Here is a 144,179-nt window from a genome sequence, read left to right as displayed (position 1 = left end):
GTTTATAAAAGCACTTATTTGGCTTTTCAGAGATTCAGTAAGACTTGGTGTAAGGGTACAGGGATCAGTCAGCTTAGGGACAGCAGGAAATAAATTCTGTGAGTGTAATCCACAAGAAACAGTGAATATTTTGAATGTGCTTTTTAATGTATGCTTTTAATCAGCTTTAGTGAATTTAGCCAAGTGCTTCATTTCTACAGATTGAGGTACATGGAACATTATGCCTATGAAGTCTTCAGCAGCAGGTAGAAAACAGAAGACAGGCAACAACATTATGAGCTCAGGTCTATTTGCATTCCATCTCAAGCTCTGAATATCTGAACATTTGATCTATCCCGTGACATTGCTATCAGCTGCTGAGCAAGTCATACTGTATTTTTAATGAATGTCATATTGTACATGTACATAAATGATAGTAAAAACCAAAAAATGCTACTTGGGGAGAGATTTAGGTTAGTTAACGCACAAAGTGGACAGCCTCTTGTTTGTATGGGCCATTGGCACAGTAGAGATATGTTTGGTTTTGTTTTTATTTTTCTTTATTCATGGAAATACTACTTTTGTCCCTCTGTAAGGTGTAGTTTTGGGTCCTTATCTTGTAAAATATGAAAGCAGCAGAGGTACGTAATGAAGCAGGAGGAATGTGTCAATAGCAGAAGGTGAGATGAACTGGATCAAAACTTGTTAATGGGGAGATACTGATATTCTGAGAGGTTGAAAAAGAAGGGTGAGAAATTTAAAGCTTTTTTCACATTATATAATAACTTGTAAATACGATGGAATTTGCTTTTAAAGGCTCATATAGTCTTTCCAACCCAAGGCTTATAAAGATGGCACAGGGAGTTCCTAAGTTTAGGGCAGTTAGTCTAGACTTAGTACAAGACTTGCGTACAATTAATGGGATTGCTCTGAGTAAGAAGAGTGTGCCTTTGATATTAGAATTCTAAAATGCTTTGTGTTTATGAACTTAAAGAATTACTGAGATGTTTAAAGTATGAGAAGTATGATTTATGTTTTGTCTCTTGGAAATGTGTTGTTGAGGAACTGGAACAATTTGTTTTTAACAGCATCTTTTTTTTTTTTTAGCTGAAATATTGGATTTAAGCTTCACTGTGGCAGGATCATTTTGGGTACAGCAGAGCCCTTGTACTTCGTTGCACTGCCACATGCTTTCCTCATCGGTTGTTCTCCATTTCAGAATATCTTCACAGAGGTCTTACAGGGAATGTGGGGTGACCTTGGCACTACCCCCAGCTTTTGAATTAAAGCTGGTTTAAAATACCAGTGGTTTCCGGAGGACTTATTTTGAAACTTATGCGATTTGTTGGTGTTTTTCTCTAGATGTCAGGCAAGGCAATAACTTTTAATTTTCAAAAACATTTTTGGTAAAATTTTTTTGTTTGTTTTAGCTGCTAAGAAAAAGGTAAAACCAGAAAAATCTGAAAAGCCATTAGGCTGGGATCATTTTAATACCAAGCTTGATCAGTGTTTTCTCCTTGTACTTTCATTAAGTACACAAGGCCCATTTTCCAACTTAATTATTGTCTAGTGAGGTAGAGACTGTTCTGCAATGTAAAGGATGCAGAATCTTTGCTGTGTAGCGTAAGTATCATGTAGCCATTTTTAGGTAAATCCCTGATAATTGCCAGGTCTGTTTAAGATCTGCATTTTAAGTGTCATCGTAATAACTAGGGAAGAGGAGAGCAGCCTGAGTTAGCATAACTTTGTGGCAAGGGTGTTCTACCATTGCAGAAAAATTAAGTAAAATAGTCCCACTTGTGTATTGCTGCTATAAGAAGAATACTGTTAGGTGCTGTCATTCATTCAGAGGCGTTTCTGTAATGAGTTCTTTAACAAAAGTTGCAGAAGTGGCTAAAGGAAAATAAAATAATCTTTTGTTCCACTTAGGAAATTGCAGACAGTTACTTCTGTGATGCTGGTAAAACAATAATACTCTTATCAGAAAAGTAAGTCTATCTCAGACTAGAGGGCTATAAAAAATATAATAAATAAAAATGTTGTGGAGTGTGTAATTTATGATGTGTACCCATACCACAGGTATGTGACGAACCATAATACCAGCTCAGGATTAATTTCGGTGGGAGCAAATTCATTACTGCATGTTTTGAAAATGTTGTCTAAATATGATAAGAGTTCAGTGGCTGAATGCCAAAGCTATATACAGTTAGAAATGGTATGTGCAAAGGAATAACTTACCTAGGAACACGGTTCCTATCACCCACATCTTTTGATCAGGATGAGGGGAGTGTTCTGAAAAAGATGCTGTTGTCCAGTGTAAAAAAAAAAAAAAAAAAAAAAAAAAAAAAGAAAGATTATTGGGTCAGCCCAAGTATACAAGGTATCAAATTAAGTGGCCATAAATGTATTTGCTATTCTTCCTTTGCTTATCTCCCTTAAACTCCTTTTCTAATATTACAACAAGTATCAATTTGGCCAGAAGCTTTGAAGGAAAAACTTGGTCATCAGTTGCTGTGGGGGTTTCTCAGACCTGCATCTGTATAACAGTTCTTGGGACCTACAGTATCACTTGGTGGATGACTCCTATTTTCTTCCACACCTTCTTGATCAACTCAAGTAGATTTCTTGGTCTGAGAGCCCTGTCACAGCCCCCAGGCTGAAAACACCAGCAGATTCCTACTAAAAAAATGCAATTGGTTCTTTCTTGAGTGAATACCATTCAGTAATTTAGTTCATTTTTGTCCTGTTATCAGCAGCATCAAGGGGGATATAATAGCCTGACTGCTTCCAATTTTGGTATGAAAGAATGGCCTCAAAATTTTAACCTTGTGAAATTAAAAAGCAAGTATGTAGTTTCCATTCAGGGACTCAGGAGACACCTGATTAACTGTTACTATTATCATTTTCACTTGATAATAGTTTTCACTGTAGCTAGACAGTGGTGCTGACTCTTGAGGCTTCACTTACGATTTCCATTTTCACTGGAATTTAAGCAGAACCTTTGAAAAGGCTTTTTGGGAGACAGAGTTTTGGCCAAACTTCCCCTTTTTGGAATGGAAGTCCAGATTTCACCCTGGCTACTGATTAGGCAAGCCGAACCTGAATGTACATTATGCTGAACCCTGAACCTCCTCAGGCTTTTTGGGGTGGTATTTGCCAAACTTTTTACTTCCCTGGGTACTTCTGATTAAGTTGGAATCTAGTATTTCTGCACACGTTTCATTGAAAGTTTTGTGTTCTGCTGCTTGCCCCAAAATTAAATGGAAGTTGCAATAATTTCAAACCAGTTCTTACTGTAACTAGCTCATAGAAGATCACCTGGCAATTTTACCCCATGTGCTTAGTCACAGTAGTTTTTATAGAACGAACCTCTTAAACTAGGTAGACTCTTCATCCATGGTGGCTCTAATTCATGACAATAACCAAGTGCTCTCATAAACAGGTTGTTTTATTGCACAGACTATGGCAAAACTGTCACTGTTCAGCTGTATTATTCCATTAAGCCAAAACTACTGAAGATCCAAAGCAAGCAAAGCATGAGCTAAGGCAAAGCCATTTATTAACACTCCACAAGTTTCTGTTAATAAAAAGATAAGTACATTCCCTTACATTTGCCATGGTTTAAAAATATCACAGTTACATTTGATATTAAGGGCCCATTTATAAATATTTTATTGCGGTTCAATAATTGATAAAGTGATTTACAGCCACCTTGATAATACATTAATGCATGCAGAGTACATTATGCTAACCATATTATGCTGAAAATACGTTTTGTAATTGTAGTTGTTTGTCGATGAATCATCTGTAAAGCTTTTATTGCCAAAGCCTTTTAATTGTTTCTTTGGTTTGTTATTTCAAATGGCTAACTTATTTATCTGCAGAATGCCTGGCCTATCTGGCTGCTTTTTTTCTTCTGTTAGTACATGTATGATAAAGGTGCTCCTAATAAATGCAAAGTAGCAAGCTGTTACAACCTTTCCATGGTCCAGCATCACAGGGTTGGTTATGCATGAAAACATCTTTGCAAAAAGCCTCCTTCAGGCCCGGTGAATTCTGAAATTTCTCAGTCTCAGCTTCTTCCAGGGTCAAAAGGCCCCTAAAATGACTATCACAACCTGATTTTTGTCTCTTCATACGCTTGTCATTGCCCCAGGAGGATCATATGTAAAACTCATTTCTCCACAAAGTTGTTGGGCAAAAATCATTAACAGAATTAATGATAAACAGAATTGTTATAGGGGTAACTAGATTGTGGACTGGCGAGAGAAAATATTAAACAAAGGAGGCTTTTGGTAGAGTGCAATTTAATTATTTAATTCTTCGTTATCGTGTTCAGGCTGAACAGCTTTTTGTAAAGCAAATCTAAAACAATAGCGGCTATTTTTCTCTATCACACTCATTTCAATTCTTTTTAACCAACCTTAGTCAACACCTTGACAGGAAAAAAAAACCAAAAAAGAAAAAAGGCCTTCATACAACTCACAGATTGTTTTGTTTTTAATAATGTTGGGGTAGATTAGTGGGTGGAGAAGTGAGTCTTATGTGGGCTGGATAATGTATGTTCTAGGCCAGGTCTGCACTGCACTGCAGTTTCTAACTGAGAATGCTGAGTAAATAAAGTGACAACTTTCAGATTCGGCTTTTCTGGCTTTCCAGGAGATCAACTAGGAGCTGAGCTTGTTTGAAGAGCTGATCCTTTGTAAAGTTTGATCTGGTCTAATTTTAGGCATGCCTGCTGGGAAACTTGTTTCCTTTGTGAAATTGTTGCATGGCATTAGTTTTCAACTGTGATATTCAGCTTACATTTTCACTTCCATAATATCATCTGTTATTTGCACTGAAAGCCTTTATGTTACATTAAATCTTTCCTTTAGCTATCTGGCATTCCTACTTTTCAAAGAGTGCTGTGGTTTATCATCTCATGTAATTTTGTCTTTCCTTTTAAGTTGGAAATGGTCAGTTCTATGAGCATCGTCTTATTTGTGACTTTCCTGGGGCTCTTCTGAGAACTCCTTCAGTTTGAGGTGGTGAATGCTGTGCATACCGAGATGTCCTAAGGGTCACCTGAATGTCTGCTTCAGTCACACCTCTGAAAGCAAAGCACAAGGGAGTCTTCTCATGTCTGTTTGCAAAGAGTTCTAGAAACTTCTCTTTGATATATGATGTACTTGGCATTGTTGTGAAGCTGCAGTTGCTGATTTTGTAAGGTCAGGAAGGTTTCCTCTTATCTCCTAAAGCTGTCATTAAAATGTTTGTCATTTTACATATTGGTTTGAGAAATGTGTGTCATGTGTTTCCAGTAAAGCTAATGTGAAGTGCTTGTTCTAGACACCTCTTGCTGATAGAAGAGCTTGTGGTTTTTTTGGAGATGTGTATTGACTCTAGAACTGTCTCATCACTGGAATGTGATGGTCTTCAAGGCATACTGGCAATACCTTTCCAGGAATGACTTAATGGGAAAGGACAAATCCTAGTTTTGAATGGATTTTGGACTGTAAAATTATGGGCATTGGTCAAGTTCCTACAGTTTTAATAGAGTAGAACAGAAAGGAGTAGGAAAACCTAAAATGTTCAGAAGTGCTGGAGCACACTACGACACAGCCTGTGGGAAACTCGGAAATCCTAATACTTGTGTGTTCTGCTGCAAAATGTGTTCCTGGCTTTATACTAAGGTTTCAGCTTCTTATTTGTCACTGTAAAAATTAAGATGACTGGCTTTTATGATTATCAAAGATTCTAGAGGAGAGTTTGAGGTATGTAACAAAGATAGTTTGTGTTGTATGAATAGGCTTTATTATCCAGAAAGATGCAGGTCCCCCATAGGTTCTGTGTTATATTTGTCAGTTGTTGTGTAGGTGTCCTTGGCACCCAGGTTGCGTTAAGGTGACAAACACCCACCTTAAGCAACCTGGGTCACCCCACTAAATGACACTAAGACTTAAGTTTCTTCTAGGGCTCTGGGTGCAATATTCTTGGATTAAAACTATCAGTAGATTTCAAGATAGGGAGGAGAAGGAAACTAGAAGCTCTTGAGGGTGTTAAAATTATATTAGCAGCAACACAGTAGTGTTCAGTTTACAAACGTGTACCTCTGAAGGTGTAAATGAACATCTGGTGCTGGTGCTAATTGCAGTGATCTGAAGTAGGTGACTGATTTTGGGAAGAAGAGATTAGCAGGACGCTGCAGTGGTGCTATTGATGTCTGAAAGGGGTAATTTTAGAAGTGTTCCTGCTTACATGCAAAGACTTTTTGTGTCTGTTAATGTTTAAATCAGCCAGCTTATTTGTATGCTATGCCTGCTCTCTTACTGTTGACATGGCTTTGGTGTTAAAAATCTGTATTGCTGGAGGGACTACTGATTTTGGGTTCCTGTATTTTTTTTGATTGGCCTGAGAAACCATAAAGACAATGATCCCAAATTTCTGAAAACTGAGTGCCCCCTTTAGATCAAGTGCATTTACCATCTGAAGACTATTCAAATATGACCAAAATAGTTCCTTTTTTTAGGCCCTGTATGATCTGGTTCCATCCACCATGTTAGCTAGTATCTCAGGCTTCATAATTGTGTATATTTTTTTGTTATGCACTGTCTTACTGCAGAACAGTTAGTTCTACTCTTTTAGTGGATAAAGAAGATCAGGTTAAAATTTCGTCAAACACCTCTCTGGTGAAACAAATGTTTGTCTGTCATAAGAACCCAACCCCACACCCCGCTCTGAAGTTGATCTTTTAATGTTAACTGATCCATTATGTGATGCCAAATTTAATTTATGATTTTTAGAATTTTTGTGAAATGCAAATATTAGCGGAGATGAGCCAAACTTCAAAAGCTCTCTCTTCTTTGGAGAGACTCTGCAGATTTAAAAGGGGCTGGTATTATTTGGGCATGTTACATTTTGCAGGAGAATTGCATTCATGCCTGAGAGACTGAATAGAGCAGTTGTTAAACCAAAGAAGAGGCAAAGCTGAAGGGGGTCTAGTTTTTGGTATCACCATTGGCAAGACTATTTCAAATAAAGAAGGTAAAGGGGCTATTGATTTCAAAGTAAACAGATGTGTGGTTGTTCCCTCTACAGCCCTGTATTATTTAAGCAATATTTATGTCCTTTTGAAATACAGCAGGGAGCACAGATTTGATTACTCTGTTGCTGTGGAGACCACAAACATATGTGAAATTTTCACTTCGGTTCTATTTTCAAGGCCATGTGACATCACTTCAAAGTGAAGGTCTCAGCAATGGCAGCACCAGTGCAGGAACAAAACCCCGTGGAGGGAGGAATCAGGGCTGATGGCATGTGGAGAAGTAACAGGACCTGACAGAGGCATCTCATGAAAGATGAAATGGATTAACTGTGGTTTTTCTATCTACCTAGTTCCAGTGAAGCTACTGAGTGCTGGGGATGATGGCCTGATATCCCCAAGTAATATGGACACATGGCCAGGGACATATAGATCTCAGCTGTTGGAAAGAAATAGGTTATTGAAGTGGGAATTTGGCTATAAGGGATGCAGTTATCAGGGTGTTTGATGCCAGTGTGAGCTGTGCAAGGACTAACTTGGTACATGTGTGAGCATGACAGACACAGCCTTTGTTGTATTGTAGTGGAGCTGCTACTTGTAGAATCATAGAATCATTTTGGTTGGAAGAGACCTTCAAGATCGTTGAGTCCAACCGCTAACCCAAACCTGGCACCAACCCATGTCCCTGAGACCATCATCTCAGTGTTTGTTCAACCTCTCCAGGGATGGTGACTCCACCACTGCCATGGGCAGCCTGTTCCAATGCCCAACAACCCTTTCCTGGAAGAAATTGTTCCTGATATCCAATCTAAACCTCCTCTGGTGCAACCAGTGTGACCCAAAAAACACAGAAGCCAAAGCACTGGAGACTCCCGTTTAGGGGAGAAAACTGAAATCCAGCCTACAGCTCCAAATCAAGAGCTGATCTACACTCAGTGAACAGAACCCATGGCTAACCTTCTACACCAGCACAGCATCTTACTGGTTTGTGGGTTTTGTTTAAGGTGACAGAGTAATTTCAGGACCAACACTATCAACCTGGAGCTCTATGTTTCTCAGCCCTGACACTGAGGAGCACTAGCTGTGGGTAGGCCTCAGCCGGTGGCATGGGGACAACCCAGGTGTCCCTGCCCTGCTCACCACGGCATTTGGACACACACCAGCACAGGGACTGGGGGGTGACTGGCTGGCAGGAAGCACTCCCCTTCCCGAGGAAGCCACACCAGCCTTCCTGGCTTTGCCAAACCGCTGGGCAGCACACTCAGGCTTAGCTAGGCCCAAGTCTGATGCAGGGCAGGGTAGGCCTGCTGCCGGGCCTGGCTCTCAGCACAGGCTGGGCAGGCTCTCCCACTCCATCACGCTGCACTCTCTGCATGCATGTAAGGTCTGAGTAGTAGATTTGAGACAAGAGTCTGTGTGACAGCATTCTCTGACATGCCACCAGTGTCACATGCAGGGACGGATGGAATTGGGGTAGCTCAGGTCATGGCTGAAAAGAAAACAGTATAGGGGAAGGACATCATATCCATTTGAAAACTGGATAAAAATTGGGGTGGGTGGAGGTTGTATGGGGAGAGAGCAGATTTGAATCGAGCCAGGCAGTGCTTGAAATTGAGAAAAAAAAATCTAAAGGAGTTTTAAAACCAAATGTGGGGATAAGCTAAGAAACATAGATGTGTTGATGGGAGATGTTGATAGGAGAAACATCCTTTCAGGCAGAAGTTAAACTATTATTCTAGACAAAACTAGGACACAAGTTGGTAAGACTGAGAGGGAACAGCAGAAAAACAGTTTGACAAGGTGAAGTCTCAATTTATCAGGACATGGAGACACAACCAGCCTGACTGCAAATATATGTGGCCTTCCTGAGAAGACAAGGAAGTAGCCACGACAGATGGGAATATCTGTTATAATTGAAAGTGCTGATCTAACAGCTATTTTAGAAACCTGGTTAAACATTTTAAAAATGGGACACTGTCTATCTTTAGGTACAAAGTCTATAGAAATGATAGAGATGGTAATTCTTTGGAAGTGATGTGCTAAGGTAAGCACGCAGTGCAGGAAGCCAGCTATCAATAAGTGTATAGCTGGTTTAAAATACTCTTTGAGAGTGGGGAGAAATCCTTGTAAAGCCATTGTATCAACTGCTTGGTTTGGCTAGTCAGAGTAGCTGTAAGACACATCAAAGCATCTGTGAGGGAAGAAATACGTGGGATACATGGGGGAATGGTAGCATGACAGCATTTTTAGACTCAGTTAATAACTATCTGAAGAAACTGTTCTGCTGCATGTGGAGAAAACTCGATACAGCCCATGTAAAGCACAGAATCTCCTTCAGATGATGATCGGCTGGAGCTTTATCTTGCAGTAATGCTCAATAATGTACACTTGAAGGCATCATCCTGCAGTGGGCATTTGTCCTTGGAAAAAAATCGCACACAAACTAACCCAAAAGATCCACCAGTCTAGTGTTTAGCTTTTAAACAGAAATGAGAAAGCTCATTAGGAAGGAACTTTCAGAGACTGTCTCAAAGGTGCTATATCTGGGTGTGGGACCAAGGAATAGCACCAGATGTGAAGTATGAGCCTTTTTGCTGTTTGTATTATCAATACTGTTTAGGAGACTTGTGACAAGGATGCCTTTTAGCAGGCACTGTAGTTAAATACATGATAAAAAGACAGTCTCCATCTATTGTAAAATGATGATTCAAGTGGAGAGTACTAGAGAATGAAGTATTTTTTTAAGGAACTTATTTTTTTTTAAGCGATGAACACGTGTACCTCTTGGTAAAACTGGAACTTGTACAGTGTTCAGTTAAGGTGGAATATATCTATCATAGGAAATACATCCTTTAAAAATAAGAGTTGCTAGGCACAGTAATGTTTGTCACCTTTGCTTTTTGAAGAATAAGTTCCACAAAACTTTGTAAATTGTATATACATTATAAATTGAACCTGTATGAGAAAGGTCATGTTCAGAAGTCGTGCTACACTTGCTGTCTCATGATATAGCTTATAATGCTCTATTTGGCATGAAACAAACCTGATAAATTGTGTCTTACAAAGAAAGGACAAAAGACTTGAGAAAAAGGAACCTGTAAAATGGAAGGGACTGACTAATTTTGTAGATGTTTGTTCTTCCCATGCTTATTGGGATGACACAGATATTCCAATCCAGTACTGTCCATTCAGACGTCATGATCCCCTTTTTGCTAAATAACCTAGAAGAGCTATAGGCTCTTCTGTTCATGGTAGCTGAGTTTTTCCATCTAACTATTTTCTCAAACAAAATATTTTGTATGGTTAAATACTTTTGTTTTCAAAGGACGTGTATGTGTATCTTATTGCAGTCCCGCACAGGTTACTCAGTTATCTTTTGCAATGGAAGTTACTGTGCAGGTGAATTACACTCCAGTTTTCACCTGCAAATCCCCCTGCACAGTGAGACCCCCAGTATGCTGCCAGGGCCTCAGGCAAAGAAGGATCGTGGTTCCTCATGGATTCAAAGCTTCTGGTGAGGACAGAGGTTTGGCGATCTCAAGCTACAGTCAGGCTCATGCTGTGCTTTTGCCTGAAATGACTTGTGTTTGGTTTTTAGGCTTGATTTTTTTTTTTTTGGGGGTGGGGGGGTGGGGTGTGTGTATCTTTGCCAGAGGTCAACTTTCCTCAGAAAAAAAAGTGTTTCTAAAATGAAATTCAGGAGTTCAATGTGGAGGAAAGGTCAAGAATTGCTTTTTGGGCTGTGCTGAGGCAAAGTAACTTGGAGAAATAGGCTGAAAGAGAATTAAAGAAAATGTCAAGTAAGGTTTCCTAACAATGAGGTTCATTAGTCTCTCCAGGGAATGACAGAAACCCTCCTTTAGGCTAGAAGACAAGGCATTTGGTCAGTGCTGCTTTCTATGCTTTCAGTATCATTTGGCCCCATTTGCTGGACTTAATTCAGTATGCAAAGAGAAAACCTGCCTTCTCTTCATACTAAGGACTCCTTTACAGGGCTGAACTTGCATGGCTCTGGCTGCAGATAACAGGAAATAATGCGACCCTGTCTGTGTGGAGTGATATCTGTATTTTGTCTCCAGTCATCATTTTGAAGTATAACGTAAGTTCCCCATATGGAAGAAGAGAAGCCCTTAGAAGTGGCAAAACAGCAAATTAAAATAAGATTACACATAGGCAGTTTAACATTGAAGATGACAAAAATTATTACAGATTCTGGAGATGCGATTAGCAAGCATGCAAGGTGAAAGTATGTATTTCTGGCATTGCCAAGCTGCCTGCATGTAGCACAGCTGTATTCTTTGCGTTTTCCACAGGACTTGGAACGCGCACTGTTTACCATGTTGGCCATGCCTTAAGTTTTGTAGTTGATTGGGGAACCAACTCGAGGATCTTGAGGGTGTGCAGCAGAACACTGGAGCAAAAATATAAGTAGCATGGCCAGTAAGGACATATATATATATATTTTTTTTTTTTTTTTTCTCCATCTTGAGATGCATGCTTTGCATGGAAATTCTTCACTTGGAATCCAAAGAACAACTTAATCTTACCTGCCATGCCTTTTTTTTTTTTTTTTTTGGCCTTATAACTCTACTCTCCTTATGTTGGCAAGCGAATTTGAAGAAGACAACATCAAGGTTTTAGTAAATGCAGCAAGGAAGTTGCTACAGCTCTATCCAGAGTTCATTTGTTGGGATTTATATATGGAATGAGCACACAGAACAATCCTCCGATGAGGCCCACTGGCTAATAACAGGTTACTGCTGCTGGACCTCTAGTGGAACTGTTAAGAGATTACTGCAAAAGAAGCAGAAAGAATTACATTTTTGGAATGAGGTCATTTCCTGGGCTGTTTGCTTATAGGATGTTTATATAGGTGAAGCGAGAACATTGTACAACAGCAAATACAAACAGCATTTTATACTTACATTTGCCTGAGACGTGGAGTGGATGTAAACTGTCAAAATGTCCTCAAAAGTCAGTGAAAACAAGCTGATTTACATCTGTGGAGAGTATAATCTGAAACCTGTATCCAGATTTTATGTGGGGTTTTTTTGAGAGGGAGGAGAGGAATCTTGAAGACTGCTCTGAATGTTTCTGTATTGCTTTTCTACTTCTGCATGCTTTACAACATGGTGTAACTAGTATTATGCCTTTGTGCTCTGGTACCCCCTTGTGAATGACGCAGCCTGGCTCCCCAAATGATTGAAAGAAATTCTACAAATTCTGTTTCAAAGTGCCAAACAGGGTTACAAATCTGCAATAATTAAGCTTTCACCCCTCAATGAAGTAAAGTAATTAACATCTTGTTATAGAAGAGCTTTAGCTGCTGAGGGCTTACCCAGCTGTGATTTTTCTGAGCACGATCAAGTAGGTGATTAATACCTGCTGTATGTAAAGGAATGACCCTTAAACAATAAATGCTACCAAACTTCTGAGAAGTCTGCACCCCTATAAGATGATGCAGTGATCTGGATTGTTTCTCCAGGCATGCTTTTATGTGAGGAAAAAAAAAAAGCTGGAAGTAAAAACCAATGGTTTTAATATCTGTCTCATGGAGTAAAAACTTGATGCTACTGAACAGAATATATCTGGATTGTAACTGTAGCTGTTCAGTCACTGAAAGACATTTTAAGAGCTAGCAAAGCAATGAAGAATTACCTTTAGATATCACATTGAATGTTATGTGGAACTCCTGATTTTTGACTATATCCCTTTTTCTTTTAACCAAGTGAGAAAGGAAAGAAGACTGAGGTCTGAAAGCCGGGGATCATATTTAGGTAGCGTGATTACCTTTGCATGGTCAGCGGAGGAAGCTCACTGCCCTTTTGGGCTTCAAAAGAGGGATTCTTAGGATTAAAATAAGGAGCCTAGAGCCAGCCTACAGCAACCTTTCTAGAAAATTACGTACGATCTGAGTAAATACCTCGGGGTTCCACTGTGGATCCTAATGACTTACTCATACTTTCTAAATAAGCAAACCTTATTTTTTTAGAGATTTTGAACATTTAAAAAGAATATTTTTTTTTTGAAAATCTTTTATATCGGGAGAGTAAATGTAATGTGTGAAAGAACGACCCCTATGTCTGTCCTGTGATTCAGAGCATTGCTTGAATTACTCCTTGGTCTTCTGGATTTTTCAGTGTCTAGAAAAATATTACCTCAATCATATAATTGTGTATAGCACTACCATTGCTGAAAAGTAGAGTCTGAAGTGCCCATATGTCATCTAGCTAAAATTATACTATATGTTTATTAGCATGCCATAATTTATGCCCTGTGTTTTGCAAAATGTTATGTGTATGCCAGTACTACTCATTTGTGTACTAACATTTCAAAATGCTGCAGTCCTTGGGAAGGGCTGGGTGCTCATTAGCAAAATGAAGTGTGAAGGAGATGAGGTTAACGAAGCAGGTGTTGTCTGAACTGGCAAATAGAATTGCTGCATGCTCAGATGTAGGCATTTGGTCCCTGGCTAGTGCAAAGAACAGATGCAGAAGGAAGCAGTAATCCTGGAACAAGCCCCATGTTTATTCCAAACTAAGAGCTCGCCATCACAAATCAAGCTTAATCAAGTCGGGACTGTAGGTTGAAACTCATGCCTTCATTTCCTAACCCTAGACAGATTGTATTAGTAAAAAACTGAACATTTGTCAAAGAAAGGATGGAAAATAATGTTGGGCATGTTTCATGGACACTTTCCTACTATATTTACGGTACAGGAGTTCAGAAAAATTACTGATCAACAGGAGAACAGTGGAACTGGAATAACGTGTGCAATCAGGAAAGTTGTCATAATGCAGTGATTAGTATTGAAATGTTGCATATGACAGAAAACAGTACTTATAACTAGAAAATACCATATATAATCTTGTTCTAATTAGGTGACCATTCAAATAAGGCCCAGCAAACCAGACTGGGTGTTCTGAGACAGCTTCTTTCCAGCCAACTATTTGCATTTCCCCAGTTACTCAGTTTGTGGTGGATGTGGTGAAGAGATTGTTCCGTTTGCAGGAACCTTTTGTGTGTATTTAACAACCTTTTGTGCTTTACAGTTTCTTCCAGACTTTGCTTGCCTGTAGTGTTTGCCTGTAGGCAAAGCCTACAGAAGAAGCCAAACAATAGTTTTTGAGCCTTTTAGAGATGTCTAAAAATCAGTCTTTGACTTGCAAACATTTTGTATTTTGACTCTTTGACTCTTTGCATCTTTGGGGAAAAAAAATGTTATTAGATGTTTACTCACATTTCCATGCTTAAATTTACCTTGGAAGGTGGTTTGGAGCCGTTCCTGAAAGTGGAATTTATTTTCCTAAATAATTTGCGTGTCTTGTCAGGTTTTATAAAGGTAGTTTAATCTTAATACTAAAGTAGATCCAATACCCAATCTTTCAAAACGACAAAGGAGATAAATATTAGATACAAACTAATTTACTGATTTTGTTGAAATTCCTGTAATATACATCATTGCAATTAATGGACTCAACCATCAGTGTGTTTAAGTCTCCAGGGAAGACATATTTTCCCTGTCACTCGGATATTCCATACTGATGAGAACGACAAGTAACAAAAGGAATGCTTTATGGAAAATACTTATTTTTCACTGAACTGGAAAAACCTTATTTTTGTATAATTGTGTAAAACTGAAGTGATCGTTTGTGCTTTGCTGAAAATTTTTTTCAGTGTATATATGTATATTTGTATATGTTTATTTTGGAAAGTAGAACATCAGCACAAAACGTAGCATCAAGCTGGACTGCTACTACATAATTCTTCCAGAATTATAAGTCTAAATAGTCTTTCACCAAATTATGAAGGACAGAACATTTGACTGTGAATTTAGTCTTGATATCCTGGGAGAGATAAGAAAAAACCAGTCCTTTCAACAGGCTACCTAATTTCACATATCATCTTTCACATTAGTGACTGGCTTGAAATGAAGGAACATTAATTATATGAAAGTTAAAAACCATGGAGAGTTTCAAAGTAGAGGAGTCTCTATGGAATGTTAAGTTGTGGTCTATTCCTTACCAGAAGCCCTAAAAATATGCCAAACACTGTTCATTAAAAAAAGAAAAAGTAGTAATGTGTCCTCTGTGAGTCTTCCAAACACCAGGGAGAAAAGTAACCTGTTTTCACGAAAGAAAATTATGACGTTCATAGAATATAATCCAAATTGGATCAGAAAGTTTTGCTTGCTGGTTTGACTTTTGTGTACACCAGACTTTTTCAGCTTTCTTTTCTTAATGTCAAGTTTTCTGAATATAAAAACAGAGAGGTTTCTTACATGTACATTTTAATTAAAAATTGCCTCTCTTCAACCATGGCAGAAAAATGCAGCCATGTTATATACAGTTATCAATGATTTTTTGATAATAAATACTTATCTGCTTTAAAAAATGTTTTAAAGGTTTTCGAAATGTTGAACTAATAGTCTAAAATTCCCTGCTGTTACTTTTGCAGTTGAGAGGAAAGGAAGTTTTATCCATTTAATTAGGTTTCTGAAGGAGGGCAAGGGTTTGAGCGGAGTTCCCATCTTCATAATCTCCTGAAAGGGCTTAATTTTAGAGCCCGGCATATTTGAGTCAGAAGATTTGGAAGTGTAGGAAGGCAACCTTATACAACTGCACTGTGATTTTTGGCCCTCCTCTACTAATAATTCTCATCTGCAGTATATCTTCCATCTTTTTGCCCTGTTAGTGATTTTCTGAGGTCCCAAGCAATATGCAGTGTTTGTCTTATGGGAAGATGTTTCTGTACCCTATACAGAGGAGAAAAAGACCAAGAGAAAATTTATTTTTTAAGTTGACCATTCTGCATTAGTTAGATAAACATTTATGCATCTGACTAAGGAAAACATTTGACAAAGAAATTTATGAATTCTACAGCTTGATATACTTCTACTAATTTTTCAATACCTGTTCAAGAGCTAGTGTGACTTTGAGTCTTGGTAATATTCACATAAGCCCCACACTTCATCAATCCCTTTTCCGATTTTGTAGGCTAACTACTTATGCTTAAATCTGCTCAATTCTGCACCCTACAGATTTTCTGCTTTGTGTGAGAGACATCTTAACAGAGATGAACTCCTTCACATTTCAGTCCTTGTGCTCATCAATCCCGTTGACTTCAGCAGTCCATTTTGTTCATTTTTTTTTTTTAAGTTGAAAGCCTTTATTGCTTTTTTACTTATTTTTCCATTGAATTTAAACTAAATTAGCAGGTGCTTAATTGTATGTCTTTATAGAACGCTGCATTTTCTTCTATAAATCAAGCTATTTATAACCTCAAATATGAAAGGAAGGGTGGTGGTAGAGCCTACAGAGGCTAGTTAGGCTATATTTAGCTTAAAATGACATTACTTTTAGCCTAGAAAAAGTAATCTTCCTAAGCTATACTTAACTGAGATTTATTTTTCCCCTCTCTCTGCATCAGATTTGTTCCAAAATGAAATTTTTCATCATGTGCATTGATTTGTATAGAAATGCACTGTCAAACAGGACATCCACCTTTACTGATGCTGCCTTGGTTGAGCTGTTTTGGTTCTTATTTAAACATGGGATCCCCATGACCAGGCTTTGCCTGTTCATATCTTACTCATTTTTTTCCCAGCTATTTTTCCTGTTAGGCCTGGGAATAATAGCACCTCAGTGTTAAGTAGCCTGAAATATAGAGTTAAATAGCCTAAAAATCAGGGTGTAAAAATATCAAATATAATGAAACCCAAAATTGAATTTCTAGTTAACTTTGTAGAGAAGACCATGCTCAAGTAAAGGTTCAGTTCCACAGATCCCCTTCTTGTATTTTCCTGTGTTGGTGAGCGAAATTACTAAGCTAAATTCTATCTTTTGTGGAAAATAAACATGAAAATAAGTATTCTAGGGGGATCATGGGTTGGTTGAGGTTGGAAGGGACCCCTGTTGCCCAAAACACCATCCAGATGGCTTTTGAGTATCTCTAAGGATGGAGACACCATAACTTCTCTGGGCAACCTGTGCCAGTGCTCAGTCACCCTCCCAGTGAAAAAGTGTTTCCTGATGTTCAAATGGAACCTCCTCAGTCAAACAGGAATCTGAGCTATGTAGCACTTGATTTTGTTGTCTTAGAAGGTAGAAATAATTAATCCTGCATAAAGCTATTGCAAATATTCTCCTTGGAAGATGATTTTTAAAGGAAAATAAATGAGTAAACAATTAAATGTTAGTGATTAAGTTTGTTCTGCGGTTTTCTGGAGATTGTTCTTATTTAATGTGATGTTGAATATTATTATTTCTGCAAACTGCAAGAATTCTATGGGAAACTGTTCAACTCATTAATTGACCATAAATTGAAAAGTTAAGGAAAAAAAAAAATCTTGATTGACATTGAGCCGGCTTTCTGGGTCTTACTCAATGATACAGCAGAGGTTTGTAGTCCAGCTCAAAGGCTGACACTTTTGCCTTTCAGGACTTTCTCGTTGTCTCCGAGCTCCCAGACGCAAAGCGTATTTTGCGTCCGGCACTGTTGTGGATGCAATAACCTCCTGAGGAAGCTCCCTGAAGTTGGAACCAAGCAATACACCATGATCTTGGCGGGCTCTTTCTCTTTGGAGCAGCAACAAGGAAGAATCCAAGTTGGTTTCTCCATCAGCTGCTCTTACAGGTATGTTATTTTCTTGTTACATAGAGCCTGTTTTAGATGCAAACCACTTCTGTATCACCCAGATCAGTTTGGCTGCTCAGCCTACTAGAACAGGGCTTTGTGAATAACTTTTGGAGAGATTTGTCTCAATTTTTGTCTACACTGATGTTTTTTCTAGACTTGACTTCTCAGCCTTCTCAGTTTGCAGATCTCTGGAAGTTTTCCAGTGCAGGTGTGGACCCCAGTTGAGTAAATTCCAGCCTTCTGATAATGGGTTTTCTTTTCTTCATTACCTCTGCTGCCATAATTAATTATTTTTGTTTGGTAGAAATGAAAAACCCTAAATGTTTGCATAGTTCCCAGCACCAGCAATGATGAATTCAGCTTTCATGTGTGGTGCTGAGAACTCTTAGTGTGTGCTGCCCTTCAAAAGACAAAAGATTTGTATCGTGTTTCCAGTGACAGGTTCCCCCCCTTTCAAACTGGAAAATGCTTTCTCAGAGAAGCTGTGAGACCTGATGAACAGGGGTTTGGTTGTGAGTTTATTTCCTCTTGTAGCTCAAAGGCTGCTGCAAGGACAACCATGCCAATAGGTTTAAAAAATTTTGCAAACACTTCTTTCCAGAATTTTTTGCTAGTGATGTGAGCAGAGCAGAGCTAGGGAGTTCATTTGCAGCTGTGTCCAATTGACACTACTTGTTTCCACATCTGGGTGTGCTCAGCTTGGGGCAAGTGCCTCTTTGCTGCTGCGGCCATCCCAGCTGGGTGAGAGCTGGAAGAAAGCATGGCAGCGCTATGCACTTCTCCACACATTCCACCTGATTCAGCCTCTCAACTGCTCCTTGAATCCCTTGTCAGCCTGAGATGATTAAAGGATCACCTGGGTATTTTCATGTTGCCTGGCCCTAGGAAATAGGTGATATATTTAGTTTCGCTGGCTTTCTGCAAAAAGTGTTTTATAGTTTCTGTGATCCGTTTTGCTGGGCTTCTTGAGTTTATTGTAGGGTAGTGGGTGGTATGTTTTCTAGCCTGTGTCATGTGGATTTATATAAGGAATATGTTTTGAGGACTCTATGGGGTGAAGTGTCCATGCCAATGTTGTCTGCAGTAACTGAGGCAATCCTCCTTGTCTTATGCCTGTTTTTTATTATTCTTTTCCTTGCTTGGCAGTAATTCTAGCTTTGACACAGCCATGTTTCCCAAGCATACTCCCTGTTGTCACTGCCCAGATCTAAGCTGTGGAGTGCAGAAATGCTTCTCTGCTCCTGGGTCTGCTTTTACTTTTATACTTGGCTCTTCAAGGACTGGACAGCCATAGTTACATGCTTTTTAGTTCTGAGAATCAGTGTCTTGCTGAGAAATATGATTTCAGAAATAAGTATATTCGCTGGGGAAAGCTCAAAAGCATGTTTGTGTGTCATTTCCTCAGCTTTGTTTATTATGATTTTTTGTAGCACTACAAAATAGCTGAAATTCTACAGTGCAGGGTCACACAGACATTGCATGCTGGATGAGCAGCACAGACCTGTCAGAATGAAGGAACGGGGAGACTCTGGAAAAGCAGACCAGATTCCTGGTTCTGGAGATGTTGGGAATTCTTCCAAGTGATTCTTGCAAACTAGTGCATTTTTTTCACAGCAGTCTTTCCTCCTGTCCCTTGATTTCTCCTTATTACCCTAAGAGTGTTGTTCAATTCACCCATTTTTCTGCTCTGTTGAGTCTTCACAGCTGATTGCACACCAGATTTCCTCGAGATTCTCATCTCGCTTTAGTCTCTGCAAACATCTTCTCTTCCTCTCTTCAGGTCCCAGTCCCTTGCTATAGCCTGTCCTGGTTCCAGTTTGCCCTCAACCAACCTCCTGTACTTCTCATGAGTTAATCCCACTGCCAGTTCATCTGTTTCACAATATGCTGCTACTCAGCTGCTGATTTCCTAGAAGACTTAACCAAGCACATTGCATCACAGGATTTTTTTTCCTGTGAAATGAAAACTTCATCTCTTCAAAATGACCCCTGCAAAATTGTGAGGTCCAGTTCCACAACATTATTGCTACTCTGTGAAAAAGTTGTTTGAATCCAATTTGCTTATGTATTTTTAAAAGGGAGAAACAAATCTGTTTTCTGTAATCTCTTTCCAATTTTCAAAAACAGTGGAACATTTTTTTTTTTCTGAAGCTCCACTCCCCCCCAAAAACCTAAGCAGAACAAACCCCAGCCTGAGGTACACACCTACCAAATGCAATTGCTGGTAAATGAGTTAATTTCACAAGGTTGTAAGTAGCTGAAAGCAAGGTCATATAATGAGACATGTCAGACAAGTCTAAATGTTGGTATTACTGCCAGTTCCATCTATATTATCCGGCATTCTTTTCATGCTGTTCTGACCTTGCTCTTTTCTAATGAATCCAGATTGTTACCTTCTGTACTGGCAGAGCTTTTGATTTCAGTGTCAAAGAATGAAAGGTATTTTGAAAAGCATTTGGTTGCCCCTGACAAACATCCTCTCAAAAAAAATGTCATGGCTAAATCATAACGTAAACAGAACCAGTTGGTACCATATTGCTTTGCTTTTGTTTAGATGTGATAAACATATGGAAATCATTATACAACAAGAGGCCATTGCCAAAAAGTGCGGATAAAAGCCTCACTCTGATTTTACAAACAGAACAAGTGCTTCCTCATGTCTTTGTGGGCAGAGACTTAGAGCTAGGCGTGAAACAAATTTTCAAAAAGCAGTTGCTTGGCTCGTGCTTCAAGTTCCTTTTGTTATGCAGCAATAAGGAGAATATTTTCTTTCTTTTATTTCCATGAATGCTCTTTTCACCTGATGAAACTGTTTACCAGATTAGTGCTCCATTAATATTTTAATACTGTCTCATTACTTCATGCTCTTTCAAAAGAGTTTGCATTTGTATGGGTAATAAGACTATTTTGGTTTGTGTTCTGAAGATATTTTTCATATTCTTAAAGAGGGTTTGGGGATTTTTGCTCTCCCTGATAGTGCTGGAAGAAGACATGTTTAGAGACACACTCTGTAGGTGGAGAAAGCAGTTGACAATGGGTGGTTCAGAAGATATAACTTATTTTCCTGCTTGCAAACCACAGGAAAAATAAAAATCCTGTGATGCAAACATGCTTCGCTTTCCCTCATTGGTAGCATGGACTGAACTGAATTTTTTTGCTGCTTTAAGAAGCACTAAGAAGAGGCAATACGTAAGAGTGAGTTTGCTGCATCTTCCTCTGAAGCATTTTCCCATGGTATTTATCAGATGTAAGTCAGCCTGATTTAGTGCAGAGATCTGCTTATGCCTTGAACAACAGGTTTGTATTGTGCATATGCCCTTCCTTATTGGAATTCATGTTTGGAGATTACTTCAACACTTCCAGATGAAGATAGAGAGTTTTCCTGAGCCTGTACTGTCAGCTTGGGTTATTTAACAGTACTTCATCAGATAATGCAGATATAAGCCCAGAGACTGAGATAGGAAGCCCACGTGGCAAATGTACTTTTTTCAGATTATCTAATCTCTTGTACAAAGTACGAGTATTGTTGATTTGAGAGTGGGTATACCTGTCAGCCTCTCTGCTGAGTCTTTGTTGCGTGATATGTATTTGTTGGCCCAGTGCTTACTGGTACCATCCTTCTGATAATAGCGTGCAGGCACAGTGTCTGAAAGGTCTCTTGAGGTACTTTTGCACCCTGCCATTTCAGCGACCATTCCCATGGGTAAACTGCTATGGCAGGGATCCAATGGACTGTTTTTGTGAGTCTTTTGCTGTCCCAAGCTCAAACAGATGCTCAAAGCAGCAGTTTCCTCATGTCAGAGCAGAAGGGTAGGTGGCACCAAGATATAGACTTAATTGAGCTGTATTGGTGTGTTTGGGAGTTCGGGAAAGTAACCTTGACAAGCCAAGGTCATCATTTTAGTACAGAGAAGATGACTTTTTCAAGTGCTGGTAGGAAATCCTGGCCTTTGTGTCTGCATTAACTTCCGTCTGAGTTTGAACAGATGGTCTTTGTGTTCCCAAGATGTTCTTTGCTCTGAGATATAGCTTCATGCAGAGCCTATATACAGCCTGTGCTCCTCTTTCCAGGAGTTACATTTTTGAGATGCTGCTGTTCCTCTGCCTCTCCTGTCCAACTCTGTTTTTTAAGATATGTTTCATAAAATGAATATTCCCATCAATAGAGAGGAACCAGATGCTTGGAGAGACTTCACTGTCTCTGCAAGAGTGAAGAGGAATCAACAGATATTTTTCATGTCAGGAGGTGTTATGAGGAAACTATACTGCTGGTCAAGAAGACTGTTAGGCCGCAGCATGTTAGCTAGCATGGATTTGAGAAATGAATCAACCCTGTCATGACAGGGAGCCCTTTTGGGCAACTGTCAAGTTTTATCACCTGTGTGTACACTTTCCATTCCAGTGGGAAAAGACTTTTGTTAAAGTGCAGTCAAAATTTTGTTCTGTTTTGGTTCTGTTGGCTATAGATTCTACTGTTTCATGAAATCAAAGTATAAACTATATGAGTGAGCTGGGTTTAGGCAGCTATTTATTGCCTTCAGCAAGCTGACAAGCCCCTCTGAGCAATATGGTCACAAGCAGTGGCAGCTTGAAATCCTCAACTATGAATCATCTGAAGATTTGGTCTGCACTGCAGGCAGCATCTGCTCCAAGGTTTCTGAAATTTGGGATGGAATACCTGGAAGAAGGGTGTCTCAGTGGATTCATCAACAATCTTTTTCCTTGCATGTCACTCTGTGGCACTCTGCATGCCTTTGCTGGTAATCAGATGAACTTCCAAAAAAAAACTTTTAAAAAAATGAAGTACTTCTCCCATCCCTGGGCTGCAGGAAACATTTGTCAGGCACAGAATGTAAGTAACATTCAGTGCCTGAAGTGAAAACAGATTTTGCTGACGTCCTCAGGTGTGAGAGTAATTGAGAATGGCTGCATGTGGCTTGTGGCCTCGCACAGTTCTTCCCTTTGCAACCTTTATCTTGCAAACTCTTTGTCACTGGAGCAGCCTAAACTCATATCAATAATCCCTTTTTTGCTGGTGCGGCTCTGGGAGCTGCTGCGATCGCTTGCTTCTCCCCTTAGGAAATGCAGATGACCTTAGGGAGAAACTCAAAGCTGTTATGCAAACACAAACTGAAATTCTAGAGGGGCTCAAAAGGGCCTATATATACTGGTGTCGAAATACAGTGGTAGTTAATTGAGAAAAGAGCAAGATTTTATGCAGCTCTGTGGGCTTTGAGCTACTCTTCCCTTCTCCACTGAAGAGAGAAATTGTCTTTTTGTGGGACAAAGGAACAAAGTGAGTGTAAAGTTTAATCAGCAAGAGTTTGGGGTTTTGTGAAAAAGAGAATTCAAATGTTTTGCCTGAAAGACTGAAACCAGCTCTGCAGCTAAACAGTTATTTTTGCAGAGCCTCTTGTTTAGTGTTTGCTGGATTGAGCTTTGTGTATGCTAGACAACTCTATATAGTATTTTAGTCTCCAATTGTGATTTTCTTGGAAATTCTTTCTTTGAATAATAAACCAAAGCAGAATTGTCATTGTTGTCTTCACACTGTATGCAGCAGTGCCTTGATTTCAAGCTTTTAATGTCACCTTCAAAACAGTGCTGTTGCATAAGACTCATTTCTGAGCAATTCATAATATACATGACTAGTTGGAGATACAAATGACCTCCAGTTAATTAGCTGGCAGTAGGTCATGAGCGCTGGCTGTATCAGTGTATTTTTATTTGAGTTGGTGTATTTATCAAAAGACATACGAAGTCACATAATTGTGTAAAATCTGCTCGTTTTTTTCTACTTAATGTAAATTATCCAAATTCTGAATCTCTGTCAGCAAGCCTGCCACTAAAACTGGTGGAACTGTGGATGCACTCTCTGAAAATGAAACTGCTTCCTGGGACATCTGCTTAGAGAATTGGACCATTAAGTCCAGGCACCTAAATTGGAAGCACTCTATAGCCATGGTCAAAAAAGTGATAGTAACTCTAAGCTGTAGCCTTTATTAATGTTATGACAGCTTTAGGAATATTGTGGCACAAATAGAAGAGAACTAGGCCCAAGAGACCTAATTGAGGTGCTTTGTTGCTTGGCAAAAATTAACGAATTACATGTATGTATTAGATGTAGCAGTTTGCCATTTGATCCAGAAAAGTAGCCCCTCTGTTAACTGGGAAATAAAAAAATGTAAAGACTTGTTAAGCTAAAGTACATGTAGTCTGAATTTTAAAGATTGCTGCTTTGCTAAGACATTTGCTAAGTTGGGTTATGATGTCACCATATGACATTGTAGCGCTGCCACGGAAGTGACGCATGGCATTCATTTGTAGAGGAAGGATACAAAAATGTAGTTCCAAGGAATGTTTAGTATGTGGCTTGGAAAAGGTTATGCCTGACTTTCTTGCCTTTTTTCACTTTCAGATTATTTGCTTGTCTCTTCCTTCTGTGTCTCCTGCATGTGTTCTTGGCCAAGGTAGTGCATTTTCACATCTTGGTTTGAATCTCATGGGGGCAAGAGGTGGTTGGCATTTTGTTTATAACAGTGCTATTTTGTAGCCTTTGTTTGCTTGAGCCTCTTTTACAGCCAACCAAATTTACTACCTCCTCCTTGCTGCTATTTTCTTCTTTATTGGATTCCCTTCCCCCCCCAGCCCTTCCCCTATGGCTCTCCATTTTCCATTGTCTTTGTTTTTTATTTCCCCCCTAAGATCCTGAAATGGCTCTGGGAAGATGAAGCATTCAATCTTATTTTCCATCTCCAGCTAGCGCTTTATTAATAACCCATATTTATTTAGCATCTAGAGCCTGCCAAACACACACATTCATACACACAAAGCCAGTCACCAGTGTTTGCTGTCAGGATAATGTCTTCCTGGAGGCTTAGCTCCTTCTGCCAAACCCAGCTAAATGCCTCTTTGTGGAAAGGAAAGGCTGCTCTTGTTGAATGATGCCTATGCTCCAGCATCTCCCTAAAGAAAAATGAACATGGGTCAGAAATGATCCTGGGCCCTACAATTCCTGCAGTGGTGTCTGCTGGTGAGAGCATTGTAATCGTGAGGTGAAGAGATGAGTCAGGGCTGGCTGCAGAGCTGAGATTGCGGGGTCTGGGGACATGGGCAGAGGCAGCGAAATATCCCTGCATGGTTCCTGGGCCTGATTTGATGTCCCTGCTGTTAAATAAACCAGGCTGTGGTATATTCCCTAGCCAAAAGGGTAAAGCGGCATGGCTCAGGTCACATCCATTTTTCTAAATCCTTCTCTCTGCAGATTTGAAGGCCTCATCCAATCTATGAAATAGGAAGAGGTCCTGATAATCTCCTAATTGTGTCCTAATACTATTTGGGACAGTCCTAACTGGCCTGGCTATATCTCTTGTCCCTCCTTTGTAGGCCATGCCTGCTCCATGGATCAGAGAAGTCTCTGTGTGTTTATGGATCTATAAACAAACAAACTCTAATCTCATGTTCTGTTTGACCATCTTCCAGTAATCCACCTAGATCCCACTGGCTTCAACAGATTTTAGATAGTAGACTGCAAAGCTGGTTGGTTTGTGCGGCTGAATCCTCGTTATTTTCCAAATGTCACTGAATACATCTTCTTTGCTGTCAGTTACTATTCAGAAATTTGGGTTAGAAATTGGGTTAGTCTTGCCAAGAAGTTAGGCTTCCTATTCCCTTTATTCTGCGCCCCGCCCCCACCGCCCTGTTTTTTTGAGTTAGACCATAGTTAAGGAATTTTGCTTGGTTATTTTTGATTGTAAGTAGCCTTAAGAGGAAGGGGGAAAAAAAATGGGGAGAGGGAGGGAAATCAAACCTTGATGTGCAGTGAGAAGTGCAAGGGAGGCTTCTCCCAAGCAACCCTGGTGACCCAAGGATCAGGCTGATCCCCATCTTAAATGGGATCCATATCTCAGCAGCAGTGAACGTGAGCAGTTTCCCTCGGTTAAAAAATTCACTGGACATCTGATTCAGGTAGGCTTAAATTCCTTGCCAAGGACCTAGAAACCTGCTGGTGGAAACTTTTTCTCTTAAAAGTACAATGGGTGTCCCCAGAGAGCAATAAGGGTCAAATCAGCAGAGAATAAGATGAATTTAATTAACAGGGCTGGTTTGTACATAGTTTACAATATCAGGAAAAAAAATTCTGTACAGGTATAACATGTTAGTGTTCTGTAGTACATTCACATCTCTTTAGTGCTTGCAAGCATCTTGTTGCTTGTACTCCAAGGAAATGCAGTCACAGTACTGGGGAGAAAAAAAAATGTTCAGTTAATCTCTGCATTGTATTTTTTTTTTCTGCTTTTGTCTCAATATGGTGTACTGTTACAGAAGGGAATGGTTAGAAAGACAGCCAAAATGATGTAGAACTTGGGAATGAATCAAACTGCAAACAATTAAGCCAGCTTAGAAAATTGTATATAAACCTTACTAGAGTGACTGATTGATGTTTTGGAGGACAGTGTCAGTAAGAATTATGCTAATGAAACTGTTGCATCCAACTTAACGGTTTTTATAATGACATTGGTGTCACCTGCCATTTTCTATTGTTCTGGGTCTCTCCCTTCAGACCATAGTTTTTCTGCCTTCTGAGATCCTGAAGCCCATGGCTTTGTGTTTTAAGTAGATTGAGCCGTTACACAGTTTTTTTGAGTTACCATACTTAGCTGTTTCTGGTTTTCTTGTCAGTCACATGGATAATTTAACCAAGGTGACCTTGGTAAGATTTCCAGCTGTGGCATGGCAATTTAAAAAAATGTAATAATTACTTCAAGGACTATCTAAATTCAGTGTTGGTGGTTGACTTGCAGAGAGTCCACATAAGGTTGGTGGTAGGAAAAATGTTTCATGAAACAAAAAAAGAAAAAAACCACCTGTTTTTTAGCAAGTGGGACAAGTGCTTTTGGATTTCCCTGCAAACAAATAAACTTTCCTATTAAAGAAAACATCTGGAGATTCTACAATTCCTTCCAGTTTTCAGCCAAAGGTGTAGCTACGTTTAGCACCAGGATATGACCATTAACAAGTTTCTTGGGTGCTTTCAGGTATATGTTCTAGGGAGCTGGACCCCTAAACATGTGCATAGGATTCATGCAGCTGTGATTTCCAGACTGTTTACAGACATTTATAACAACCTGATTTTGGGGTTTGTTTTTTTGTTTTGTTTTGTTTTTTTCCAAGAAACAGATATTTTATTAGAGGTATTTAATTTTGAAGGCAATTCAAACATAGTATAAGAGACAACAATGAAGGGAAATAGCAGATCATCACCATTGACCATCCAAGGATCCCTGAACACTCAGCAATTGAATTTTTCCTCAAACTGCCTGCAATAAATCAAATTATAAACAAATGTACAGTTTAGTAATGTTTAAGTTATTGTGATCTAATTGATGTTTGCTGTTTCCATATGTCAGAATTCAATGTGTTTTGCATCAGTCCAGTTTCTGGTCCATTACCAGCCTGAGTGGAGGAGCTATCAGTTGGTGCTCACTTTAACCCAGAGCTTTCCCAAAATTAGAATTAGAGAGGAGGTCGGTATGGCCTGGTAGAATGAGAGTGACTAAGATAATGAACGCTTGTGTGTTATAAATTCAGCAAGAACAGCATTTTGCCCCTTTATGGTGTTTTTGCTGCTTTTGTTTCTCATCCCTGGCCAAAACTCAAACCAGAAGAAGGATTGTCAGAGTGAAGAATGCTGATGAAACCAATTTGCCCTAGTTTTGTGAAAATCATAATAAACTCAGGCTGTGTTTAATTGGCAGTTTGGACAAAGTTTTTTTCAGAAATCTATTCAGCTCTTCCTAATTAGAGTGTAATCTTTGTGTGAGTAGTTTATCATTGAGGAACAGCTGTACCTGCCGATTTACTCTCTGAGACAGTGGGAGCGTAGAACTGATGCTGTATCACTTCACCAAATAACTTTTTGGGAGAGAAGGGATGAGTTTGGACTTGTACAAAGGTATGTGTTTCTTATGTGTTTATATAAATAAAAGATGGCATATCAGTGAGACAGGCAAAGGAATATCTCTTATGAGCTCGTTTAGGGAGCAAGGGTAGAAAATAGAAAAAGTCTTGCAAAACAGCTGCAGCAAGATTGGACTTGCAAAAATAGATGCCTGTTCAAACTGCAGATTTTTTTTTTTCCTTCCGGAGTTTTTGTGATGAATATCCATGGGTGGATTGGCAGTCAAGTAGGACTGTCCATGCACCAGAACATGGGGCAGCAGAAAATTAAAAATTTTCAAGTGTTTGGTTGCGATTTGTTATCATTTTACCTGGAAATAATATACCTTCTGAAAACCAATGACATATTAGTTTGGGGGACTCTTGTTTTACACATGAAAATGCAAAACTTCTTGGAAAAACAGCCTTATTTAGCTTTCAGATCAAGAAAATATGCTTTTCAACACCTCAGCTTCTGGAGACTGAGTGCTGGTCTAGATGATCAGTGTCTTCATTGTAGAGAGAAACACTCAAGGCACAGGGAGACTGAAATTTATAGCAGAAATGGGATTTTGCATCTGGTACTTGAGGCTGCTGGAGTTTGCTTCCAGACTCTGGAGTCCTTTGATTGTAAATACCTGGGTGCAGTTCTCTTAAAACCTGCTCCAAAATCTTAGTATACAAGTATACAAGTTGCTGAAAGTGGTTTTCTTCTGGAATGATGAGTAAAATATAGTGCCTGCTAAAAATCTGAACTCATAGACAGTTTCCCCCTCACAGTCAAAGAGGTTTTATGTCTTTGAGGTTTTCGAAAGTTTATTTTTCCTTTTTACTAGCAGTTTTTGCTACTTTTGGTCAGCTGTATGGCCAGCTGATAAAAAAGCTTTCCTGAACAGCTCTGCTTTTGCTTTTTGGTAATGTCTGCTGACAGAAAACTCAACTGTGTTTTATAATACCTTTACATCGGTATGCCCCTATATAATGAGGAATCGCTTTTTTTCTGGTTGAGGATGTGAGCTTGCTTTCCTCTTGCCTCATACCTGAACTCCAGTGAGACTGTCTTAAAACCTTTTCTGCCTATTTAGTTACCATCTCTGTTTTCTCAGAAAATTGTTTGCTTCCATATTATGAAACTGGCAGATATTCACAAAGTTTTTCCTAGTGTGTGCAGTGTCTAGTTTAAAATGAAACCAAAACTGTCCAGAGGAATTCAAGCCCAAAGTCAAGAGGTTTTCATCTTCATGCTCCTTTTTGTTACAGTATGATCATGTACCTCCCTTCTCAGTTGCAGGTAAAAAGGAGACATGATCTGACAGTTTAATGCAGCATACTTGTAGTTAAGCAAAAAATGTTTAATTCCTTAATCTACTGTAAATCTCCAGTGTGACTCTTAGCAAATCAAGTATATCTTGTCTATATTTAGGATGTGTTTTGTGTAGCTGTATCAATTTGTGCCACTCCAGAAGACTGTGTGAGCTCCGTCTAAGTATATTCATTCAGAAAGGTACCATTGACATTGGAAAATTATGGTCGTACAAGTTGTCACCAGAAGTAGAGGCAATCCCAATGCAGATGTGTCTTTTCCTTCTTACATTTCGGTTTCTTCAATGCAAATTAAAGTGTTCTGAATGATTAAACGAATTAACGGTAGAAAAATCTGTTGAGTCTTTTTAGACATAGGTACAATCTCTGGCTTGGGAAGTTCATAGTTGGCTGATAGCTGGAAAGTGGGAAGGTAAATGGTAGGAAGGACCACCAAAAACTTGTGCTCGTGCTAGTGTCCTCCTGTGTATCTTCTGCCCATCACTGCCAGATACAGAAAACTGAGGTTGATTAATCTTTGGTATGTTGCTATGAATATTGCATCTACTTACAAGGATAGCTTTTGAGGGTGGAGTTGGTTGGCTGTTGTTACTATCGTTGACATTTCTTTGTTTCAGTCTTCTGTGCATCCTTTGGTGTTACTGCATCAGTACTGCTCAGAGCGTGCAGGAACAGGAATTGCCACTGTGTGGGAAGTCTGAGTTTGGTTTCAAGGACAAACCTTTTTTTCCCTGTCTTTTTTTTTCTGTCTTTTTCTTTTTTTCTTTTTTTTTTTTCAGAATGAAAACCTTTGACAACAAAAACTCTGAAATGGTACTTAGAAAAAGTTAGTGATTTCTTGCCATTTTTCCAAGGACTTGCAGACCTGGTCAGAGCAGCCTGTCAGGGAGCAGGGCAGCCTACAAAGTCTAATTGTTGCAGCTTCCCAAGAGCATGCTGCTTTGACAATATGGGAAACCTCATTTATTCCTGTAAAAATATCCTAGGAGTATGAGGGGGGAATAATCTGTTCCTCAGGTACACTGTTTGCAGCACCTCCGGTCACAGAAAGCATTAGCAAGAAATAGTTTTTTCACACATTTTTGTCTGACTTTCCATTTTTTTCAGTTGGTTGGGCCTCTGGCTAAATACGTTTGATTCCTTTTATAGAAGGAAAGATTGCAGACATGAAAACCTCTCACTGAAATGGGTAGCATGTGACAGTTTCATCCTTCTAGCCTATTGTTTTATGATGTAACTATCTTTAATAACAGTTCTTCAGAGACACATAACCCTTGGTGTGATTTACTGTGGTTATTCTGCATGCCACCTGTGCGTGGTGTTAATTAAGACCTGGGGAGACAGTGCTATAAAGCTGAAAAATTCACTTTGCCAAAAGGTAGTGCAATGAACACTAGCAAAACCCCCACGTGTAGCCCTTTGAAAGTTCTTCCAAAATTGGTTTATGGCTCTTTTCTCAAGAATGTGGAGGAATATGGCATCTTAAAGATAAACTTAGAGGTTCAATTACTAGCTCAGACATACAATCACACATTTTTGTCCACTTGAATTAAATGTGCTTAAGGGACTGAGTTTATTTTCTGCAGCAGTTTGGGCACACTATTGAAATAAACAGCATGGTCCTAGCAACATAGCATGCTAGCTATTAATCCAGTAAGTACCCTATTAGTACCTGTCACTTTGGATTAGCAATGAGTTTATGTTCATCGTGTATTTAAGTATACAGACTTTTGGGTGGATTAAATCTCTCTTATTCAACTAATTCCCAGAAAGCATCCATCTGGAGAACTTTATGCCTTAGAAGTCTATTTCTCAGCAATAAGTCCAAATAAGATGGGTTTTATCATCCCAGAGAGTCACTCAGGATGAGGTAATGGGAATAATAATTGGTTTATAGGGTTTTAAGTTTTTGCTGCTAGAAACCTGCTCATACATAAATAGAGAGATATTTCATTTCTGTCAAGCATTTAAATTGTTCAGCAATTGATTAAATGTCAGGCAACCTAATAATTAGCGTACCTGAGTGTCGTTTAGAATGTAAACTCCCTGGGTGGGGATTTTTCTTTTTCTTTCTCTCTGTATAATCACCATCTCAAGTCTCACAGTGCATGATTTGGGCTCTTTAACTGCTGTCATAAAAGAAATAATAATGTCTGCAAAACTCCCCAAACTAATACCATATTCTCTAGTCATAATCTAATCACTACATCTCTGAGGCATGTCACTGTGCTATTTTGGGATGGTACTTAAAAGGGACAATTTGGGCTTTTATGCCATTAATTTTTGCATTACTTGTGAGGACAACACAACGGCAAAAGAAAGATGGGGAAATGTGTGGGCCAGTGGTTCAGCTCTTGGTCTCTGCTGCAGCTGAAACTATTGGAATGGATTTTGATATTATTGGTAAGAGAAATCCACCAATTTATTGATCAACATCGAAGAGCCATTTGACAGAATTTTCTCCCTGAAATCTCTGTGATTTGAAATGTTCATCAGTCCCTGACACTCTGTTGAATCACAAGCAATTAATTCAGGATTTTTGACTTTTGGCAAGGAATCCTTGTCTGGACAATAAAACCAAGGGAAGAAGGAAGAATTTGTGGTTACTCTCCTCCCTATTCAAGTTTCTTGCAGATTCTCAGTGGAAAGTCCTGGCATTTTGTGATTGGAATTAGTGTGAACAGGAAAATCCATTGTGCCGATCACTTGCAAGACCTTAGGGAGCTTCTACTTACTTTTTTTTTGGTTAAATTTTATGCTTCTGAGAGAATACTAAGATTATTTTTTCCAAATTAGCTGTAACACCTAATCAAATTTAATTAAGTAATTAAATTTTGTCAGTAACCTGAAGGCTTAAGGAAACTGCAAAAAAATCTGCTCGTGTTTTCAGATTTCCTTCTGAAAATCTCCATGGATTGTTTTTGTTTGCTGCTTACATGATTGGTATGTCTGCATCAAGGCCATGTTTTGGGTTGCAAGTTTGAGGGTGCTCAGAATTGATGTATCAAAACAAGCCTTTTCTCCCCTAGCTCTTGTTTGCAATTTCCTATCATTTACCCTTTCTAGTCAAGCTAACATATGAACTTGTAAATACTGCATTTTGGAGGATAACTTGCTATATATGCTTTCTCAGCCTCCAGCAGAATCAGCTTTCAACCAATCTGAAAGCTCATTCCTCCTCCTAAAACACCACAAATGCAATATATTTTGCTCTAGGCAGCATAAATTTCTGCCCTGTAGCTGCCCTTTTTGTTAGGATGGTAACAATTTCACACTTGCTCAGTTGCTTAGCACAAATGCTCAATTTCTTTTTCAGTTTTTATGTAGAAAAAGAATATATTTGGACAAACCGTCCTTTCTTAGACTTGCATGTCCTATGTGCTTTTCACGTCCTGTCACTGTTTATATTCCATTTTTCTTCTTGTATGCTCTTCTCACAAGTTACCTGGAAGTCTTTGGTTTTGATCAGTTGTGAACTTTATGGTAGAGACTGAGAGTGGGATTTTTAAAGATACCTAAAGATAAAAAGAGCCTGGTGAATTGAGGTCCTATGTCTCCTACTTGTGTTCTCTCAAGGGCCATACCCTTCTAGTTTCTATTTTATGACCTACTACGGAACAGAATTTCATTATGTTGAATTATTAAGTTTTCTTTCTGTTTTCAGCAACTCTTTTCTGGAACTCACCTTGTTCTCAGACTTGTAGATCCAACTCTGGAGAAAGCTGCAGAAATAGTTGTTGTCAGTGTATGGTAGCAGAAGGCAGGACAGAAGGAAGGTTCCCATCACAATTCATTTCTCCCCAGCAATCAGTTATATAATCTAGACATAACCTAATTAATCTTCCCTCATGGGGCACTATTCTGTTTTTCCATTAAGTCTCTAAAAGGTTATTAATTAATATCATCTTTTGTTTAGTCCCAAAACAGCTTGAAAAAGAGCTGCCTTGGGAAGCTGGGGATGGGGCTTAATTTTTTGTTTTGTGGCTATATTGGGTACTTGTTTGGGGTTTTTTGTATGGGGGTGATTTTTTTTGTTTTGGTGGGTTTGTTTTGTTTTGTTTTGTGGGGTTTTTTGTTTGTTTGTTTGGGGCTTTTGTGTGGGTGTGTGGGGGTGTTTCTTGGGGGGGAGAGGTGCAGTGGAGCAGGGGAGGGTTTGTACTGGGATCTCTAGGTACTATTATAACAAAAATGTTTTGATATGTGCTGCTTTCAGCCCAGTCACTTGGAAAGCTCCAAGCCTGTTTTGCCACCTCGTTAATAAGAATCACTAGTAGAGCTGCATCGATATGTAGCAGCAGCAACAATCTCACTCCTGCAAGACCTGATCTTTCTTTGCAGCAAAAACAATAAATTTGTTATCAAGATTGCAAATATTTGATAGCTGTAATAGCTACACTGAAGGAATTGATGACAGTAATGGTGTTTTGATTTTTCTGCACCATTTTTCTAATGCAAAAGAAAATACTAGTTCTTCCTCACCCAAAGAAAAAAAAAGATAATCTGTGGCAAACAGATAATAAAATCTTTACTTGAATTATGTACAATTCAGTATTTTAGCACAATCTGGTACAGTATGGCCTGCTCTTGATGGGGAGTTTTGGGACAGTAAACTTAATCCTAATATGTGATACTGGTAATACATGCCTTACTGAGGCAGCAGTGACATTTTAATTTTCCAAATAGAAATCAAATAACACTGGGTGTTATTAAGCAGTGCATTTCATTTCTTAAATATGTTTTCCAGCAGAAGATGGAGTTTTACTGTCATTATATAGGTTAACTTTAAAAGATTTTAATTGTTTTGAGATTTTTAAGCAAGAAAATGAATGATTTTTCCAAACATTAATAAGTCATTGTTGTGAAGTGCAAGATACTTCAGCTTCAGGAAAAAAAATCAGAAGGCTTAGTTCTAGGAAGAGCAAGTACTGACTAAACACCAAACTAAAATCATTTAACATGAGGGACCATGTCAGAAATGAGCCTTTCCATTGAGACTTGTCAGCACCTTTCATGAACAACAGGGATGCTCCTATCAAATCTTCCGAGATCTGGTATTTGTCACATGCTTATTGCTGGTGATATTTTGATAATGATTTTTGTGCCCTGTATACTTATGCACCTTATTGGCCTTTCTGCTGCTTATGTGTTTCCCATTTTAACACAGATTTATGAGAATCTAAACCGTAATTCAGTTACCAAGACCATACATTCCTGTTAGTTCTGAGATGACAGAAACGAAGATTTCACAGAACTCATTAAATTTTTACATAGCTGAAAGAGTATGAACCAAACATATTTTGCAGACAGAATTGTTTTCTTTTTCCCCTTAAGTTTTTTAGGAGCATTTTATTATCTTTCCAAGAATCCTGGTTCTGGGGTGGCGTTCTCCAAGGCTCATAGTGACATTTGGGCTTAAGATTCTCCTTGAGAGACCATGAGAGGTGGCCAAGAACCTAATTTCTGCAGCTGCTTAAGAAAGCCTAGCTTTTACTGTGTTGTCTCAACTCAACATACTGAGTTTGATGCACTAGGTAAAGCCTGCATGTCCTTCATGTCTCTTCTGATTCTTGTTCATGATGATTTGTCTTGGGATTTTTAAAGAACCAGTGGCACTGACATGACAGGAATTAGCTGCAGGGGTAGAAGTACCTTAACTTGTATCTAATGAATTGCAGTTTGCCTATGATGCAGAGTATCTTTCAGTGTGATGAAATACCTCCCTTATTGGTCTGTGAGTCATTAAATAATTCCTCCAACTCAGTTTATGTCTTTCTGTTGCCAACTTGGAGACTTACATTGCTTTCTCAGTTAAATCATTGGCTCCTAATGATCAAGCTGTATTTTTATGCCCAGTCTATTCCCCAGGAAACTATACACTGTAGGAATACTGTTTGCTTGGGCACTGGCAGTTAAGCATTCCAGCACCTTGTTTTACAGTCTTTGATACATTTCTCAGAAAGAAAGTGCTTGGCTATTTATGAGAAGTCAGAATGGCAGTTGTGTTAAGGCTGCAAAGACAAAACATCTGCTCAGCTTTATTTAGATGATTCAGACTTTACCTGAAATTAAAACTCACTCCTGTACTGGCCAGGTTATATCTCTTTTGCTCTTTTTGCTGCATTACTGATGTCATTAGTGCAAGCAGCATGAGTGAAGGGATTGGGAGTCTGTCTGTCTTTTACTGCTCCATCTCCTAAATTGCTTATTAGAGAGTCTGAGATCATCTTAGAGGCTAAATCTCTCTTTTGAAGGCTGAATTCTTGCACAGCAACACAAGTGAGTGTGCCCATGATTTTGAGGTGTTAGAGTAAGGTATTAAGTGAGGAAGACAGCAAAGTTTTAGGGTGTCGTGTTTTCTTCCAGGACAGGAATGCGTGTGTTGCGTGCATGTAGAATGTAGTAATTGGTGCTCTCTGCAGGCAGCAGGATGGAGATTTCCACAGATAATTTAAATTTATTCTTAAAACTTCTTATTTCCCCTTCCATGTGTTACAGTTTGCACTCTTCATTGACTTGGTAGAGTTCCTTGGTGTTTTCAGAACTGCTGTGTAAATAATAACCCAACGATTCTTATTCATCAAGTCTTGTTCATGCTGTTTGAGATCATTAGGCGGACACTGGGCCTCCTTCTACCTGCGTCAAATTGCTGTGTGATTTCTAAATAATGATTTTGTGTCACATAACTTAGAAATTCCTGGACTGTAAGTATAATACTAATACTTTGTACTGGGTATTATAAACATGTGTTAGAAAGCCTGTATTTTGTAGTGCAGTCTCTCTCATATTAGATTTGCAGATCTCAGATGATTTGCAATCACTGTAGTACAACATCTAGGATGAGATTTGCCCAGCATCAGTGTCGTGCTAGTTCCCATTAAAATCAAAGGGAGTTTTTCCAGAGGCTGCAATTAAAGCAGCTGGGCAGCACTGAGCCATAGGGTCGGAGGCACATCCTTCCAATCTCAAGTAACTCCATCAAACCCCCTTGGTACTCTGGTTTGTTTGCTTTGGAAGTGATTATTCAGATATCTACTGGTGAACTTTCCATACTTACTAGAGGTGGGAAGGGCTTGCCAGGTAGGGGAAAACTTGAAAAACAGAGGCCTTTAAAAAGTTTTTTGGAGCTCTCCTTTCTTGGCAACTGCCAACCTTAACTCGTGGGCATAGAAAGAGCATTTCTCTGAAAAGCAGGTTGCTATAACTATGAGCTCTTCTGTTTGAAAATGCCTTAAGTTGACTTCTGCTAGGTTAATGGATGAACTCAACAATCTTAAAGGTCTTTTCCAAACAATTCTGTGATTCTATACATGCAGTTTCATGCCTGAAGCTGTAGGAGACAAATCAGATGCAGGCCTGTATCCTTTTGAAAAGCGTGAGCCGCACTGTTTTGCAAAAGCACTAGTAGCATTTTGCTGTCACCGTCTGATCCAGCCTTCAATGAATGCTTGGCTGTGCTGTCACCCAGTATTATAGACATGGAGGGTGTTGTTTTTTTCTCCCAAGTAACAAATGATAGGACAAGAACAAATGACCTCAAGTTGTGCCAAGGGAGGTTTAGATTGGATACTGGGACCAATTTCTTCTCGGAAAGGGTTGTCAGGCATTGGAACAGGCTGCCCAGGGCAGTGGTGGAGTCACCATCCCTGGAGGGGTTGAACAGGTGTGGAATTGAGGTTCTTAGAGACACAGGTTAGTGCCAGAGTTGGGTTAACGGTTGGACTCGATGATCTTGAGGGTCTTTTCCAACCAAAATGATTCTATGAAAGCCGAAGGTGCAGCACAGCCCTAGACTGCTGCCCAAGCAGAAGACGGCAGGTTTGAAGGGAAGGCAGCTATGCCTACTGAAGAATGGCAGGCCCTTCAGCCACAATTAGAAGCAGTTTCCCAAGGATATGAGGCTGGACAGGCTGTTTGCTTCCCTCCTCCCTCAGCAAGCATTTAAATTTGCTACACACTTAGAACCAAAGTTAGCTGAAGGGCAGGGACTGTAAAATAAAATGTGCCTAAAACATACCTGAGAACTCGTGATAGAGGTTCAGGAGAATGACATCCAAATTGATGCCTCCTTGGCGGAAAAGAGGGCAGCAGGAGCGCGGCTACTTTAATTAGGCACTGGAGAATCGGTATGGGAGCGCTGCAGGAGAGCATGCTGCAGAGTTCACAGCCTGCGTGTTATTAACAGGGCAGCCTGCAGAGAAAGTTTGTTTGTCATGCAGCACATTCTCCCACTCTGCTGCAAAGGAAGTCTGGATGGGGCTCAGAAATCAGGTTTAACTCTTTGCTGGGGCCAGTCAAAGCTCAAAACAAAACACAGAATCGTTCTTATGGCTTTTCCTGGTCTCTGACCTGAAAATCGTTTCCTATGTGTGGGTCATGCACCCCCCTATGAATAATGCGGTTGGATTTGTGAGAACAAAACAGCTCATTTTACTCAGGAACATTAGGCTCTTGGTCAGGATGGGACGGAGCAGCAAAATCTCCCCGTAGGTAGAAGATCCTACTGCCTCAAGGTTTTACAGCTGTTTATTTATATATAAATACATAAATAAATACATAGCAAGAGAAATGGAGATTTGATTGCGCAGAGGGCAATCAGTCATGCAGGCTTCTGTTATCCTTTCGGATGCAAGAAAATGAATTTTAATCTCTCAGTGTTTGTACGAGAGGGAGTGGTGGTATTTATTTGGCAGGCATGTGGACATGCTCTTGCCGAAGCACACAGTAAAACAAAGCATAACAAATCTGTATTTACAAATCTGAGGAAGCCTGCACTGCAGTCAACACATTAAAGTTAGTTCCGCAGCTAGAGAGATGATTTGCATTGAGTGCCTCAGCCCAGGTTTACTGAGAGCAAGGTGTTGACATAATATGTGTTTGAAACATTGCTTATACTTTCTCACATGAAACTTTGGTGGGTGTTTTTTCGAAGTTTGCCGCATGCTGAGCTGAATAAAAAAAAAATCTTAAAAAATTCCTTGTCAGATCCTTTGCTAGATGAGAAAAAAGATAAGAAAACAAGTACAATATGCAGAGGACTGATTTCCACTCATTGAAATCTTAAGTTTACAGTCTTCTATTCACAAATTTAACTAGATGGAGAAGATCAGTATCAGAACTCTGCTAGCAGTGGTAGCTGTGTGCTCTGGCTACTCATAACATCATTTTGCAAAACTCTTTGGGAGAAGTTAGGAGCTGGTCTTCAAAGAGCTCTTTATTCAGTGAAGGTTATACCATTTAAGGCTTAGAGAGCACTGCTTAGCAGAAGGAGGTAATTAGAAAGCTGAAGTAAATGCCACCACTCTGGCAGTATGGAAAAAAGTAAAAATCATCGCTGTGTGCAGCAGGCTGCAAAATGAGGGAACCTGTGTGGGAAATAATGGTTCAGAAAATTGCTATGTTAAGGGATAATGGAAGGCTTCTCCACCCTCTCACTGCTTCTTTTTTTTTTTTTCCTGAGGTCAGTGATAAGAAAGGTGAAAGGGGGGAAGCAGTTAAAAACCCCTTTGCAGGTAGAAGGCCGTAGGAGGAAAGCAGTGCACATCTTGCATTCTTCTCCTGCTTAGCTGCTTCCTTTTCCCTGGAATCTCTGCATTTAATCTTTGAACTGTGGTTGGATATTTTCCAGAAGACGTGCATCTGCATTACTTACCTGGCCAAAAAGCCACCAGGCCTCTGAGGCTTGTGTTTAGCTCCAGCTCCCTAAACTAGCCATTTTTAGCAAGAAAAATGTCAGTGTTTGCAAGGTGAGCCACTGCTTTCCCTGCATTCAACACCAGAATGTGTAATAAGTGACAATGGAGCTGACAGGAGCGCATATGCTGTCCTGTGTTGCTAATAAGTGATGCTGTTTGCAGTCACTTTTGTATTAGTCAGAGGAAACATGATCTGGACAAAGGATTGGGCACTTGTCTTACATCCTCATGCTCATTCCCACTATTCCTAAGGCCTCTGTGTTATGCAAGAAAGGTAAGTACTGCTTATATTTTCTGCTCACACAGTGAAAAATCAGATTGCCCTGGTGCCCTTGAGGTTTCCCAGGTTTAACTAGACTTTTATCAGGAAGGTAAGACAGCCAAGTTTAGTGACTTCTGAGAGCTCCCCCATCCAGACAGCCTTCTGAAGAAGCTCTTTGTATGTGTCAGGATTTGTGTGACCTATCTTGCTCTTTGAATCCTTCATCTTTAAATACCCTACGTGAAAAGCTATGTGAAGGTTATTGAGTACCATCTTGTGTGGCTTAATTTATTTGTTTTACTTTTAAATGTTCGCAGTTTTTAAGTTGCTTCGACTTTGATCCCATCTCTTGCTGTGGCTCCCATGCAAAAGTTTCTTTGATGGAAATCTTTGCTTTTTAGTGCTTTGGCTACACAGGTGACAAAATAGTCCAGCTCTACCTCCTTTGGTTTGCTAAACCTAGTTGCCACTGCTGAGTCACTTGAAAGCACTAAAGGGTGATGATTTTTCCCAGGTTCCCCTCTCTCCAGTGAGGCTTCATAGCTTTTGTGGTTCCTTTTGAGCACTACATATTTATTGAAGTCCCTTTTATTCCCTTTTGCACAGAGTACCACAGCTTTCAATTGCACTATCACAGGTGACAACTGGACCTGATTCAATTCTAGGGCAATGTAAATAAACCTCAATATAATTCTACTGAGGAAAAGATACTGGGACTCCTACATGACTTATAATTATAGACTTGCATTCAGTTTGCTTGAGGTCCTTGCAGGATCTGGCTTTCAAAGAAAACTTTCTGTAAAACATACAGGCTGTCATGTTTGCTTTTTTGAGGGGTTTTTCTCCTCATTTCTTCAGTCAGACATAAGTGGGTTGTCCTGATGCACCAGGAAACAACCTCTGAGAGGGACATTTGTAGTGAAGCCTGAAAATACCTACACTTTCCCTGTTCAGGAAAAGGAAATGTAATTTTAAGTCATCCTGAGCTCCAGCCCAGCCCTGTGAGCCCAAGAGTAGGCACCAGCTCTTGGGAGAGCAGAGTTAGATGGTAAATTCAGCCAGCAGCCCCAACAAAATGGTAGAGTAGCACAATTATAATAATGTTTTTACTATTCCTGTATTGCTTGGATGGATTGTTTTCATCTTGCACTTTGAGAATAACCTCTGATCTTCTGTGGAAATGCATCTAGTGTTTAAATGGAACCTGCATGTTTCCCTCAGACATACAGTTTTGGCTCAGGCTTTCTAAAGAAAAGTAAAAATCAGATAAAAGACCCTTCTCCTGTGATAATGGTTCTGTTTCAGTGATATCTTTTAATTATGCTAGCTGGCTGTGTAACTTAGTTGCATTAGAGGCTAATTATCTGATTAGGAAATGCTTGGTTGTAATGGCTTATTTTAATGAATTGACTATGTATGCATGTGATTTTTACTTTTTTTAGCTCTTACCTTGAATTGTTAACTCTCTCAGATGCTGCCTTTTTTTTAAAAAAAATTTTTTTAGTCTAATATGTGAAACATGAAGGCATCTCTCTTGGTCTTGAATGGTTGCAGATATTTTGCTGGTTTTGCCCACCTGTAAGAGAGAACATCTTTGTTGTCACCCATGTTTGTTGTGGGAAGCCCAAAGACAGAGAAATACTGCTAGAAAGAAGGGGTTAAGGTATTATACAAGTTACCGCTCAGGCTTTGAAGGGCTTGCAGAGAGCAATTAGGATCTGGAAAGCAAAGGTCTGTCCTGCTTTAGTCCCAGCTCTTGCTGCCAGGTGCTGCATGTAAAGGCAGGCGCTGCCATTTCATATTTAATTGCTGTTGGGTGAATAAGGCTTTAGGTTTTTTCTTTTTCCTTGTTGCCACCTTCAGTGTTTGCAGGTGGAGGAGCCAGAAGAAACAGCTTCAGAAGCCCCTAACGTGACAGCCCTGCAGGGCTGGTGATAAGAATTAATCTCAGGCATATTTATTTTTCTTCTGCTGCCTTTGGAAAGGGGGAGAAATAACAGGAAAGATGTGTGAAGATACTGTGAGACACAGACTCTTCTGCCTTTTTTTTTTGTTTTGCCTAAAGAATTAGTGTGGATATTAGCTGTCTGATGGGAGAAAGAATATAAATGATGGGGGAGGAATTACTGTGAACTTATTTCTTTTAGAGGAAAAAGAAAACCAAAAATATTTAATGGTTCTTTGTCATTTACTCTTGGATGTTTTTCAAGGGAGTACTGCAATCTATAGTCAAGATTATGCAGCCTTTTTAAAGCATGTTTTTCTAATTAAAACAAACAAACCCCAAATTCCTTTCCTCAGTGCTTTACCAAGATTGCAAATCGCACAACATAAGCACGTAATGACAACTAAGTATAGGCCCTGGCTGTGCAGAAGGTGGCCAGTAAACTTTAATTTGCTGTTTGGATTTGCATTGCTGTGTTGAATATTATTTCCATCTTCAGAGATGTAGTTGTGATGACTGTTCCCCTCCCCAGTATCTGCTAGCATTAATGCCAAGATTAACTTTCTCTTTTCCTTCCTAACAAAAAAATATTGATGTTAAAAAAAGCAAATTAATATAGGCTGCTAAATTAAATGGGAATAGCCAGTTATAAATATCCAGAGCATTTCCTGTTAAATACAGTTTTGAGGTTTGACTTGAGATATTCTGGTTTTCCTTTTAAAATATTAAAAAACTGACAGTGATGGGCTGGAAAAGAGCCTTAAGAGAACTGCTGCTGCTTTTCATTAATTTAAGCCATGGTGGGTTTTTTTTTCAGTATACGATTTTCAGAGTTTAAACATTCAGGAATTTTACATTCCATGGAGCCTGTGATATGTGGCCTCTCACATTCATGAGTTGTCAGTGAAAAACCTGCTTAAAAGCTGTTTGTAAAAGAGTAGTTATAGCCAGTGCTAGGATAGTAGTTTTAGAAGATGCAGATGTTGAAAATACCATTAATAATGTAAAAATAGATTGGAAATTTGCATGCTATGAAAAGTGCAGATCTCATTTGTTCCCAGAGGATATATTTCAGTATAGGTCCATTGACTTTAATAGAGTTACTTGACACTTTGTAGTAGTGTCAGAGAGAGGACAATTGAACCCAATTTCCTTAGAGTAAGCAAGTGCAGCAGAATTTATGAATCAGGTTTTTTTTTTTTTTCAGATTTCAGTTATGAAATTGCAGTTTCACATATCCATTTCAAACATAACTTTTGAAACTTATTTTGTATTTCTTTTTGACTTTATAGTGGAAGGCAATGAAAAGGGAAGATGTTTCGAGTTCCAGAGGGATTGTGCTGGGATTGATGCTGACACTCATTAATCTATTCATTCTCCAATATATTCATAAATGAGCTGGAAGAAGGCAAATTAGTATTAAGGGCATGAATTCGTGCCATCAGCAAACAGTATTCACAACAGTAAGGATGAAGGCTTGCTGAAAATTATGGAAGGACCTTCTGAGACTCAGTGGCTAGGCAATAGATGAGCAGATGGATTTATGTTAAGTGATGCACAGAGGGAAACAATCATGTATTATGTGATATGAAGTAGAGTGTCTTTCAATAAAAGAACTCTGAGCCTTTGCTTTTGAAGACAGTCAGGAAACTACCATGGTGTTTTAGCCTCTCTTGGAACATCGTGGAGTGTTTAATTGTATATATCATTTGCATGTGGCTGCTATCCTTGGGTCTGCAGGAGTCCCTGTAAAGAGCAGTGTAAATGTTTTTACACCTTCATATAGAGGAAAAAAATGTTGAGGGTTATTTCTTCTGGCAGTGACTCAGAAGGAAGGTAGTGGGGACAAAGGGCAACCTCATATTTCAATGAGATTTAACATGAGCAGTAGTGAATTGTTAGGCTTTAATTTGTACTCCTTTAATTAAAATCCTTAACCTCAGAATCCTGATGCTCATTCAAAGAACCTCATGGGAGAAACTGCAGCGGAATTCTGTCTCAACTTTCTTTTTGTTTATGACAAAGCATCTAAACCAGTGGGATCTGGGTAGAATTCTTCATCCTGCCTTTGAGGTTGGCTTTATCTGGCTTATAGGCTAAAGCAGAGGCCTTCAGGGATAGATTGAAATGTATTTTAGACCTGTAACACACAGTAAAGACCCTGCTTTAGCCATGTTGTCTCTGCAGAGGTTGACGCCATTATGACAACCTTCCTATCTGATTTTTGTTTATGATTACGTCAAAATTGCCCTCCTGGTAAAGTGAGCTACAAATTTTAACTGAATTCTTCAAAGCTCATCACACTCTCCAAGGCAGGAGAAGACTGTAATGGATTTTTGTGTGCAATGTAGTTAGTTCTGTTTTCTGAATGCATTTGAAAAGTTTGCAGATGTTGAGAGAAAGGACAGAATAACAGAACCTGCCCATGTTTTGGACTCCTCTTAAGCCACTTGCATATAAATTGTATCCTCCAACATGGTGTCATTAGATCTTTGATTTGAAAAAGTGCAGGTACCTTCTTGCTATGCCTAAAGCCGTGTACCACTCTAAACAAATAAGAAAATATATGAGCGCTACATCTTCTCTTTGTGCTATTAGTGAAGTTGGTGGTGGTTTTTGTGTGTTGTGGTTTTGGGGATTTTTTTTTTTTTTAAAGAAAGGTGTTAAACCAACTGCAGGAATGATTTTCCTCTCCTTTGATTCTGAACTTTTGTTTTGCTTTCTAAAGTGCCATTGCTGTCAGCAGAAGCTGCTGGGGCTTTGCTCTCTCACATGTGTTCAGTCTACCCAATTCCAGAGATCTCTGCTATCTGCAGTGTCTCATTTAGCAATGTAGCATAAATAGTTACTAATTTGCATAATTGATGTTTCCCTTGTTTCCCATGCAGTTTCCTGATTACATTAACAAAATCATACTTTTACTTTCTCACCTTTGGAGTTCTTGCGTTGGAAGCTGAGCATATCTGCTTTGTTAATTCAAAGTAGATGGCAGCAGGAATGGGCCATGGCCCTTAGTGCACTGATTACAGGCAGATAAAACAGCCAGTTTCTCATTAATACGAACATAATCAGTTTATTATTATGGTAGGGTCTGCAGTCTGCAATGAAACAGGGCTCCCTAGTGCCAATTGCTGTATTTATTTAGAAAAAGAGCAGCCTCAGAGATCAAATGAACTGAAGAAGACAAAAACCAGGCAGGGAATTGGATGGGAGAGAGGTCATGCTCCTGCCGTTAGTGAAGTTCTGATCATAGCTGAGCTCTCCTTGGTGCAGTGCTTCTTCTTCAGGCCAGGCTTCCCCTTTGTTTATTTGTTTGTTTATTAAACCAAAGATCTACCTACCATTTCTTTGTAATCTCAATCACCAGATTGATAAACAGGCTTTAAGTTAGAACTGAGTAAAGACTTAGGTTGGCATTATGGATTTTTACATCCTAAGTTTTATTTCCCTTCCCTAATTTTACTTGGGTGATTTTGTTGCATGTTCTGTTCAGACTGCGTGCCACAGCTGCCTGATGTGGTCCAGAGCTGGATCATAGAATCATTTGGGTTGGAAGAGACCGTCAAGATCGAGTCCAATCATAAGATCATTGAGTCCAGCCATCGTCTGGTCTGTGCTGCATCTCACATAGTGACCCCACTCTGGTGGGACATGCTAAATGGTATTTATTGCCTGTCTCCTTCCAGGAGTCCTGTGGGGACTCTGCATTCAAATTTAACCTGTCTCCTTGAAAACCAACTTATTTTTGATTTGTTCATGAGCCTGTAGGAGCAATGCACCAACAAATTATGGGCTGTCTTTTGAGTTTGAAAACATATTCTGTTCTCATTTGGTCTATTAATTCCCTTTAAAATGAGGAGCTGACTGTCCCATTTGGGTACATCTGTGTCCATGTTTTGGGGTGAAATCTCTGCCTAAAAATAGTCAAAATTGTGAGGTGATGAAATGTAACTGATACAGCCAAGTAGAGCAATTGAGTGTGCATTGCAGGTGATTGCATCTTGATTCTGACAGAGAGTGGATGTAGGTGAGCACAGTGATAACATGGTTTGCCTTTCCAAATCTACAGTGTTAAGGAAGGCTGAGTACACTAAAAACTACCGGCAGTTGTCTTACAGGTTGGCTATTGAAAGCTGGGCTCAACTGTGCATGCTTTAGTGATTTTATATTCAGAGTGAACAAGCTTGCAACACAAAAGACGAACGTTTTCTCCATGGTCATCTCTACGTTTATCTTAGTATGATGTGTTAGAGGTAATCCTCATAAAACTTAAAGGACAGGCAGATAATTGCAGTCTGTTTAGCTCTCTATCCAAAAAGGTAGACCGGGGAGTATTACCCAGGGAAAAGGCAAGCAAATAAACCAAATCCTGGGAGTCACAGTTCCTCTTTATTTTTGATGCCTCTCACTTAGACCTTGTTCCATATTTCTGGAAATATTTGAACATTATTGTCTTCCCAGAAGCATGTGTCAAAATGCTTGCTTGTGTGTTGTGCTGCAGAAGGAGATTCCTGCCTCCCAATCTAGCGCACCTAGTTTAGTTTTCTTGCACACAAATTAGGCTAATCTTTTTCCATTGACTGTAAAGAGAGCCTTGGGAAACATGCACTGTATTGCTTTCTGAAGAAATCTTTCTTTACTGACTGTATAGAAAGCCCAGGGAGTGTCACTTCCTAAATTTGCTGGTTTAGGTGTTGGGTGCTTGGCAGCATTTGTACTGTTTCTCCCCTCCTCCTAGTATACAATAAGCTGTTCTTTCGAGGCTCTAGGTGAATAAAGGCTCTACAATCTATGTAATGCTGAAATACCCTTAATTTTGTGCTCAAGTGTTGTCCTGAACAGTTATATACCTGTCCTGGGTCATTGAGGGGGGGCAACGAGAGGAGGTGGTCTGAGTCAGGTGACCACAAATTGACCAATGGGAGTATTCCATCCCATTCACGACTTCCTGGATTTAAAAGGTGGACCCGAAGGACTCTCTCTCTCTTCCGCTGGGTCTCCTGCTGCTTTGCTTCGTCTCGGTGTTTTTCTGCTGTCCCTGCAAGCTGAGGCCTCGTGGCTGTCCCTGCAAGCTGAGGCCTCGTGACAAACTAAATCTAGTTCTGGCTGGCTGAAGGCTCCTGCTGATGCAGCTGCTGGGAATTGCAAGACTGTTCTATAATATTTGTTCTGCTTTATTTTTCTCTATGTTTATTTAGTAGCGTTAGTAAAACGTTTTCAAATTTTCCAGCTTTCTTCTCTCTGTTCTTCTTTTCCTTTCCTCTCAAAATCGCCTGTCCTTAGTGAAAAAGGGGGAGGAGAGAGGGGGCAGAAAAACGGGATGGAGGAAGAGGGTTAAGGAAAATACATCTGCCGCAGTTTTTGATTGTCTCCCCATGATCAAACCACGACAGATAATTGGTGGAGAATGCGGGCAAAACTGGGGCTCAAGAAATAGTTAATATTTTGGCACTAAAAAGGGGTGGTGCCGCCTGCGCCTGGTGCGTTTCTCTTTGTCTGGCGGCCACGTGCTTGTGCTCAGCGTTGCGCGGCGCGGCCACGAGGTGGCACTGCCTGCTGTTTCTTTGTGCGCGCCTCGTGTCGAGGCTCGGGTTGGCGCGAAATTTGGAGATATTTTGGCTCTTAAAAGTGGTCAGACGTACCTTTCAATTTTCTTGGCACGGTGCCAACTCATAGTTATAAAACTTGCGGGTCTCAGTGCTTAGGATATTATTTAGTGGTATTAAGGCAGAAGTGAATTACATTGGTTTGAAAATGCTGTGGTATAATTTGTATCAGTTATTTTCTACTTTATGGACTGCAATACCCTATTTATGTTGGGTGTTTCTTGGGAATAGAATCTTACATTATATCACAACAAAGAACTGGACAATGCTTATGATTGTACTGCGTGGTTTGGCATTGGCTTACTTTATGATATTGCAACCGATAATGAGTTTCTATTCATTTCTGCTTTACTTTGAGAAACCTCCAAGAGAGATAAAATCCAGCTATGTGTTTGCTAAATGGGCTAGCGAATCTTTAGAACGGTTGACTAACCATACTTTCGCCTTCTCTTTTGAGCAGATTACCAACATTTTTGAGTGCTTTGAATATCCGTGGAGTTTTGATAGAACTATAGCAGTGTTCTCTGCCATGACGAATGCACTAGTATTAATACTAGTGTTAAGAGAAATTAGATTAAATTGGAGGTTTATGTCCCTTTTGAGCCAAGAGAGTTGCGCGGTGTCTGTTGAAGCTGGAAGGGGAGCTGAAGCTGCAGCTGCAGCCACCACGCCCCCAGTCGCAGACACCACGGCTACACAGGCTCAAGCTTCTTCCTCGACTGCGAATGACGTTGCTTGTCCAAAGGCTAACAGGGCCCCTCCTTCCTCAAAAACGGGGCATGGTTGCTGTTACAACAATAACAACCCCTGTGATAATGGTGAGCCCATATCAGCATCAGTTGCCGGTTGTAAGAAAGTCACTAGAAAGGCTACTTGTACTGCAGATGATGGCAGCAGGCCAGACTCATCCCAAGGGGCATCATCAAGGGAGGAAGTGACCACCACTTGGTCCTTTTCTCCAGGTGAGCTGAGAGATCTGCGAAAAGACTATAGTCATTGTGATGGCGAGAATATTGTAACCTGGATGATCCGATGCTGGGGTAATGGGGCTGAAACGATAGAACTGGAGGGCGGAGAAGCAAAACAGCTGGGATCTCTATCAAAGGATTCCACCCTTGATAGGGCAATTGCAAGTGAGCACAACTCTGCTACCCTCTGGACCCACCTCCTGACAGCTATGAAAACAAGGTTTCGTCACAAGGACGATTGTCAGTACACATCAGGGAAATGGAATACTAGGGAGAGAGGTATCCAGTTCCTGAGAGAATTAGCTGTGCGAGAGATCATCTATTTTGGGCCAAACAGCCAAGAGGGGATAGACCCAGATAGAATCGAGTGTACACGATCTATGTGGCGCAGATTAGTACAAAGTGTACCACCTTCATATGCTAAGTCATTGGCAGGAATGGTCTTGTCAACTGGTGGTAGACAAAGTGTTTCTGACATGATTGAGCAGCTCTGGGAATTTGAGGACAGCCTTGCTGGTTCTCTACGGGCTTGTGTCTCTACTGTGGAGAAACTGTGTGAAAAATCTGATGACCGGTTTGAAAAGCTGTTGCAAGAAATCAAAGTACTCAGAGAAGACACACATGCTTCTGTGAGAGTCGGTCCGAAGAACAGTTTCTGCCTGAACATCGCCATCAGGAACTTGGAGAACAGAATGGACTGAGAGAAAGAACTGGACAATGATTTGGAGAGAAGCCTGAAGCAAGGAATTGTGTTGTGCAGGTCTCTCCGACCCAGGGACAATAACTGCTGTCCAGAAGATGGATTTTCATCTGTTGTTTGAGCCAGACTTGCCCCCCACCTCCTCCCTGTAACAAAGGCCAACGAAGAAGAGCATGCGCAGAGGCCTGCCAAGGGTCTTGAGGTCACCCAACGGACCGGTAAGAGACCCCTGAACCGAGGCGACACAGGCGCAGACGGGCCCTGGCAAGCGAAGCGGGGTCTTTTTGGGCCTGCGCAGTCAAGCCTGGATTGCGCAATAAAGGCGGAGATTGGCCTCTATCTACGGGAGTGAGGGGGGGTGAAGAAGCATAAAAGACAACTCCTGACGGGACATCATGGAGATCTCCCCACTGGAGGACCCTGAACCACGACGGAGGACCGGAAGGACTCTTGTCACGGGACCCGAGACCAGAGGGATGCCTTTGGAGCTCATTCGGTGGTAAACCCAACCTCATTTCCGCCTTTTCTTTTTACCTTTCCCTTTTCCTCTACTCTCTTTCTATTGCGTGCCGCTTTACGGGCAAATTAATAAAGCAACATTGCTTGATTGAATTATAACCCCTTGGCATTTTGGTTGCCTTAATTTTGCACCTCGAGATCAAGGTAAATGAACCATCACGAGTCCATCACCGAATGGACCGTGACAGCTTCACAAACCAATGTTGCAGCTATTAGGAGAAGGCGTTTCTAATCTCCGGAGAGAGAACAGAGGCAGACCAGCACCAGAAGTTCACTGTGGTCCTTTCTACGTGAGCAGGGAGAAGATATGAATAAGTGGCAAAAAAGGCCTACTTCAGAACTTCAAGAACGAGTATGTGAGTTAAAAGGGAAAACTCCTAGGAAAAGGGCTGCCCCAGTTTACAGAAGGGACAGAAGAGATTCTGATGCTCGTGAAGGAACCTCTAATTCACACTCAGAGACTGTGCAAGACAGAGATTAGTGGTGCCCTGCCTCCAGCCAGGCAGAGGAAAGGGATAACAGAGTTTATTGGACTGTACAGATACGATGGCCTGGTACAATGCACCCCCAGGAGTACAAGGCTTTGGTGGACACTGGTGCTCAGTGCACGATAATTCCTTCAGATTATAAAGGAACACAATCCATCAATATTTTTGGAGTGACTGGGGAATCCCAGGAACTGACTGTTGTAGAGGCCGAAATGAGCCTAACTGGAGAAAAACTGGCAAAAGCATCCCATTGTGACTGGTCCAGATGCTCCGTGCATCCTTGGCATAGACTACCTCAGGAGAGGGTATTTTAAGGACCCAAAAGGGTATAAGTGGGCATTTGGTATAGCATCTGTGGACACTGAGAAAATTGAACAGCTGTCTGATTTGCCTGGTCTTTCAGACGACCCTTCTGTTGTAGGACTGCTGATGGTTGATGATCAGCAGGTGCCAGTTGCTACCACGATGGTGCATCGTCAACAGTATCGCACCAACCGGGACTCTTTGATTCCTATTCAGAAATTGATTCGTCAACTAGAAAGCCAGGGTGTGATCAGTAAGACTCACTCACCTTTTAATAGCCAATTTGGCCAGTGCGTAAGTCTAGTGATGAGTGGAGACTAACTGTAGACTATCGTGGCCTGAATGAGGTTACACCACCATTGAGTGCTGCTGTACCTGATATGCTAGAACTGCAATTTGAACTGGAGTCAAAGGCAGCCAAGTGGTATGCCACAATCGACATTGCTAATGCATTTTTCTCTATCCCTTTAGCAGCAGAATGCAGGCCACAGTTTGCTTTCACCTGGAGGGGCATCCAGTACACATGGAATTGCTTGCCCCAGGGGTGGAAACACGGTCCTACCATCTGCCATGGACTGATCCAAACCACGCTGGAAGAAGGTAAAGCTCCAGAACACTTGCAGTATATTGATGACATCATCGTATGGGGCGACACAGAGAAAGAAGTCTTTGAGAAAAGTGAGAGAATAATTCATATTCTTTTGGATGCTGGTTTTGCCATAAAACGTAGTAAGGTCAAGGGACCTGCACAAGAGATCCAGTTTTTAGGAATAAAATGGCAAGATGGTTGGCGTCAGATCCCAATGGAAGTGATCAACAAAATTTCAGCTATGTCTCCACCTGCTACTAAGAAGGAGACACGGACTTTCTTGGGCGTTGTAGGTTTTCGGAGAATGCATATTCCTGACTACAGCCAGATTGTGAGCCCCCTCTATCAAGTGACTCATAAAAAGAACCAATTTGAGTGGGGACCAGAACAACGACAAGCCTTTGAACAAATTAAGCGTGAGATAACTCATGCGGTGGTTCTTGGACCAGTTTGGACTGGACTAGATGTTAAGAATGTGCTCTACGCTGCAGCTGGAGATAATGGTCCTACCTGGAGCCTCTGGCAGAAGGCACCAGGAGAAACCTGAGGTCGACCCTTAGGTTTTCGGAGTCGAGGATACAAAGGATTGGAGGCCAATTATACTCCAACTGAAAAGGAAATACTTGCAGCTTACGAGGGAGTCCGAGCAGCTTCAGAAGTGATTGGTACTGAAGCACAGCTCCTCCTGGCACCTCAACTGCCGGTGCTGAGCTGGATGTTTAAAGGGAAGGTTCCCTCCACGCATCATGCAACCGATGCTACGTGGAGTAAATGGATTGCACTGATCACGCGATGAGCTCGAATTGGGAGTCCCAGTCGCCCAGGGATCTTAGAAGTGATTACGGACTGGCCAGAAAGTAAAGACTTTGGGATGTTCCCAGAGGAGGAGGAAGTAACACGTGCTGAAGAAGCACCACCGTATAATACCCTTTCAGAAACTGAAAAGCGGTATGCCCTGTTCACAGATGGATCCTGCCGTCTTGTAGGAAAACATTGAAGGTGGAAAGCTGCTGTGTGGAGTCCCATACGATGAGTCATAGAAGCCACTGAAGGACAGGGTGAATCTAGTCAGTTTGCAGAAGTGAAAGCCATCCAGTTGGCCTTGGACATTGCTGAACGAGAAGAGTGGCCAATATTTTATCTTTATACTGACTCATGGATGGTGGCAAATACCTTGTGGGGGTGGCTACAGCAATGGAAGAAAAACAACTGGCAACGCAGAAGTAAACCCATTTGGGCTGCCACACTGTGGCAAGACATTTCTGCTCGGCTAGAGAGCCTGTGAAAGTTCGTTATGTAGATGCTCATGTGCCTAAAAGTCGAGCCACCAAGGAACATCGAAACAACCAACAAGCGGATCAAGCTGCTAAGATTCAAGTAGCTGAAGTGGATTTGGACTGGCAACATAAAGGTGAACTCTTCTTAGCAAAGTGGGCCCATGATGCTTCAGGGCATCAAGGTCAGGATGCAACCTATAAATGGGCTCGTGATCGAGGGGTGGACTTAACTATGGACACTATTTCACAGGTTATTCATGAATGTGACACTTGTGCCGAAATCAAACAAGATAAAAGGTTAAAGCCTGTATGGTATGGGGGGCGATGGTTAAAGTATAAGTATGGAGAGGCTTGGCAGATTGATTATATTACACTTCCACAAACTTGTCAGGGTAAGCGGTATGTACTTACAATGGTAGAAGCAACCACCGGATGGTTGGAAACATATGCTGTACCCCATGCTACAGACCGAAATACGATCTTGGGCCTTGAAAAGCAAGTCCTTTGGTGACATGGTACGCCAGAAAGAATTGAATCAGACAATAGTACTCATTTCAAAAACAGTCTTATAGACAATTGGGCCAAAGAACATGGTATTGAGTGGGTATATCACATTCCATATCATGTACCAGCTGCTGGGAAAATTGAAAGGTACAGTGATTTGTTAAAAACTACGCTAAAAGCACTGGGTTGTGGAACCTTTAAAAATTGGGATTCACGTTTAGCAAAAGCCACTTAGTTGGTCAACACTAGAGGATCAACTAATCAAGCCGGGCCTGCACAATCAGAAATTCTACATACTGTAGAAGGAGATAAAGTCCCTGTAGTACACATGAAAAATATGTTAGGAAAGGCAGTTTGGGTCACTCCTACCTCAGGCAAAGGCAAGCCCATTCGTGGGATTGTTTTTGCCCAAGGTCCTGGTAGCACCTGGTGGGTGATGCTTAAAGATGGAGAAGTTCGATGTGTACCTCAAGGATATTTGATTTTAGGTGAAAATAGTCAAGACTGAACTGCATGATATTAATTGCCATACCAACAGTGTCTAATAAGTGTCTTTCAGATCAAGACAGTGGTGATGGAACCAGAGCTAGTTCCTTTGAGCGGCGCCTGACAACTTCTTTGAAGTTGATGTCTTTAACCCACAAACAGTGGTCACGAAATGTACTAGATGTGTGATAAGTGAACTTAAATGAGCTTTTCCAAAGGATGGTCCATGGACTAAGAGAATGATGAGCAACACCTGCATATATATATGCGTATAGTTGTAATTAATTAGATCACATTGATAGATTGTATTAATTAGATTGTGTTGATGAGGTTTAAATATGCCGTGAATGGTATGTTATAAGGGGTGGAATGTCCTGGGTCATTGAGGGGGGGCAACGAGAGGAGGTGGTCTGAGTCAGGTGACCACAAATTGACCAATGGGAGTATTCCATCCCATTCACGACTTCCTGGATTTAAAAGGTGGACCTGAAGGACTCTCTCTCTCTTCTGCTGGGTCTCCTGCTGCTTTGCTTCGTCTCGGTGTTTTTCTGCTGTCCTTGCAAGCTGAGGCCTCGTGGCTGTCCCTGCAAGCTGAGGCCTCGTGACAAACTGAATCTAGTTCTGGCTGGCTGAAGGATCCTGCTGATGCAGCTGCTGGGAGTTGCAAGACTGTTCTATAATATTTGTTCTGCTTTATTTTTCTCTATGTTTATTTAGTAGCGTTAGTAAAACGTTTTCAAATTTTCCAGCTTTCTTCTCTCTGTTCTTCTTTTCCTTTCCTCTCAAAATCGCCTGTCCTTAGTGAAAAAGGGGGAGGAGAGAGGGGGCAGAAAAACGGGATGGGGGAAGAGGGTTAAGGAAAATACATCTTACAGCGGTTTTTGGTTGTCTCCCCACAATCAAACCACGACATGTACTGTATTAAGTAATGCATCTAATATTGCTCACTTATGGATCATCCTTTCCTTGGGCAGAATTTTGTGTACAGAGGCTTTATTTAGGATATTTTTATCCTTTTAAAAAGGATGAGGGTTTGTAGAAGGACCGTGCTGAGTCTCCAGCCAGCCAGAGTCCCCTCGTAGTTACTTGGCCCTAATGACCCAGTGGTCCAAGTGGAGTTTTGAAGAGCTCAGGCCCTGCACAGATTTGTTTTGGGGTAGGAATCTGCAGCAAAGCAAGAAATTAAAACTGCCAGCCTAGCAAAAGCTTCAGTGCACCGTCTGTCTCCTTAACTGACATAACTGCACTGCCAGTGCTCTGAATGTAGCATTTGTTCTTATAACTGAGAAAATACCTTTTCCTGTGTTGCTTGTTGATCTCCCTGCTGTAAGATATATGGAGATAAGGTATTCAGTGATTAACAGGAAAAAAAATCTTATCCTGAAACACACATTAGATACTTTGCCCTAACTCTGTCTTACAGAATTGCAGATTGTGATTCATGTTTAAATCTCCAAGGCAAGTTAAGGTTGAAAAAATTTTGACAGGAGAAATACGATTCATTGGGCTCTCTTATTTCTGTCTATCGTGTGGCTGTATATGGCTTTTGATGTAGTTTCAGCTTTGAATTGGTTTCTCTGTTCTTACTAACATATACCATAGGGTATAAACCTGGATGAGTAGAATTAAGAAGCAATATTAGGAATAAAGGCTGTCTTTGCTTGTTATGTATTCCCTGGACCACGCTAGAAACTGCAGGAACTGAAAAACTGGAATGACTGAGGTCTGAAAGTCCAAATAATTTTAAAAATCAGCTAAGGGGGTAATATTTTACTATAGAAGATGTATGAATTCTTTTAAAGTTAGTGAAATAGCCTCTGTGGTAACACTTCAAGATTTTCTTTGGAACTGGGAGGTTACGAATACAGTTACATAAAAATAACACTCCTTCCCCTGCCATGATTCATGTCTATCGTATGGATTATCTTGCCTGGGTTCCCATGGAACTCTTACCTCCACATGAATTCTTGAACCTTTACATGACTTTTGAAACAACTAGAGAAATTTATGGGGCTAATATAAGCACCTGTGACTCAGGAAGACTGAATCGAAGATCCCGGAAGAGTGTTTTCCGGGGAATGTGGCCAGGGAAGAGTGTGAGCCATGTTAGAGTTAATCTTGAAGGGAAATGATGCTTCCAGAAGCTCCTAGAAAGATGCAGTGGGAACGCGAGCCTCCTTTTGTTCCCAGTACGCAGAGTACGCTGTCTGCTTCCCTGTGTGGTTAATACCTGTAGGGATAGTATTCTTTATTGAACTCACAGTAATTTTGATCAGTAGGTTTGGGGCAAAGGTTACCAGTTGAGTTTAATTGTGATAAATGAACGCCATTTTAGCAAGATGGACTATTACACTATTATAGTTAGCAGGTTTCACTGACAAACACAAAAGGAAAGTTTTTAGGACAGCTTGTAGCAATCAGAAGGATTTTTCCAGTGTCTTGGCCAAGTGTGAACTCAGACTATAATTTCAGAAGATGCCAATTATGAGTCTGTTTGACTGCCCACTTTATTCCTTTTTGCTTGGGGGACGTTTTTCCTCCAAGATAGCTTTATATTTGGCAACCTTCCTGAACATACTGTGCTGCCACACTATGAGTGTGTCTGCATGCTCTATTTTTTAAATAGAGCTTTTTAAGGCAGCTGCTGTCATCGCTGGTGTTTGCAGTGGAACACAAATGCCCAGACTCTGCTCTGATTGATGTAATCATATTGTTTATTAATCCTTTTTCATCTTGAATGATAAAGCTGTATTCCATGTTGGGATCTCAAAGATTCACAGAAACCAGGACTGCAAGGAGCTGCAAGTTTTCCTCTGGTCTTTTCACCGATGCGATGCAGGGCCAGCTGAATCTCTTGTCCTTCATAGCTGAAAAAAACAGGGGAGCTTTATTGGAAACTGTAGACATAGATCTTTCAATCTGTAATTGCAAAATTTATCATGTTCTTGTACCCTTAGCCCACTACAGCAACATTATTGTGATGTTTGTAATGGCCGATGACCCTGAAGACCCCCTAGGTCAGGAGATGCTAAAAACAATCTATTCTGTTGCAGAACTCTGCTCTTGGAGACACCGTAACTGCTCTTAAAACCTTGAGTGTTGCCAGCAACACCCACAGCTTTTTTTCTGCAATTAAGACAGCAAAGTGATACATTTTGAGTACCACTCACTTTTACAGGCACAGATAAATACTTATAGTGGTAACTATAGGAATATGTTTAACGCAAGGGGAGAAAACCTCAGCATAAATCACAGTAGCTTTGCTGGTTTGAGTTGATCACATTCTCTTGGACTGTCTGGAAATCCAGCCTTGTGTGCACGACTACTGAATATATTTCTGGAGAATCAGTCTTCACAAATAAGGCATTTTTCCCAGAGTGCAGATGCAGGGTTTTAATTTTACTAGAGCTCAGCCCTTCTTTCTGTTTCCAACTGGGCCGTTTCAGAAATGGACTTCTTTTGGCTACAAAGTTTTGTCAATGCCGTGCTTGTAAGGATAGCTCTGTCGATGCTTGTCATACTTTTGTCATCCCACAGATTAATACAGCGTGCTCTGCACAGAACACACAGGGGCTGTGTACATCATGCTGATAGACAGTGTTTGCAAAAGTTGTAATTCATGCCGGCAGAGTCACAGAGATGAGTTAGTGCTTTTGGCATTTGGGAAAGAAAGCCCATTTAAAATCCAGCTGCTTGCCAGCTGTGGCTATTCATAGCAATTATTACATTGGCTGCTTTTTTTTCATTCTAACTTTTCATTTTAAAAGTGTAATGAATTATTTTATTTCTGTCTTAAAAGTCTATTTATAATCCATTCATCACGAGATGAATGTATCTGATTCTCAACCTCTCTTTAATACTGTACAAAGCAGTGTTGCTTAGTTTAAACTTTTCTTGGCACAAATGTGAAACAATCACGTTTCTTAACAGTTTGAGTGACCTTAACTGTTCATCCTGTGCTTCTAAAATGTGAGTTATAATGGGTGTTTAATATTTCTTGTTAAGACTTCCCCCCACACCCTGCATGTTTTAGCCATCCCTGCCTTTCATGTGTCTTGGCCTGCAATATCTGGGGAATGAATAGTAATTCTCAGAAGTTTTGCAATATGGGCAGAATCTTTCTAATTCATTCTTCAAGGTACCCACTGTGGTTTTTGGTACCTAGGTGCATATATTAATAGTAAGGCATCTGACTACTGTCTTAAACTCTGCAATTTCACATTTTTCAGCTTGTATTCTGGTCTGTGCTGCTGTGATATCATTGCTAACAGTGCCTCCAATTTTGAAAATCTCCTTTGTCATCATTGCCTACCTAAGTAATAAGAGAATTGCATCCATACCTAAGCTGTGATTGAAGGAGACGAGAGAAAATTAAGCAAAAGAATTTATGACAAGGAGAGGTTTGAAGTACAAGAAAGGAATCTTAATCGCAGAAATCCAGGCACATATTGGGGCCTTGTGCAGGGGCACATGATTCTGAGGGGAAGATGTCAATACAAAGCTGACCTGACAGCTTGAGCCCTCGTATGTACTAAAAGATCTAGAAAAATCTGGCATGTGTTCGGTTCTTCTCTCTTTGCTCCTTAATTTCTTCCCATTTAGAGCTGGGCTTGTACAGAGTCTGTCTTTGTGATCTGGTTGCGGGGTGGGGGGAAGTTTTTCCCCCTCCTTTGTCTGTCTCTTTTCCATAGCAGAATGTGGAGCACCAAGGGCATCTTTGAAGGCACCAAAATGCAAAGAATGTTGCTCATCCTTGTTTCTTTATTTCTATTCATCACCAAAAGCAAAGCAGACTCAAATAGACATCTTCTCTGTTACACGAAACATGCAGGTGATGGGATCACAAACTCTTTGCACAACTAAATCCTCTTGCATCAATCTTCTCTTTAGCTTCTTTCTCCTCTTGCTTGCTGGATGTCACACTTTAGTGTTGTGATATATTCGGTACAGTAAGCTTCAAGCTTTCCAAAATGTCATCGTAACTGTGCTCAATAGCTTTCTTTTATCTGTTGCTAGCTAAGAAGGAGAAATGGCCTGCATTAGGGCTAAGAAATGGAGAAAGTAAAAGAGAGTTACTTGCATGTGACTTAGCAAGGAACTAATGGATTGGAAAAAGAGGTGCAAATGCTTTAAGTGTGTGAATACTACTAATGATACAAAGAGCAGCTGCTTGAGTTCCTACTTGAGTCGAATGTGATGTACGGCAGTTGAACTCATTAACGACGTGAAGAGCTACTTGCGGAGTTACTTATCACTCCTTCTGCAATTCTCCTTTAGTTCTTCTGTGTCCTTGATACTTGGCTTCATCCTGCACAGGTTGGTGCACCCTCTGATGAGGAGTAATGGGATATTATTCTGTGTATCCTGGTTAAAAGGCAGAAATAAATCTTGGTTTAATGGACCGCTTAAGTTCCACTTTCCTTAAACTGAGTTCAAAACCACATAGGTTACCCTTTGTCCAAAGTTGGTTCCCAGTGTGAATGCTATTTTTTGTCTTGAACTGAGATTGTCTAACCTGACTAGAATCAAGTTTGTATTTATATACTATTCTCTATTTCATTTTCTAAAGGGTTTCAAATGCTGCAGTTCTTCAAACATATTACCTGATTTTATGGATTTCCAATGTAGGGATTGATTTTTGCAGATAATTCTGGGTCTTGGGGAGCTAATACATGTGGCTAAAAATTCCAACCCCTCCAGACAGACATCTTCATGGAGATTTAATCTCTCATGATATTTTTATCCCAAGGTGCTGCCCAGTATTTAAGAAATCTGGTTGTAGGATTTAAGAATAATATTGTTTGGAAGGACCTTTGCACCTTGGAAAGTTTTGTGAGTAATTATGGTAAAATGACTGTATGAGTTAGGAATATGTTTTTACTTTCTGATATGTAAAACAGATCATGGAATTAATATTCAGACACATTAGAGCAGTTCTTTTACTTAAATGGGCTTAATTGGAGTTATAGCATTTTTAAATGGCATACTAGCAGCACTTTATAAATTAGATACGCATTTCTATGAATAATACAGCCATTATCTAATTCTCCTTCTTCCTAATTTCATTCTCCTCCTTAAAAAGTTAAAGCTTTGTCACCTACTTAATACAAATGATATTTTCCTCTTAGGAAGGAAACAATAGGAAGATAAATGGCACCAAACTGGAGGACAACACCAGAAAGTCACTAGGAGCAGTGGTGCAGGTCTTTTGCGGTAGAATGTCCCTTGTATTTGACTGTGGTTTGAGCATGGTGAGAGACCATAATGTGCCATGACCTGCTACATTTAGCAAATGATGACAACATTTGAAATCAGCAGTATTTTCCACTTTATCCTTCAATACTTGAAACAATTCTATTAAAATAGGAAATCTCCCTTAAAAACTTCCAAATCCTTTAAAAATACTTTTCAAAAAACAGGTATCTGGAACAACTGGACACTTTAACTTTTAATTTGTATTTAATATTTTACCCAGCTTCTCAAGAAGCAGGGGAAGATTTTAGGACCCAAACGAGAATTAGGTTTGCAAAGCCTCTCAGCTTTCCTTGGAACTTTGAATGGTTCTGTCTTTGAACCCTTTAAATATCCTCTCATAACAAAGATGCTGAGTCAGTGTATTCTTTCAGCTTAATTGAGAGCTAGATTTTTAGGGTCAGAGTTATTTTTTTTTAATGGCCATTTTAGCATTTTTGGTTCTTTCTGCGCTCATAGTTATTCAGAAGTGTGCAGGAAATGGGAATGGATTTGAATATTTATCTTGCTTCCCTCTCCTATTACTTGCTGTGCTTTTTATGGACTTAATTTTTCCTTCAGTATTTATGATACATTCAGTTCTGAGTAGTAGTTGTAATAGACTTAATGCAGTTTTTTGATGGTGAATATAGGTAGATTAAAATAAAACATTTTATTGTATCATGTTCCAAAACTAACCAGTGGTATTAATTGTACCATTAGCAATTCAAAACAGCAAACTGAATTTTTAGTTTGTATAGTCTGTATAATAGCTACGTAAATAATCCATAGAAAAGAAATTAATAAAGTACCTGACGTTGCACCTCATGCCCTGTATGGCAACATTTGGTTTCTTTCTTATATTCAGTTGAACTTGTTCATAGATATTCTTTCCCGTATACACTTGAAGTTGTTCACAAGTATTTTTAATGAATATTTCTCAGAGTATTTTCTTGATCAGTGAGTTTTTCTGAGCAGTTGATTGCAAGTAATTGGCAATCAAAATGCAAGCTGTGCTGATTCATTTCTATTAGACACATCACTTACAACAAAGTATTGTTTCTCTCTCCAGATGGAGGTTCCAGTTCATGAAAATATTAAAATAGAGATTTCAAAAGGACTTCAGAAGATCTTTAAAGGTAAGAATGTTCCTCAGTACTTTACTAAGCCCAGACTATAATGAAAGTAATTCTTAAAAGCCAGTTTCTGATCTGCATAGTTGTGTTTGTGCGTTTTAAAATGCGCTTTCTGTTTGTGTTCTCCGATGTTAAATTGCAACTTGCTGCTTCCATTAACATCTCTGCCAGGAAATTCACTTGCCAGGAGTATCTGTAGAGACGGAGCAGAAAAAGAATGGGAATGCAACCCCAGCAAATGCTGGCTTTGAGTGAATAGTCAGGGGAAAAGGACGTGGAATTCCACTCTGATTACAGTCTAAACTATGTATTTAATCCATGGAACTAAAGGATTTAGAATAAAGACTTTTTAATGTACATTATCTAGCCACCCAAATACGGAATGAATTTGACCACTCTTCTGTTGTTTTTTCCCTACAAATAGTCATACAAGGCAAACAGATGTTTACAGTCCTGGGTTCCTATCCTTGCTATCAGTACAAGAGATTTTACAAAGTGGTGGGGTTGAATCAAATGTACATACACATATTGACAGATAAAATCATCTCCCTTCTATGCTTTCTGGCTTTGTCATGTAATCTAAGGCATTTAATCCGTACCACTGACAATTTCATTTAGAATATTTCTTTAAAAACTCTAATTTCAATAATTGCACATATGCATGGTTTCAGTGAGCTTTAATATAACTGATACCATGTATTTAAGTGTATTAGAAATCTAGTCTTAGTTTGGATGGTTTTCTCAGTTATCACTGGACAGTGAATTTTTGTTCTCAAATATCTGATTATTGTGTGTACAGTGTGAGAATTATATGTATTCTCCTAAAAGGCAGTGTATTTGCAAGAATGCGAAGTTTCACTTGCAGAGTTTGAAATTGTAATCAACAAGCTGTTCCTTAATTTAGACGAAGCAACCATACGAAACGCAAATATTAACCATTGTATCTTCAGTGATGCTTTAATGCAGTAACAAAAGATTTGAAGGTGAATCACCAAAACTATAAAACCAGTATATGCATGTTCCATGCTGATCATAATGCAGCTTGTTTACTAAGGGAAATCTTGCTTGCTTGGCAGAAGGAATGGAAAAATAATTTAACAGGTAGGTCTGTGCAGCCTTTATAAGCACAAACACATGAAGTATATCAAAATAGTGGGTTTGCTTTCTGGTCAGTGTTACCTGATAGAAATACAAGGGTAGATTTTGAGTTATCGTGTTACAAAAACTTCAGGCATGCCTTCTTCAGTGAAAAGTGTAGTGGTTGGATACACAAATAGCTGTTACTTGCAAAGATACCTAAATACAGATGAATGTGAAACAGTAGGAGGACTTGACAGCTTGTTGGCTGCAAGGATGGGAAGAAAAGGAAGAAAAGCTGGTGTGAGTGCCAATGGTTTGTTGCTAGGAAAGGGCTGGGAGACGGTGGGCATAGCGTTTTCTCTTTCATGTGGTTAAATCAGTCACAGCATCTTAGGGTCACAATGAGGCAGTAAGCTCAGTCAGTCTCTGCAGGTGCCTTCTGAAATGAAAATCTCGGAAAGCACCTTTCCGCTGCAGTGCAGGGTAGGTGAGAGTTAATCTGCATTGTCACTCACCATTTTCTGCGTATTCCTTCTGTGGAATACAACCCACATCTTAAGTAAGAATAAAAAGGCCATCAACTCTCCCTGGGTTCTGGGTTTATTAACAAAGTAGTTCTGAGTAACAGTTTTCTCTCCAGCCCCAATGACAGGTAAATTTATTTTTTTGTGACTGTTTTGTCTACAGTCCGTATTCCCACTTCTGGACAGCGATCACAGCTGTCTATGCATCAGGATAGAGCAACCAGATCTTTCCTTCCAAGTCAGTAAAGTCTGTATGCCTCAGGGATAGTTCACAAATGTTACTCCTCTGTCTGGTTCCCTCTGCACTTATTTAGACCTTTCGGTGCAGCTGGGCACGATAAATGATTATACATTTAAGGAATAGGCATGTGTATTAAGAAACCTTTAAGAAACTTTTTGGGCGGGGGGAATGGGAAGGGTTGCAGAGAAGAAGTGTTTTAAAGTTACCTGGAAATCTATGTGGGACTTCACAGATACTGAAACAAGACTTCTTCCCTGAAAACAGCAGATGTTTAAGGAGCATAGTGACTTTTGGACCTGTTATCTGTAAGCATGGCTACCAGGGTTATGAGACATAAACCAAGAAGTCCATAGTTCTTGTTCGCTAACAGATGATGTTTCAGGGTTTGTTAATCTTTCCTGTGGTTTTCACACACAGCAGTTTGTGACAGAAGGGCACAGATCCCCCAAATTGTCTCAGCAGCTGTCACAAAATAGCAACCCAAAATTAATTTCTCCTGGGAGACTGAATTTGGAAGCCCGTGTTAATTGTTGTTGCTGTGCTGATCCCTTTGGTATTGCAGCACAACGCTGACCCAGGAGTTGGTGACATGTAGTTGACCTTGCAGCAGCATCAATACTCTCCACAACTTTAAAAAGTGGTTGTTCAGCAACAGCAAATGAAGCTGGTCGCAGCCAGTGACTCGGCTACACACACACAAATTATCATTACAATAATCACTCTTTATCTCTGGAAACCTATCAAGTTGACCAGCAAATGGCTTTTGCAGAGGGCTTGGAGGGCTGTAATCCAGCCTGGTTGAGACAGCTTTCATAACTGACCCTGGTTAGGTCAACAGCAGGACTTGAACTGATGTATTTCAGAGTGTTTTTGAGCCATGAAAAGGGCAAGGGTTGTTACTCTGCAGCAGAAACAGAGTCATAAGTGACTCAGGTCAGCCAAGCAGTAGAGGAGGAGGGAGACCATGCTTTCCGTGACATGGGCCACAAAATATTAATAAAGCCATGGGAAATGAGTGGGAGATCTTTTCCCCATTCACACCGTGCCTTGCTGCCACCAAAATTCCTCCCTTGGTCACAAAGGAGATGGCCCCTTGTCAGGAGTCTGCAAAAGTCACCTCTCCACACCAGTCAACCCATTCATTCTTCAGTGGTCAGACTGGGATTTTGTAAGGTGGACTTTAGCCTGTGAAACACTTACAAATAACCACTATTAACGTATTAACCTGGCAGCCCAGGTGGCGAAAGGCTCCATACTGTGCTGAATTCACTGTAAAGAGACTCATTTGGTTAGAACTCCCTAGCTGGGGAGAGAAATGACAGCAAGGGGATTACAGGATAAATTTATAGGGGCTATGTCAATCTGTGACCAGTAAACATTGAGGTCCTTATGTAACCTCCTGCTGAAGAGATTTTTAAGCTGTGTATGGCCATTTTTAGGAGAAATAGCTCACTTAAACACAGCGCTCTCATCTGCATTCCTAAGCAGCAGTGCGGGCTATTGTCAGAGATGGGATCCTGGGTGGAATGCTTGGTCAGAATCTATATAGTTACTTCCCTGCTTTTAAGCAGTTTTTGATCCGTCTGTGAATTAAGACATGGGGTTTGTAGCTTAAAGCTATCAGTACAGAACTCTCTAACGGGGTTAACATCTCTGCCAGTAGACTGGCTGTAGGCTTATCAGTGAGGAGTGGGACAAGTGATTTAAAGTAAATTGTCCTAGAACTGTCTTCTCTGATTTCCAATGTGTACATCCTGTTGCTATTGCAGCAGGATCTTCACATGAAAATGAAAATACGGAATATCATCTAAAGCTTTCGTTCTCCCAGAGTACTTGAAAGCAGACATGATTTTATGTTCACAACACAAAAACCTGGTCCATTCAGTATTTCTCTTGTGCATGTCATTTATTTTCAGTCTCCCTCTGAGTAGAGAAAGGTACTATGATAATAAATGAAAACATAAATTCCGTTGAATCGCTGTTCTTCCCTTGCTTGTTTATATTGCTGCTGAGTTTTTTGCTAGCCTTGGTTTTCCTTCCTGACTACCTTTTGGTCTGTCCAGTGACGTTTCTTAATGGTTCCAGTCCATGTCGAGAATAGAAAATCTTCCTCCAAATCCATGAGGCTCTGGATCAGAATTTCTTTATGCAACTGAGAAGCCCCTTGAGGGACAGCTCACAGTTGTACATTCTGCTTATAAATTTTAATCAAACTTTACTTCCATAGATGCTGATTTCTACTAGGTCAACATATACTTAGGAAACAGTAAGAGGCCTCTATACAGTATGTTGCCTTATGCAGTATTTTGATTAAGCACATAATTTCAATTACTGTCAATCTGGCTTTATCAAAAAGCCCTTCTAAATGTTTATATCTGCCCCCCCGCCCCCCAGCAAAGTAGCATTGGAATTTTCATACCACACAATATTACTTGCAGAAAAGTACCACCATAAAAAAAGCAGGGAGACAGCAATATGTACACCAAGGGCCAGATTTAAGACAGGAGAGTATCTACATGTCTCATAGGCATGTAAATCCTTCTCAGAGTCTGAGCCAAACTCCCTCAGTCTTTTAAAAAGCCATTGGCTCCTTAAGGCCAGATTTTCAGCAGTATTTGTAAGGGAGTGTTGGGGGACTATGAGCTTTGGTCAATTCAGCATTAAGCACTTAAAGATAGATATCCAGCTAGTTAGATTTTCAGAGGATTTTCATAATATTAGGTACTTAAACATTTTTCGAAATTCTGCTACTCTCTGCATCTTTAAGACCTCAAATACTTCCATAAATCCAGACCTAACATCTTTAGCCTGCTTCTGAATGTTAGATTTCAGCATTAAAATTTTCCTGGTGAAACAAAGTAAAGGTCCTGCTTCTTGGAAGTCAGCAGGAGCAAGTCAGAACTTCTGAAGGTCAGACTTAGATTACTAATGTGGTTTTGTTTGTTACTTCAGGTTTGTTAATAAGTTTGTTGTGAATAAAGCTTGCAATATTCTGGTTTATAGTGATAAAGGGGTATGAGATTTGGGTGTGTGTTAAACTTTCAGAGAAAAATTATGTGACTTTTCTTCTTGATAGTAGGAGTGTGGTGATAAGCCCCAAGGGATCATACTGTTCGTTCTCTGATAGCAGCATCCAAGATCCTCCCCCTGCTCTGGGGGCATTTCATTTCAGAGATATAAGGATAGTAATAAAATCTTCCTCCTCCCAAAGCAATTCCTCAGCTCATAGCTGCCTGTCCAGAGCTATGTCAGTAATACACCAGTATTCAGCCCAATAAAAAATTTTGTCAAGGAGGCATAAAGTTTCTGTCAGATTTTTTCCATTAAAAATCATTTTTGTAGCAGGGAGCTGTAACAGGCACAGAGCAGTAGAGCGAAAGTGTGAAACGATGAGAAATTTGGACAGTGTTATCATCCAATGGGGACTCAGTTGCAAGCCACTTTGAATGTCTCCAGTGTATGGAGCATGACAACCAGAATATTTTTCACAACAGATTATAATGTAAGAAATTTATTACAGATCTCAGAGGGGAATAGCCCACACCACTGATTCTAGTCCTTCCTCCCAGATATATTACTCAGATAATATGAAGTCATAACTCCCTGTAAATTATTTATGAGCCTGTCCCACCTTAGATTAAAAAATATTTCTGCTGGAGACTCGTGGAGTTAATATCTGTAGACTTGTGTTTGAATTCCAGAATTGCACAGTTATTTCTGTAGTCAACAGGGGGTGTATAGCATTTTATTTGTCTGGTAACTACACAGCCATAGCTGTTTGTGAACTGATCGGAAACACGAGATGCAACCATAACCAGAATGTGCAGATCCGATCGTAGAAAGATACTGTAGCCCATCTGTGCTTTTGCTCCATCACATCAGTGGACTTACTGCTTGAAAGTGGGGCTGAGGCCTCAAACTAGAAAGAAATTGGTTTTTTCATGTCCTCTTCCAAAGGAAGGTTTGAACAAAAGGGTTTATTTTTACTGTAGATTGTGGTGTTTGATGTTACATCCTGATCTATTGGTGATTTCATCACTTGAAGTTCTTGATTTACTCGTTTGACCTGAATCATGACCTTAATGTGATCATCACATTGTTCCATCTTTAATTAGCTTGTTAAAATTGTAGTGTATTAGCTCAGTGATGTGCTAATTTAAGTGCCTCTTTGCTTACTCATCCTCTTCAAGAAAATTCATTTTAACAAGTCAACAGAACAGGTTTCATTTGCCAAATTTTGCAGCATGGACATTGCATTTAGTGCCTTTTTTTTTTTTTTTTTTAATGAGCACAAATATGTAAAAACATTGAATTTTGGGATGATTGCATTTTATACTTATGGAAAATGCAATGTGCCAACATAACTTTCAAGTTTGTACCAAAATACCCGTGCAGATGATCTCACTGACAGTGACATGTTGTATTTTCAACACAAGTTTTCCACATGATAATTTTCATAACTTATTCTCGGTTCCTCGATAATGGTGAGTAGCTTTCTTTTGCAGTATGGTACCTAGAAGTAGACATGAGTGTGGAGCAAGGCAGAAGGATAATTTTTGGTACTGTATAGACTTGCCTATTTTTTCTGCCTTAGACATTTGCCTGTTCACAACAGCATTTTGCCATTGACGTGCTCAGCTTGTGAGCTAATCTGTACCTATTAGAGCCTTTTACAATATTTAGAATTTGAAGTTATTTATCTGAAGTGGAATTTTTGTACAGCAGTCACTCTCCAGGCCAGATTTTGAATCCATCACTTCAACGATAAATCATATGTTCACAGGATTGGAAAATTCAAATAGGCACCTGCTGTCTAATGGAAAAAAATTTTCATTCCTGCTCTAAACAACATAGTTTGTAGCTTTTCCAGAACTCCAAGTGAATAAGCTCAAGCTCTATTAAAGCCTTAGCAGACTTTGAGTAATTAAGTGGCTTAGATTTTTGTTAAACTTCATTTGAATGCTTATGCATTTTTTCTGTGATATTCAATAGACCATTTAATGGATTTTGATTAGTAATGCAGCCTGAAGCCTCATTACTTGAAAGCATGTGTTTTCAGGCTCCAATGGAGAAAAACAGACTTTCTGGTTTAAGGCTGGTGTTTCCAAACTGAGAGATCAATAAATGGTCTCATCTTTCTTCTTTCCTGCCCCACCCCCCCCTTTTTTATTTTGCCTGTCCTACATACTTAATATGAAAGTTGTTTAAAGCATAATAGTTTAGCAAAGTAGGATCAAAGCAAAGGAGAATTATTTGCTGCTTTCTAAGCAAAAGGAGAATGGTGTTGGAAGGAAAGGATGAGATGTCTGCTATTCAGTGCCATGGGAATGCTGCCTTTTTTTTTCCCTCTGTTTGAAGGCATCCAGTGGTACCCATACTCAAGGCGGCCTCTTGGGAGGGAAGAAGTGGTCTTAATTAGGATGATGCCAGGAAGAATACAGTAATGTTGTATATACAGTGTCTCTGTGACTTAAAATTGCTATGAAGTTGCCCTTCAGTGGTGTGCTAGGCATCTGAGAAAAGCTTTAGTAGAATCACAGAATGTTAGGGATTGGAAGGGACCTCAAAAGATCATCTAGTCCAATCCCCCTGCCAGAGCAGGAACACCTAGGTGAGGTTACACAGGAAGGCATCCAGGCGGGTTTTGAATATCTCCAGAGAAGAAGACTCCACAACCTCCCTGGGCAGCCTGTTCCAGTGTTCCATCACCCTCACTGAGAAGAAGTTTCTTCTCAAATTTAAGTGGAACCTCTTGTATTCCAGCTTGAACCCATTACCCCTTGTCTTACTGTTGGTTGTCACCGAGAAGAGCCTGGCTCCATCCTCGTGACACCCACCCTTTACATATTTATGAACATTAATGAGGTCACCCCTCAGTCTCCTCCAAGCTAAAGAGACCCAGCTCCCTCAGTCTTTCCTCATAAGGGAGATGCTCCACTCCCTTAATCATTTTCGTGGCCCTGCACTGGACACTCTCCAGCAGTTCCCTATCCTTCTTGAACTGATGGTGTTGAAGAGAATGACTACTGCAAAGCAGCTTTTCTTTTACTGAAGAACTTGGGCTTTGTGTTGTGCTTTCAAAAGCATCAGTTACCTATTTTCTGAATCTGTGCAACAAAACTGAAAGCTTCTTGGCCTGAAAACTGAAAGCGCCTTGTCAAGATGTTGTGTTGCTGTTGTGTAGGGCCTGGCTTCCTCCTGAGGAGAGCTGGAGGTCTCCAGGGTGTGCTGCAGTTGACTGATGAACACATGTAATTCAAAACTTACGGTGCTCTCCTTTGTTTTTAGAAGCATGAGTTTCTTCAGATGTGTTTCATGTGTAGGAGGGGCTTATTCTGCAAGTTGCCACCATCTCCCTAGAACAGCAGTTGTGCAAGTTCTTCCTTGAGCCCAACCTGCCCAACCTTCTGTGTGTCTCCAAGGCAGGAACTCATGGACCAGAGCCACCTCCTGCTACCCCAATGGATCACGGGGTTGCCTGGACAAAACAGGTCCATGGATGCTGGTGGGAGATCCTGTTTAAGTGATGTGGGGTCTCACCAAGGGTGAACACATCTGGCTGGCTTCTGCCAGAGGTTCTGCATGTGTTACCAGCCTTCTACATGTTCCTGGGTGTCAGGTCACCTCCCTTGGCTCTTCAAATACTCAGGTGGAGAAGCTGGGAAATTGGCCACAGCTCTAAAGGAATATCAAACAGAAGGTATATTTTTTTATTAATTTAGTAAATGTATTTAATGAAACAGGAGCCATATCCATGTAATAATCACTAGAAGGTTCCTCCTTTTTTTGTTTTTGTTGTTTGTTTGGTTTGGTTTTTTAGTATATTAAGTTAGTTTCATGTTGCTAAGGTTTATTTTTTGTGCAGAGCAGCAGATTTCTGTGGAACACTGGTGTGGTTTGAAAGGATGGTAGGGGCAAAGCCTGAGCAGGAGGCAGGTAGATCTTCTAGCAGTTGGGAAAGGCAGGGTGTGATCAGGCAATTTGTCATCCAGAGTTACAGTAAAAAGTTTTATTCAGAAAAGGACGTAACTTGCATTTATTTTTGTGGCAGCTGGAACTGGTGAGCTTTTTAGCTGATTGCGTCAGCAGATAAAAATCGAAGTCCTCTGACCAAGCTCTATAAGGAAAATTTGTCTTGCTGCTTCCCTTGATTAGGAGAAAGAAGTTTTTCTGCTTTGCAAAAATGTTTGACGTTTAAAAGGCTATATCAAAAAATGCCTTATACAGTAAAATAAAAAAAGGGCTTTACAGGGTTTTTCACCAAGAATAACCAGTACTAGGACAGACTGAGGGACTTGTTCGACTGATGGAGGTCCCAAGCTCAAGCCCCCATTAGAACAAGGGACGTGGAACTCAGGCCTGGACAGATTCCCAAATCACACAGTTATTTTTCAGTGGGGTCTTCCTCCCTCATGAGTTCAGTGCCCATCCACTCACTGCAGGCCCTTGAGAATCATGTTGGCAGCAGCTCTCCTCAGAAAAGAATTTGGCATTTTTCTGCTGTGGAAGTATATTTCCTGAAAAACCTCCATCTGTCTTGAGCACACACTTTATTTGAACATCCAAAACATTGAAATAAGAAGCTGTTCACAGAACAATTGCCTTATCATAAAACACACTGTGCTAAGAACATGATTTTTGTTTCCATTTAATGTGAGGCAGTGCTCCTCATTATTCTCTGCACACCGAGCTTCATCTAAATCAAATTGAACTGAAAAGGACAATAGTGCCATTGATTTCTAGTACTAAAAATAATGCATAATAACCTCACTGTACTGTCATATCTGTTCCGTGAATGAAATTGCTATCATGGAAGATGTATCATTATTCATGAACTTCATTATCCTTACCAAGCAGGCTGGTATCTTCATTCAGGTAATTTCTACGGAACTTGACTTGAGCAAGAAGTGACAACATGAGCCCCACTTCTCGGTCACCCGTGCATGTCCAGGAGGTGTTCAAATATCCTCATTCATGTGAGGTGCTTCGCTGCTAAATGTGTTATGGAGAGGAAGACTAGGAGAGGATTTGGGGTAATTTTTTCTGGATTTTTTTTTAAACAAAAAACCACCACCAACGATCCTCTTGCATGTATTCTTCTCTTCCCACACAAACTCTTGTTTTTCCTGAACTGCTAATTAATTTGGGTCAGGAGACATTTTCTCCCTGTGTATTTGTGAAGAGTCAAGTGTTCATTATGAAGAATTCTCCATCTCGCTGGGATCTACTGCAGAAGGCAGGAAAGGGGGTTTAGGTAAATCCAGCCTTCAAACTTACTTCAGGCTGACTGGTGAGGAAGTTTACACAAGGTTGAAGCTTGATTACCATGTAATCTGGACATTCAGAAAAAAATTACTCCTTTTTGCCCAAGGACTTTCCCACTTTCTGCTCCTCACCTCTGTGCAGAGTCTTGCTAGAACCTTTCTTAAATTTCTGACATAAAAACCACTCATTTCTCTTATGTTCTTCTTCCCAAGCCCTCCTCTTCTTACTTGAAACCCTAAAATATATTTTGTTTTTGTTTGCTTGTGGATGTTAGGTTGAACCTTTCCTACTGTCAGGGGTTTCTGAAACCTTAATTGCTTTTCTGTCTTAATTGCCCCTGGAATGAGCTCAGGAATTAGCTTTTTGCTAATGGGGAAATATTTGAGCTGTTATGGCTCTGAAATTGTTATTTTTAGACCTAAATTAAGGTGGGGAAATGAGATACAGATAACAATCAAGTTTTCGCTGTTATTATATGAGAATATACTAGGAATTACAGGATTAAATACAGCCTAAAATGAGTCCAAGAACCTGTTCAGAATGAGTTAGAGCAGTCTTGAGATGAAATGCCCAGGACATTTTCCCAACTACGTGCCATCTTGATATTATTGATCATTGTTTTAATGCAAAGGTCTCATTGATAGGCCTCATTCCATTAATAATTTCACTGCATCTATATGATGAAAGGACTGGCTTTACTGGGATCATATGGGAAACTTCTAAGATTTGTATTTTTCTCCCATTGTAAAGAAAAATTGAGAAATTGAATAATGACCTAATTGGTTTTAGTAGCTGCTCTGCCAGCATGTGGAGAATTCATGCAGTATGGCTTGTCATTGGGGGACCTTAACGATTTTTGAGCACTTTAAAGCTCTCAGAAGTCATGCAGTAATACCTTGCAGTACTTCTGAGGCATACGCAAAATACAGGTTTCAGCAGACACAGCTTAAAGCACAGCAGTTGCAAGAGTGAAAACTCAAGCGTAGCAAATTAGCAGTTTTATTTTCTACCCAAGTCATTACTCAAAGATGGAAAACTATGTGAGAAAAACACAGCATGTGATAAAAACTAACGTTATTTTTATTCCTAGGAAGAAACTTTCATCGTATGGTTATTAGTGTTGCAATTCTCATTACTTACTGATTTGTTTAAAGGACTCTTCTCAAATGTAATGGTCTCTCTGACAAGGCAAATCACAAAAAACCCCTGAACAGATCCATCAGTCAAAAGTCTTGCAGTCAAAGCTAATAATTCTGCTTATGTAAGTCCCTCAATCAGCTTTCTATCAAGACATTTCAATTTGTGGGGCCTGTGTAAGCTAGTAGTTTGTAGAAATGTAACATATGGTTGTTTAATTAAAGGCTGTCAAAATGCATATGTGCAACAGGACCTAACTAAGATGGCATTGGGGAAAAAAAAATCATTTAAACCTCAATGAAAACAAGTGGTGTTTGTTTTGTTGAAACAAATGGAAAATTCCCCACTAGCCCATCTCTAGATCTTGTCTTGGTTTTCTTTTCCTCTCTTGAGGAGAGAAATGAATGGGGCTGTTCCCTGCTAGAGACTACAGTGATCCTTCAAACCTCCTGGGAGAGGAGATGGGAGAGTTAACTGGACCATCCTGGGACAAACAGGTGAATCTGGAGCCCTGTTCTTTCTTTTGGGGGAGAGGATGAGGAAAGAAATGAAGGGCCAGCTGTCTGGTTGAATCAAAACTTTCAGCCATGTCCCACCCTTGCCCTCCATGGTTCCAGGTGAAGCAGTCAGAGGTCCACTCCCCTGTGTGCTGGGGGTGGCTGTTCCTGCCCCGTCTGCTGTCACCATGTCCCCACATGCTGTGCAAAACCAGCATTAGCCGTCTCAGGGTCTATAATGAGATGCTGGTGGCACTGGCTGTTCCGTCTTAAGTAACATCATTTCTGGGAAGACTGAGAACTAAAGCGTATCAGGCTCTGACAGGGGAAATCAGATTTATATAATTTTCTGACAGACAGGCTTAAAGCTGTACAAACGAGAAATATACTGTCAAGTAAAGTTAATATTTTGAAAGCCCAAGGTTTTATGAGGCAAGACACAAGCCTCTCTTCTTACAAAGATGCTGCTGCTTTCTCCCGTCTTTTCAATAGCTCTCAGGAGTCATACTGCCCTCAAGCAAGATCCCCACACACATAAATCTGATCCCTATTAATAGTGAGAAAAGAGCCTTTTAATGAGGAGAGGTTTGGACTCAACTCTACCCTGACTTATGGGTTTCCATATTTATGTGACGAGAGGCAGCACCAGTTCTCCTCCTTGGCTATAGCTGGAACAAGAAGTATGTTTTAAGCTTAGATGAGGTTCTTAAGGACATGAGTTAGTGCCAGTGTTGGTTAACGGTTGGACTTGATCTTGAGGGTCTCTTCCAATCCAAATAGTGATATTCTATGATTCTAAGCTCACTAAGGCAGGGCAGATGATCTGAAATGAGGTTCTGCAGCCACTGCAATGCCCCAGAGGTCTCCAGAATCATTAAGACACCCGATGTGCTTGTTAATATTTTTTTGTTGTTTTATTTTTTTCCTCTCTTTCTGGAACTTCCTAATTAGAAGAGAGCTTCTGGAGGTGAACAGGGTTTGTCACCCAAGTATTGGTGCAGGAGTTATTCATAACAAGCTACGGTTGACCTACATGTCCCTTTTGGCTCTTGATAGTCTATTGTCCCAAGTTCAAGGGACGTACTTATTTCTCCTGTTCGTGGCATAGGATTGAGGACAAAAGATTGAAGGGTAGAGCCTCTGTCTGTGAGAAGAATGCAAATAATTATGTTTTTATTTAAAAACCAAGAAAGTGAACCTGTTCTTCTTAGTTGCACAGCTTGCACTCCAACTGTAATTCGGTAGAAAATTGTGCTACTTTAGGATCTTTTTGCTGGAGGCAGGCCTTAAATCTAATTTTCCCTCTTTTTATTGTTACAAAATAATTGTACCTGCTTATTCTACATTCAAGTTGCCCTTCAGTGTAAGGATTTAACCAGGGATGAGTGTTGCAAAGTCTTGTTAAAAAATGACATATCTTTTCCCCCTGCAAACACCATCTTCTTTAAAATGAAGTAATTTTGAAACTGGAATGCTTTAACATCTCTTTCTTTTACACACTGTGTTAAAGAAAATAAACAAGTAGGTAGGAAATCAGCAAAGGAGGTGGTAAAAGGAGGGAGGCAGCATTAGATCGTTAAAAAGTACTTATTTTTTTTTTTTTCTGCCTTCAGATACTCCACATGCCTACCCCTATTTATCCATCCAACAGGGATTGATGGGAACTCATAATTTTGGAGGTTTGTCCATTTGAGTTAAGTGTTTAGTATTGAGGCACTGAAGCTAAATAAGTTCCTGTAGAGGAAAAAAAAGTAGTTCCCAGAATTGTGATGCTCTTCTAGCAGACTCTTTAGGGTTAACAGCCAAAAAACCAAACCCCCAAGAGATTGCAGGAGGAAGATGAGCAGGGCTTTCCTACAAAAAGATGTAGTGTTAGTGGAACTACATCAGCTTAAATCAGAGGACACTTTTCCTTTGACCCAAGTGGAGCCCTGTTGCCTTAGAGGAATTTTTGATCAGATCTTTTTATGTGTGTATTTTCTGTTTACTATTGATTTTGTTATATAACCCTCTGTTTATAATCTGCTTGCTTAGTTTTTTATGGGTACTTTAATAATTCCTTTTGATTTTGTATCTTGTACAAATAATTCACAATTCCCTTTCCATCATGCGGTTATTGGGCATTTTTACATCTAACATACATACAGTCTCCATGGGTTTCACCAGAAATTACAGGAGGTCATAAGGTTTAAATATAGCCCAATCTTAGAGATGGGCCTGAGTGTTATGAAGTAACTGGACTGTTCTTTTGGACCTATTTTGTTCATAATAATTATAAGCCTGCTCCCTGTAAGTTAGATTACCCAGAAAATCCAGGCTCCCAAAGTCCAAATCCAGATATTAATGATGTAAGTTGGTCTTTTCCTAAAACTTGAGTATCACACTACAGTAGGGGAAGCCCTTCAGTGATTACTTCATGAGACTTCCCCTATGAACCTGGCATGAGTGGATGTAACACTTCCTTTTTCTAATTATCAATATTCTACAGCGTGTAAAAAATAGTCCAGAGGCTTCGGCCCTGCGTGCCCTACAGTATGTTAAGCCTTGTTTAGGCCTATTGCAGCACTGCAATCAGAGTTCTTGTAGCCTGAGGGAATTTTCTCGCCTTTCTTAATTTAATTAAACATTTCCCATTAAGTTTAATTATATGTTAAGATGGAGAATTCCGTATAGTTCTGTATAGTTCTCACAGAATTTCTTCTGGGACATCATATTGTTTGATAGAGCGAATAATTTAACAGAGGTTTTAATATTCTGAGTATTTGCAAAGCCTGTTTCTATTTCTCTCCACCTAACTCATTTGAAGCAAACAAGAGGCAGGTCTCCCAAATGAAATCATTATTATTTTCCCATTTTTATGTGAGGGTGACTGAAATTGTGGCTTGCTCATGGAAAGTTTTGGCAGAAGCTATTCCTGACTGTTCTTCAAAGCTTTGCATCTCGTAGGGGTTTTGCGTGTTATAAACAGTTTGCTATTTAAAGGAGGAAAAAAAAAAAAAAAGAATGCGACACAAGAACTGTACATACCACATGCTAAACACAAACATGCTGAAGGAATTTCATGAAGGCTGTTTCTTTAGTCTCCCAGCTGGTTTATGATAGCACAGCGTGAAATTCTAGGAAGAGCAGAGTCCCATCAACATCACATCTGTTCAGATTGCTTGCTTTTTAGCTCCCCTTCTGAAGTTCATACATATGAATGGGAAGAAAGCTCATGGTTCTGTCTGATATGTGACACATTTTATGGTGTAAAAATTTACTCTAACTATTTTAGTCAAATACATTATTCTGGCATGACCTGGATATACACATAGTAATTTTACGTTTTATATAAACAGTTTTGGCATTTAAAAAGGTTTAGTTTACAGTATTTATATGCACAGAAAAAACCCTGTTATTAAAGGTAGGCTCCTGGCTGTGTTGATTTTAGTGCCTTATAAAATCATTATTGCCTTGATATCTTTATATTTCAGCAGGAGACTGAGCTCGGACCCGATTGTCTCTGCAGCATCATTTAGGGTTGGAAATTCTGTAGGTGAGAAATACCAGACCAAATCCTTTACTTTGGAAAGTTGTCCTAGCTCAAGTGATTAAGTTTCTATGATTCTATGATTCAGTTTTTACAGGCCACATCACAGGAGAAGGTTCGCTTTACATTGAAAGGTACTTGCTTGGTGCCAGATACTTAAATACAGTTTTCAGGATCAGCAGATCAGAACCTCTTTGGGTCTACACTGCTCTGGGAGGAGCATTGCCATCTCCTGCAAATTTGTCATGGTCCTTTTCCTTTACAATTGTGTGTGTGTGAACAGCCACTTAACTTTGCAACCTAACTTGTAATTTTGAAATAGTTATAGTTAGCAGCACAGGGATGGATAGAAAAATACAAAGCGTTCATGTGATTCCAGGAAAGAATAGACTCTAGTTCATTCCAGGGGAGCTGTGCCAATAGTTCAGAGAATACTGGTGAAAAGTCCATTTTTCATAAGAAAATGAGCAGGTATGTCAGAATACACAAAGTGAACTAGTCTGTTGAATCAGAAGATCCTGATTTTATGCAGTCATTTTTCAAGGCAAATTCTCCTTTAATACTTTTGCGTTTCTGCCTTTAGCTCCTCTGCTTCTTAAGAATAAGCAATGACTCATGTCTGTTGATGTTTTGATTTGTAGTTTAAGAACCACTGATAATGAGAAATAAAGCCTTTTTTCCCCTGGTTAGCACAAGAGCAAATGCTACATTAAGTTACACATTATATATGTCTTTTGATTGAAAGTAAAGAAGACAATGATTTAAAGTGTCAAGCACCTAGTAACTTCTTGACTTAAAAATATAAAATAAAACATGGCATCAGTGATCCATTTGCCTTTTTAATAAAGCTTTTGTTTGGATGCATTTAGAATGACTTTCCAATTCCAATTTTTTCCAAATATGGAATGAACATCAGCATACTTTGTGTTGGAACTAGGGATTGTCATACATTCTTAAGCATCAGGAAGGTACCCCCGTGGCAGTATCATATTTTACTCATTAGATACCAGGACAGGTTAGTTATTTTGTCCTCATTTATGCTGAATTCAGCTGACTTACTGGCACCAGACCAAAATTTCTTTATCAGCATTCAGCCCTGCTCCTGAAGCATAAGAGAAAGGAGATGCTGAAACAGGCTGCTGTTGGCTGCAATTTTTCAACCCGTGACACAGAACTTTTCTGAGAAAGGGAGCCTTGGAAGCTGTTTGAAAATCGGTATTGCAAACCTATAGAAACAAGAATTGAAGGGGTTTCTTGAAAATGCTGAAATCAAATTAACAACCCAGTTTGCCTAGGATTTTCAAGGGGAGGAGGGGGGAAGGCACTCTTATTTTTGTCTGTGATCACTGCCTTGAAGATAAATGACTTTGCTTCTTGCTGCAGGCCAGTATACATAGCCTTAGACACTATATACCTTTTTTTGTTTTGTAATTGATTTTTTTTTATTAGAAATTTTCAGAACAATTTCAAACCCAAGTATTTTCCATCTGCCCTTTTTATTTCTTACTTGGTCCCTGGCTGATTTGGCTGTCAGTATAGTGCACTGACAAATAAATCATTGTCAGGGCTCCGTTTCCCCAGTGCACAAGTCACAAGTCCAAAACTAACCCCACAGTCATGCAAAGGTCCTTTCTTCATCGCTTTATCAAAGCTCACTGACTTCACAGCATCCCATAGGGAAGGCAAACAGATGGCATAAAAGACAATATCTTCTGTACCCAAGAAAAGATGAGAAACAAAGGTGCCGTGCAAATATACAATATTTAACGCAGGCAATGCAACTTTTTTGCAAAGCTCAAAAATACAAAGGTGTTTGGTGAGGGTAGACTAAAACCAGCAAAGCCTCAACTTCAATAATATGCTAGAAAAGCAAATGAGCATTTGGGAATTTTGTGTGATGCTGTTTCAGCTTAAGCATGTGAGTGCTGATTTTATGGTGTCTGTGAGTTCCCATGTGCTGTAATCATGGAAAGTTTTTAACTGCTCGCTGTACTGCAGACGTTTGTAGCGAGCAGAAGGCATCAGATGTAGGATAGTGAACTTTTGAACTGCTGCTGAAGCAAAATGTGCTAAACTGTACAGTGAAAGGTGATGCCACAAGCAGCCTTGGAAATTTCACTTCATTTAGTTTTTCAAGGATAAGAAACAGACAAGAGAAAACTCCACCCCCCCGAAGTTACTTTACTCACTGAAAAAAAAAGTAAATCTACCTTTCAAGACAAATCACAGTTGAGTTATAGCTACTGATTGGGCCAAGGAAGGCTGAAGAACAAACACACGGACATTAAAAGTGTAGAAAAAGTACGCTAATATAAGTACAAAGGTAATAAAGCAAGAGGCGATAGAAAGAAAGGCTGCAAAGAAGTGAAAAGACAAGCAACCTCCAGAGAGTCCTTCTGACAGATACAGTGCTTACATTGGTAAAAATGGGGAAACCAATCTTCATCCGCATGTTATCAGAAAATGAGAATTTTAATAATAAATTATCTACATGATTGCTATTTTCTTTCTCTTTGCAAGAACAGCTGTAAAAAGAAAAGAAATATTGCTGTAAGGAAGTTGGTTTACTAGTGGAAAGCAAACACAATCAAGCCTGGATGTACTAGTTTCTTTAGTTTTGTGAGGTGCTGGATATCTATGGGTGGTTTTAGGGTTTTTTTCTGGGTAAGGAGGGGATGTAGGAGCAGCTGAGCTCTCTCGCTGCCTGTCACCCAGGCCCCTCCAATATTGAGCATGATTCCCTTGCATTCCTGTGGGGAGAGAGGGATGAGCAGACGTGTAAATGATCCTTCCCCAACTCTTGCACAGGATTTCATAGTCTGTCACAGAGGAGCAATTGTCTGTCATGTTAATATGGTTCTTATTACAGTATTTATGTCAAAACCCCTGTCTTTCATCTTTTTTATTAGCATGAAAAGTAAGGTTTTAACAACTATGGTAATAGGTAATAATGTAGCATTAGCACATAAATCTAGTGACAATATGGATACCCATGAGATGACAGGGAGATGTTCTAATTTGCTTCCAGCACTTATTTTGTGGACAGATTTGTGTACGTGGCTTACTTTTAGGAAGTATTCACTGTAATTATCAGAACCAACAGGAAGGCTTGGCAAAGAGATACATGTTCCCATCCTGATCCCAGCTGATATGTATCTAAAGGTTATAGTTACAGGAGGGTTCATTGCCAAAATCTGTGACTTTGCTAGGGGAAGGACACTTTAAAAACAGTGTGTGCTTTTTCACAGGCCCAGGTGGGCTAAACTCGAACCACATCTTTAGGTTAAATACTTGGCTAGAATATGCTAAATAAGTTTGGCCACTGTCCTGGGGACAGTCTCAGTGTGCTGAACTGACCTTAGCGACAAGGTGCATTTGTCACCCGAAGCCCTTTTTTCCCCCGCTTGTGAGTTAATCAGTTACCGTCACTTGTGTAACTGAGCTGGTTGTTACCGGAGTTGAATTGTAATATAGAACTTTTTGTCTGTAGAGATCAGAGTGATCTGCAGATGAAGGTGAGTGCTCTTATCCTCATTTAACTGATGGGTAAATAGCAATGAAATGCAATTTCTGAAAAGCAGCTGAGCTGATAGTTAGCCATTGGGAATAAAATCCTGTCTCTTAACCATCTCGACGGATGCTTCATAAATTTCAAGTGTGCGTAATGTGCAGTTTAAGATATGTTTTGATATATATCCTTTTGACAGACAAATCGTAACCTATCTTTGTGTTGCCAGAGAGGATGAGCCTGATTCTTAAAATGAGATTTCCAGTGTGAATATTCATGTTCGCAAAACTAAATTCCATTTTAAGTATTCTGCAGTAGCCATAGGTTTAAGCACATACTCTCGCTTGGTATTTTGCTTGCTACAGCATTCACATAGAGAGTTTGCAACCTGGAATTGAATACAGTTAAAGTAAATTAATGTGAAGTAGATAAATAATTATAGCAATGCTGCCTGATTATTCAGAAACTCTGAGACTTATCCCAAGATGATGATTTTTACATCAAAAGTAGATTAATGGAAGTTGACAGCCTTGTGTCCATCCAAACACAGAGTGAAGTGATAATAAGTGTAGAATTGCTCATCGATAGGGTCCTATGTCACATACTCAGACTAGATAAATGATGAATATGTAATGAAATTAGATAGAATTGAGACAGATGGCTCAAGCTTTTGATAAATGCATATATCTTCATAATCAGATAATAATGCCAATGTGTGGAAGATCAATAGGGATATAACAGCTTTGAAAAGGAAAATCGTTTCTCTGCTTTGCCTTTAAGATGTGCATTTAAATCAGAATCAAGCTTAATTTAATTATAATTTTATTCCCATCATGAAATTAAACAAGAAGAAGAAAAGAAACCCCAGGAAAAAATACAGGGACATTTTCATCTTATTTTGCTTTGAACTGTAGTTATTTATCCTGCTGCGCATAATGAAATATCATTGCCAAAAAGAAAAGACAATTATTTTCTCCCCAATAAATGTTAAGCTAGATTGATGGTCCCCTCTATAAAAAGAAAATAATGAAATTCTTGACACCCTTTCAAGAAGATGTCATTTCATTCCTAAGAACTCCAGTTATGAGGAAGCTTATAACATGGTCTACCTGTTATTGATAGGGATGTTTAATATTTTACTGACTATTTAAGGTGCAAAGTCCTTGAGATAAATCAGCCTCTCCTTCTCTTGCTTGATTTTACTATTTTACTTCAGGTACATCTTTCAGAGAATTGATATGATTGTCTAGGGACATGGTGTAAAAATTATCCTTTGAAATAACGTCATTACCAAAAAGTAAGGATTTTTGAGAACAAAATAATTATGAAGCTCATTAAATTCACAGTTTCTGCATATTGCAGATTAGTGAAAGAGCGATGGCAGCAACTCAGAACATAATTTTGCACAGTGGTTGTGTATTATCTGAATTACTGTCACTTCTCAAGTGACAGGTGATGCTAAACTTTGTGTACTTTCCCAAAGCCTCACAAATGCAGCGAGAACCCTTCTTTTAATTTTGGCAGGAGGAAATGACCTCAAGTTGTGCCAGGTGAGGTTTAGATTGGATATGAGGAAAAATTTCTTTGCTGAAAGGGTTGTTGGGCATTGGAACAGGCTGCCCAGGGCAGTGGTGGAGTCACCATCCCTGGAAGTATTTAAAAGACACATAGTTGTGGTGCTTGGGGACATGGTTTAATGGTGTAAGGTTAACGGTTGGACCTGGTGATCTTAAAGGTCTTTTCCAACCCAAACAATTCTATGCTTCTATGATTCTGCTGCTGTGCATGGACACTCCCAAGAGAAACCCTGGTTGGTGTAATAATTATTTTTGCTGCACAGGGTGGCAGCTGCAAAGCCATCACAACAGGAGTGCCTCTCCTCCCAAAGTTTGTCACCTCCTCAGCGCTTCCAAAAATGACCTGCGGCTTTCTCAAGCCAAGTGCCTAAAGCTGGAGGTTCCCCGGTAACACTTAAGCACCTTAGGACTCTCTGAACAGAAATTCTTTGCATTTATCTTTTAAGTGGCAGGATCACTAAGTGTCTGGAGCATTTCTAGTGGTGTCAGTGTTTGCTTTCAGGCTGCATTCACGTGGAGAATCTGGGATGAGATCTTAGAAGAGCTTATCGCTTTGTGATATTGCCTTAGGAGAAAATTTTTCTGTGCATCGTATCTGTGATAGTTTATTGATCAGAATGAGCCAACTTTCACAGGAGAAGATCATGCCATGCATTTTATTTACACTGCTTGTGCAGCTACTGCAGGGCAGTGAGCAAACTCCTTGGCTGTGTTCTCAAAATGTCACATCTTTCACTTTCTGCTGAAGAATTTTAGAAACAAGACATCGTTTTCCATCAGGGCAAGTCCTCATCTGCCTTGCAAGCCAGCAAGGATGGAGAATTCCTGGTCCATGGCCCAAGCATGGCCTGCAAACCGCTTTCGTGTGGCCTGTAATGGTTTAGTTTTCTACACTTAAGCAGGTTAAAAACTATCAGGGGCAATAAAATGTGATTGCCCAAAGGATAGAACTCTTGGCTCTCAGTAAGGAAAAACATTGCCGTCTCTGGTGTAGCAAGAATTAAAAATGTAAAGCAAAATCCTTTTTTTGATACTTCCACTAGAGTATAGAAAAGCATGTTGTTGTTGTTTGTTTTTTTTTTTAATAGAAAAGGAGTTGCTCTTCTGACCACAGATTATGGTGCTATACACATTAGCAGAAGGCACGGTGGTGTTATCTTTTTTTTGTGCTTGCTTTATACTTGCAGACAAGCATTGCTATACATTGGGGTTAGTGAGGCTGTATTGTATCATAAGGGTTGCTGCATCTCTTTGCAATGCAAAATGTGGTGTGGGTTTGGTGTTTTGTTTTGGGGTTCTTTGTTTTTTTTTTTTCTTTATCCATTTCCCACCCCGTCTTAGCTCCAGCTGTAAAGCTGTTGAAGTAAAATTCAAATAAAGGAATATGCTAGAATTGGAAATATAATTTTAAGGCCAGAATCCCTCACATGCCACTGGATTATTTCCCTCCTGATGTGGATGCTGGATTTGACTGTGAAAGCAAAGCAAAAGCTTTCTTTAGTGCATTGTCATTAAAACAGTTAGAGTCTGCAAAGCCTGTAGAGTCAAGACAATGGCAGGATTATGTTTGAATCATAAGAATGAGCAATGTGTTCTGCTCAATTACAGAAGTTACAGAGAAAAAGGATTTATAGACCGCCCTGTCCATCTCCCTCCAGGGCAGGATTGTTCTGCTTAATTTTTTTTTTTTCTATGCAGTGTTACATGTGCCACTTGACAGGTCATCCAGTGGTTTACTGGGGGGTCTTGCAGTTCTTACTGGGTTTAAGGGTGTACTAGAACCCACTAGTTTTAAAGCAAAGTGTTCATAACCGCTGGTTTCTTAGTCTTTCCTAATGGTTTGTTGATGTGAAACAGTGCTTCTCTTTGATCACGCTTCAGCTGGTAGGAAATTTCCTGTTGAAATAACTGTGTTTTGAGAAAGCCCATTGCAGAAAGCATTGGAATTATTTAAAAAAAAAACCAAACACAAAAAAGCATTTGATTTTTTTTCAGAAAACTGAAACCTTTGTCTCTAATTTAGAGTGTGGAGGTTTTATGGGTAGTATTTCTATTCTCTATATATTAAGTCTAGACTCTTGCTATTGTCCACTGAAGGTCTGGCTCATTATTTTTTCTTTCAAGTTTTTATTATTTCCCTAAGGTTATAAGTGTTTGATTACTTTTCCTTGAGGATTCATTCCATGAAGTCAACATATTTCTGACAGTGGAGTTTTAGTGGCTTCCCCCTGCAAACAAAATTGTAATGAAACGATATTGAGCTATGGAAGTGGTTTTCTCACAAGTTTTTTGGTCTTCCAGTTTTCAAAACCTGCAAACTCTTTCAGTTTTTGTGTAATGCAAAAGGAACAAAACTCCTAATTTGAGGAAAGCAAAGCCAACTCCTCTCCTCAAAAGCACTGACCCCCTTACCCCCGAGTAGAAAAAAATCTACATTTTTAATATATTCCAAGAAAGAAGGCTGAAATTTTCTGAACAATTTATGTGTCATTCCAACTGACTCAGATTTTGATCGCATGTCTCTCCGCTCCCTTCTCTCCATGTAAAGATGACTATTATATTTTTGCTCCTTGACATTCAAAGTGTCCCTGACATTCACATTTAATTCTGCCTGTAAAATACTATTTGCAGGATGCTTATTCTACTTTAAAGTTGCTCCAAATGTAGAAATAGGAACATTTAGAGTTTTGCTTCTTAAAAGCAGGATTCTTACAAACTGAAGACTGAAATAGGAAGCCTTATGCAAAGTAGTACTGCTTTTATTACTCTGGAAGAGTAGACAGATACCCAGCTTAGGGTTCTCTCTCTTTACAGTGGTGCTTTAAGCTATCTAGGAAGAGAGAAGATTTAATCACCCTTCTAGATTATATTTTCACATCCCACTAGAAAAAAAAGAAGTCCTGAGACGGTTCTTTATGACACCATTTGCCATGACAGGAGGAGTCTTTAAAATTATTAGAGAGGCATTTGCTCCAGTGATCGGTCAATAAGGAGGGGGAGAAGTTAACTTTATCAGTAGCCTGGAGTATAATTCTAGAGTTGTGGAAGAAAATAAAATGCTGGTGTAACAATCCATGGAAGTAGTTGGGATCACAAAGCAACCATCTTTTCTATAAACTGGATTAGCCAGAGGCAAAATGCTTTCATCAGTCACTGATTGCCAGACCTAGATTTTTTGTGTGTGTGTTCCGAAAGCTTTAGGAAGTGGATAAAGAGAAATGTTCTGCTTCGAAGTGTTCAAATATCAGTTCCTGCAGGCACACTCTGGGGATTAGAGTATTGTTTGGTGACTCTCTGATTGGGGAAATTTGAAACCTGCAGCCACGGGACTGCGGTCGTGCTAAAAAATAGTTACTCCTGTTGACAAAGCAGCAGCAGTTCCTGGGCCAAGTTTCTTTGACTTTGTAAGTGGGCCGGGACACCTTTAGAGAAATGATGTCTTGGATTTGGGCTATAGAAAGCATCAGTATGGATATGGAGACTGAAGATTAAGTTACTGCTAGTGATGGGAAGTGGTCTTAAATAAGTTTATTTAGTCTATATAAAAATTACACCTTTGAAAATAACTTATATATTATGTTATGGCACACAGCAAAGCAGACGCTTCCTTTTCTTGGTAATCTCTCACACATTTTTATGGTTTCTGTCACCTCTTTGCAAGCTTGGAGATTGAAAAACAGGACAGCAAATATGTTAGATGGGTCTGTGTTTCCTGAGAGCATCCCCAGTCTTCTGTCTCATTTCAAATGTGGGCACTTCTACTGCTATATCTTATATACACAGTAAATAGTGAATGTTCTCACTAGTGTAAATTGTTCCAGTGCAACTGAAGAGCTTTAGTCCCATTACACATAAGTTACAAACAGTATGGCCACTTCGAGTAGGAGAGATTCAACCAAAATAGGTGATAACTCACTGTCCTGGTTTTGTTAAAAACACAGTTTCTCTTTTAGTGAATTTCCCTGTCAGCTAAAGCCTTCTAAATAACTGCAGTTTTCCTGAAAGCTAGATACATGTTTTGGTAGACATAGCAATGGAATGCGAGGTCACTGATAAGGATGGATGCACATCCTGCAAGAGCAGTGAAGTGAAACAGGTGACCAAAAAACTGACCAACTAAAGTATTCCATCCCATTCACATCATACTTCATATAAAAGTGGGGGATCACGAGGATTTCGTCCCTTTTCCTTATGGCTGACATTGGGAGAGGACCTTGCGAGTTGTCCCTGCGAACTGAGGCCTAGTGACAAACTGAATCCAGTTCCGGTTGGCTGCAGGGTCCAGTCCAGGACTTCGGCTGCCAGCCCCACATCTGCCGGAGCAGTTGCCGGGACTTTCAAGATTGGTTTTGTATATTTTGTATTATTTTCTCTATTTTTATTGGTAGCATTAGTAAAACATTTTTAATTTTTCTAACTCTCTTCTCTCTGTCCTTCTTTCCCTCCCAATCGCCTGTCCTTAGTGGGAATGGGGGGAGAGAGAGGGGCGAACGGGGGAGAGGGGGCTAACAATACATCTGCCACAGTTTTATTGTCGCCCTGCAATCAAACCACGACACTCACAGACTAAATTCCCTTATAATTCCAGTCTGACTCGAGGTGCTACTGCCAACTCTTTAAAACTAATTCTAGCATTTCAAATCTTTGGGTAACTCAAATAATTGTTTTATTTTAGTGGTTTTATTTATTTCTAATTAAAACTCCAGAAAATACTTAACCCATATCAGTTTAACAGAAAAGCATCTTCTTTCTTCATCAAGACTCACAAAGGTTAGAGCTTTGGGTCTTTAGTGAAAAGCATAATTATTTGAAATCCTAGGTTGGATTCAGTAAGGCAAGTATGACAACTCGGTTCCTTAAAAACAAAACAAAGAAAAAACCCACAAATACCAAAACAACCAACCAACCAAAAAAACACAACAAAAAACCAAACACAAACAACAATAACAACAACAACATAAAACCCCAAACAAGCAAAAACCAAGCCAAACAAACCCAAAACCAAAAAACCCCAAACCAAAACAAAATCTGGTATGTGACAGGTCTGCAGTTTCAGAAATCAGAGTTTTATACTTCTGGGAAGCCACAATCCCGTAGTGACAGCCATCCCCACATGAAGTATTCCTGTCTTGTCAAGGAAGCTTTGAAAGGAACAAATGCTATTTCATCAGGATCTTGAAAAACTGTTAGTCACTTTTTGTGTATGCTTTAAATAACAGAGAGAAATCATGTTATATGATGGCCTGGCAATTAAAGGGCTGTCATCTTAGTAAAACTGCCTTGCTGGTGTCTGTCTAGCTGCCAGGAGTTTTTTCCTGTTGCACAGAATTTCCCCACAGGCAAAATCCCATCTTTTATTCCATACCATAGACAGGACAAAGGGCGTATTCCAAGTCATGCTGTCCGTTTTTTTAGGCATCTTCCAAAAATGAGGGCAGCAGAGCTCAGCCTCCTGCACATGGTACATGTGTTCATTCTGAAAGGCCGATGGCCAGTTTGCTGCCATTTGGTGAGCTGTGCTGCAGTGACATGGATTTTTGCCACACGCACATTTCTCTGGTGTTTCACTGTATTTCCAAAGCAAAATAGTTTAGGAAAAAGAAAGCAAACTCAACACCATTGCTATTATGAGTTGAGATGTGTAGGCAGTGATTATAAAACCTTCCATTCCACATGCCCTCTTCTCAGCAAGATTCAAATATGAGATGGAAAATTGCAGTCTTGTATAAGTTATTTCCTGAAAAGAAAACTCTCTGTTGGGTAAGTAGTGTCTTGAGGTGCTCTTCATTATTTGATGGATCTATGTACAGTTGCTGTATGCCACTGATTCTTGTGTTTGCTGATATTTTTTGATTTTTTTTTGTTATTTTTTATGTAAAGGGTTCACTAAAGCAGACCTGCCTTGGATAACTGTAACAAAGGATTTCAATGACTGTTGTTAGACTGTCTCTCTCTCCATAATAATATTCAGCCTTTTTCAGGTAGCAACAATAAGTTTTGCGCAAGAAATCACAATAAGAGGAAATATTGAGATGGTTGCTCTTAATCACTGGGGAATTCTAGCCTTAGGGAAGCACTTAAATAGTATTTTTAAGGTCTTATTTAGAACCTAACTATGAGGTTTTTCTCCTTTCAGAGGCCATGTACAGGTTACGAGCTCAAAATGGGAATATGTTACTAATGCACTGTGAGAGGAGCCTTGGTAGGGATTTCAGGAGCTTCCTTGCAAGTGTACGATTCCTGTAGCACTGGGGACCAGGAGGTCCAAGTGCCCCAGAGAGTCTCCAGAACCCCTGGAATATCACACTCCCAAGTAGATGTACCTGTCAGTATTGACCAAACAGAAGAAATACATGTTGACTTGTTCCAGACCAGCAAGCTGAGACTTGTCTTCATGTAGTCTGATGTCACTGGTTGTCTCTGGCATGCAAAAATCTCTGCAAATGTCACTTAGATGGATGACCTGAAGAGGTAGCATGGAGCTATAGGGCTGCTTAATCTACTTAATATTATACCTTATTGGGATCTTGCCTTGAGCGATAAAAGGTTTCCCATTCCTAATGACCACCTTCCTTTCAAATCCCTATGTCCTTCAGACTTCTCTGCACCTTCCAGTGTTGGTTTTCAAACATCAAGGAGCTTGTACCTTTCTGTAGGTGATTCATTCCTTCCCTGTCACTTCTCTCCTGACATTTGAAATTGGATTTTGCAGAGATACCACTTGCCTCTCACTGATAAGAAACGTTTGTTTCTGGCAAGATGGATTTTCTGTCTTGCTCGTCTCTCCCTTTATCTGCCCCTTTTTGCCTTTTCTTGCTGTTTTTTGTCTTTCTTTTTGTCTTATTTCTCCCCACACGTTTTTCCTGTCTACTTTTTCTCTACTTTCTCCTCTGTTCTTCACATGTCCCTTCAGTCGCCTCAGCCCAGAGTTGATGCACTGTATAGACTGAAAAGAAGATGTCCTTGCCTGTGGCAGGGGGTTGGACTAGATGAGTTTTAAGGTCGCTTCCAACCCAAACCTTTTTGAAATCTGTTTTCTGTTGCACCTTTTCTTCTCTTCCCAAAGTACAGGAGAGATAAATACTCTATTCTGGACTGGAGAGTTCTGTTCACCTATCCTCTGGGTAGAGGTATGAGTTTTTTGGGAAGGACCAGATACGGATTAGCCCAAGCTCTGGGGAACACGATAATCTTTGCTCTGTCCTACGTGAGTCTAATGCTTTTCCAGTGGGAATAGGAAGGTGTCAGGAGGGAGATTCCTACTGAGAGTGGAGTAAAGCAGAGCTGGAGGCTGAAAACCTTGCATCAGTCTCACTTGAAGAAGGCATTAGATGGGTTTAGGTTGGATATTAGGAAAAATTTCTTCCTGAAAGGTTTTTCAGGCATTGGAACAGGCTTCTCAGGGCAATGGAGTCACCAGCCCTGGAGGGGGTGAACAGATGCAGAGATGAGGTTTTTAGGGACATGGGCTAGTGCCAAGGTTGGGTTAACAGTTGGACTTGATCTCCAACCAAGATGATTCTATGGTTAGAACAGCAGCCCAGATTGTGAGACTGGGTAGGGCAGAGAGAAATGGAGCTGCCTCGACTGCTGCTGTTGTTATCTGTGCTTGTTGGGCTCATGCCGGCGTCTGTCAGAGCTGAGAGATCTGAACTGTGGGGTTCCTTTGTTTGGTGAGGATCACAGGGACAAAACGAAGAGCAGCAGTACTGAAAAGCAACCCCCTGTCACCTTCCTCTTTCATATCATCTTTTCTTCTGTGTGTGTGCTTGCCTGTGACTCTCAAAGGATAATTCATTAAAAAAAAATTCTTAGAAAATGTAGCCGCATGAAGTGACTTGCAATCTCACTACTGTCACTGTACTGTTTATTCAGGATAAGAGAAAATTTTATCAAGTCTTTAATTTATCTCAGAGCTTTCTTCCATCGTTGCTCAATTTCCAATTCCATTTTTTATAATAACAAGGCTTTCTTTTATTTACATTGGTGAAGCCTTGAATTCATAAACTGTCAGAGTGATTTTAATGTAGAATAAGGCTCTATCACTGCATATAAATATATTTAGCCTGAGATTCATTCTGAGTAACCTTTTGTGGGCTCAGAATAAATGTAACACTTTCTATGTGTGCATACCACTAGATTTAAAATGAGACTTATGACATTCATTGCCATTGTTAGAGAATGGGGGGAAATATAGGGAATACTTTGCCGATGTTTAAGGCTGCACCGCTTTGAAATAATAAACTATTCTGTCCTACTTCAAAGTAATTCTATAGACATATTTAAAGAACACTGAGAGTTTGTCTACTGCATTTGTAAGTTTTATACTCAGCCACAAAAAAACACTTCAAACAATGAATAAAATAACATTTTACTTTTTGTATTAAAATGCCATCTGTGGACCATGACCAGCATCAAAGCCCTACCGTGCACTCTGTGTTGAATGTCGCTGGGTGAGGGATAGTTTGTGGCAAAGAAGGTACAGTTGGATATTCCAGACAGAAAACAATTTTCTCTTTCTTCTTCCCTGTTTTTGCAAGTGGCATATTGTCATACACAGACATACAGAGAGCTTGGCCAAAGTCACAAAGGAGGTTCACAGCAGAGGTATGAACTGGATGCAGGTGCCCACCAACTCCAACACAACTGTTGACTTGGCCAAAATTTGTTGAGTATCTGGATTTTTCCTTCAGCTTGTGCAATTTTATTGGCAAACTTGTTTGGTCCCCTTCCCAAGAGATATTGCTGATGCTACCCTTTCTCTTGGAAAACTTTGGAGAAGTTATCTCGGGTGGTATCAGCTCTGCAGGAAATGTTCCTATCGATTGATCGATTGTGCTGTAAAATGAACTGTGCCACTGCTGTATTTTTATTGGAGAAGTGACACTGACAAATTTTGTCACAAGATTGGCTCAATTTCTGTTTCACTGGGAACTAGGAGTGCCTTTCACATGAGAGCGCCTCTCAGTTATGGCATCTTGTCATCTTTTTAGTTTTTGTGTCACAAAAATATATGGTAACTACCAGCTTATGTGGAATTGTTAGTGGCTGAGGCTTTCTGACCTGCGTGAAAGAGTTACAGAAAGGGTTGAGGGGCACACATTTTCTACAGACAATACCTGATCTTTTTCATTATTATGGAGTCAGAATTCCAGGGGAGACTATTATGGACCTTTTTGGGTCAGACCTTGTCATGATAAATAGTCGTGTTCAATGTACCAGCACTGATTTACGGTTTGACCTCTTCTTGCCCGTGTTCTTTTGTGGAAGTGATTCTTTTGTGAATATACTCCACTAACTGCCTGCTAGATATATTGGAATAGTTTACCAATGGACTTATTTCATGGCTGCTTTTAGAAAATGATGCATTTCTCAGACTATTTTTGATTACCTTTGTTCTCGCCTTTCTGGCAGATTGTGTTTTTGATGTGTTTGTAATCATGTCTTATTCCTTCAAGGAAACACTTGCAATCTCCTTTCACGTCTAAGGCAAGCTGTCAGCTCTAGGGCTGGTACCAGTTTTGCACTCTTGCTTTGCCTAGTTTTAATGTAATTTTTTTCCTCCTTTTTGGGGGAGTGGTGTGGGGTTTTTTTTCTTGTTTTTCCTTTTTTTTTTTTTTTTTTTTTGGCTTTCCTTCCTTTCCAGTAGTGAGAGCTTTGTTCTATGATGAAGTATCCTGATTGGCAGATAATGGAATTGAACCACGCTCCCTTAAGTCCAAGAGCTTGCTCATTACCCATTGCATCTGGCTGCATTTCATAGTATTATAAAAAGATTTTTATTTTGCCTGGGTAAAAAGAGCCAGTAATTGAATTCACGCTAAAATATTTATTTTCCTACCCATCCTATCCAACACTAGCAGAGGGCTGATAGGCATATGGTGCATAAAACTTTGAGATTTGTAACATTATTTAAAAAAAAGAAAGTGGGTGGGTTTTGATTCAGCTTTGATACAAAGTGGAAGCTTTCTGGGTATTGTTTATTTTGCATTCCAAGTGTAACTTTATTTTTTTTCCTGGATGCTGAAGCCAGTTGGGAGTGTTATGGTAATTTCAACAGATAACTTGAATGCCACAGAATTTTATCCAGAGATTCATGTCTTGCTGCATCTTTCGGGTTTGATTTGGCATCACTGTGAGTTTTGCTGCAGGCCACCTGGACAACTTCTTGACGCTTGGGCACATACAGGCCATGTATTTCAGTGGCTTCTTGCCATTAGTAACTAAAACCACCAGTATAAAGATGGTTTGTGAAGGATTAAGGCCACTTTTATTATGGAAAGCACTTAAGGCAGGTGTAAGGAGTTTGAACAGAGAGTAGGACCTCCTCATCTCTGGTTGTCAGCACCACAGGATCCCACCAAAATCTCCTCTATGGTGCACTGGGCTCAAGTGTCCCGCTAATTCTGTCTGAAGATTGACTTTTATGACCTAGTTTAAAGTACAGAATTGGCATTTTTGCAACTTTTGGCAGACCCAAAATCCTGCCTCCCGCAAACAGTGGTGGGAACCCGCTCTGGAGCGGAGTTTTGGCTGGCAGCTGAGGACGTAACACGGGGATACACAGCAGCTGTGTCAGATCAGTCCAAAAACCTGTCTCGTACAGAACTGTCTCCACAGCAAGGGCCCCTTGCAGATGCTCGGGGAGAGAGTTTGTAGCAAAAAATAACACATTTTGAATGCCCCATCACTTGGATGGCTTCCCGGTTTCTGGCAGATGCTGGCTCAGGGGCGGCCTAGATCAGGGGTTGCAACCAGGATGCTGCATTTAGTAGCACTTGAGAGACCCGAACTCCAGGAATTTGGCTAAATCTCTTTTTTAATCGGCTTATTCTTCAGCTTGTTGTAATATCCCATTGTGCTGTATGGAAGGAGGAGTACCTCTTGTTTCTGTTGCATAGTCATTTCCCTGGTTGCCCCATCTCACCAACAGGAAAAATAGCAAATAATAGTTTCATATCTGTCTTTCCCACTACAAGTAACCGCATCCCTCTGTGTTTTTCCATAGAGGGAACATGGACATCAGCAATAACCATCCCTGTTTTAAAAATAAATCCTCCCTGTGGCTACTTGCAGAGCTGATAGGTCATCTCGCGGGATTTACAATATGATTTTCTTCTACGGTAGGTAAAGAAATCTTAGGTGTACAAAATGAACAATATTCTGAACTGCCTTTAAATTCCCTGTACTCAAAATAAGAAGCCCCAAAAATATTAAACACTTGAGTCAGTTATTAGGGAGAGCATTTTTATCTGCCAGATCTTGATTTAAATTGAACATGTCGTGTGGCATTAAACAAAGTGTGAGTTGTATCTTGAAAGACAGCAGAACTCATAAATAGTGTAGCCATAAGCCAGTTGATGGCTTACTTATAACCCAGCAAATCTAATATCCTGCTTAGCTGTAGGGTATGTGATTTTTCTGTCCGTACCCCACACTCCTATAATTGTTTGTTGTAGGGGATGGTGAATTTGCTCGTTGCCATGAGCTCATTTCTTGCCTTAATGCAGTTAATATAAATATATTTTTAAAGATTCTTTGAAATGCCACTCATATTTTAAGTTTTCTGAATATAATCTTCCAATGGCAGAGAGAATCTGTGGAGAAAATGTCTACAGGCCAAAATATGTATTGAATTACAGACTTTATCACTGAGTTTATTTAAAAAGATCTGTTTGAGGCTTCAGATTTTTTGGCCTGTCTCAGAAAGATATACAATTAGATATGAAATTTCTTGCAAAGTAAACTACCTCATAAAAAATAGCTTTATTGAAATTTGTTTAGAAAGCTTTAAATGTGAATGCCAGGAAAAATTATATTGTAACCAGGCTGGCTTCTCTGTCAGAGAGGAGACAAAAAGTGTATTTCAGATGCAGTTGCAAAGATTAATTTGAAAAATAACATTATATGTGTGCCTATATACATATTATGTATATATATATTTGAACTGAGTATGAAATGCTCGTTCAATCAAGAAATAAAAACGTGTAACTTCCAGTTATTTGACACACATCTCAACAAAACAGTAGATATCGTGGAAATAATTCCTTGAAATAAAAATAGTAGTAATATTATAGTTTCTAATACTTCTGAATAACAAACCTGAAAATATTCTGGTCAGTTCATAGGCCTTTCATAAGCACCAGTATTTGCTGACATGAGAAACTATAACTGTTTTGCTGAAGCAGCTCCAAACTGTTTTACCTGGGAATGCCCATCCTTGCTCCTTGATGAATGGCACATTGCCCTTTGATTTATACCTATGCCTGCATTCAGGTGTCATCAGAATAGAAAAAAAAAAAAATCGGAGTCAGGTTTATTAATAAGGAGGAAACTGTATAGCTGCTTGTTGGCTTTTACTCAGATTCCCCAAACCACTATCAGCATAAGAAGCAAAGTATGTCCAAAAAAAAAAGGGCCAAATAAAGGTTTAGCACTGGCCAGCTGTCTGACAAATCTTCCCTATATTTATTTATCCTGTATTTATGCTGGTGTTGGCATTGCTGATCTCCGTTATACTGGGCAATATCTTGAAGCTCCAGAGGCGAATACAATGCAATAACCACTCTGACCTGTGTTCCTTCCTATTTGAACATTACTCAGACTCTCAAAACTATTTTAACATGAAATAAGTCTTTTATCATCTGTGAATTCATTGTATGAAAGAAGTGAGTTTGTGCTTTAAATTTCAGTCTAATTTGTTTACTCATTTTCTTAAGATGCTACTTGAAATCTGCAAAGGAACAAAGGACACGTGCCAAAAGTTTGAATTCAACACTTTTTTAGTTGGTGTTGCTTTTTGAGCCATTATTCAAGAAGTTGGCCAGGTCAGGAGAGTTGGAGCTGCTTCTGTGCCACTTGCACTCCGATGCTGCAGCAAAGGAGGAGAAGTCTGCAAATTATTAAGCATTTGGCAGTTGTCTCAGGCTAGAACCGCATCAGTTGTGTGATTAAGAGGAAGTGACAGGTAAGCAAAATGAGAACAAAAGGCTCATGCTGTTAACAGCAAATGTCACCCTGTTGTACATACTGTACACATACACTGGTGCTTGCACTAAACGTACGCCCAAGAGAAAGCAGATATGAGAGAGGGGGAACATCTGTGTATTGGTTGATAGGTGTTTATGCAGTTTGTGTGTTGTATACATCAATGTTTACCTCAGGTATGTGTTTCTGTGTATGGAAACCATGGAATTGTGGCAGAGATGGGAACAGTGTGCTGGAGTTAAAGCCTTCCTGTGGCCCTCTGGCTTGTTTACTGGCTTGAAGTTTTCTGTACAGGCTTTTTTTTTTTTTTTTTCCTTGGAAGGGTATTTATCAAACTTTTTAAAAGGTTTTGCTTCTTGGTTTTCTTACAACTTCTGGGCAAATCTAAGTAAAACATGAAGGATAAATACCAAAAGTAGAAATGACTGCCGGATTTTGCACATGGGGACACAGCAACCTTGGCTGTACATACAGACTGGGGGGAAAAGATGCTGGAGAGCAGCTCTGCAGAGGAGGATCTGGGGATTCTGGTCAACAGCAAGTTGAACATGAGCCAACAGTGTCCCTGGCAGCCAAGAGGCCCAACTGTGTCCTGGGTGCATCAAGCACAGCATGGCCAGCCGGGCGAGGGAGGTGATTGTCCCGCTCTGCTCTGCACTGGTGCGGCCTCACCTGGAGCTCTGTGTGCAGTTCTGGGTGACACAGGATAAAAAGGATATTAAGCTACTGGAGTGTCCAGAGAAGGGCTACGAAGTTGGTGAAGGGTTTGGAAGGGAAGCTGTATGAGGAGCAGCTGAAGTCACATAGTTTGTTCAGCCTGGAGGAGATTGAGGGGAGACCTCATGGCGGCTACAGCTTCCTCACAAGGGGAGGAGGAGGGGCAGGCACTGATCTCTTCTTTCTGGTGGCCAATGACAGAACCCGAGGGAATGGCAAGAAGATGTGCCAGCGGAAGTTGAGGTTGGGCAATGGGAACAGGTTCTTCAACCAGAGAGTGGTGGAACACTGGAACAGGCTCCCCAGGGAGGTGTCACAGCCCCAAGCCTGACAGTGTTCAAGTAGAGACTGGACAATGTCCTCAGACACATGGTGTGAACTGTGGGGTTGTCCTGTGCAGGGACAGGAGTTGGACTCGATGATCCTTGTGGATCCCTTCCAACTCAGGACATTCTGTGATTTACAGCTTTGTTTTCTAAATGAGTGTGCTTATGTATGTTGCATCATTTATAAAAATACTTTTTCTAAATTACAAGTTTACAACTAAGTCAGAAAGCTTTCACAAATACACAAGGAGTGCATTGATAGATGTTGGTTTCCTGCTCGCATCTTTCCTCCCATATCTTGGGGTTTTAATTAACCAGCAGAAGATGAGGAGGACTGTGACACTACCCGTCACTGGACAGGGACGTGACACACCTGAAATTCTTGAGTGTCACCTGCAGGTTTGACTGGTCCAACATCAGCATCAGTGTGGTCCCACGTAATGGTGTTTGGGGGTGCGAGTAGAGTTCAGTTTATATTTTAAAAATATCAGAACTTTTATATATATAAATGTGCATTCATATACACCATACATGAATAGAAGTGAAAACATGAAAAAGCAGAGGTGGCAAGTTGGGCATTGAAAGTAAAGCAACGTTCAGGAGGTAAGATCACCTAAGTAACATTAATTCCCCTGACCATCTCTAACCAGTACTGTCATGCACTGTTAATGGTTCCATTCACTGAAGAAGGAGTGGGCTGTAATGCTGGGGATTCACAGGAGATGCTCTCATAAATCCTAAAAAAGAGTGGAATTCTGCATCCTTGAGATGCCCGAGTTAAGTACATTTAGAAAATATATAAACTGGCTTGACCCCATCTCGTTGTATTTCCACAGGTATAAAATGAAAATGCCATTCAGCTTTCCTGCTACCATGTATAAAAGTTAAATCTCTATATATCATTCACTTATAGACCCTTTGGAAGGAGGTTTCTTGTGTCAGTAACAGCAGTCAAAAGCTTTATGGCACTGCTGGATAGGGCGTCTTCATTTCTGCATATTTACAGTAGTGAAATCACAAAAAGAGCCAACACCTCCCATTTTGCAAGTATTTAATGTGTGTGCAAACACTGGAGAAATGGCTGTTGCTTTTACTTCACTTTCAAAAAATTACCTTCTTAGAAGCTTTCTTTTTGCATTTTCTAATCGTGTGATCAGAAACTCAAGCCTGATGAAAACTCAAGTAGCCAAAGAGAAAAGCCCTCATTTCCCTAAAAAGAAACTGCGGATGTTTATTACTGGCAGACCTGCTTGTGAATGGTTTGAGCTGGCTTGGGTGCCTGATGCCAAGGCACTGGAGCTGCTCAGGATACATTTTTGATTTGCAGTTGAAGTTATTAGCTGAGCTTCTCTTTATTTCGCTGGAACCAGTATTTTGCAGAGGTATCTGACTCTGCAGCTTTGTATCTTGGGATGCTGCATTGATTAATATTGTACAAGAGATATGTATCTTTTTTTCTAGCAAGAGTACCTGTACAAGTCAAATATTAATGCCTAAGATATTCTGTAAATAGCATTCATAATCCTGCTCTGAAGCAACTTTCTGTGAAGCCATTTTCCACACTGTTTCTTAGAGAAAAACAAATACGTAACAGAACTCTGCAACTCCTTTCCAATATTTCATTTGCTGGCTTTCAAGCGTCATCCTGGGAGCAATGAGACAAGAAAAGAGTCTTTTCTTCCTTCAAGGTCTGCAGTGAACAGTGTAAAGCCACGCACAACGGATTTGGAAGAAGCTTTATATATTATGACAAGCGAGTGTATCTCCAGGGTGCTCTGCTGTTGTCAAACGCAGTTAGAAGCCAAATCATCCATTAAGTCACTGAATGTGGTAAAATTTCTCAGGTTCCTAGGGAAGAAAAGCAGATGAAGAGACATCCATGACTCGGTTCTTACTGAATGCAATGAAGTAAGATCTTCAGCCTGAATTGTCACTATTAATTAACAGCGTAATCCTGGAATGAGAGCCTCTGTGAATCCACAGAGCTTTGGGACTGTTGGGTGGAAGGAGTCTCACCGTTTTAAGGTCATGTACTCAAACCATTCCCGCTGGGGGAAAAAAAAAAAAGCGTATGTACTCCTTGTTCCTGGGGAGGTGTTCACATGGTTAAGAAATGCACAATTATGGTACTGTTTCTGCACAGAGATTTTAATTTTTTTCTCCCCCCCCCCCGCCCCGCCCAGTTTTCTTCCTCCGCTATCTCATAGTTTCTCTTTTCTTACTAAGCCCTGAAATTCTTCCTTTCAAAATTTGCCATGCTAACCAAAGGAGGGACTGGTTCTGTGGCGATATTATTTCTATTGTGCTGAAAAATATTTAATGTTGATATATTAACACCTGCACTGATATACATCTGTACCTTCACCTTAACTTCTAGTATTGATTAAAAAATTGATGGATGGATTTTGAAAATGAGGAGAATGAGCTGCCTTCTCAATCAGAGGCTAGTACTGCTACCGGTACTGGTACTTGCAATGCCTGCCATCCGAGGGATAGTAAATATCTTCTTTAATCTTTTTTTAATTTGCTGTCAGTGTGTGTACACTCATCTGGGTACTTTTCATACCTGTCATCTACTGCTTAGACTATGCCTTTGACTTCAGAAGTTGTATTTTGTTAAGCAGCTTCCACGGGAAAGGAATACATTTAATAAAAAAGAGATTGCAAAGTTAATTAAGGATGAGAAGCAAAATAAAAAGAAAGTGCAGCAGCCTACTTAGGAGACAGAAAGCGGATGTGGGGTGATCCCCAGCGTGTCTCCTCTCACGTTGCTGCAAGACACCATCTCCAGCAGTAAAATGCCCATAACTTGCTTCATCTGACATCCAATTTTGCAAGGTCCGATGACAAGCACAGAATTAACTTGGGCTGCTGCCATAAGGATGCCTGGGAGTTCCAGCAACACGTCAAGTTATTTGCCCCATCTTTTGAGAAAGAGAAATAGCCCTCAGCACTGGTATTTCAAAGAGCACCAATAAATTCAGGTAGAAACTGAACAGACATTTTGGTAGTTTCTATTTTATCTGAAGTTAAATGTGACTTAGGTTTTTTTTATTAAACCTGGGTCCCTGAAGACAGAGAAGAAATACATAAGATTTTTATTACATTTGTTAGGGTACTCTTTAAAATAACACAAACCAAACAATCTCATGTGTTTCTGTGGTGGGATGTTTCTATTGCCTGTGAAATTCTAGTGGTAGCATTTAATTCTATTGAAGACTGTGATGTGACTCAGAAGTCCTATGAAATTATTTTGTTTTCAGTTTTACAGGACTGTTCTGTAAAAAGGATTACATCTAAGAGATACATGCTTTGGAGAAGATCCTATCCTCAAGTAACTGTTCCTGTAGGTGCAATTTCTGTACAGCACCCAAATATAATTTGCTCTTACGATCTGGGGTTTTTTTTAAACAAAAAAGTCAAGCCTCTTACCCTAAAAAATAGTGGAAAGTAATCCAAAAGAAGACCTCATAATACTTTTTGCATCCACCCTAATGAATCCTCATTAGGACTCTGTGCTGTGATGTTATTCTGATTGGCGGGAAATTGGTGAAGGAAATCACCAATTTTCAATCAACATAATTGGTTACTCAGGAGGTATGAAATCTAGAGAAATGGCATTGCATCTTCTGCAGCTGTGTTAACAGATTTTTCTGGACTAGCAAAAGAAATTGTTGGCAAGAATTGCATGTTTCCAAAACTATTTACACTTCCGCTTCAAATTCTCTTCCCTTAAATCAGCTGAGGCACAGAGTGGCCGTGCTGGACCTGGGCATAAAATATTTTTGCATTGCTGTGCTTCCCATGCACTTACCACCTTGAGCTGTCCACTCAAGTGTGAAGAGAAGTTTCACTACCCACCTTCTAAAATTATAGTTTCCATCTATTAAAAGGAAGAGGCTCAAAATCCTTTCGAGAGCATAAATAGCACAGAATGCTTTGATTTGTATCTATGTCCTGGAAATTTCACACATCAAGTAAAATACCATGAATACACCATTATTTTCACAGCTGTGTGAAAAAGGAGGCAAGAAGATCTTGTTGCATAGAGTTCATTTCTGCAATTTCACAGCGTTGTGTTTTGCAAAAGAATCAAATCCTGCCATCAGAGCAGAGCCTATGGAGAACTGAAGGGCAAAATGGAGATACTTTAGAAAGATTTGTCAAATCTCCTTTTTGAGATTTGAACTCCCGGAGTTCAAGGATTCCCCAGCCAGAGCTCCTGTTTCTCACACCTTCTCAGAATTGGATCTTTTGTCTTTTTTTTCCAGGCTTGGAACTTTTCTAACTGTAAGGGAGGGGTGGGTCACAGAAGAGGAGAAGCGATGCAGCCAGAACAGAGTTTCCCACCAGAAGGGATTTTTCCCTCTACCATCCAATGACTCCAGGACCTGAGTCCTCACCAAAAAAAAGGTATATAGGCATATATTTGTTTAGTGTTGTTAACATAACCACCTTCTTCACCTTTTGCTCTCAGTTGCCTTACTTTCCTTTTGTCCTTGATCTAAGCCAATTTAGGATTGTAGCAAGCATGTCCTTTCTTGAGGAGTAGAAACCTGACCTTGTTTAAACTTTGGCATTGGCTTCAGAATTCCCACAATGTCAGTGAGGGTATTTCAGTATTTCTGCCTCTGTGGCCAGCAGAACACAAAAATTGCAAGGATAATGCAAAATCATAATTAAAACTAAAAGAGAACTGAAATTTGGTCAAAGCTCAGAAAACTTTTCAGTAAAGTTCATATTTTTATGGGCTTGTTATTTTGTACAAATCCATTTTCTTCTTTCCTGTCACATCTCAAGACTTTTTTATAAGGAATCACTGTCTCTTTTCCCCCTAATTTAAATTCTGCTCTACCCGTTTGGAATATTAGGTACGGCTAAGCAGTGAAATTATTTTAATGATATGGCTGAGTGCTCGTATATATTCAGGCAAGCAAACATAAAATGGTCATTCTTTATATTAAGGGTCTATAGTTTAGAAAAGGCAATAAATGATAGATTGAAGGCATAGGTGGCTGCAGCAGTGGGCGGGTGTATTACAGAGGTTATTAGCTCATCAGTTGAAGGTGGTGGAACAGCTGCAAGCCAAACTTACAAGCAACCTTCATAATGACAAGACTGCATAATAACTGATTAACTATGGGTTAACATGCAGATTGACTCTTTATCGACTCTTCATGAAATACATATGAATGGTACTCAAATAGGAAGCGTGGCTGTAAAAGGAGACATGAAATTTCCTAATGAATGGCACTTTATTGTCTCTTTTCTTTAAATCTCAAATATGATTTGCAAGGGTGCCTGTACTGCCTGAGGTTTAAGTACTGTTTTCAGAAATGGTGTTGTGTAGTGTTTGTCTCATTTCCAGTCAGGATTAAGCTCCTTAATCTCTTGGAATATGTTGCTGTGATTTTTAATGTGTTGTTAGACAGTGTCCATTTGAAGCTCATGGCTTTTCTAAGGAGATATCTAATGTACTAGCCAAGGATCTGAGGCACAGGAGGTGTCTAGGGAGCAGCAAGGGACACAGTGGGAGAGCAAGAACCCTGCTTCTCTTGGGGAAGAGAACATGGCCGGACTGTGGAGGCATCGGCAATTGTGGAAGGGAGTTGCTTGAAGCTCCAGAGAGGCCAGAGAGCTCCCACTGCAAGGACAGTTGGAGCTAATGCTGTATTTTTACAACCACATTATGTTCTTCTTGAGAGGTGAGAGTTATCCCCATACTCAGTTATACCAAAGCTTTGTTGAATTGGCCAGCGCAAATGCATGTGTTTTTTGTTAAGGGGTAGTTTATTCCTCACAACTTTTGATCCATGTCCCTAAGAACCTCATCTCCGCATCTTTGAAACTCCTCCAGGGATGGTGACTCCACCAGTGCCCTGGGCAGCCTGTTGCAATGCCTGACAATGCTTTCCAGGAATAAATTGCTGCTAATATTCAATCTAAACCTCTTCTGGTGCAACTTGAGGCCATTTCCTCTTGTCCTATGACTTGCTACTTGGGAGAAGAGACCAATACCCTCCATGCTCCAACCTCCTTTCAGGCAGTTGCAGAGAGCAAGGTCGTCTCCCCTCAGCCTCCTTTTCTCCAGGCTGAACTCCCCAGGTCTCTCAGCCGCTCCCCATCAGACTTGTGCTCTAGCCCCCTTACCAGCTCCGTTTTCTTCTCTGAACTCGCTCCAGCATCTCAAGGTCTTTCTTGTTGTGATGATACCATAAAATTGGCAAAGTAACGGACTCTTAAAATGACATTTTAAGGTTTTAAAAAAAGCATTTCTTATTCAGCGCTGGGGCCGGACTGGGGGTGTCCCTCCATAGGTCCGCTGCCAACTAGTTGGTTATATGTGGCTCTAACAGAAAAAAATTACATATTCCTTGCAATTCTTGACAACCATTAACATATTCCACACCTATTCTAACAGAAGCTATCTTTTAAGCAATGCTAAGCAACATTCGCATGTTTCTCAGTTACTTCTCAGTTACCACTTGCATATTTCTCAGTTACCTGTTTCAAAATAATATGTCGTAAATCTATGTCAATTTTAAGAATAGGGTACGATTACTAAGTACAAAGATTCTATGGTTACAAGGTTGGTTGATCTTTAATGGTTGCTACCTTAATATGAACTATCTATAATTCCTTAAAATACAGTTTAATAGTCAGAAATACATGTATCAGTGTGGTGATCCTGCCACCACTCTTGCTGCCGTTTTGAGCCCTGAGGTGAGGTGCCCGAAACTGACTCCAGGATTCAAGGTTTGGTCTCACCAGTGCCCAGTACGGGGGGATGGTTACTGCCCTAGTCCTGCTGGCCACACTATTCCTGATACAAGTCAGGATGCTGGTGGCCTTTTTGGCCACCTGGGCACTAATGCTAATAACTGCCAAGAGCAAAGTCAGAATGAAAGGTGTAGGGCTAAGAAAATACAGTAGCTATTTTCTCATCCCCTGTACCTTTCCTTGGGCTTTGGCGGGAGGATTTGTGGGTTTCTTATCTTGTGGCTAATTGCTGCACTTTGGAAAAGTGGGAATGAAACAATTTTTTTTTTTTTCTTGTGAAATAAGAGTGTTTCTTGTTGTGACTTAAACCTGTGATTTTTACCCTCTCCACCCTGGAAGTGGAGAACAGATTACTCCCTTTCTTTTTTTCTGCAGCCTTTTATGTACTTGATTACTGTTGTTATATCTCCCCTTAGTCTTCTGTCTGCTTTTAGTAGTTGTCGTTGTTTCATGGCTTCATTTTTTCCAATCATGAAGAAAATTCCCTTACATTAAGAGGCTTTGGATCAGGCCACTTGCTCAATAAAGCTCTGTACTGAAAACATCATTTTAGTAGTTCAGATGTTGTATATTAGGGTGGCAAGCACACGTGATTTAAAATCATGCTTAATGGGCAAAAGTGCCATATGGAATAAAGAAGGTTATATCCAGGCTGTTTAGAATCCTTGTTTCTCTTCACTTACCCAGTCTTATTTTCTCTATCAGTGTACCACTATTTATGGTTTTTCAGCAACCAGCACTGTAACCTTTTTTAAATTATCATAAATAAAAGCACTCAGTCCACGAGGTCAGCTGATCAGAGCCAGCACAGCCGGAGCCATGTCGGCAGATCCCGGGGTACAGGGGGATTTGTGACATGGCAGCACCCGGCAGCCCTTGCAAGAGAGTGGCTGATGTGGCGTGGGCATTACCATGGTGACGGTGACCACACCCCTCGCCTTGAAAAAGCCTCAGGGAGGGCAGCGATGCATCGCTGCTCACCATGTGCTGGGAGGTGGGACCAGCGTGTGAAGCAAGTGAGTACCACCCACACTGTGGTGCAGCAGGGTGCAGAGGTTTTCAACTCCTTGCTTGTTAGGCCATCTCAACTATTGCCAGTGTCCCAGACTGCTGCTGACCATGGTCTCCTCCACACAGAGAGCTTGTCACAAAAAGACTGTGGCGAACCAGACGGAGAGCCTGCCCTGAACCGTGGCTGTTCAGGTCTCTGGCTGCCGGGAGTGCCAGAGGCTGCTGCTGCCGGGGGAGGGAGGCAGCATTCCACCTGCGTGAGGTGTGAGCAGGTGCAAGATCCACTCAGCGTGGTGGTGGAACTTAAGGAGGAGGTCGAGAGATTGAGGACTATCAGGGAGTGTGAGAAGGAGGTTGGCTGGTGGAGTAACTCCCTGGTGTGCCAGTCAGAAAGGCCCCAGGGAGATACCCCCCAAAAGGTGATGGACCCCCTGCCCTGTCGGGCAGAGGGGGGAGACCCAAGACAGCCCCTGCCCTGTCACTGTCGGGCAGAGGTAGGGGACCAAAAAGATGAGGAGGGTTGGAAGCAAGTTCCAGTTCAGTGTTGCAGGCAACCCCCCTCCCTACCTGCTTTGCTTCCCCAGGTGCCCCTCGGTAATAGGTTTGAGGCCCTGGATCTTAAAGAAGAGGTAGGTGAGGATGTGGTGGAAGACCTGCCTACAAGGTCACATAGGAAGAGGCGGTTGACTCCACACCTCAAGACTGCCTCCGATGAGAAAGAAAGAAGGGTAATTGTAGTAGGTGATTCCCTTCTGAGAGGAACAGAGGGCCCAATATGCAGACTTGACCCTCATCATAGGGAAGTATGTAGTCTACATGGAGCCCAGATCAGGGATATCACCAGGGCGCTCCCCAGCCTGGTGCACCCAACAGACTACTACCCACTGCTGATCTTCCAGACAGGTGGGGAGGAAGCTGCATCCTGTAGTCTGAGGGGAATGAAGAAAGTCTTCAGGGCCTTGGGACGGTCGGTGAGAGAGTCTGGGGCACAAGCTATTTTCTCTTCCCTCATTCCATTTTTGGGTGGTGACATGGGACGGAATAGAAGGATCCAGTCCATAAACGCTTGGCTACAAGACTGGTGCTACAGACAGGGCATTTGGTTCTTTGATAATGGCTGGTTTTATAAGACACCAGTCCAGACAGTGATACATGGGAAAGGATTGTCTCACAGGGACAAAAGGGTGCTGTGACAGGAATTAGCAGGGCTCATTTGGAGAGCTTTAAACTAGATTCGAAGGGGGATGGCGTTGTAGCTGGGCTTGCACGAGTGGGGCAGTGCTCTAGTATTGATGAAGACCGGGAGGCCCCCCATCTCCCTAGGGTGAAATCGGTGTGTTCAGCTTGCTCCCTGAAGTGCCTGTACACCAATGCGCGCAGCATGGGGAATAAGCAAGAGGAGTTAGAAACCTGTGTTCAGTCAGGAGATTATGATCTGGTGGCAATTACAGAGACATGGTGGGACAGCTCACATGGCTGGAATGTGGTCATGGACGGCTATGTCCTTTTCAGGAAAGACAGGCCAGCCAGGCGAGGTGGTAGAGTTGCTCTTTACATGAGAGAGCAACTACAATGTATTGAGTACTGTCCAGGGGTGGATGAAGAGTGAGTTGAGAGTCTGTGGGTGAGAATTAAGGGACAGGCTGGCAGGGGAGATACTGTTGTGGGTGTCTATTACAGGCCACCAAATCAGGGTGAGGAAGTTGACGAGGCCTTCTACAGGCAGCCAAGAGCAGCCTCGCAGTTACAGGCCCTCGTTGTCATGGAGGATTTTAACTACCCTGATGTTTGCTGGAAGGACTATTCAGCCAGTCATCCACAGTCCAGGAGGCTCCTCCAGTGCATTGATGACAACTTCCTGATGCAAATGGTGGAGGAGCTGACTAGGAGAGGAGCACTGCTGGATCTCATTCTCACTAACAAGGAGGGTCTGGTTGAAGCAGTAAAGGTGGGGGGCTCCCTTGGTTGCAGTGACCATGAGATGGTGGAGTTCAGGATCTCAAGGATGGCAGGAACAGAATGCCAAGCAGAATCACAACCCTGGACTTCAATAGGGCCACCTTTGGCCTTTTCAAGCAATTTCTAGGGGAAATCCTGTGGGACAGGGTACTTGAAGGTAAAGGGGTCCAAGATAGCTAGTTAGCATTCAGGGACTGCTTCTTCCAAGCTCAAGATCAGAGCATCCCGACACATAGGAAGTCAAAGAAGTGAGCCAGGAGACCTGCTTGGTTAAACAGGGAACTGCTGGGTAAGCTCAAGTGGAAGAGGAGAGTTTACAGATCATGGAAGGAGAGGCTAGCCACTTGGGAAGAATATAAGGCTGTTGTCAGAGGATGTAGGGAGGCAACTAGGAAAGCTAAGGCCTCCTTAGAATTAAACCTTGCAAGACAGGTCAAGGACAACAGAAAGAGCTTCTACAAATACGTGGCAGATAAAACTAACACCAGAGGCAATGTAGGCCCACTGATGAATGGGGTGGGTGCCCTGGTGACAGAAGATACAGAGAAGGCAGAATTACTGAATGTCTTCTTTGCCTTTGTCGACTCTGCCGGAGGCTGTCCTGAGGAGCCCCGTACCCCTGAGGCCCCAGAGGAAGGCAGGACAATGGAGGAGTTTGCCTCAGTTGATGAGGACTGGGTTAGGGAGCAATTAAGCAATCTGGACATCCATAAATCCATGGGTCCAGATGGGATGCACCCGCAGGCGCTGAGGGAGCTGGCTGAAGTCATTGCTAGGCCACTCTCCATCATCTTTGCCAAGTCTTGGGAAACGGGAGAGTTGCCTGAGGACTGGAGGAAAGCAAATGTCACTCCAGTCTTCAAAAAGGGCCAGAAGGAGGACCTGGGTAACTATAGATCGGTCAGCCTCACCTCCATCCCTGAAAAGGTGATGGAATAACTTATCCTTGGTGCCATCTTAAGACATATCAAGGATAAGGGGGTCATTAGGGGCAGTCAACATGGCTTCACCAAGGGGAAGTCGTGCTTAACCAACCTCATAGACTTTTATGAGGACATAACCAGGTGGATAGATAATGGCAAAGCAGCAGATGTGGTTTAGCTTGACTTCAGTAAAGCATTTGACACCGTCTCCCACAACATCCTCACAGCTAAATTGAGGAAGTGTGGACTGGACGATCGGGCAGTGAGGTGGACTGGGAACTGGCTGAAGGAAAGAAGCCAGAGAGTTGTGGTCAATGGGGCAGAGTCTAGTTGGAGGCCTGTATCTAGTAGAGTCCCTCAAGGGTCGGTACTGGGACCAGTACTATTCAATATATTCATCAATGACTTGGATGAGGGAACAGAGTGCACTGTCAGCAAGTTTGCTGATGACACCAAACTGGGAGGAGTGGCTGACATGCCAGAAGGCTGTGCTGCCATCCAGTGAGACCTGGACAGGCTGGAGAGTTGGGCGGGGAGAAATCTAATGAAATTTAACAAGGGCAACTGTAGAGTCTTGCATCTGGGCAGGAACAAGCCCAGGTTCCAGTATAAGTTGGGGAACAACCTATTAGAGAGCAGTGTAGGGGAAAATGACCTGGGGCTCCTGGTGGACAGCAGGATGACCATGAGCCAGCACTGTGCCCTTGTGGCCAGGAAGGCCAATGGCATCCTGGGGTGTATTAGAAGGAGGGTGGTTAGTAGGTCAAGAGAGGTTCTCCTTCCCCTCTACTCTGCCCTGGTGAGACCGCATCTGGAATATTGTGTCCAGTTCTGGGCCCCTCAGTTCAAGAAGGACAGGGAACTGCTGGAGAGAGTCCAGCATAGAGCCACAAAGATGATGAAGGGAGTGGAGCATCTCCCTTATGAGGAAAGGCTGAGGGAGCTGGGTCTCTTTAGCTTGGGGAAGAGGAGGCTGAGGGGTGACCTCATTAATGTTTATAAATATATAATGGGTGAGTGTCACGAGGATGGAGCCAGGCTCTTCTCGGTGACAGCCAATGATAGGACAAGGGGCAATGGGTACAAACTGGAACACAGGAGGTTCCACTTAAATATGAGAAGAAACTTCTTCTCAGTGAGGGTGACGGAGCACTGAAATAGGCTGACCAGGGAGGTTGTGTAGTCTCCTCTGGACATATTCAAAACCCACCTGAACGCCTTCCTGTGTAACATCATCTAGGTGTTCCTGCTCTGGTGGGAGGATTGGACTAGATGATCTTTCGAGGTCCCTTCTAATCCCTAAGATTCTGTGAAATTGACCTTTTATTGACCAGGGACAGCAAAGCTAGCATAAGACTGGCAATGCCAAAGGCTACAGTGTTAAGACTTGTGGTTTTTGCTAACAGGTGTTTATCATCAGATGTTTCCAATAATGGCTCTAGAAAGCATTGACTAGTCTTCTGCCTTCAACTCAGTTTATAAATTTAATTTACCAGAAAGTGAGAAAGAACAAAGCAAAGGTATGGGGGCGTCTAAATGGCAATAGGGAGTTTAACTGATTTGTTTTACTTAGGGGTCTCTCTGCTACTTCATGTAGGATTATGTTTGGAAAAAAGAAATCCGAATAAATGCAGAAACAGTCCAGTTTCTTCATTTCTTTTGCTAATTTCATCATAACAGAGAAAAGAGAATAAATCACAGTTATGTAAATCTTGGCAAAGGACTGGGTGAGATATCATGTGGCAGAAGAGTTGGAGGGTCCTTGTGGCTCCTGACCACTTTTGTGTTGGCACAGCTGTGTCAACATTATTTTGAGTGAGCACATATATAGGCATTTTCTCAACAGAACTACTGCCTTTATTTGCAAAGGGGGAAAATCACACTCCTTCTATGTGACAGTCCTCGGACTCTGAATACTCAGGAGAATGTGAGGCTGAGTAAGTTTGTGCTCCCAAGCTGTGCATGGGTACATGTTGCAAAGGCAGCAGAGAAGGAGGATTCTGAGAAGTGGAGTAAAAGTCCTAAATATTTGTTATTTTGGTTGGATTCCATGGTTCTTCTGTGGGAAAAGTTTAGCACTTCACTTTCCCATCATCTTTGGTGCTGAGAGTAGATTAATTTCTCCAGTACCAGGCTCAAGTTGCTTTGGGATAAGCAGTTGCAAGAGAGCTTGCTAATCCCTCCCTGCCAGAGTTAGCTTTTTGCCTGTGGATTTTTAGAAATTCTCATAAGCATAGATCTCTGAGAAGAAACTCTAGATGATACGGATTGCCAAACTGTGTCTATGGCCACGTCATTTTCAAAGTTTTTGATTTCTCTCTGTAGCAAAGGTGATTTGCACAAAATCTGTGACACGCAAGTTGTATTAGATAAGCAGAGAAGATCCCACGTGTGAATTGTTGGTCAGGTTACAAGTATTTTGCTTAAACTTGACGTTTCTCTGTATTTGCTCATCAACAGTAATAAAGTATATAGTGAAGTAGTTCAGCAGGTGCTGGATCTGAAGCTAAGTGTCCTGCAGATGTCTCGCCTTGTGGCTAATTTTGAGCACTGACTTGGGAACATTCATAAAAATACCTTATGCTTTTGGGCCTCTTCAGTCCATGAAGATATCAGAACAATGCTGGCTGTATTGAGTCCAGTTTAATTTTGTGTAACTTAGACTGTCTCGGAGACTTCTCCCACTTGGCTGGATTTGATTGCAGTTGATCAGAGCTTTAAAATCTAAACCAGGCTAAAAACACTACGCTCGTCATCTTTTATACCTGTCTTGTCTTTAGTATGGTGTAGCAGAGGAGTATCTGCATGCTGATGAAGTGAGAATCAGTCCTATTGTATGTTAAAAACCTCAAAGATATGGGAGCGTTTGGAAGTTATTAGCTTAAGTCTGCCTTGTATATTCACTTTCTTCCATCAAGATCAAACCTGAAATAATTTGGCATATCCTGCTGATTCTCCGCCACTTAGTGACACATGTGCATGATATTTTGAGCAGGAGAAACAGATACTTGAGTCCTTTTAAAGGCTTTGACTTTGGATTTTTTTCCAGAAATGTAGTCTGTCTGTTGTTCACATCTTGAACGTTATTTCCTGTGTGGTATGTCATGAGATCCTGGTGCTGTTTATTCAGAATACCCTTTGCTGTGGCCTGCAACTTCTCTGTGAGAGCTGGGAGAGCCTTTCCACCTCTTTGCACAAATTTCCAGGTAGAGTGTGAAAAACATGCTAAATGAGAGCTTTAAAGAAGCGTGCTTACAGGTGGGGAGAGCAATATTGCCCTTTCTTAAACATGAAAGCTGCAATTATGTCTAACTGGAGGGAGTCCTGCTGGATCTCCACCAAAATCAACTGATCCCTAAATCAGCTGATCTTTATCTGGCTGTTGATGGCTCTTGTGCCATATTCGTTATTTATTTAATGAAACGTCCCAGTAAAATAGAACAGCCATTCATAAGGCACTGACAACAAACAATCATGAAAATTGCCTTTGAATTTCCCTAATTTGCTTGCAAGAGTCAGAACAATAGGAGAGAACAATTGCAGTTATTAAAAGAAATTGCTGCAGGCAAAATATAACCTGTTTTAAAATCCAAATCCAGGAAAACAGAAAGGAGAACGGTAAAAAGGAGAGGCACCCGGTAAGATGCCTCGTGCTCCCTATCTCCTTTTGTCTGTGTAATGAGAGACTTCCCCTTGCTCTTTTCTCAAGCAGTGTTATTTATCGGGGAAAATCAAAGCATTTAGTATCAGCATAGTCAAGCTGTGTGCCGGCAGCGCCTTGCCTGGCAAAGCTGTCGAAAAGCTGTTTTCTTCCAATCTGCTTCATGCCAATGCAAAACTATCCTGCTCTGGAACTGAGTGTATTGGAAAAATGGGAGGAAAACTCACTTTAGCATTAACTACTGTCCAGAGAGGACTTGAACTTCTTCCTGGGCATGAACTAGATTTCTTGTGAAATGAAGAAGCCTGTGGTTGTTTTTCAAAATAACACAACTGGCTTTTAGTGTCACATCACCCCAAATGAGATCTGTTTTCCTTAGTAATTTAAATTCAGGTTTAAAGAATTCATATTACTAAAGATGTATTTACAGAGCCTTGGGGATTCCCACTGGTCCAGACCCAGCTGACTTTGCACATGGAGAAGTGTGATGAACCACTTGGCCGTACAGAAAACCTGTAAGCGATGGCAGAAACAAATTGACTTTTGTGTGCCTAACTTCCTTATCAAAGCAGGAGTCAAGCCCCTGAATCACAGCACTAAGCAAAGTGATGCTTATGTACTTGCAAAACTCGTGCCTCAGAAACCAGATGGCATTACAGGAAAAATCTGTACTTAACCCAAACCATGCGCTTTTGTCCCGGCTAATTCAATAGAACTTTGTCCGATATAACTGAGCATGGGTGTAACTCTCGTCTCTCAGTACAAATGAAATGTATTTGGCTGTCCCACTATTTTATAAAGAGATAACAGATCAAAGGATCACTGCAATTTAAGGACACGAACCCTGATTTTCTCTTCAGTCTACCTAAAGAGAAAAGAATTTCTTGTTGGCCTGTGATCTTCCCCTCTGCAAGTCAAAGCCCTTTGAGTTCCTGCTGCTGGTAATGGCAGTTTACTCACAATTTTTCAGCTGCATGCGATACCTCAAATTGGCCACCTTGTTATAAGGAAAAGCAGCCTGCAAAGGTGGAGGTCTTCCCAAAGAAACCTGGGGAGATATACATATATATATATATATATATATATATATATATATATATATATATATATGTATTCCTGCATGGCTGTTTCACTTCATACTTCACCACAGGAGCAAAACAAGGAAGCAGAGACCATTGTCAAGTGTTTAACAGAATGTGACTTTTTGACAAAAATGATTGTCAGACAATGACTACATCAAAATGTTAGCAGGAGGTATAGTGACTTTTCTTGTTTGTTTGTTTTGGTTTTAGTTGTTGTTATTTGGGGGTTTTGTTTGTTTTTGTTTGTTGTTGTTTGTTTGTTTTTGTCCAGGCAGCTGGCAGTCTTAATTGCTCTTAAGAAAAAGAAACAGAAATTCCTTTTCTTCTCATGGTATTTGGGGATGTAAATCGTGCAGTGCTTTAACTCTGTGCTTCCCTGCCTAATTTTCTCTTACCAAAGTAAAAGTAGATGAAACTTGCTCTTAGTTGCCTTGCTGTAGACATTGAGTAGATCCACTAAATATCTCTGGTTTGCATTGATTTCATGTGAGTAGAATTTAACCTATATTCAACATCAAGTACCTGAAGTCATTTTCCCAGATAAACACAGAATGTTGAGTAGTCGGTTCGATCAGTGTTATTCAAGGGAAGCTGAGAAATCCATATTCATAAGAATTTCACCTACCGTTTACCTAGATACGCTATTTTTTTTTTCTTCTGTCTGTGGAACTGAATGCTGTTTTGCCGTCTGAAGAGAACTCAGCAAATGGGCTGTGTTAAAGAAGAACTTGATTGCATTGCAAAAAAAAATTTATAATACCTCCTAGGATTTAAAAGTGCAATAGGGGTAAATGTGTCAGCTTAATTGAATTAAAATATTCCAAGGTATTCCTTCCTCTCTGAGTCAGATCTTTTCACTGCAATTTTGTCTCATGAGGGATTTTCATGATATTTAATAATTTCCTTCAATATGTTGGCATACATGACTTGACACAGTGAGTGAGCTCAACAAATCACCAAACGTTCCTCTTGTAGCTATGCAGAAAAAACAGAGCGATGAAGGTGTATGTTTGTCTGAGCAACTGTATTTTAATCTGTAACTTCTACTCTTCCTTCTTTGTCCTCTGGAGCGGTATTTCTAGAGTTATTGGAGAAAATCACGTTAAAATTGAACAGAAGTATATAATGGAAGAACAATGTCAGAGACAAAGATTCTCCTGTCTTTCTTTCTGTTTTTAGAGGAACTTTTGCTGATTTACTGTTGAATTTAGGGGCTGCTTCTGGACACAAGAACAAGCTATGGACACCTTGGAAATTCTTATCTTATACTTTACAGAAGTGGTCACTTCTATAAAAGAACCTAACATATTTTACAGCAAGTAAAAGCAGTAACAAAGCAAATGTAGCTCTCTGTATCTCCCCATACTAATGGATTTACCAGACCCTCTTCAAAACTGCAGCGTAATGCATGCTACTGCATCCACTGCACCTCAGCTGCCAGGAGTTACAGCTCCTGACCTTTAAACGTTAGGGAATAATAAAATACATTATTAACAAGTAGTCAATTAGCAAATAAATGCCCCTCTGGTAAATTTAAAAAATAAAGTTTTAAAATACTGCCACCTTCTGATGAGTTTGGGATGGAGAACTGAGTTATAAAGAATTTGTCAACATTTTTATCAAAGGTAACAATTCAGTTCTGGATTTTATAGTGTTAATGTCATGTTGCACCATGGGTTTTGCAAGGCCGATTTTCACTGGATGTGAGACTATGTATGCAGTCATATAAAGAGATGAAGAAAATGCAGGAAAGATGCAGGCAAACTTGTTTGAAGAAGCAGCACTTACATGCTTTGTGGGTGAGTTTAAAGATTTACAAGCACAAAGCCTATGTTTTAAGTGTTAAATGCATTACAGAATTGTGGCTAAAATGTTGGTGTGACTTGCGGGATGCGCTTGGGCAGAGGAGAGGTACGTGTGCTTTGAATCTCTCACGTCTCTGACATGAACGAGTCCATGAAGGGTTAATTCCTTTTAGCATTTTTACTTCACTAACATCCAGATGATACATGTCCACGTCCCACCTTTGTGTATATTTTAATTATCCAGATGGTGTTTTATGTGTCCAGCCACATACCATTACTATATTACTTAAACTTGGCGGTGATGCTTAGAAATAACTTTCCCCAAGCTGGCTTTTTCTCGCAAAGTTCATCCAATTTCAGCTTTCCAAATGTCCTTTGTGCTGCGACAATATATATTGTGTACCTAAATGGCTTGCATATCATTTAAATTCCCTTGATATAAGGAAAGTCTACTTGGCAAAGGCAATAAGCATTTAAAAGTAGCAGAAATTAATACAAAATCTAAGCTAATGGGACCTTAAACTTAACCATTTCAAAGTCTCAGAATTGAGGCAATTCAAAGGTTCTTAATTCACTCAAATTTCCCTATGCCATGCTCCCACCTGTGGGGTCGTTAGGGAGCAGGCTGATGCTATGTTTTTCCCCGAAACTGCAAACTAGGAGTGCTTGTACTGTAGGCACAGTGGGCTTTCTCCAGCAAAAAGGGTATTTTGAGACGGTGGCTGAGAACGCAGATTCCTCCTCAAAGGGTTATCTGGGATAGGAACAGGACTTCCAGCAGCAAAGAGTGACTCGTTGTGAAGCCGTAGCATTGCTTTCCTGTGAATCTACCCAAATCATAACTCTCATCCTACCTGGAGTATTCTCCTTTTTGTGTAATTACTTGTACCTTGGCTTTGATAACTTCAAAGCAGGTAAACTTCACCTCTTGAGTTTCAAATAAGGGACTATCCATAGGAGAGTTCTAGAGCTTCATGGACTCTGCTAGATGCAAATGCCAAGCCACACAGCCAGATTTGATAGCCATCTCCAAGTGTTTTTAAAACAGATCTTAACCATATGTACAGTATTCCAGTTAGTATAATGTTAGTATGTTAGTATGTTAGTAATGCTGTTGTATACTGAGGTCAGGTGAAAGGCAAGTAACAGCAGAATTGTCAAAAAAGGAAACCTTTTAAACCTTTTAAAATGACATAGAGGGGAGATGTAATGAGAGCTCTGGAAGGAAGAGGCTAAGAGAAGAAAAATTTTCAGGGAACATTAACATATACTTTTAGGAAGTCTTTTCACTGAAAGAAGAATGACCCAGAGATTTGACTGTCGTAGTCCTTTTTTCAGTGAAAAGATTTTATATGTGCTGCTGTGTAAGAGAGAAATACTTATTTCCCCTGTGTTATTTACATTTCAGTTTGGAAGAGCAAGAGGAAGCTTTATTGAATCCAACCCCACAGTAATACAGCATATAAAACTTTCAAGAAGTGAAAGCCATACTGAGCTCACATTTCAGGATAACTCCGTGGCTGTTATAACCGTATGTCATGCTAGACATGAATTATTAGAAATGATTCGTTTCAGTCTGCATTCATATTACCCTCCCAGGGACCTTTCAGATTGGATTTATGGAGAGAGATGTTCCCTGAACGTTTCTTTTTAAAGAAGCTCCAGATTGCAGGACAAATCAAGTTTTGATGAAATCAGGACTCTGGATTTGAAGGGCTGATGGATACCTCAGAGTTAGAGAGTATACCCTCTGGGGACAATTAGGGATAAGTATCTGCAGGGATGGTTGTATCTTGCAGCAATTGCTGCTGGAAGTGGAAGGATTATTGTTTGCTTCATGATAGAGGCAGATGCCACTGAACAGCAGTCACTTCTCCAGTTCCTCTCCTGCAGGATTCTCATGGAGATGTGCAAAAAGAAACTTAAAAGATCTTCCATTCAAGTGAGCTGAAAGCTGTGAATCAAAATTGGTTTTAGGTAAGGGCAGGTGTTGGTTTCCTTGGGCCTTAGTGGTTTAATATAATACAAACCTGTGAAATATAAGCAAGTAGCATGTTATTTGTGGTGGCTGTAGTTGTCTGCGTCGAGGTTCTGCGCTACACAACAGTTGATTCCAGTTTTTCTTTGCCCGTTCTGGAAAGTGTTCTTCATCCCTTCCCTTTTCCTGTGTCTGTAACATGATGCTGCATGGATCGTACAAAATAGAACCCCTTTGTCCATGAGATGTAGGTGGCTTGCTCTGAATATTGTAAATTTTGCCATCACTTGTCCTTTCTTTTCAAAGTTGTCCTTGCCCTTTGAGGAGAAGTCTTCCCTCAGTCTAGAAATGACATCCATCCCATGTCTTCTTGCCCTAATCCTAAGATCTTACCTGCCTCAGGTGGGCAAGGGTGACCAGTTCTGACCCCACGTACCTCAAGACAGCCTGAATCACAGGTAACCCTGTGAATACAGGCAACGCAGAACAGTGATTATGGAGATTTCCACCTTTAGGCCCGTGAAGGCTGGCCCAGGATAAGTGGGTAGACTGAAAAATGTGGTGCAGAAAGGGGTGATGGTACCTGGGCTGTGCCTTCCTGCAGTGTTTCCATGCCTGGAGATTCCTTTTCCGACTCTTTTTACAAGAAAAGATGGAAGAAGGTAGATGGCAGCGAGTGATTCTGTGGGTGATTCAGAAATTGATTCAGAAATGGGTTATATTCTGCACATCTGGTTTTACCAAAGCAGCCAAACTGTCTCTGGCAGTTGCTGCCACCCAGATCCGTCAGTGTGGCATGCAGCGGCCAGGAAAGGCTGAGTCTGGTGCAAACTGATTTTAGACCGAAGACCTGGTTTATACAAGTCCTGTCTGCTTCATAAATTCCACTTTGGTCAGCTTGTTTGGGGAGTGTTTTAGTGGCTTCTAAATATTCAGGCAAGCAAAAGCCAATGGTTTTGTTTTCAAGGCACTGATTAAAATACTCCACTATGCTGAGCTTTGGGCAGAGTTTGTTCCCAAAGCTTTTTCTCAATTACCAGCTCACCATAAAATCCATCATTGCCCACTTTTAATCCTGACCATCAGAACCATTTGTCTCCGCACATTGCCAAGTGAACAGCTACAGATGTTGTTTATTGTGCTGAACACAGCGAGACGCACTAACAAATCTACTGTAACAAGAGGCGACCCATTACAGTAAGAGAAGACTTTGTACTCTGAAACAAATATCTTTAGACTTCAGCCTGAAATACAGCCTGCTGTTGTGTTTTGTGCACAGCTAGCCATTTTACTGTACGATATAACAAATCTCTACTGAAAAATTGGACCTGCTGCAACATAGTGTGTGGGAATTGGTCTAAAGGAGTGGGCTCTTCCCAGTGATTGGGTTTTCACAGAGCTCTGCAGATGGACCTTTTGATACTGTTTTATTCTCCACAGAGTCATCAGGTTTACGAAGCTAAGCCATGCTATTCATACTGGATGTGTACTGCCATAAAACAAAAGCCATGGGACAAGTTTTAGCTGGTATGAAGAAGTCCAATACCAGGCATGACACTTTAAGTAGTTCTTTGCTGTCTGAAGGATTCATCCCACTTGGACTTCATACAAGATCCTTCACTTCTAGATGCCAACGGCCTCTGCCCAGCCAGCCCTGTCTCCCTCTGCTCTCCCATCTCATCAGAACATCTTAATTAATCTTTGCCTAGTTTTCTTCACAAATTCTGCTGTTTCGTTTCAACTGTTGACTCTTAGCACCTAGCTGAAATTCTGGTGGATTTTTCTTCCTGCGTTTGGGGAATAATAATCAGCTGTGGAAAAAAAAAAAAATTGCTATTCCTGTGTGGCTACTGCAGCCTGCTAACATTTTCTGACAGTGAGTTCACCCAATCACATGCTTAGTGTGTCCCCGGAAAGCAGGTGTTTCAAAATTGATATATTTTTCTCTTCATGGCTGTTGCACAGCAATGAGTTTGATTCCAGGTGGGCATATTATATGAAACTTTCCTTATTATGGATTGTGGTGGGAAACACACTCTGTGTAGATGCAGTTTACTAAATGTAAATCCCTAGGTAGTAACTTGGAGCAGGCTGTGTATCTGACCCAGCTGGGAATAGAGCCAGTTGAAGGGCTGATGTGTTCAGTGTAATAGATAATCTGTCTCATTTAGCAGGCAACCTGTCTGAGCTTGTATGTGATATATCTGACTTGGTGAGTGGCATGTCTGACTCAGCAGCTGAATAACATTACTCCTTCTGGAATATATTTTCTTGAGTAGAGAATATATGTATCTGCACACATGCACACTTTTTTACTTCTTCAGTCTGCTGTGTTTGATTTTTTTTTTTTTTTTTTAAATGCATTAGTGCTGGATAAAATAAAAGTGCATGCAAGTGTGTGACTGGCAAAACCAATTTACAGGCTTTCTGGGCTCTCAGTGCAGGAAAAGTTCACAGCCCCTCACAGAAATAATTGTAGATGTTTTCTGATCAGTGCACACTCTGCCATCCCTGCTGTAACTTTGTCTTTTAGTCAGGGCTCAGCATGCAGTCTTAAACTCTTGCAGAATGACATATTTTTTGGTCAAAGGGCAAGGTATTTGCAAAGTTCAGGAGACTGGCAGTGCAGTTCTGTGGTGCTCGGTACCATGGTGGGTTTCAGCATCTCCAGGACTGCACTCGAGACCACGGATTAGCAAGAATATTGAAATGTGACTCCAAGGAGAAGCAGGGCTGCCTCCCAAGTTGAGCTGGCGTTCCTAGAGGAAGGACAGGAGAATGAATGCTTATCTGTTGAGTTAGCAGAATGCCTATGGGAAGGGAAACAGATCATCTGATTAGCATTGGCATGCTCTCCTTCAGCAGCAGGTTGCCTCAGGCAGTGGGCATGGAGGTGCTCATCCCCGCACCAGTTTCATGTAGTTCTGCCCCGTTTAGCTTCGGCTTTGATTTGCTTCACTTATTTCTCATGTGGTGGAAGATAAAATCAATAAATCTTGAGTACAAGTTGCTCAACAGAAGGCTGCGCTACTTTTATTCTTTGTGGGCATGCATAACTATACACCTGTGCTATTATCAGGTTTGCTATTAATGTTATGCTGCTTTTGATATCAACGAGAATGCTCTCAGTGCTGCTGTCCATTTAAAAAAAAAAAAAAAAATTAAGAGATGTGTCCACGCTGTGTGAATCTCTAAATGTGCTTCCTGTTGATGAAGCCACATGAGTAGCTGGTCAAAATGCTGTGGGTGGCAGAGCGATTAGTACAGCACAGAGAATCTCAAGTCTTGGTTTATGTTACTCAGCCACTGTGCTCCAATTTCCCATTTTTCTCATGTGATAAATCTTGTAGACTTTTTTCTGATTACTATATTAAAAAAAAAAATCTCTCAAAGGGACAAGTGAAATGTTGCCTGAAACAGTAGTTTGACTGTTTGCTCTTGCAAAAACCTTCACTGCAGCTGCTAAGAAATGTTTCAGTTCTGTTTAGCATGCAGCCATTCCCAAAGAGAAGATGCCTGTGCTTTCTCTGCTAGTTTTTGAAACTAGGAATGGGAATCTCGCCTCCACCTTTCTTGAGAGTCCTGGTCTAGAATCCACTGTGTGGTGAGCAAATACTGTGGACAGTGTGATAATGCTGGTTGTGGGCCTTTCTTTAAAACCTCTTTGAGTATTTGAAGCAAATCAGAATGATGATTCCGCAGCCTCTCTGGACCCCTGTGTCAGTGTTGATCACCCTTCACTCCGAATATCTCCTCTGTTACAGGTTTAGGAGCAGAGGAAGCAAAACTGGTTGCCAGATACAGGCATCTCCACGGTGCTTCAGCTGTAGTAGTGGAGTGATCTAAACTTCTTCAAGACTGAAGGCAAACAAATATATACCCTTGTGGCCTCAGTGAGATCAGAGATTACAGCACCAGCAACGTCGGAATACAACATCTCATACACAAACCTGGTAAGTACGTAATTGAAATGCATGCCAGCTTTTCGAATGGTTGCAAAAGAATTTAACTGGGACTGAGCACACAGGGGAGGCTTGCTCTGTCCTTGTAATTCTCCCCTGAGTTATTGTTGTTGGCCACTTTGAATTTGCATGTTTATTCCAAGTTTTATCGGAACTATAGAAAAAAACCCATAGTAGTCAGGTACCTTTGACAGCTCAGTCAAATAGGAACCTACCAGCATGTATTATGCTGAAACAGTGGCTAGCAATAAGGGTTTAGGGCATTTATTTTATAGTGTCTGCAAACAAACTATGGATTGTTTCATCTAAAGGTAGGATTCAAAGTTTTTGAATATTTCATTAATCGGGATGATATCTTGTCTTTTAATGTTTCTGTGTTGCCCTTTCATTAAAATAATCAGAGTAAAACTGTGTGGGGCTTCAGTCGCTCCACCCCCAGCAATCATTGACTTAAGCCATAATTTTGAAGAGATTAGCGATGTGCTTTGCGAACCTGCCAATGTGCCTGATTTCCAGAGAAAAGTTGATCACACGCCTTCTGTAAATCATGTCCATATAAGTTGAGATATTGACTTCTGTAACTTTCATTTCCCTTTATACCAGCAGATCTTTTAAAGGGAAACTGAATTATTTCCTTTAATCTGACCAAATATTGCAGTATCAGTTACAATTGTCTACAAAGGTAAACTATAGTAGTATAGACATTTGTCATGTGAGAGTTTGCTGCAGCACAGAATTAGGGCTGAAAATGTTTGTGCCCACCCTCTCTTTCAGTGTTGATGTGAATCAAGCTTGCTATAATTAATTTGCATGTGGAAAACTGTCTCTCTGCCAAGAGAGAAAGAAATGATTTTGAGTTAACACGATTATGTCATAAAGCCCGGTTCTTCCAAAGTAGATGTCTTTGTAGTGCATATTCAGTGTGTGCCCCTTTTGTGGTTTCCACGCTGTAGCTGCAATAACCGATAGCTGAAAACATCATTGCGAGGCTGTCAAATGTGCTGTTTGCATAACCGGTGATGATCTAACTATTCTTCAGCTTCACATATCAAACTGCTGGGAACTGACGCTAGTTATTGGTAACAGGAGGTGGAACTGAGTACCGTGGTTTTAGTGTCAAAGGCCTGCAGTGCTGACAGGAATACTAACTGTAAATGAAACTGGAGCGAGTTCAGAGAAGGGCAATGGAGCTGGTGAGGGGGCTGGAGCACAAGTGTGATGGGGAGCGGCTGAGGGACCTGGAGTGTTCAGCTGGGAGGAAAGGAGGCTGAGGGGAGACCTCGCTCTCTGCAGCTGCCTGAAAGGAGGTTGGAGCATGGAGGGTATTGGCCTGTTCTCCCACATAACAAGTGATAGGATGAGAAGAAACAACCTCAAGTTGCACCACGGGAGGTTTAGGTTGGATATTGGGCATAATTTCTTCCTGGAAAGGGTTGTTGGGCATTGGAACAGGCTGCCCAGGGAAGTGGTGGAGTCACCATCCCTGAAGGGGTTTCAAAGAGGCGGAGATGAGGTTCTGAGGCACATGGCTTAGTGCTAGATTTAGGTTATGGTTGGACTCGATGATCTTGAGAGTCTCTTCCAAATGAAATGATTCTATGATTCTATGATTTTGGCTGCTTTTAGCACCACGGTGAACTGAGCAGAGGAAGGTGCCTGACTCCAGCCTCCCTGTTAGCCAGCGAACCAAATTACTGTGACCTCTTGATGAGAGGATTGCAAGGCAATGTGTGGCTGCCTCGTGCAGTCATCTTGCTGTCTGTCAACTTCAATGGTTTATGATCCTTCTAGATGCTACCACCATATATCCTGTTGCCTTTAGTGACTCCTCCAGCACAGGTGCTCCAGTGACAGGCTTGACAAACTCTTTTTTCATAATTAGGTCCTAGATTATTGCAAATTTTGTGTGCTCTTGAAGGATTGTGTGTTTGATTTATTCGCTGTGCTAAACGGAGACAATGCAAAAAGTGCAAGCAGTGCTGAGTTGTGGGGCAGAAACCCACTCTACCTGCAAAACCTTTGGGGAAGGGCCCTGCAAAATTTTTTTGCAGTTATGTGGAGTTTCTCAGCAGGGAGTCGGTTAACAATATCCAGAGCAACCCAGCAAACAAGAAGCCTAAAGCCAGGAGCTAAGCAAAATACAGAGATTTCATTGTAAATTAGCATTGGAAATTAGAGCAAGGCTGTGGAATAACTACAATTAAAATTCAGAGAGCAAAGAAGGAAAAGCTTACCTAGTGACCCCTGCTTGCTGCACAGGGTTAGAAAAGGAGCTGTGCTGCTTTAGTATTCTGGCATAACTTGCATATTACTGAAATTGTCAGGAGTTTAAAGGAAAACCAAGGGACTGATTCTTAACTGATGAAAATCAGCATAACCCAGGTGATATCGAGGCAGCTAAACTGATCCACAAGAGCTAAAAAAGATGGAGAAAATGAAGTAGCTCTTATTTTCTGGCAAGTCTGTGTGATGATCCTGAACTATATTTGAATGGATATGAGCTGTTTAGGAATAAAGACAATGATTTCAATGTTAACTCTGGAGGGAGAGAAATAGATCCATAACAAATCAGATCTATACAAGGGGTGTTTTTTTGACGACTGTTTGAGTTGCCTTTATTCAATTTATTTTACTAATATGAAATCAAATTCTTCCCAGTTCAGGTTTCTTACAAACATTAAAACCCTAAAATACCAAATCAACAACAACAAAATAATACCAGGATTCTAACCCAAGAACTCCCTGGAAATGAATTCAAAGGCAGCCAAATAAAACAAGATATTAAAATATACAAAATACTGCAATTTAAAAGAAAATCACTGAATTATTGAAACTCCATGGAAGAGATGTCACAGCAGTCCTTCTAATCAGCCTGATTAAAAAAACCCCACACTATCCTTTTTCTTCCCCCCTCCTGTGATGTCAAGAAGTGTATTGTAAACTTAAAGTGATGTGTGTAGTTCAATCAGATTGATCTACAAAGTTCAAAGATATTGTCATTTTCTGAGCATTTACACTTGATCCTGTGTGGCACAAAGTATGTTGCATCTATACACAGTGTAATTCTTTCAGTACTCTAGGACTGCAAAAAAACCCCCACTCTTCTGCAGAGAGTCAAAAATAAGCAGCATGTTTCAGAAGGCAAAAGGGTTGTTATTTCCCTAACATTGACAAAAAGCTTAGGTTTTCCATGCAATAGAGGCTGCATAACGTGGAAATAGATGCTTTTTGCATTTGCGGGGAATTCTCAGCTACACTTCTGGCCAGTGAACCCATTTTAGCAACTTAGTGGTAGCAAATCAGGGTTGTAGGCTGTGCTGGGGCAAGTACCTCTGGAAATTACTTGCCCATTGGAAGTGTTAGGCTTGCCAGAGTCTGGAACCCCTGTCCTAAAAATTCTTCGTTTAAGTAAAGGAGATGGTAAAAACACCATCATTCCCCTTTTACAGAAGAAAAATCAAGTTGTAGACCAAAGGAGTGCTTTAAAGCCCAGTGAAGTAGCTGGAAAGGCAGCATGGAGTTGTGGCAGGCTTTAAAAAGTTGCTTTGGGATTTTGTGTCTGTGGAAAGGCCTGATCTCAGTGCTGCCAGAAGGAGATTCAGAGCCCTGCCTCCAGTACAAAGCTGAATTTAAAAACAATTTTAAAGGACTTAAATCTTACAGATCTTCCTCTTCATGATTTGTGATTTTTTTTTTAGGCAGAATTTATTTAGATATTTTTTCCCCAGAAAAAAATGAGATATTTTGATTCTGCATCTTTTTATGGAAACTAGCAGTGTATTTTGGCATTTCTGCGGAGCGGTGGCATGTTCAACAGCCTGCAGAAGGGACCTTACACTTGCTCAAGGCCTGTAGCAGGGAATAAACCCAACCGACATATTGGAAGACACATCTATTTACAGCAGCTGAAAGACGTGACCCCTGATCTTTGATTACAGAGTGCTGTAATGCAGGGGTTTTTTAGCAGTCCTACAGCTGGCCACCTACAAGTTACAGAGGCTGTAAACAAGGGGGAATTGGGATAGCAAACCGATCAATTACAGAATATTGAAAAGATCAAGGAAGTGGCAGCAATACTGCTAAAGCCGGTATGGAAAAGCCTTTCTTGTCCAATAACCTCCTTCTTGTCACAGAGATTGTAACAAGATGGAAAATGGCACAACCAGAATGCATTCTGGTGGCAATGATTGCTGTGAGAATTGGGACTTGTTCATACTTCACCCACTCCGTCTTGTCTTTCCTAGATGCTGTATCCCAGGCAACCCAGGCAGAAGGTGTTACATTTATTATGTCCCCATCGCTTTTTATCTCTTCTAGTGAAACCCAACATTAAATTCTCTTTCCAGCCTCCGCTCTTTTAAATAAGCAAGAAAAGATGGCAGTGTTACCTTTGCTCAATCTCCTAATTAGCCCAGCGGAATGTATTTCTTTCTTCTCTTTCTGAGAAGGTCTGTGCCATGGGTCTCCAAGGTGGGTGTGCAGCAGGTTCAAGGCCTTAAAAGAGGTGAGGTCTGGAGACTGTACATAAAGCTTGAGAGGTGGCCTGTCTGTATAGGGTCTGCTAAAGGCCCTGTACTTAAAAAAAACATATCAATAAAAGAAATATCAGCACATTGCTGGACTTCTATGTGCAGCTCATGAAATACTTTTTTTTTTCTTTGTCTGTATTGAAAAGGCTTCTTTGAGCCATTGAAAATGCTCTTTGTATCCCAGAAGGTTGTTAGCGGCAGGAGGTATGGAGGGAGAATCCAGCTTTAGCAGTCACGGGATCAAACTTGCCAGGTCAGAGCTGTATTACTTTTGATACATTAGCACATGTTAAGGTCACCTGGGTAACATCACTAGCAGGAAAGAGGTGACAGCTGCCTTTGAACAAAGCTTGTGGTGCAGCTCCGCTCTTTCTATGCAAAGTTTGACATGTGAGCATCAACCGCTGCTGCTGTGGGGGCTGTTTCACCTGAAAAATGGTTTTAGAGTTTGCCCTTGTGCAACTTTCTGCTGCCAGCTCCCAGATGAGATGTGCTCCCCGAGTACTTCTTGTCTGTTTGAAGGGCATGGTCAGCCTGAATACTGGGGCCAATTTTGGGCCCCTCCCCTCGGGGCTCAAAATGGCAGAACCAGGGGTGGCAGGATCACCTCAGCACACAAAATGGCTGCACCGGGGGCACCAATATCACCTCAGGACTCAAGAAAGACCTTGAGGTGCTGGAGCAAGTTCAGAGAAGGGCAACGGAGCTGGTGAGGGGGCTGGAGCACAAGTGTGATGGGGAGCGGCTGAGGGACCTGGAGTGTTCAGCTGGGAGGAAAAGGAGGCTGAGGGGAGACCTCGCTCTCTGCAACTGCCTGAAAGGAGGTTGGGGTGAACAGGGATCAGTCTCTTCTCCCAGGTAACAAGGATGAAAGGAAATGGCCTTCAAGTTGCACCACAGGAGGTTTAGGTTGGATATTGGGCACAATTTCTCTCCAGAAAGGGTTGTCAGGCATTGGAACAGGCTGCCCAGGGAAGTGGGGGAGTCACCATCCCTGGAGGGTTTTAAAATACATGGAGATGAGGGTCTTAGGGATGTGGTTTAGTGCCAGAGTTGGGTTATGTTTGGACTCTATGATCTTGAGGGTCTTTTCCAATCAAAATGATTTTATGATTCTGTGATTCTGTGTACCCAGCAAGGGTGCAAGATCTGGTAGGGTCACGGTGAAGGCTCCGCTCTCTTACAGGCTGTTCCTAGCCCCAAGATACATTATGCCTGGTGAAATCAAGTTTGTCTTGTTTCAGCAATCACTGCCAGCTATGTGATGCTGTTGTTTTGCCTTCTGTTCTCCTTAGTGAATTCCTCCATACTTCTTAGTGAACCAAGGGTCAGGACTTCAAGTGGTGCTTCTTGATTCTTACCCATGCCCAGAGAAACACTCTTACCACAGGGCTGGGTAAGTCCTCATTAAGCATCTAGCGAAGAATGACATTCTTGTCATTGTGATGAGGCAGAAATGTTTCCTCCTGCCTATCATTCTGGTTGTCTTCAGCCTTACCAGCCTCAGGTTGGTCTGTCGCCCTCACCGTGGGTGCTCATCCATTTGCAGAAGGATAGTTCAAAAGTCACAGCTGCTGTTTGAGAGCCCTTTGAAAGTTCATCTATCCCTTTTCGATTATTCTGCAGCTAGGCCAAGACAACAGCTTGTTAATGTTTAAATGAGCCTGTTCGTATTTTTGCGTGGAATTCTCAGTCATTTAAGCCTTGTGCCTGGTCACTGTAGTGTTCGGATCTCCTCTCTAATTCAAAGCTTTGCTTTTAAGCCTAGCTAGAGTGTAACACTGTTATGTGGTCATTGCATCTCAAAAGCGAGATAATTCTGAACCTAATTTGCCATTTCTGGGTGTGGTGTTGGGGGTTTTTTTACCCTTTTTCTTCCACTGTTCCTACTAGAGAATGACGTGCAGGATTTTGCTTTTTCTCTTTTTATTTTTGGGGGGGGCATTGAAGGTGTTTTGCCAGTCTTGTCTGCATTAGAGCTTACTGGTACTTTATGCTAACTAACAATATGTGTGTCATAGAATTGCTGGCTTATGTGCAAACTGTAGCAATCATTGGGTTGTATTTTTGTCACTGACTTGGATCCAAGGTTTGCATATTTTAAATAAACCCACATTGGCAGAAATTCCACACACAGACAAGTTCCTGCCACCTGAAAAAAATGGAACTTCTGTTTATTCTGGAAGGGCTTCTGTTGCTCTCAAGCTGTATCTCCTAATAGGTTTCTTAGAGAAGCATTTTTCTCTATGTGAGTAATTTAAGCCTTACATGCCTTCAAGCTATTTTTTAATTAAAAGAAAAATAGGAAATTCTTGTCCCAAGTAGGGGGCTTGTGCTGTTGATTGACTATAGTAAGGAATTTCCTAGGAATTTTGAGTTCTGCATGGCTGGATACAAAATCAGCCCTGTAAGTATGACCCTGACCTGAGGCTGGGATTTTTAAAATGAGTTTCTTAATAAGAAAGGGAAGAAATAAACTCAACTTTGAATGAGCATAATGCAATTTCCCTTCACACAAATTACTCCTTTATTATAGCACAGATATTCACATTTATCAGTCTAAATACTTAGGTCTTATGCAACTTCATTTTGCTGGATTCCGCTCAGTCCTGCCTAAGAGGGAACCTATTCCTAGAGCAGATTAATTCCTGTTCATGCTGCCATAAGCCACCAAACTGGTCACTAGGGTAGAAAAAGGCCTGAGATCATAATTGTTTCACTTGTCTGTTTTCCCATATCTTCCTTTTTTAAATTTTTTTTTTATTTGTTGAGGCTGACTTTCTTAGTTGAGAACAGCCTAAGTATGTCCAAAGCAACTCAGCATCTGGTGAAGATAAAGCCAGGGCTGCCAGAAAACAGTGAGCAGAGGTATTTTTGCAGATTGACGTGAAGGATAAGAGCCACATTTGGATAAAAAAAAGTGAGAAAAAGAAATGGCAGAAGGTTCGGCCCATATAGATGGCCGAGCAAAGGAAGTACAGTAGACTGATTACAAGTCAGGCAGGAGCATGTAAAAAAAAAAAAAAATCCAAGTTCAAGGCAGGAATCTACAAAAATCTGCCACTAACCCTTTGCCTCTTCATCAGTCTGTTTTCCTGATGCTTGAAACACTTTTTTCCCCACTAACTTCTACTCCCACTGCTTTCAAATACCTAGAGAAAGGGGTAAGAGAGAAATGATTTTTGCACATCTAGAGCGACGCTAGTATACATGAGCTGGTGAACCCACAGTTTTTGCCTTCCCAAAGTTGTACATTCCTCTTTTTTCTATGCTGGAAACCTTACGTGAAGTACATTTTCAGAGATTTTATCCCTTGGAGAGAGGTGGCACCTCTCCTCTGGAGTCTCTGCCCACAGTGTGAGATGGAGAGATCAAGCGAGACTCTTGGCCAAGAGGCCAGAACAGTGGGATCCCAGAGAAGAAAAAACTTAATTTTCTTTTGAAGCACTGCAGTAGCAAAGTCCTAGAGAGATTTTCCGATTGGGGCATTGGGGTTTTTTCAGTAGAAAATTGAGCACTTTTTTTTTCCTATTTAATCAAAAGCCTGGTTTGCCTCAGTGGTTTTGATGGAAAATTTTCACATAGGTCTTTGTTGTAAAATACCAACACATCAGAATTATCCCTCTATCTCAGTAGATGCGCTTTCCAGAGGGGGAACATGTCAGGTGATGAAAAACACATCAGCTTTGCTGCCTCAACTCAGGTTTTTTGATAAAAGAGAATTTTGTCTAAATAGACTCTTTTCATTAAAACCAAAATGCTTTGTGGACAGGTCTTGCTTTTGGATCAAGTTTTTACTGCTAATTTTTTTGTTACATAGTGATGTGCAGTGCTTCATTGTGCCTTCTGTAGCGATAGTGCACGCAGTGGTGTGGGATCAAGTCTCTGCTTTGCCCTGATTTAAACTAGTCTGGCCTGAAATGATGCAGATGAAGTCAATTCAGGATATAAAAGACTCTTGTTTCTGAGGCTGACAGAGGTATTAGATTGTTTGCATCTACCATCTGAAATTAGGAGGTGATGTTTGACCTAGAAAGAGGAATTTTGGTCTGATTCTGATTTTGCAGGATCCTTTATGGTTCTTCCCTCCTGAGGACCAGAGGAGCCTGCAAAGCTACCCCAGAACAAACGCCACCTTCCACAGTGGGAAAGTCTTGCCTTCTTGCTGATATATATTTTTTAAATATCTTAAAATATAAAAGCCAGACTCTTAAGGGATGCGAAGACATGTAAGCTAACATATTTAACAAAACCCAAGAATGTGTGGGAGAGGTTGAGAGCCTCACCCAGGATCTTGTGCTCCCTGGCATGGTGCTAGATGTGCTGTGAGTTCCAACCTAGTGCTGTAGCCACCATGCAGTCTCTGCTACTTATGGTTATGAGATGAAATGCCCTTACAACATATCCTACTCTCCCCTCCTATCTGCTAAAACTACCTGGCACGGCATTCACAGTCAGAGTTCAAGCTACTCCTAAAGGAAAAGGAAGTATTTTTAAAGAAAGTCTTTAAATCTACCTGCTGGCTGGCTGGATTTAGGTTGATTTAAAATCCATCTTTGCTTTTCTAATCTGCTAGGTTGGGCTGGCTAAATGTAGTGACCCTGTGCCATTTGAAATCTTCAGTTGATACAGCTGGTACATACTAGGTGTTCAGTCATAGGAGTTTTCATTTTCTTTTCAGGAACTATACCCATTTCACACAAATTTCAGCTGCAGAGGGACACATCCAAGTACCTCTGCAAGGTGGATCTGCTTTCATACACTAGGAAATGTCTTGATCCTCAGGGTTCAGCTGGTACTGGGACCAGTGGCACCTCCCTGGTCAGCAACAAAAGCCTTTTGCAACCTGTTTGTTTCTCACATCATGGTTTCTAGAAGGTCCCAGGGATGCAACGGAAGGAAAATGTATATATAGCAATGGCTGTGCAAAGGAGATTGAAAAGAGGATTTACTTTGCTTAGACCAAAGCCTTTCCTAGCATTTTCAGTCATATGTATGACAGCTTTAACAGGCAGGATAAGAAGATAAATATGAGTCACGGACTGACAAGAAACTCAATTGGAAAAGAGGAAAAAGTTCTGTTGGAAGTGATGCTCTAAGTTGTGTCCCTTTTTAGCGGCCTCCCTGATAATCTGCTCAGTCTGAGGAAAGAAACTTTCTTTACTGTAAGACTTCTGCAGATCTCTGAAAAATGCCAGCTGAAGGATTTCAGGGGGAGGAAATTGAAGCTTTAATTGCTGGGATAGAATTGAATCCATATTCCACTCAGTTAAGACTGGGAGAATTTCCCATCAGCTCTTCTCTCTCTGGCCTCTTGGCTCACAGCCTTCAATGATCTCCTGCCAATCCCCAACCAAAAAGATGAAGTTTGTGAGCTGATCTTTTTAATACGGGGGAATAAAGTCAATTTTATAGGTCACATATAGGTGAGGAAAGAGCCGAGCACAATTTGTTCTACAATTTACCCAATGGAGGCTGTAGATTCATTCCTTATTTAGGAATATCACTTATGCCTATCATCTCCTTATCCTGCTATGCAGAATTCAAACTGAAAGCAGAAAACATATGCAGTGGCCATGACAGACGATGGCTCTATATTACTATATCCTCCCTCAGCAGGGTCATAAAATATTTATAATTAATATTATTAATATATAATCATTGATAGTGACAATTCTTAGCTTTCTCTTGGACAGATAGGCCTGTTGGCTGTTGAAAGCATTTCTGTGTCTTACAGGATTTTTATTTTTATAGGATTTATATTCTTAACCCCAGGAATCTATGTGCTGCTTGATTTTTCTGATGCATCTCACTCAGGTTTGTATCATGTTTCAACAGACAGCTTTTCTCCTGAGTTAAACTTCGAAAGTATTTCGTCTTGAGACAAGATAGGTGAGTGTCAGCAAGGCTCAGTGCAGAACTGTGTTGTGAAATGGTATTTCATTATCTGTAACAATAATAACTGCAAGAGAAACCACTGCAGGGACTAGAATTTGGTAACATTATCTCTGCAGTTGACTGAAGCGTGACAAAAACCGGTATGTTTAGCATCATAATCGAAGTCGCATGTGACTTTTTTTTTTTTGAAGGGACACTGTGGTGTGTCTGAGGATTTGCCCTCCATCCTCTTTGAGAAGCAGTGAGACATAAGCTCTCCTTATTCCCTACACCAGCCACAGGCAATTCTTCTGGCCATTTGACACTCCTGAACCCTCAGAGGAGCTGACATTTTGTGACCACAGGACTGTGGTGACAGCATGAAAGTGCAATAGTTTTTGGTTCTGAGGGAGAATAAAATTATGGTGGCAATGAATCCAGCAGCTGCAAAAACAACTCACAAAATAGAAGAAAATACATTTATTCTGAATCAGAGAGCTTGAGCATTTAGTCAGGTTCTAAGACAAATGATAAGACCAGGCACTACTTCTCTTTTATCATTGTTTAAAGACAGGTTTTTGCAAATTGCTGGTCCACTCCCCCATGATAGGTAGGTAGATAGATAGAAAGAAAATCATTGTGAAAAATAAGTTCTGCCACAGTAGCATATAATTATGTGACAAAAAATACATCAGGCTGTGCTGCAGGCAAGACATTGTGTCTCATTAGTGTTTGGTGGACTTGATCACAAATAACATGTTTCAAAACTGTCAACTCCCTCTAATTCTTCTTCTCTGCTTATACTCACACAAAACTATGCTCAAAATTAGCCAGTCTGTGCCTTGATGCTGATATCTTGAGAGCGATTTCTGAGAAAAGTGGACAATCTGCGGGTACAAGCTGCATTTTAACTTTTTTTTTTAATTGTTTCATCCTTGGCCATCTCTGCTGCACCTGATAACTGACTTTTTTTTTCTTTTTGGTACTAGGATTGAAGCGTGGGGGCAAAGGGTCTGTGATGGAATCCTTGCTGTTTCAGTTCCCCTCACAAGTTTTGCATTTGCCATATTGCTGAAATAAATGCAAGTGTCTGTCACTTAGTCCCTCTCCGAGTTCCCATCCATCAAGGCAATAAGGAGGAAGCAGAGGTTTGTTTCTCGATATTCTTTCAAGATACACCCAATCCAATAATTTTTAGTAAAGTCGATACACGCTGATTGATTTCTCATACGCTTTAGAGATTGTTTCTATTTTCTTGAAAGATCAGTATATTAATTTTAACATGCCATATACTCAGTGACAGACAATAATAAAGTATACCATTTTGACCTTTTCAGTTCCCTGCACTTTAATTTACCAGCTATTCTCATTCCTCTTTATTTATGGCCCCTCGATATAACTGGCAAGGAGAAAGTAGAATGGAGAGCTAGTGAAAATGCATATTATTTAAAAGGCTAAAGCTTGGCATTATCGTTGTGTTAAAAGTTTATGGTCTTTTGTGGGTGATATTGGGCATTAAAATGATGATAGCCCATTCTTAGCTATAGAAAGATAGTGTTACAACATCTTCTATACACAAGAAACACAAAGTGGCAGAAGTTCAACTTCATATGAAGCAGTTTATGGGTCAGCATTGAGTTTGGGCAATGGTGGTATAAATCTGGAGTAAGTCTTGTAGGAGTTAAAGGATTTTCTCTGAGTTTTGTGAATGAGCCCATGTGATTTGTTTGAAATTGGCTGCATGGGTGCTTGCATGTCCACTGCTCCAGCTCCAAGCTGCTGGTGAGTGGGAAATCAGAGGAAAAATTTGAATTGTTTCATTTGCTCTATCTGTTTTGATTTCAGGCTTACTGTATGTTCTTAATTTTTATGTCTCTCTAGGATTTCAATAAAAAAATACAACAACTGGGAGAAGGAGGAAGGGCAGCCAAAGGTTGATTACAGTCTGTTGCTTATTGTGTAGATTTGTAGATTGTGAAGGCAGAAGAATCTGTGATGATCTTCTGAACTGACCCACATACTTAAGATTTTACCCACTGAGTCTTGCACCAAGCCTAACAGCTCTGTCAGAGTTCTTGAAGTATCTATTCAGTCTTGATTTAAAAACTGAAAGATTCTAAAAGATCTATGGATCTTAAACATTTAAGGAGATGGAGAACTTCCTCCAGATGTTCTCAGATAACATCTTCCAACACCTCCAGATAATCTTCAGACAGTTAGAAACTCCTTTTGAAGAAAAAGCAAATGGAAACGTCTCTCTCTTTTTCAATATTCTGAGTTAATTACAACTTGTCGAGGTAGGAATGATGTGCCTGGTAGACTGAAGAGTCTTAGAAGCATTAGAAATGCTCTTTCTGCCTAAATAAATCAAGGCAGTGGTGAATTACTAACCTTTCCGTTTCCTTCTGAGGAAGCAAAGAGGAAACCAAAAGGAAATTGCACCTCCTGGATGTGTAGAGCCCAACATCATCCCAGGATGGTGTGGCTTGAACATTGCTGTCTGGTGAAGCGTTACAGCAAGTTAAAAATGTCAGAATGAAGGGATGGGAATATTTGGTGGAATTGGCTGAAAATTTTCCATCCTAGTTCTTTCCTGCTGAAAACTGTGGTTTTGACTAGAGCATTTCCTTAAGCAAAATTTGTTGTGCAGAACTTGAATATATAATTTTCATTCGGGCTTTGAAACATTTTGGTTTTGTTTGGGGACAGGCAGAATGAAACTCTGCTCTGCATTAAGTCAAAGCTCAACAACAAACTTGAATAAATTCAGACACAAGCCATATTTCTACAGAAAGAGATAAATCTAATTTCCAGTTATCTTTATTTAACCTTTTTATCAGCCAGTTCTAGTTTCCTTAAAATATGTCAGGGATTTGTGGGTATTCTCTAAAGAATTGGGCCAAAAAGGAAAGAGAATTCAGACTGTGAGTTGTTCTTGAAACGTTTGATACTATATTAAAGTAAGAGTGAGCTCAGACTATGTTTTCACAAATACAGGCGTTTGTCCCAGTTTTCTCCAGCAACATAAACTAGATCTTTTGCAGTTGTGGGATCAAATTTCTAGCTGATAGGAATCAGAGCAACTCTATTGCTCTAAGTCAAATTTACATCTGGAATAAAATGACACAGCTCTCTTCATGAAGTCAGATGGACCAGATCTGCAGGGCTATAAACCTAAATTAAGTTACTTGATGCAGATCAGTTACAGATTTCACCTATTTGAGTTTTTATTGAACAGGTTGAACCATTGCTGAGGAGTTCTCACCAGAGTTCAATAACTGAGTAGCTCTGAGCAGGATGGTTTTATCAGATGCTTCTAAATTCAGTCTTTGGAGATGTTAACACTGTTAATGCTGTTCTGTGTAGAATAGCTGAAAAGGGAAGAGAAAGGAATGGTGCTTATTGATCACACAAATTACAGTGAGGGGAAGATGTTTTAAGATTCGGCTTTATTTTTCATTACCCCACTCTAATTCAATTGGTAATAAATTAAATTAATTTCCCCAAGTTGAGTCTGTTTTGTCCATAATGGTAATAGGTGAGTGATCTCCCCCTGTCCTTATCTCAACCCACAAGCCTTTAGTTATATTTTCTCTCTTCTGTTCAGTTGAGGAGAAGAGTGACAGAGCTGCTTTGGTGGGCACCTGGAATCCAGCCAGGGTCAACCCATCACAGTACTTACAAGTGTTCATTTAGGCATTTTCCTGTTTTATATTGTCTTGATTTGGCAATGCAAAGAAATAAACTCTGAACAGCAAGAGATCAGCATCTAAATTCAAAGAGTTAAGGGAACTATTTCTTGGTTCTGAGCTCACAGTACACTACAACATATTTTCAGGCTCTTCAGAAAAACAATGACAAGAATATATTTAATAAAAATTCATATGCTTTCCTAATGGCCTGGCTTCAGGAGCTGGGGTTGTAAGAAGGAATACCAGCTATCGAGACTTGTAATAAAATTAGAAGTGTTGGTCAACTACATGTTGGTTTTCAATAACCTCTTGCTGTAAAGTCACCAATGCAGTTTAGTAGGGTGATGAGATAAAGTATGTGTTCTGCTGTATTAATATAGTTTGAGATTAATGTTTTCTGATTCATGAGGAGTTTTTTAGTGTAAATTCAAAATAAAATTATTTTACCAGAAAAGTTTTTTTTGTTTGTCTGTTTGTGTTTTGGTTGTTTTGTTTGTTTGTTTGTTTGTTTTTAAAAAAACCTTCTTCCCAGTCATCTGACATTAGTAGAAGTGTTTACCTCACTTAGAATGCTATACAATATTCCAAATTTATTGTGACTGTAAACAACAACTCTGCTTGCTTTATAGCATTCCCAGGCTCCAACAGTAAAACACAATATCTCTATCTGGTTGGAATTATGTGTTACAACAGTTTTATGGTGGGGGGGTAAAGCTCCGATAAAGATAAAATAGAGTTTTGCTTTTTCGTGTGACCTTGTCATTTGAAAAAGCATTGCACTCTAACAAGATATAATTTAAAAGACCTCTGGGAGCAAATTGAGTTTACTGAGATATTTCTAAGAGTAATTACTTACTGCGAGTTGTCAGTGTGCTCTGTTACAGTTCTTTTCCTAGCAAATGTAGATATCTGGGATTGTGTAGAATGGATTAGAGCTCCTACCATTAATGTTTGATGGGAGACAGTAGTGAAAAAGATGGATGCTCGTATAACTGACATTTCCTGCATTTATGGCCATAGACTAAAATGCCAGGCACATAATTTCAAGTAAAATGGCAGACCCAACTCAATAATATTTAATGATGTCGTAGACCTTGGCGAGGAGAATAGCTAACGGAAGTCATTGCACTGCATTTATTGAATTGTTAAAATGAGTTGAATAATAATTGTATTTTGCAGGAGTTTTGTTTTAGAAATTTATTTCCAGGATCTGGTACTCTGAAAATTAATTATTTATCATTCCAGTCAACACAAAATATAGGAAAGACTTTGAACTAAGTTAACTGATGGCAAGATTTTTACACCGACTTTGTCCTGGTGTTTACAGTGTAGAAATGTACTCAGTAGCTCAGGAAACAGTTTCGAAGATGGGATGATTGAAATTACCTCCCAGAAGAATCTCCTTTTAGTAGTTTGACTCTTCACAAAGTCGGATCTTTTTGTCTCCTTCTAGGAATGTCAGGATTTAGATTCTGTGGAGCTTATATCATGGAGCCACTTGCATGTCAGGACTATGATATCACTGATGATGTCAGCAAGTGGAACATTAACTACTTCAGTACCCTTCTGCTAATATTTTAGAAAGCCTGGAATAAGCAGGAAGGACTTGGACTGATGGAGAACCTCAGACTGATGGAGAAACTCGAGCTGATGGAGAACCTTGAGCTGACGGAGGTCTGTAGGCGTCTTGATTCCAGGTCTGTGGCTACAGGGTTTCTCCACATGGAAGGCACAGAACAAAGCTGGACTGGAGGAAGTTTGCGCACCTTTCCATTTGTGAGTCTGTAGGATTTCCATTGATAAGGCAATAATAATAATTATATATGTAGTATAATAATAATGATAAGTATGTGAAGGTAGATCTTCCAGCCAGAGCCAGGTGATTTTGCAGGCTTTTCAGAAATTTATAAATGCAAAATGGCCAGTATGTGCATTAAGGTTCAACAACAACAGAAAAAACCCTCAATTTTTTACTTTTACAAGACAAAATGGCATCGTTACCACCTCAAACTTGTGCTCGGTGATACCGTTGTCATTACCAATTTTTTGCTGTATCAACTGTGGGGTTAGATAAAAGAACTCCTTCAGAAACAAAGCAGAGAAGTGCAATATGTAAGGACTCTTAATTAGCACACACAACTCCATGTTGCCCTTTTCATCTAAAACTGGTAAAGAAAGGGAATTATGTGTGCAGAAAGCATATTCGAAGGATGGTTGTCTTTAGCAGTATTGCAACATACCAGAGAACCAAATGAGTTTTGATGTAAAACACAGCCAGAGCCCGGGTAAATTGCCCCAGCTGATTAGAAAACAGCAGAGCTTTTAGCGTCCTGGAACGTGATGCGTGTAACAAAAATTGCTCAACGGTGTGAATTTGGAGGGGAGCAACTGAGCAGCCTAATTGTGTGCCAGGCCTCAGTGGTGTCCTGTGCCTGCTTTAATCATCAATTACTGTAATGCTGGGGCAACCCACCAACAACTTAATTATTGTCTGGAGCTCCAGCCATAGGTGGCTCCTCCAGGCTACGTAAAGCAAATCCACCAGTCTGTGTGCTGGAAAGGACTGTGCTGCAGCATCTTTCTTAGGGCACAGGTGCTCCTTGAGCTTGTGCTGGAACATCTCAAGGTCTTGCTCAGAGGTTCTCCAACCAGGTGTTTCTCTGCCTTCAGACGTGAGTGTCTGCTTCTAATCTCCTTTCTCTGCTGGGCTAGATTGTGTCCTTGATAGGAATTTCCAATATTGATAACACAGAGCTTTTGTTACTTGTGGGGTTTTGCTTATGTTGGTTGGAAATGTATTCAACATCCATGGGTTTGACCAACAGACATTTCAATAAATGTGTATAAGCAAGAAACTTATTTGCAGGAGAGCACCTTGAGCCCAGCTGTGAAAAATGGTTGTGATCATGAAGCCAACAATACGATAGTTTCATTTTTTCTTTGCTCTGCAGTTGCCTTACAGTATCAGGGCTCAGAGGTCATAGATGAGTGTCATGTAGCCTCTGCATGTGGCATGTAGGAAGTTGTTTTGCAGGGAACTGTAGCAAACCACAGAAAACTAAGAGTTAATATGCAGGCCAGCAAGTCTGAAGTTATGACAACTCTCTTCAAGATAATAGATTGGAGGAGCTTGCCCATTGTGTTAAAATGCCCGGTTAATTGGAGAGCCAAGCAGATGGGAAGTTTTGAGAAGTCAGGAGAGATAAGGAGATGACAGAAGCTGCAGTTACAGACATGAGATCTGCTCTGAAATAACAGCTCTATATGTAAATGATTTTCAGGATATTGCCCATATGCTTCCCAAACATGCGTCTTGGCTGCAGTGTTGTCGATTTACATCCCCAAATCTGTCACATCTTTTGTAGTGTTGTATCTGAGAGGGGTTTCAAATGCAAAGCTGGGCAAGCAGCAAGATTAATTTCAATATGAAACATAGAATCATAGAATAGTTTGTATTGAAAGGGACCTTCCAAGCTCATCCAGTCCAACCCCTGCCATGAACAGGGACATTTTCACCCAAATCAAGTTGCTCAGAGCCCCGTCAAGCCTGGTCTGGGATGTCTCCAGAGATGGGGCATCCACCACCTCCCTGGGCAACCTGGGCCAGTGTCTCACCACCCTCAGGGTCAAGAATTTGTTCCTCATGTCCAACCTGAATCTCCCCTCCTTTAGTTTAAAACCATCACCTCCTGTCCTGTTGCAACAGGCCCTGATAAAAACTGTCTCCATCTTTCCTGTAGCCAGTTTGTGGCACTTTAAGAACTTCTTTGGCTGTTCTTCCTTCCTTAAAATCACTCAGGGATAGGGTCTCATCTTCTGTCCCCATGTTCAGTTGAGGGTTTGTGTCTTGCCCCCGCCCCAAATCTGTATACATGCTTCTCACTTTCGGAAGCAAAAGGAAATGAATGCTTTTGTGTGGACCCCCTCAAGTGCTGCAGGTATACAAAAACATTAAAGCAGCTTTAGAAGGAATATGTTTTCTTCACATGGGGGAAAGGTGATGCAACATCTTTTGCACTCTGCTCTGTTGAAAACCCCGTACAAGTCTTCGTTTTTCAGTATCTTAGCTGTGAATGGGGAGGTAGTGTCATTAACCTCACTATTCTGGGTGGCTGGATGATAAAATATCAAATCAAGTTCAATGTAGAAAAAAAAGAAAAAGTAGCACACATTGAGGAAAAAATCAATCCAAACTCTACACTCGGCAGTGGGTCACCAGCTACCTGTTAGCCTTTCAAGAGAAAGACGTTTGGGTTAAAATAGATAGTTCTGCCACAATATTGGCTTAATGATCAGTAGCAGTTCTAAATGCAGGTGGAAGGTTAGAAATTATTATGAAGGAACAGTCAACAGGGTAGAAGTCATTATTATAGCACTGTATAAATCCATGACTCCCACATCCTGAGCCCTCTATATTTCTAGCAGCCTTCTGTTTGACAAATGTTACCGTAAAACTGGAAAAGATCCAGAGGACGTATCAAGGGCTTTCAAAGTATGAAAGAGCTTCAACAAGCAACTTGGGACTTTTCAAGCTGGAAAAGCAATGGCCGGAGGAGTGTGAAATGAGTTCATGGTAGAGAACAGTTGCTCAGTGTTTCTTCCAGGACTTGAAAGTTCAGCGAGGAAAACCTATTACAAAAAGGCTTAAAGCAATTCAAGGAAGCATTTCTTTACAGATCATATAGTTCAGCCATGGAAACTCTTGATGCAGAACATTGTAACTGCTGAAAGTTTACAAGCATAAAAAAAAAAAAAAAAACAAACCAGAAATAGCCAACATTGGAAAAATCTGCAGGAGATAAGTGAAAAGGAAACTGTTGAAATAATGATGACACTTCTCTATCTGACGTATCCTGGGCTTCAAGTACCTGTGCAGAGAGGGAGTGTTGTTGAAGCCTGTAGCTTTTAGCTGAATTTCATTTGAACCTTTTCTTTTATCCTTGCTCAGGTCTGTAAGAGAGATTTTACAGCATCACGGAGAGATGGCTCAACTGGTCTTTTCCCTCTGGGCAGGTCTATGTGAGGACTATCTCGCAGAGAACAACCATGACCTTCTGTTTGCCGGGTGGATGCTGATTTCTTTACTTTGTGAAGGACTTTCTGTCTTGAAACCATGTCCTACAGTTCATAATGTGTGAAATCAGTCTTTTCTGAAGAAGCGTTTTTTCCTAGGAACCCTAGGAACCTTGCGTCTTTGAAAGGAAAGTCAAGAAGAAAAATACAAGAGATCACAAAACACTTCCTACTCACAGTGTGATTCAGCAAGAAACAGAAAGGCAAGAAAAGAAAGTAAAATACAGATCTCTCAAGAAGGGGATGAGGAGAGGGGCCAGGAAAGAAGCCTCATGTCTTGCAGGGAGGCCAGAATCTCTCACCTGTTTATTGATCTTATTAAAACCTGGAAAGGTGAACTGCAAAGTTAGAAGCAACAAATGCCCAACGATGCTTTGCAAGTTAATCAAATCCACCCCATATCACACAACTTGGCGCTGAATGGAGGCTCTTTTCAGACTAAGAGAGTTGCAAACTACTCATTGACAATAGTGGCTGGTCTACATTGAGTAGATTACACCTTCATTCCCTCTTCTATCTCGGATGAGTTCTGTTAGATACTTCATAGTCGCAATGGGGTATAATTAGGTTCCTGCCTGCTGATCTGGCTGGTAAAACCCTGGGCTAGGACCCAAGAGACCTGATTTATATGCTGGGTTCTGCTGCTGAGAGCCCAGAGGACAATCAGTTCCTCACGACTGTGGCTCAGTTTCTCCAGCTGTTAAATAGAAAACATAATACAGAGGAGGAAAGCTGATGAAACACAAAGCTGAAATTCGGTGATGCTTCCAAATAAACCTGTGAAGCTGTGGAAGCTCAGGTCTGTTTCTCCCTTATTCAAAAATCCAAACATCTGGGGACAGTGGTGGGTGACAGGCAAAGTAGTGCCTACACGTGGCTTCTCAGCTGTGAAGGCAAAACTGGACTTTGCTACTCCCTGAAGGAGGGTTGATGGCAGGGCTCACCTAGAATAGATTTTATTTGTCTGTGAGAACTCGGGTCTGTCTTGATTGTTTGAGGAGAGGTGATTTATTATATGCATGCAGCTTAGGCTCAAGGTAAATGCCCATGATAGGCAGAGGGTATCCCTTCTGCTCTTCTGTAGCTCCCTTGGGTGCTTTCTCAGTTTAAAAAAATAATTAAAAAAAAAAATACTCTTGCTTTTGTAGTCATCTACTGAAATCAGATACTAAAGAAAAATTTAAGTTTAGTGAGGAGAGCAGAAGACTGAGGTTGAGGTTCCAGATGTTTTCTTGAAGGTATCAGGGTCCAGTTACTGTTCAAACTTGGGAGAAGTCTTGCACAAGTTGTCCATATTGACGGGCATGCATATTATTTCTTCAAGCCTGGTAGGTTCAGTGAATTATTATTGTATCTGTGCTATTTATATAAGTTCTTTTTCCAGCATTAGAGCTTCCTTAAATTTTTTTCTACGCAATTGTCTTTGTACCTCCACGTGTCAGAGCTCCTGTTATAGAGAGGGTAACTGAGACAGAGGCTAAGCAGCTTGGTAGTATTCTGTACAACATACAGTTTTCAAACATACTCTTCTGAACCAAATACAGACAAACACCCACCAAGCTGTCTCTGTGAGAGAAAGAAATTCCCACTGAGAAGGGATGAGGAGAGATTATTGCAAAGAGACAGGCTAAGTAAAATGTGGCAGGACACAGGACGTGCTCATCGTTCCTCATTAGTGGAGGAATCTGTACAGCACATCACAGCACACATGGGCTCCCGCGACACCTCCTGCACCTCCACGCTATCATACAGTCAAGCTGGGAGGACACAAAAGCGAGAAATTTGCCTTTATTCTCCTAATATTGTTTTCAGCAGGTTTTAACTTAGGCAGTCTCTCAGAATATACTGAAAATGGCTTTCAAAAATGGAATTTTAAGTGGGACCAAGTTGCTTTGTGCAGGAAGATTTTGTGGCTACATTTTCAAATCAGAGTGTTAAAAATCTGAAGTTGAAAAGCATTTCTTTCCAAACTGTCTATTTTAATGTAAAAAAAACCCCAAACCCAAACAACAAACAAACTCAAGTCTCATCTCTCTTTTCTACCAAAAGTAATAAATACTCGATTTGAGCTAGTATTTTTTTGTGAGATTCAGCAGCAATTTATTCATTTATGGGAAAATACAAAGCTGCTGTTCTTTACAGAAAAAACCAAAACAAATGTTTATATTAGAATTGTAAATTTTTGTGTTTGGAACTGTGTCCAGTAAACACTGTAAAGCATTGATACATATGCCAAAGCAAGAAAAGAATACAGGTTTACACACTGGATGGAATAGCTGGTGAGAAGCTTGTAAAGGGTTACGCAGAGTATACATTTAACCTTAGTAAATGCATAACTAAAAATGCAATAAGAAAAGACTAAAATATCTACATCTTTTCTGCTATGTTGCCATGGACCTTTATCAGAAACACATCAACCTGTATGTCTTTGTCACAGATTCCAGCTTTTACTGACTTCCTTGGTAACAAGGACCATTCTTTAAAATAGTTGTCATATTTCCAGTAAAATCCAGAGGGGCTTCACCTTTGCAAGACAGGTAAACCAATTTTCTTAGAGCCTCCATAAGCTGTGTATTGTGAACTAGTGGAATAAGAGAAATGTAGGCTGAACTGAAATGCGCTGTAGTTCTCTTAAAATCAGTAAGATTGACCCTGAGTGGTAGATTTGTCCCTGTTTTCCATGCTTGAAAAAAGTGGGATTTCTTTACCTAAACTATGTACTTTGATCAGTGAGAGAAACACAGGTTTTTAGTATTTGTATTGGCAAGTATTAACCTACAAATAGCCTCTCTGGTCCTATTTTCCCACCAAATACAAGTACAGCAGGATGTAAAGGTACAAAAGTGTAAGGCTAATCAGAAATCTTGTCCGAAGCAGGGTCTTGGTTGGCTTGGGTTTGTTTTATTTGACTTCAACATAGATGACTGTAGGTATCGTTTTTGTGAAACTGAGTTTTGAAAGGTCTCAGTCCACTGAAGTCAAGGAGTTAGTTACCACTGACGAGCGAAGGATGGCCCATGGCCCAAAGGGCTGCAGCCTGGAAATTACTACTCAATCGAACTCTTGCCCAGAGAAATGTGCTAATCAAAAAATACTCACAGATGTGTCTAACTAATGCCCCTCTGTGAGTATCAAGTCAGAAAGCCCTCCTAATTTTTATCATTAAAGCTTGTCTTGGATCAGGAGGTGACAGGTGTGCTGTCAAAAAGCCAAGAAACCTCAGTGCCATACATATTTATCTTCCTACAAATGCAAGAAACTACAGTGGAGTCATGTTTTCCCATTTATAGGTGGGCATCAAGGTTTCCAAAGCACAGCAGAGCACAAACATGATGCATTTAAGTTCCAGAGTTGAAGGTTAGTGAGACACGACTCAGGCAGGAACAGAGGAGTGAGCACATTCCCAAGCAGAAAAAAAGAACCCCAGCATCATACTTCATAAATAGGCTGTCACAGGCCTGTGTGTGAGAGTCTCAAGGGCCAATTAATGGGAATTTAAGCTCGTATAATTTAAAAAAAAAAAAAAAAAGGCAAACCCTTATAATATTTTAACGCTGTAACTCAAATATTTTCTTCCTCACTGGTTTTTATTTCCATTTTGTCTTTGAAGTGTGAAACTGAAATCTGTTTTCTAACACCCTCCTGAAAAAAATCCCCAGAACAATAAACCCCCAAACAAAACAAAAATCTCCCCATCTCCCAAAAAAGTACTTTACTTTGTGTTCTCTTAAGGCTGCTGCCTGAGTTGGGACCTGATCCAGTGCCCTGGATTTTAACACTGAAATGTCCTGCCATTCATTTTGATAGACTTTTGGATTAGGCTCCCAGATGAAGAATTTCAGATTGTTTTCACTGCTGGAGCTCAGCCATTACACATTCAGAAACTCTACTGTGCTATTAGCTGTGAGACTAGAATGCCTGATCTACAGCTGCATGGTTATGAGGATAAATTAGCCAGTTGAGATCTATACTTGAGAAAAAAAGGAAATCAAGGATTTGGCTGGTGACCTGACAGTTCCAGAAAAGGAGAGAGAAAAGGAAAAAAGCCCTGAAGTAAGTATTCGGATGTTTTCTATCTTGCTTCTCCCTGACACATAGATTTTGCCAAAGGTCATGTTGAACTACTGTGTTTTGAATACAATTTCTGAAATATTTAAAAAGAAGAAAATTTCGAGGATAGTTCCAAGTGAAGTAACCGTTTCAGAAGGAAAAATTGAAATGTTTTGTCAGAGACTCTAGACAGATTCAAAGCAAGCAGTCTGGTTCACGGTAAGGATTTGTGACATGCCTGCTGATACTGTGAAATCTGCAGTCTTGGGGTAGAAAAAAACCTTTTCTTGGCTTGGCTGGGAACAGAAGCACCCTGATTTCTTGTCACTAACGAGAGGAGCATTTTATTTTGTTTGCTGTGTCTGTTAATGATGCATGCACAGAGGTCTTGGCAGGTGTGTTTTTAATAGAGAATTTCTGTTACTTCCACATAGAGTTAGATTTAGACACAAGCATCCCAATATCTTACCAAACTTGTAGGTTGGTGCTGGAGTAATTTATTATTAATTAATAATTAACCTGGGCTACTTTCCTGCCTGCTAGAAGGGTTTAGGGTCATATACTGGTTCAGTTTCAGTCTCTTTGCATCCCAGGTTAGGCTAAAGACAGTATAATGTGTTACTGCACAAAATCTATAAAAATGAAGCTCCTGTACATGTGTTCCCCTTAGGTATGATATATGAATATGTTTGAAGAGTTGGGGTGTAGGGATGTATCTTCTGCAAACAAGTAATTTTGTTACATTTTTTAAAAATTTTAATGACATTTTTGCTTTAATCTCAAATTTTGAAAATCAGCACTGGCGGATGTAGCAGGTGTCAACAGTACATCAAAGTCTCTTGTGATCGCTCAGGTTTCACAGTTGCTTGGTTTATTGGCAGAAAGGGAGAGAACGTAAAGTATTTGATAATTTTCCAGTGTGCTGTTATGACGTTGAACCTACTGCAAGGAAACAGGGACTAGAAATGAGATTGTAGTGACAGCATAGGAGCACAAAATTGAGGAATTAATTCTTATTGGACGTAGCAGATATGGAACTATCCCCGGAAGATAACAATTATTTTTAGCTGAAGTGTTTGGACTGGGTTCGTTTAATTACAGGGTTTTCTACTAAGCAAACTTAATGGGTTTAGGCCTAACATCTGCCATAGTCTTTGGTACTTGAGTTAATTCCCCACTAATTCTTGGCTCTGCCTCAGCACTGACATTCCTTCGGTTGCAGAGGAACAGCAGTGCTGGTATTGGTTTCAATTTTCCTGTTTCCATACTGGTACGAAACCAGCTCCCATTAAACTGATGAAGCTTTTAATTTATTCAGCATGCTGAAAGGTTACCCAGTGTAGTTACTTATTAGTCACTTTTCAAATCATTAACAAGCTATTTATGACACCTTCATGTGCAGGTACAAAGCCTTCTGGAGGATTCCTCCATTTTAATTTCTCTAGCTTAAAGCCGAATGGAGAGAACAAAGGCAAAGCTCACAGTCGCTAGTTAAGAGGATGAAGGAAGGCAGAAGTGATGCTGACGAGAGGTGATGGGCTCATTGAAAAGAAAAAACTACATCCTGAGGATGGGGAGATATTACAGACAGTTCTTGGAGGCTTGCTGAAGTGTAAAACTAATCCATGTGTATCTCGCTACCCCTTTTTGTTAAAAACTGCTTTGTCCTTAACTATTTACTTAATACTGCACAAAAGCAGCTTATAGTATTACATCTGAAATAATACTGAATAGAAATTCTAGTTTTCTTTGCCAAAGAACTTTGGTAGGACATGTAGTCCCTTGATTACCAAATATTTCATGAGAAGCTCTTGAAGGAACCAGGCTGGAAAACAGGATTTCCTCAGTTCCATGAGCTCCTGGGGGAGGCTGGCGTACCATGTGCGTCGAAGTCTCGGCGAACCTGTCTGTTCAAGCGGCCCGAGTGTTATAGAATCATAGAATCATTTCGGTTGGAAGAGACCCTTAAGATCATAGTGAAGAGAAGTGCCAAATTAATGTATACTCTGATTAAGTTATAAAAGTCATAACATTAACCAGTTGACATGAGATAAATGCTTTCTGACCACCTGCAAAATGAGGGGGATATCCCCTCATTTATTCCCAAGTTTTAGATCCTTCTGCATGACAAGAGGGAGACAGAAGACTAAGTAATACATTATTCAGAAGCAGAGGGCTTAGTTTATATTTAATAATTAATAGATGTATTGTAAGTAAGAAACTAGACAATTATAACTAACATAATCAATTATTTCTTAGTATAGATGTATGTCAAAATTTTCAAAAATTGTAATGCATATGTAATAATTATGTGAATATAAACAATGCAAGAGCATCCAGTCTTTGGAGCACTTATGGAGGATGATCCCCAGTGTTCACCAGTGCTGATAAAATAAAGAATGCCACTTAACAGTATAATTGACTCTGCTGTTAAGTTTATTTCTCCATTTCAATAGGGTCCAACCATAACCTAAATCTAGCACTAACCCATGTCCCTAAGAACCTCATCTCTGTGTCTGTTCAACCCTCCAGGTATAGCGACTCCACCACTGCCCTGGGCAGCCTGTTCTAATGCCTGACAACCCTTTCTGGGAAGAAATTGTTCCCAATATCGAACCTAAACCTCCCCTGGTGTGACTTGAGGCCATTTCCTCTCATCACTTGTTACTCACGAGAAGAGACCAACACCCTCCATGCTCCAACCTCCTTTCAGGCAGTTACAGAGAGTGAGAAGGTCTCCCCTCAGCCTCCTTTTCTCCAGGCTGAACCCCCCAGATCCCTCAGCTGCTCTCCATCACACTTGTGCTCCAGCTGCTTCACCACCTCTGTTGCCCTTCTCTGAACTCACTCCAGCACCTCAAGGTCTTTCTTGAGCCCTGAAGTGATTTTGATGCCCCTGGCACTGCCATTTTGAGCCCTGAGGTGATCTTGGTGCTGCCATTTTGAGCTCTGAGGTGAGGTGCCCAAAACTGACCCCTGGATTCAAGGTCTGGCCTCACCAGTGCCCAATACAGGGGGATGGTTACTGCCCTGGTCCTGCTGGCCACACTATTCTTGACGTATCCTGGCCAAGTCCTCTAGCAGTGAGAGATTTCATCAGAGCAGTGTTGGCCATGAGAGAACTTTGCTTTGTGGGGCAAAGATGGGCTTTTCTGTCAGTGCCCAGGGCCTCTCTGGTGTCAAGGGCAGGAAGATAAGAGGAATTTCTGTGGTTTGGGCAAAACTTCTTGCCAGTGTGGTGTCACCTTCTCATTTTAAAAGCCCCAATTAAAAAAAAAGTATTAAATTTTAAGCAGCCCCCACCCCACCCCTGTAAAAAAAAATAAAGGGAGAGTCACTGATGATTCACTTTGGCATAAACTCATTGCCAGTCTTTCTATTGTCATCAGCTGCTGTTCATGTTCTCTGTGGTTACTTGGCCTCTTCATTTGCAGTTTTCCATCCTCTTTTTGCTTCTCCTTTACTCCCTTCATGTTTTTTAAAATCTTAAGTTGCTGGGGTTTGTGCAGCTGTGATCTTCAGCAGAAGAATAATAAGTCAAGGGAACAATTATCCCCTCTGGAGCCTCATTTCTTCAGGGACTCACCAGGGACTTTGCAGCCATGTTGCAAATGTATATTCTTCAATTTCCTTTTCCTCCTGTTGTCCTTCTTGCCTCAGCCCTGTGGCGATGACGACTTTGGTGTCATCACCTACAAAAATTGATTGAAGGACCCAGTCCCTGCTCGGGAGGCTGAAGGGTCCATGTCCCAATCTCTGCCATTTTGGTGGTACTTAGGCCTTCCTGGAATAGTTGGTAG

Source organism: Caloenas nicobarica, chromosome 4 (genome assembly GCF_036013445.1).
Source record: "Caloenas nicobarica isolate bCalNic1 chromosome 4, bCalNic1.hap1, whole genome shotgun sequence".
NCBI classification, from domain to species: domain Eukaryota; kingdom Metazoa; phylum Chordata; class Aves; order Columbiformes; family Columbidae; genus Caloenas; species Caloenas nicobarica.
Note: the sequence above shows the minus strand (reverse complement) of the source record.